At 45.2% G+C, this 144,179-nt stretch overlaps 2 protein-coding genes across 4 annotated transcripts; one reads left to right on the top strand and one right to left on the bottom strand.

Moving 5' to 3' along the window:
- Positions 1-26,696: 26,696 nt before the first annotated feature.
- LOC309561346 (UPF0193 protein EVG1 homolog) lies at positions 26,697-76,585 on the bottom strand. 2 transcript variants are annotated; one of them, XM_082265217.1, is made up of 6 exons: positions 76,480-76,585; positions 50,914-50,976; positions 41,790-41,972; positions 27,128-27,256; positions 26,947-27,047; positions 26,697-26,839 (listed from the first exon to the last, which is right to left on the bottom strand). In XM_082265217.1, the coding sequence occupies exons 1-6, from the start codon at positions 76,580-76,582 to the stop codon at positions 26,711-26,713; spliced, it is 708 nt and encodes a 235-aa protein (XP_082121343.1). In that variant the 5' UTR covers positions 76,583-76,585; the 3' UTR covers positions 26,697-26,710. The 2 variants fall into 2 exon arrangements, with proteins under 2 accessions (XP_082121343.1, XP_082121344.1); XM_082265218.1 differs by lacking the exon at positions 50,914-50,976.
- An 8,558-nt stretch (positions 76,586-85,143) lies between these two features.
- Positions 85,144-104,929, top strand: POLR2F (RNA polymerase II, I and III subunit F). Of its 2 annotated transcripts, XM_082266123.1 has the most exons (5): positions 85,144-85,197; positions 93,048-93,117; positions 98,049-98,179; positions 101,175-101,246; positions 104,790-104,929. In XM_082266123.1, the coding sequence occupies exons 1-5, from the start codon at positions 85,178-85,180 to the stop codon at positions 104,878-104,880; spliced, it is 384 nt and encodes a 127-aa protein (XP_082122249.1). In that variant the 5' UTR covers positions 85,144-85,177; the 3' UTR covers positions 104,881-104,929. The 2 variants fall into 2 exon arrangements, with proteins under 2 accessions (XP_082122249.1, XP_082122250.1); XM_082266124.1 differs by lacking the exon at positions 101,175-101,246.
- The last annotated feature ends 39,250 nt before the right edge of the window (positions 104,930-144,179 follow it).

Raw genomic sequence — 144,179 nt, 5'->3', positions numbered from 1 at the left:
GCAGTTCATTTGACCTCATGATTCTCATTTGCTCTGACATGCATTGTGATCTGGAAGGTCTTATATAGACAGGTGTGTGGCTTTCCTAATCAAGTCCAATCAGTATAATCAAACACAACTGGACTCAAATGAAGGTGTAGAACCATCTCAAGGATGATCAGAAGAAATGGAAAGCACCTGAGTTAAATATATGAGTGTCACAGCAAAGGGTCTGAATACTTAGGACCATGTGATATTTCAGTTTTTCTTTTTTAATAAATGTGCAACAATGTCAACAATTCTGTGTTTTTCTGTCAGTATGGGGTGCTATGTGTACATTCATGAGGAAGAAGAATGAACTGAAATGATTTTAGCAAATGGCTGCAATATAACAAAGAGTGAAAAATTTAAGGGGGTCTGAATACTTTCCGTACCCACTATATATATATATATATATATATATATATATAAAATATAAAATTTGTTATGTGTTTTGTGCAACGTTTTTTTTTTTTTTTTAATTTCCCTCCCTAGTTCCGCTCCCATGCAGCATTGCTGCTGCAAGGAACGGAACTAGGAAGTCATCTGACCGACGGAGGACGGAGGAGCTGCGGGACTCTCGGCGGCGATCACAGCAATGAGAGATCATCGCTGGATCGCCAGGAGAAGGTAAGAGACACCGCTGCGCTCTCTGCATATCTACCCCGAGCGTGACTCGGGGTTACCGCTCCTGATAGAAAAAATCAACCCCGAGTCACGCTCGGGATCACCGCCAGGGAGGTTAATAAAACATTGAAACATTTATTGGTAAACCATATGCACACTGACATCAAAAAAGATGTGCAGCTTGAATGCAGAGGGGGGATGTACAAAATTTAAACAGGCAGCCACTGATTTACAGAGATGGTTGAACACAATGGAGCTAGACTCGCCAGCGACAAAGGGGGCAAAGCCCCTGATCCTGGTGCCTGCTGTGAACATGGAGGACAGCCGTAGACACCGTTGTTTGCAGTTTCCGTATACCAACAGTTGCCTGTTTTCCATCTAATTCTGTCCTATATCCCCCTCTGTGTTCAAGCTGCACAATTTGATGAAAGTGTGGATAGTGTTTACTAATACATGTTACATTGTTTTATTAATCCTGTGCTCTGACTTGTCTGGTGGACCTTCAGAGCTCCTTCCCGGCTCCTTGCTGGAAACTAAACTCCCACGCATAACGTCATTGCGGCTCCAGCCACTGAACCCGGAAGAGATGCCGAGAGAAGATGTCAGCTGTCTCAGCGGTGTCCGGGCAACCGTGTCGGGGCTTCGTTCTAAGGTAAGTATTTTATAATGAGCTAGTATGCGATGCATACTAGCTCATTATGCCTTTTGTCCTGCAGGTTTTTTTTCTTTTTGAGGATACAACTGCTTTAAGTTCATGAAAAAAAGAAGAGGAAAAAGTCCAGATAATTACAATTAAAAAGTGTCCATAAAAAATCCACATTCCAGAAAAATACTTGAATAAAGTGCTTACAAATAAATGAAGCAGGGATATCCAGACACCATTAGTCACCAACGTGACACTCCCACAACCACAGATAAGGGTATTGCGCTTACCAGAAGCTGTGGACCCAGGTACCATACAGTAAATGGGTCACACATGCAGGGAAAGTTAACATTAACTTGAAAGCCCCGATCGCTCAGGAATCTTCAGTATGGATATCCACAATGTATCACCACAGTTCTGATGGGAATGGACCGTGTCTTCGATGAATTGTGTCTCCAGGTTTAAGTCAATGCACTGCCCCACCGGTGTGGCGAAAAGGGTTTTACAAAAAGAACTCCATGAACTTTCTGGAATGTGGATTTTATATGGACACTTTTTTAATTGTGATTATGTGGACTTCTTTTTTTTTTTCTTCTTTTTTTCCTGAACTTTAGAGTTTTTATTGATTCTTCATGAATGTGTATATATGATCACTACATATAAATATTTCTCTTTCATTCAGTGACAGACACAGCTACTGGTATTCATAACCATTGGGTTATACTGCCCCCTACAGGAGTAGGACACTAGGCAGAAAAAAATTCTGGCTACACCCATGGGTAGTCCTCTGCTATAGCCCCTCAGTTTTTTTTCTCTTTCGTTCATCGACAGACACAGCGCTCCATAAATCATAACTAGTGAGTTATATTTTCTCCTCCAGGAGTAGGACTAGGCAGAACATAAAACACCTGGCTACCCCCATGGGCTGTCCTCAGCTCGTATATAACCCCCCTCTCTGCTCTAGGTAATCAGTTTTAATCTGTCTAGTCAGGAGTAAGGACCTAGGCTCCCGGCTGGGATCTCTGGTCCTAGCAATATTCTCCTTCCTTACATCTTTTTTGTTTTTCTCTAGAGATCTACAACCCACTGCCAGGCTGGGCGACGGGCTGGATAATCTAGATCCAGTGATCTCCCAGCCAAGCCATCGAGGGCGTGCAGACCGCAGCTACGTGCTAGGTCATCCTCGACATAGCCTCACAGACAGAGGCTGGCCCGCAAGGTAAATGTCTCGCAGGGTCCCATTGAAGGAGACCCCTAGGTGCATGCCCTGCTGTTTGTAGTGTGGGTATAGTGCAGGAGGGTCCCAGTGCAGAGTGCACAGCAGAGTCTCCCCTAAACAGGTCTTGCCTTCGGGGGGGGGGGGGTCCTCTTGCAGAGGGTGCAGTGTTGCAGAGGGTGCAGGAAAGATCCTGGCAGCATGCTTCAGTGTTTGTAGCTGGTGGTGGCCATTTCCCTTAGTCTGACTGGTCTTCAGTTGGCGGCCATGTTTGTGTACCCGGATGATATCAGAAACAACTGAAGCTTTGTGGGGATGCCGAAGCTCCTCCCCTTCCTCCTTAGTTTCCTCTTCCTGTGCCCGGGACATATGAACAGGGATAGCATCCATGATGATCCTGGGTTTGAATTCTTGGCGCTCCTCCGGTCGGTAGGGTGAGTCTTTGGGGGTCCCTGTTATCTCTCTCTCTCTGCTGATAGGTACCCTGAGCCTTGAGGGGATCCTTTAGTGGTGCCAAAAGATCATTTTTGTACTGCAAGGTCTTCCTTTCCTTATGGAGCCTCAGGGTCACGTCTCCCCCACTGACCCTCTCATGGGAGTAGCAGGTCCCTCAGAACTCCAGCTTCCCATGGTTGCACCGACGGCGGTCTGGCAGTCCTTAGTGTCCCAGGTGCAAGTGGCGTGTGGGCAAAGGCCAGGGAGAGGTGTTCCCCGCCTTCCCTTGCTCAGGCTGTCTCATCTGATTCTGAGCCTGATGCCGTCATGGATGCGGCCCCTCCAGGGGATTTAATATCACACCCCCTGATCCATCTGTCATGGACTTGCAATAGAGCTTAGCGAGCTTACCTGTACCTTCATGTCTGTATTAGAGGTCAGACTGCATTTCTGGCTCCTTTTTATCACCTCTACTTCCTGTTCCTGCCCCGCCCAGGTCATCACAGGAAGTCTATATTAACCAGCGCACTGCAGGCCTGCTTTGCTGTTCAACAGTATTAGTTTCCTGTTTGCCGTGTGCTTGAACTACTCTTCTGTGTACCGACTTTGGCTTGTCTCTGACTATTCCTGTTTGCCTGTTACCCTGACCTTTGGCCTGTCCCTTGACTACCCTTGTCTGCCTGTTATCCCGACCTCGGCTTACCCATCACCATTCTGTGTGTCCTGAGTGGCTGCTTCCCTTCTCTCCCTACGGAGCGTGACCTGGGGGGCCGCGACCTGGGCCCAGCTGCAGCCAAGTCCATCCTCACCACTGGAGGCTCTGGTGAACACCTGCTGGGTCTTAGACTCCAACAGGGTGCAGTTGTCACCTGGCCACAGGTGACCTGACACCATCCTTTAGTGAGGAGGATTCCTCCATGGTAGCAGCAGCGAATGAAAAAGTGCTGGTAGATGCACATATCACTGCAGTGCGTGAGACTTTAAAAATGGAGGATGCGGCTGATGTAACCATGGACGTGGCTGTGTCGTTTGGTACGCACAAGTCGCATCATGCTCCAAAGGGGTTTCCTTATGTGTCTTATTTCGACAGGTTTTCCTGTTAGCAATGGGAACAACCAAAATTACCCTTTGTGGTCCCCAAACATTTTGCTGTACGTTACCCTTTTGAGGAGTCCCTTTTAAAAAAGCGAACTAATCCACCAGTGGTGGACCCTCTTGTTTCCAGGTTGAATAAAGCAACCATGATCCCAGTAGAGGAATCCCCATCCTTTAAGAACCCGGCTGACAAGAAAGCGGAGGCTGTGGCACGCAGCATGTTTACAATGGCTGGTTCGGCATTGTGGTCAGTCCTGGTGTTTCAGACCCTAACTGAATGAGCCAAGCTTTTTGCACCAGGGCGCTGTGTTCGTCGATGAACTCAGAGAAATGGATTTTACGATAAGTACACAAATCCCATTTTTCTGCCTAGTCAGGAGTAAGGACCTAGTTCCTTGCTGGTATCTTTGATCCTGGCAACATTTTTTAGATAGGAAATTTTTTCCATCTGAGTTTTTCCTATTAGAACTACAATCAACTGCCAGACTGGGCAACGGGCTGGATAACTTGATTCAGTGGTCACCCCAGTCTGGCCAGCAAGCGCGCGCAGACCTCAGCTCAATGCTAGGTGGGCCGCGACATAGCCCCACTGAACTGGGGCTGGCCTCTGGGTTCCTGTATGCCTCGTGATGCCGCCATTTTGTTGTAGCCTGTGTGTTCTATACACGGCGGCCATGTTTGTGTAGTCCGGAGGCCATTTTTGCTGTGGTTTGCCATTGAAAATTGCAGCGGTCATCACAGTGGAGCTCTGTGGGCGGCGATTTCTGCATTGGGAGCCCCTCCTCATCCCCTCGTGCTGATTCCTGGATCATTTTACTTACAGATTGCCGCACGTGTAGAGCAGATTATCCTGGTGGCTGCAGGTGCTTGTCTCTGCGGGTGGTGACTCTGGTGGGGTCCTCTCCTTCTCTGCTGAGGATCGCTTGGTGCTTTGTGCCTGGCGACCGGGTGGTGCTGCGAGCACGGTGGGGGTTGTCCCTTAGCAGTGTTTTTACACATTTTTGTGGAGTCATGGAATCTTTGGAGCACATTCCCCCACCTGATCACTCTCTGAGTCTGTGGGACCCTCCGGTTGCCAACCATTCATCAATGCACTGATGGTCCTGGAGTCCCTTGTGTTCCAGGTGGAGGTGGCTTGCCAGCAACGGGCTAGCTGGTGGATGCACTGATTGTATCTGTGCGTGAGACCCTGAAGATGGAGGAACACAGATAAAGCTGCGACGGAGGCGCAGGTACCCTTTGGCACTCACAGGCATCCAGAGCCGCAAAGGGGTTTTCTTTCCCTGCCTATTTTGACAGAATTGTCCCTAAACAGTGGGGGCGACCAAAGTGTCCCCGTGGGGACCCTAAGCGCTTTACTAGGCTTTACCCCTATGAGGAGTCCCTTCTTAAGAAGTAGACTGTGCCACCGGTGGTGGACCCTCCTGTTTCCAGATTAAACAAGGCAGCCATGATTCTGGTTGAAGAGTCCCCCAGCCTTTAAGGATCCGGCTGACCGGAAAGGCGGAGGCCCGCCATATGTACACTATGGCTGGTTCGGCAATGAGGCCAGTATTCACCATTGCCCTAATGTCGCAAACTCTGACCGAGTGGGCTAAGCTCTTACGCCGTGATCTGGAGGGGGAACAGCTCCCCCCTGCCTTTACCGAGATGGCGGACCAGCTGGTCTAGGGGCTGCAGTTTATCTGTGATGCCTCTTTGGATGCGGCACCCCTGATGGCTTGCCTCTCTGTTTGGGCGGTGGTCCTTCAGTGTGTCTTTTGGTTTAAGTGCTGGTCTGCGACTCAGACTTCAAAAAAGGTTTGGACTGATCTTTCTTTCCAAGGAGATCGCCTGTTTGGAGCTACCCTGGATGACATCATAAAAAGTCTTACAGGGGGAAGAGTACTTTTTTTTCCACAGGCTACTAAGGGCAAGGAACTTCTTTGTATACGTGGGCCCTCTTTCTCAGCTCAGAAGATTTTTTTTGTCCCTCAGGGTCGAATGACAAGGGCTGGAAGCCTTTCAGGGCCTCCTCAGGAGGATCCAAATGAACCTGTTTTGGCAAGCCAAGATCGGGCTTCTCCAGGCCCGTGGACAAGGCTCCTTCAGCATGAAGGTGCGCCCTCCCCCATATCGGGGGTGGGGGAGGGGCATCTTTGCTGCTTTCCGGACCCGTGGACTTCCCTAGTGCAAGACAAGTGGGTCCATTAAGCCATTCGGTCCTGCTAAAAGATCGATTTTCTGTCAAGGTCTTACCTTGCCCTCCTGTTGGCAGCCATCTTGGACATGTGCAGACTGCTGCTTCTTATAGACTCTGATTGCATCACTTCTTGCTGCCTGGGCGTCGCACATTGATGATGCTGCACACCTGACTATATCTATCACCTGTTGGGTTGAAATCCTTGCCCTTGTATTTGTGCTCCAAGGTGCATCTCTTTTGTTCTCTGTGTTCCTCTGTGTACGACCTGGCTTGGCTGGCGACTCCCCTGGCTCTCAGCCCGACGTCGGCAGACGACCTGGCATCGGCAGACTACCCACTTCTGGACCCGACCCTGGCTTGGATGACTACCCGCTCCTGAACTTGACCCCAGCTTGTTACTGCTCTCTCTCTCACTCTTGCTGTGCAATTACTGTTGTTATCTCCAATAAACTGCTTTATTTTACCTGCATCCCCGTGTGGTCTGGTTTCCTGGTACCCTGACAGTACACAAGGGCCATAAATCCTGACTATGCAGGTGCTCCTATGCTCCCCATGCTGGTTACCAGGCTCGATCAACAAGATCACCTTTTGGTCAGTTCGCTCAGGCGTTGCAGATGTTGGTTGCACGCACAGCACACCTTACTCCTGGTGCTGCTTGGCTGGTGGTTCCTCCTGTTGTTGCACCCGCTGCTGCTCCTGTTGCCGCTCCTGCTCCTGCAGCTGGAGTCTGTTACCAGAGGGATGACTGATTCAGCCCCCCTCCCACAGTGCTATGGGGGTGAACCGAGTCAGTGTTGTGGCTTCCTAACCAAGTGGGCATTTATTTTGAGATAATTCCTCAGGTGTTTCCCTCTGACAGGTCCAAGGTGGGCTTCCTAATCTTGTTGCTCTCGGACAAGGCCTTGGCCTGGGCAAATTCCTTAGGGGAGAACGATAATCCTGTGATACTTGATTACCCCAGTTTTGTTGCCTCCTTTCGTAGGGTATTCGATGTGCCTGCTCGCTCTGCCTCTGCTGCTCCTGTCCATCCAACAGGGTATATGAACCGTTGCCGAGTATGCCATCGAATTTCGTAACCTGGCAGCAGAGGTGGGCTGGAATAATGAGGCTCTGGTGGCTGTCTTCTCTCATGGTCACCGATGCATTGAAGGATGAGATGGCGGCCAAGGATCTCCCTGACGAGCTCAAGGTTCTCATTTCTTCCCTGATTTTAATCGATACCAAGCTCAGGGAGAGACCATCGTTTAAGGAGCACCTGCGGAGGCCTGCTACCAGATTGGCTCCTACGTTTTCTTTTCTATCCATTCCTCCCTCACCCTCCCACGCCTCCTGGGGATAGTGCGTCTGGCTGTGAACCCATGCAGCTGGGTTTCACATGCCTTTCCGAGGCTAAGTGGGCTTGTAGGAGGAGGGAGGGCAGGTATTGCGGCCTTGGTGGGCATTTCCTGAAATCTTGTCCTACCCGTCCGGGAAACGCTTGCACCTAAGGTCCTGTCAGGAGCAGGGTGGAATTTCCTTCTCGTCAGTTTCCCGTAATGATAAACCGCTAATTACAGTTGTCCTCTCCTGGGCAGCGGGTTCAGTGGTTAATAATAATAAGCCACGCTAGTAGTGAAAAAGTGCTATAACCACACAAAACCACATGTATTGAAATGTAAAAAAAAACAAAAAAAGTCCTTAAGTCTCTGGATAAATTCCAAAATAAGATAAAGTGTTCATAAAATCCACTAGGTAAGGGTGACCATCCACTAGTATTGCAGTCTACTTACCAGAGTGCTTCAAATTATGCGCCCAATATAAGGGTTTGGCACCCAAGAGCTCCAGAGGGATATCCTACAACCAGGTCAGATTCCGCTGTGTTTCAGGTCTTGTAGCATAAGGTGACTCAGCAGACATTAGACCACGCACATGGAAAAGAAAATAGTATAGGATCCCATAGCGTAAAACTGATATGTGATAAACTAAATAGTGTGCAGAAAATATTCCTCTAAAAGGTGAAATTAAAATGAAAAATATTCCACACCGCAAGTGCAGGGACCACCACCAGTTGTGCAATCTGCTTACCAGATAGACTTATTAAATCGCCAAATAAAGTGCATAAGAACACCCAAAGTTCCTCCAAAAGGGCAGTGCCTCCACCAATATTACTAACTGCTTACCAGACAAAAAATATTAATAACCACTGGGGAAATATAATCGGTGATATAGAGGGATGCCAACTCCACACAGAAGACCGTCACCCCAATCCACAAACTGCTTACCAGATGGATAATAAGGTATAACCGGAAATAAGTATCAATCCAGCAATTCCATATACTCCAAGGTTCCAACTTGTTCTTCAAATGAAGTGGAAATTCGTGATCCCAATGGGAGCATCAATCACAGGGTCATATAAATGAAGATAAAATGCCCCATAGTGTAAAACCGTTAACTTTAATATAAAACCAAATAGAAAGAAACTTACAAACCTCAAAATGGGGAACGCTTTGATCAGAAAAAGGCTAGCCACCGGCCGGTCGGCTCTTCCGCCCGTCCTCTGTCTCACTCTGATGACGTCAGCACGCCGCGACCGACATAAGTTTCGTCAGAAATGACGTTTTCAAGGGTTCAGTGGTTACTCAGGCATTGGTAGACCCCGGTGCTGGCAGTTACTTTATTGACAGTATGTTTGCTGCTGCGAATTCCATACCCTTGCAGCCTCGTGTTTCTCTACTAGTTATCAAGGCGATTGATGGCAGACCCCTGCAACCGGCACAGGTTACCCACGAAACTGTTCCGATTGATATGGCGATAGGGGCTGTTCACAGGGAGTCGACCTGTTTCCATGTCATTTTGTCCCCGCACTTGTTTTGGGGTACCCTTGGCTTCAGAAACACAATCCGACCTTTGATTGGCAGTCGGTCAAGAGTGTGGCGCTGTTTGTATCCATGGGCCTGTTAAGGTACTTTATCCCTCCTTGGATTCAGTGTTGCCTACTGAATATCATGAGTATCAAGATGTATTTGACAAGGTGCGCGCTGGTACTCTTTCTCCTCATCGTGCCATTGACTTGCAACCTGCTGCCATTCCCCCTCATGGCAGGGTTTATCCTCTCAGTGCAGGGAATAAGGCCACGGGGGGAGTACGTTACGGATGCAATTGCCCGGGGCATGTTCGCAAGTCCACTTCTCCAGCGGGTGCTGTTTTTTTCTTTGTATAGTAAAAGGGGGGTGAGTTGAGACCTTGCATTGCTTATAGGGGCCTCAATTGCATCACAGTCAAGAATGCATACCCGATTCTGTTGAATACTGAATTGTTCGACCGCCTCAAGGGAGCAACGGTCTTTACCAAGCTTGACCTAAGGGCCGCGTATAACCTCATAAGGATCAAGGAGGGCGAGTGGAAGACCGCGTTTAATACCAGAACCGGTCATTATAAATCTCTGGTGATGCCCTTTGGCTTGTGCAATGCGCCTGCAGTCTTCCAGGAGTTCATCAATGATGTCTTTTGTGATAGGTTGCAGCAATGCGTGGTAGTCTATTTGGACGACATCTTGATCTACTCGGACTCTATTGAATCACACTACCTGAATGTCAGACGGGTGCTACAATGGTTATGTGAGAATGGGCTTTTCTGTAAGCTTGAGAAATGTGAATTCCACCTGTCTCAGGTTGCCTTCTTGGGGTACATCATTTGGGCTGAGGGAGTTCTCCGTGGACCCTCAGACGGTTTCCGCTGTTCTTCAATGGCCTCCGTTCTATTCAGAGTTTCCTTGTGTTTGCCAACTACTATCGGAAATTTATCAGGAACTTTTCTTCTTTGGCCAAACCTATCTCAAATCTGACCAAGAAGGGCAGCGATTCCCACAATTGGGTGCCTGCTGCCATCCAAGCTTTCGAGGCCCTCCGGTCTGCTTTTGCTTCGGCTCCCATACTGTCTCATCCCAATACTGGTTTGCCCTTTGTTCTAGGGGTGGATGCATCAGAGATGGGAGTAGGCGCCCTCCTGTCTCAGCGTCGGACACCTGATGGACCCTTACTTGCTTGTGGGTTCTACTCCAAGAAGCTGTCTCCAGCTGAATGCAATTACGAGATTGGAAACAGAGCGCTCTTGGCCATTATTCTGGCTCAAAAATGGAGACACTTGCTCTAAGGTTCTGTGGTTCCAGTTCTCATTGTCACCGATCATAAGAATCTGACGTATCTCTCGGAGAGGCTCACACCCCGTCAGGCCAGATGGACCTTTTTTCTTGTCTCGTTTTAACTACGTGGTCTCCTATTTGCCCAGTTCCAAGAATGTTAAAGCTGATGCCTTGTCTCGCCAGTTTTCCAGGGAGAACTCCATGCCGACAACGGTCATACCTTCAGATCATATCGTGGCTGCCATCCATACCAACTTAACCTCTCCTCTTGGCGAACAGATCTTGGCTGCCCAACCTGATGCTCCCACGAAAAGACCTGCTGGCAAATGTTTTGTACCTGAGGGGTTGAGCATCAGACTGCTGCGCACATATCACAATTCCAAGACTGCCGGTTATCCTGGCAAAAAACAGATGTCCTGGGCTATTTCCTGTCAGTTCTGGTGGCCATCTCTCTCTGTACTGATGTTGCCGCGTATGTGGCTGCTTGTTCAGTCTGTGCCCAGAACAAATCTCTTCGGCACCTTCCCTTGGGCCTACTGCATCCCATTCCCAATGGGGAGCGTCCCTGGTTTCCACCTGGCCATGGATTTTATTGTGGAACTTCCCGCTTCTCAAGGTTACACGGTTATCCTCAGGGTTGTTGACCGGTTCTCCAAAGTGTGCCACTGTGTTCAGTTTAGGCGGCTGCCTACCGCTCAATAGCTTGCCTCGGTGTTTACCAGGGAGGTCTTCTGTTTTATACAGGTTGCCTAAGGAGATTGTCTCCAAATGTGGGAGCCAGTTTGTCTCCAGTTTCTGTCACGCCTCTTGCTCCCAGTTCGGTATTTGACTCTCCTTCTCCATGGCCTGCCATCCGCAGTCCAATGGTGCCGCTGAGCGTTCCAGCCAAGCTCTGGAGCAATTTTTCTGCTGCTATATCTCTGACCATCAGGACAATTGGGTTGATCTGCTACCCTGGGAGGAGTTTGCCAGGAACTCTGCCATCAACTCATCTTCCGGAATGTCACCATTCTTGGCCAATTATGGGTTCCAACCCGCTGTGTTGCCCGAGTTGTTCTCGGCACAGGACATCCCGGCTGTGGAGGATCATCTTCGTGCCCTCGAGTTCCTCTTTGGTGCAGATTCAAGAGTCTTTAGGGGTCTCTGCACAGCATCAGAAGCTCCAGGCAGACCGGAGATGTTTATCTGTTCCTTTGTACCAGGTCAGGGAGAGGCACCCCGTTTTGTTGGGCCTTTTCGCATCCTCCGTAAGGTGAACCTGGTGGCCTATGACCTTGATCTTCCCCTGGCATGCGTATCTCCAATGTCTTTCACGTGTCACTTTTGAAGCCACTGGTTTGAAATCGCTATACTTCTTCACTTCCCCGCCCTTGTTCCATTCCTGTGAGGAGTATGAGGTTAGCAGCATCTTGGATTCTCATCTGTTCCGAGGTCAGGTTCAATACCTGGCACACTGAAGGGGTTATGGGCCTGAGGAGCGCTCCTGGGTTCCCTCCACTGTTAATGCTCCCGCCCTTCTCCGTGTTTTTCATGCTCGCTTTCCTCAGAAACCATTTTTAGATCTGCAGAGGAGGGGCCGTTGAGGGGAGGGTACTGTCAAGGTCTTACCTTGCCCTTCTGTTGGCAGTCATCTTGGATATGTGCAGTCTGCTGCCTCTTATAGATTTTGATTGCATCATCACTTCCTGCTGCCTGGACATCTCACATTGATGATGCTGCACACCTGACTATATCTAGCACCTGTTGGGTTGCAATCCTTGCCCTTGTGTTTGTGCTCCAAGGTGAATCTCTGCTATTCTTCTGTTCTCTGTGTTCCTCCGTGTATGACCTGGCTTGGCTAATGACTCTCCTGGCTCTCGACCCGACTTCGGCAGACCACCTGGCATTGGCAGATGACCTGGCATCGGCAGACTAACCACTTCTGGGACCAACCGCAGCTTGGATGACTACCCGCTCCTGGACTTGAGCCCGGCTTGTTCCTACTTTTCTCTTCCTCACTTTTGCTGTGTGATTACTGTTGTTTTCTCCAACAAACCGCTTTATTTTACCTGCATCCCTGTGTGGTTTTGTTTCCTGGCACCCTGACAGTTCTGCTCTTATCCCCTGGCAAGGTTTTTTCCTTCCAACTTGTGCCTGTCCCCAGACCTCTTACAGGGCCTGTTTGGGGTGGTACAAGACCTGTTCCTTCAAGGGGTGATTGTCCGGGTTCCGACTTCTGTTTTCAGGGTTTTTACTCAAACCTGTTCACAATCCCCAGGAAGGAAGGCAAAGTGCGTCCAATCCTGGACCTCAAGGCGCTTAACTGCTTTGTGCGGGTACAGAAATTCAGGATTGGGTCTATTCGAACGGTGGTGGCATCCCTGCATCAGGGGGATGTCATTGCCTCTATCGATATTAAGGATGTCTACCTTCACTTTCCAATATGTACCAGTCACCAGCGTTTTCTTCGCTTTGCTGTGGGAGAGGAGCATTATCAGTTTGTGGCGTTACCCTTTGGTCTCGCCTCTGCTCCTCGGGTCTTCATAGCCTTGCTATGCCAACAGGGAATCGGGGCACTGGGCTACTTGGATGACCCCTTTCTGCGAGCGGAGTCCCCTACTGCTCTGATGGAGAACCTGGAGATCACAATTCAAACTCTGCGGGAGTTTGGCTGGATTCCGAACCTTCAGACGTCTGCTCTGGTTCCATCCACGAACCTGGAATATCTGGGCCTGACTTTAGACTCGGCCTTCCTCTGGACAAACTCCAAAAATTGCAGGCTGCAATTCGCCTCCTGTTGTCCAACAGATGGTCGTCCCTCCGGACTTGCATGCGGGTGCTGGGCCTAATGGGGTTTACCTTCAAGGCGGTTCCGCTTGCACAGTTCCATACGAGGTCCCTGCAAAGGGAGATTCTGGCCAAATAAAACAAGACTCCGCAGTCTCTGGACAATCAGTTCCTGCTGAGTCAGGGGAACGAGGGAGCCGCTGGTGGCCCAGAGGGGTCAGTATCGGCTGATTTACGCCTTCCCTCCTCTCAAGCTTCTGCCCAGACTTCTACGCAGGATCAGTGCAGAGGGGATTCCGGTCAGCTTAGTGGCTCCGGACTGGCCTCGCTGGGTCATGGAAGAAGCTTGAGAGGAGGGAAAGTATAAATCAGACGATCCACAGGGCCACTAGAGCATCTGTGGCATCCACCAGAGGATCCTGAGACCTTGCCACAAACCTCAGCACTTGCCTGTTGAACCATGACGCCAACAGGTCCACCTTGTGGGTGCCCTACTGCAGACATATCAGATGAAACCTGTCTGCATGAAAGGACCTTGGTCCAAAGCCTGGCCACTGAGATAGTCCACCTGCCTATTTTCCACACCTGGAATGTGTTTGGCAGAGAGGGCCAGAACGAACCATTCTGCCCACCAGAAAATGCCGGCTACCTCCAGAGCCGCCAACACACTTTTTGTTCTGTCTTTGTGGTTGACACAAGTCACTACCGTGGCATTGTCTGACTAGATCTGTATCGGGAGCCCCCGGAGCCAATCCGTCAAGAGATCCAGGCACAGCCTGACCGCCCAAAGTTCCAAGACATTAATTGGTAGTCTGGATTTTTGCAGCGTCCAACAACCCTGAGAGGAGCTCAGCCCCAGGACACCTCCCTGCCCGGACAGACTGGCATCTGTCGTGACCACTGTCCAATACAAGGGTAGAAAAGCCTTGCCCTGCTGAAGAGGCGGAGAGCAAAGCCACCAGACCAGGGGAACCCCTGGTTTCCCGGCTCAGCCAAATCTGATTGTACAGAGACTTTGAACACTTGTCCCATTTCACCAGAATCTCCCTCAGGATGGATCTCGCATGGAACTGTGCAAACGGAACCGCCTTAAAGGTAGACACCATCAGGCCCAGCACTTGCATGCAAGTCCGAAGGGAGGACCTCCTGCGGGTCAGCAACAGATAAATCGCAGCATGCAACTTCTGGAGTTTGTCCAGAGTAAGAAACACTGGCCGGAGCTGAATCCAGAGTCGGACCCAGATAATCCAATTTCCTGGACGGGAGCAGGGCAGACTTCTGGTAGTTTAGCAGCCAACTGAACTCTTTCAAGATCTGAATAGTGATCTCCACGTCGTTCATCAATGCAGATAAGGACTTCGCTCGCAAGAGGAGGTTGTCCAAGTAGTCCAGCACAGCAATCCCCCACTGACATAGCAATGCCAGGACCAGGGCCAACACCTTTTGTGAAAACATGAAGAGCGGAGGCGAGACCAAAGAGTAACGCCATGAACTGATAGTGTTCCTCTCCCACAGCAAAGCGGAGGAAACGCTGGTGTCGGGCACGTATTGGAATATGTTGGAATATGCAAGTAAGCATCTTTGATGTTTATAGAAGGTAGGAAATCCCCGTGATGTAGGGCTGCCACCATGTAAATGGACTTCATTCTGAATTTCTGTACCCGCACAAAACAATTCAGGGCCTTGAGGTTCAGAATCTGATAAACCTTGCCCTCCTTCTTTTGGGACCGTAAACCGGTTTGCATAAAAACCTTGAAACTGTTCCAATACTAGAACCGGGGAAATCACTCCCTGAAGCGACAGGTCCTGCACCACCCAAAGAGCTCACAGTGGGTCTGGGGACAGACTTATTTTGGAAGGGAAGAACCTTTTCGGAGGGCAAGAACGAAACTATCTTGTATCTGGACATAATTACTTTGTGGACCCATTTGTTGTCCACCAAGGAGGTCAACGGGCCCGGAAACCAACAAAGATGTTCCCCGACCCCACATATGGGTGAGGGCGCACCTTCATGCTGACGGCGCTTTGTTCGTGGGTCTAGAGAATCCCGCTCTTGGCTTGCCAGACCAGGGCTTGGAACCGCCTGAGGAGGGCTTGAAAGGTTTTGAACGCCTGTCAGTGGACCCTGAGGGACTAAAAAACTGTGTACCGAAAAAAAAGGGATGCGTCTGTGACGAGGCTCTTTCCCCTTCCTAGACTGCGGAAGAAAGTGCTCTCCCCCCTTAATGATGTCATCCAGGATAGCCTCTAACCGCCGATAGCCTTGAAAGGGCAAGTCAGTTAGAGCTCTTTTAGAGGTTTGATCCACAAACTAACACTTAAGCTACAACACACGCCTAAGCACCACTGCCGAAACAGCTTGGAAATCAAGGGGGCCGCATCCAGAGAGGCATCGCACACAAATTGCAACCCCTGGACCAACTGGTCCACTAATGCAACAAAGGCAGGGGGAAACCACTCACCCCCCAGACCATAGCTCAAAACTTTATCCCACTCAGTGTTTGCAACACCAGGGCAATGGCCAGGACCGGCCGTGCCACCGAACCAGCAATAGTGAACATATTGCGGGCCACAGACTCCGCTTTTCTGTAAGCCGGATCTTTATAGGCTGGGGATTCCTCTACCCGAATCATGGTTGCCTTGTTTAACCTGGAGACAGGAGGGTCCACCACTGGTGGGACAGTCCACTCCTTCAGAAGTGACTCTTCAAAGAGGTACCTCACCACAAAGTGTTTAGGACCCATAAAGAGATGTTTTGGACGCTCCCAATCTTTGTAGACATTCTTGTCAAAATAGGAGGGATAAGGGAACACTTTTGCCGTGCGAGACGGCTTGTAAGTGCCAAAAGGAATGGCCACCTCCACAGCCGCCTCAGCTGCATCCTCCATCTTCAAAGTCTCCCGCTCGAATGTAATCAGTGCGTAAATCAGCGCCTTCTTGTGCACAGCTACATTTGTGGAGGAATCATCCTCACTATCTGATAGCACAGGGAGCGTGGCTACAAGCCCTGCAGGGAAGGCCATGTCCACGGCGGCAAAGCCAGATTCATGACCGGACAAGACAAATGAGGCAGGGGAAGGCGGGGGCCGCTTTCTGCTAGCACGCTGCCAAAAAGCCAACCGGGAAACAAAAGACTCCAGGACTGCCGTTAGTGCATCAATGGGTGGTCGGGACCCTGAGGGACCTGCTGCCTCTGATAGGGGGTCAAGTGGGGAAACATGCTTCTGAGACTCCATGAGTGACAAGCGATAACCCACCAGCAAAACGTGTCCAGCGCTACTAGGAGACTTACCCAACCTGAGGCACCGCACCCGCACTACCACAGGGGTACCCAGAGGCAAAGCTACCCGCAGCAGAGAGAGGGAGTGACCCACCAAGACTCGCCACCCCACCGTATTAGCACTGGTCTGCACCAGAGATAACCAGGGATCCATGTGCGGCGTCAAGGGGAAAAGGAAACCCAGGAGTTAACACCAGGGAAAAGGGAGGGGCTCCCAAAGCCATATTCGCCACCCCAGAGGCTCCACTGTCACTGTCACCGCTCCTGTGCATGCCGAACCAACCAAAAATGGCCGCTGGACTACACAAGCATGGTTTCTGGAAGAGAAGCACAGGCCCCAAAATCATGGTGCCGACCATGGCAAAATGGCCACCACACGCGGCGCACACAAGGCTCCCAGGGACTAGGAAAAAAGCCTAGGCCACAACTCTGCAGCGGGAGGGGGACCCGGGCCGCATGACCACTACACTGGCAGCGCCCACCCCATCAGGAAAGTCTGTCCCGCCAGTGGCATGTCACCCCCCCCCCGATACTGTGCTGCCTACACCAGCCCACATCCACCACTGTCCCACTGCGCTACCCCCAGGGGGTAAGAAGAGGGAGGAGGGTGTAAGGGTGACCACAAAAAACAGAGGGGGGCCTGGGGGGAACCCGCAGGTCAGACCATGCCAAGGGGTGCCCACGTCCACCCCCCACCGCATCCAGGGGAGAGGGGGGACATCTTACCACTGAAATGGGGGGGGCTGTCAGCCAGAAGGAACGCTGCGGCGCGGGCCAGGACCTGGTTGTATGCGACCTCGCGAGGCACTTAACTCCCAGGCCAGCCCCCATACAGTGGGGCTATGTCGTAGCCGACCCAGCGCGGATCTCAGGTCTGCATGTGCTTGCTGGCCAGACTGGGGGGACCACTGGATTTAGCTATCCAGCCCATTGCCCAGCCCTGCAGTTGATTGTAGAGCTCACAGGAAAAAACAGGAAAAAAAAATGCCATTTAAAAGGAATACAATTGCAAGATCCCGGCAGGGAGCTAGGTCCTTACTCCTGACTAGGCAGAAAAAACAGAAGGACTATAGCAGAGAGGGGGGATGTATACTAGCTAGGACTGGCCTTCGGCGTTTTGAAGTGTTTTTTCTGCCTAGTGTCCTACGCCTTTAGGAGGCAATAAAATCCTATGGTTCTGAATATGGAGCGCTGCATCTGTCAGTGAACGAAAGAGTAATTCGATGTTTTACATTTTTTTATTGGGAATGTTTTATAGCAGAAAGTAAAAAATTTGTTTGTTTTTTTTTGCAAAATTGTCTGTCTTTTTTTTTTTTGTATTTAGCACAACAAATAAAAGCCACAGAGTCGATTAAATACCATAAAAAGAAAGCTCTATTTGTGGGGAAAAAAAGGACATAAAAATTTTATTTGGGTACAGTGTTGCATGACCACGTAATTGTCAGTTAAAATAACGCAGTGCCATTTTGCAAAAAATGGCCTGGTCATGAAACCTTCTGGAGCTGAGGTGGTTAAAGTGTTTGAAAGTCCTAACATATACCCACTAAAGTGACTAACATAAGGCGATGCACAGAGGTGAAACAAATCCTCCTGCATTTGTTGTACCTGTTTATCTGCAGCAATATGTCATCTACAGCCATCCAAAGTGCTGAGTTGACACTGGGTCTCAGCTCTGAAAAGCAGTGGCAGGGGATTTGAAGTCTCGCAGTGCAGATCTCAGTAAGGGGAGCTCTGATTGGAGGGAAGAAACACACACCCTTCCTCACAGTAAACATGCACAGCTGTGGATGTCAATCACAGGCTGTGTGCTGGAGCTCTCTTCCCGTTCAACTTTTATTTCCTCTTGGTGTCTGGAAAATCAGTCAGAAGTGACTCATGCTGATAAGAGGAATGGGGCAGCAGAGAGAAATCACACTCTCAGTGCTTTGAATAGTGACAAGTACACAGTATAGAAGGATGTGCTTTTTTCATATTTCAAGTGTGAACAGACACTTTAAGGGACAAATTTTGGCCCTAGCTAGTCTTTTAAAAACAATGATTGTCTCTCACTCATTGGTGAAAGCTTTTTTGCAGGGTGTTGTTCAGTTTGTTCCTCTTGTACTCTGCCTATGACACCGTGGGATCTCAATCTGGTTTTGCTGGTTCTAAATACATCACCCCTATAGCCTTTTAGGGGTATCCCCCTGTCTTCCCTCACTAGAGTGTATTTTTCCTTGCTATCACCTCTGCAAGACATGATTCAGAGTTAGTGGCCTTATCTGGTAAGGAGCCCTGTCTAGTGTTACCCAGGGATAAGGCTATCTTGCCAGCCAAAGCCCTCCTTTCTTCCCTAGGTGGTGTTCTTCCATCTTAACTAGGACATTGTTCTTTCCGCTCCATTTCTTGCTTTAAAACATTCCAGGGAGTTTTCTCTCCACTGTCTGGATGTTGTATGCGCTGTTGCAATCTATATGTAGATTGTCTTTGTCATTCCTGAGGGTCCCCATAAGGGAACATCCTTCCTCTTGTTCCTCTATTTCTAGGTGAATTATACATGGCATTCCAGTCTACAGTCTGAATGATAAGGATCTTTACTTTCCTGTTAAAGTAAAATTAAGCAGATTTTTCCGTGCTTTATGGACATTACAGAGTAAGGTATCGGTTTCCTAGATTTGCAAGCCTGCCATCTGTTCTTTTGCTCACATACACTATATAACCAAAAGTTATAGGACGCCTGCCTTTACACATGCATAAACTTTGATGGCCTCCCAGTCTTAGTCCTTAGGGTTCAATATTGAGTTGCCCCACCCTTTGCAGCTATAACAGCTTCAGCTCTCCTGGGAAGGCTGTTCACAAGGTTTAGGAGTGTGTCTATGGGAATGTTTACCCATTCTCCCAGAAGCGCATTTGTGAGGTCAGGTACTCATGTAGAAGAGAATGCCTGGCTCACCATCTCTGCTTGAATTCATCCCAAAGGTGATCTATCGGGTTGAGGTTAGGACTCTGTGCAGGCCAGTCAAGTTCCCCCACCCCAATCTCGCTCATCCGCGTCTTTATAGACCTTGCTTTGTGCACTGGTCCAAATTATTTGGTGGAGGGAGGATTATGGTGTGGAGTTGTTTTTCAGGGGTTTGGCTTGGCCCCTTAGTCCCAGTGAGGGGAACTCTTAAGACGTCAGCATACCAAAACAAGGTCCATAAAGACACGGATAAGTGAGTTTGGGGTGCAGAAACTTGACTGGCCTGCACAGACCTGACCTCAACCCGATAGAACAATTTTGGGATGCATTAGAGAGGAGACTGCGAGCCAGGCCTTCTCGTCAACATCAGTGCCTGACCTCAATGGTGAAACATTCCCACTTGTGTCTGTCATTAATTCCTGCAACTGCTTCACAGTTGCTGTAGGCCTCTTGGTAGCCCTTTATGACCAGTTTCCTCCTGGCTCTTTCTTGTAGTTTGGAGCAACGTTCCTGATCCAGGGATTGTCTGTGTTGTACCAAATACTTTCCACTTCTTATTAATGGACATCACTGTGCTTTTAGGCATTGATAAAGCATTTTTTGGTATCCATCTCCTGACTTGTGCCTGTCCACAACTTTATCCCGGAGATCTTATAACAATGCCTTGCCACCCATAGTTGATTTTTTGCTTCAGTTTCACTACCAGGGGCTGAAATGCTCCAGGGCAGCTATTTTCATGGTGAGCTTAATAAAATGACCCCAGCTGATCACAGATGAAAGTCAAATGGCTTTGCCTGGCACTGAGAAGGTAATTAGTTACACCTGATTTGAGTTTACAATTTATTTTAAGGGGGGGGGGGGGTGATCCTCCTTCCAACTCTGTGCCTCAGATTTTGTATTTTTATTTTGACGTGCTGGTGTTATATCTTTTCACTTGGATGTTATAGTAAAAACAGCCAGATAAAACAAAAAATGTGTCTGTCTTCTTTTCAGGCTGTAAAATGTGATTGTTTAAAGGGGGTGATTCTTTTCTATATGCACTGTATGCAAGAACACATTAATAGGATTTTAGAAGTCATTTTAAATCTGCAGCTTTCATTAAAATAAAATCTAGTGATCCAGCCATGTTGGTCCTTGTTCAGACACTTGCTGTTTTGGGTTGGTAAACACACACAACACACATTATGCAGGCATGTTTCACTTTTGTCACACTCGGGACACCCTCAATTCAGCCACTATTTGCATTTAGACAGAAGTGGCTGCGCTTGCACGAGATTTGCTGCAGGCTGCAAGATGTAACAAAGGATAGAAAAAGGTAATAATTGTTATAATACACTGTGCTTTAGCAAAATAAAGCCATTCATTTGGGCTTTGCATCTACCTTCATTGACATAAGCAAGGCTTATTTAGTATGGGTATGTGAGCCTTCATATTTTCTGTTTTTTAATATACCCAAAACTAAACCAGGAGGATTGTGGGGAACTATTTGGAAATTACGCTAATAGAAATTGAGAGGTACAACTTTTATTGTCATAGCCAAGAAAACAATTATTGTTAGGTGAATTATTTGGTGCTCGTGGGTGAAAGTGGGAGCGTAGGGAATTCTCACCTACTTTAACTGCTGCATCCTAAATTATTAATAATCAATTTAAAATGATTATTCTGTTATGTTTTTTATACATTGATCGTTTTCAGTGCAGAAAATAAAAGTAAACTGAATTGCTTCCACATTTCAATTAAAGAGGAAGTAAACCCTCCTCAGGAAGTTGTACCTATAGGTAAGCCTATATTAAGGCTTACCTATAGGTACTGTAAATATCTCCTAAACATGTACGGTTTAGGAGATATTTACCTTTAATGCAGCCAGTGACGTCACTGGCGCATGCGCTCTGAAGGAACGGCTGATCGTGCCGTTCCTTCAGAGCCCCGTGCCGTGACTGTCGGCTCCCGCGCGCGTGCGCAGGAGTGACGTCACCGCGGCTCCGGCCAATCAGATGGCCGGATGCCGCGATCCCGGAAGACGGGCGACTGAACATGTCGCTCGTCATACAGGTAAGAGAGCGGCACGGCGGGGGCTCGTTCTAAGGTAAGTATTTCATAATGAGCTAGTATGCGATGCATACTAGCTCATTATGTCTTTCTCTTGTAGGTTGTAAAAGAAAAAAAAAATTTTCAACGAGTTTACAACCTCTTTAAGCCAAAAAAAAAAAAAGGTTTCTAATCCAAAACCATAACCTGATGGCATTTACTTCAATAGCAAAGAGGGGCTGATTACAAAGCAAAACATGGAAACAATATAATGTTATTCCTACAATACAACAGTTTCTATTCCAGGGTTTCTCAGCTGCAGGTCTGGCACTAGAGGTGGCAAAGCAGCTGGAAGAGAAGTTACAGCACAAGCAGTGGATGTGCATGCAGAGGGCTGGCTATGCTGAAGCAAATGATAGTAGAGACAGTGACTTTACTGGAGGAAGAACAACCAGAAACCTTTGGAAACCAGGATAGAACAAACCCAAGTAATGCTCTGGCACATGATTAAAACACTCAGCCTGGAAGTGTAGAGATGGGAGTGTTCTAGTTTTGGGGCTGCTTTGATGCAATCCATTGCCACCATTTAAACATTAAAGATTGTTATAGGCAGATTGAAATTTGTCCAGTTTAACAGGAACCGATTAAATTTTGATCCGATCCATGTGTAGCCATTCCTGTTCGACAGATGTTGATTGCAGGGACGAGTTCGTACGTGCCCGATCCCGCCAGGAAGCCAACACTGCACTACGCAGCTGCACAGATCGGGAGATGTGTCACTGCCTGTGATTAGCAGAGCACAGTGTCGACTCCCTGGCGGGATCGGGCACGTAGCAACTCGAATACGCCTGAACTCATCTCTAGTTGATTGCTAGAGTGGCATATGTTAAATGGTAATGTTGGAAACTTTTTAATGATTTGCAGCTGCATGATTAGTGTATTCTGACAGTGGAGAGTCCTGCTGTCTGATTAGTTTCTTCTGATGACAATGGTCTCCAGGTGAAAAAAAATAGCAATGGGTCGCCTCAGCAGCCCAGTCAGAACATCGATAACAAATAAAACCCGGAGGAAGGTTCTAACTCCTCTCACTAGAAAAAAATGTTGGCTGTAAGTTTTAACATCTGCTACTGTTTTAGTTATGTGACCAGTGGACCGGATTTACAAAAAATGGTATAAAGAAAACTGGGGCCAAACTAAACTGGTTCGTGTGGGCAGGAGCCTTACCTTTACTCAAGTTTTTCTTTGTTCAATTTGTAAAAATAAAAAGCGATATAGATGTGCAGGGATCATGAGCACTACTGTTCACATCCCTTTTTCATACAAGAGAGAATTTGTTTCTTCAGTTGTGGTTAAATGCAGCACAATAAACCAAACCGATTTCACTGTGCAATTAAACTTAAAAAAAAACAACTTTCTAATCCAAACTCATGAACTACCGACAGTGACTTCAGCAGCAAGAAGCAGATGGAAAACTTGGCAGCACAATAATGCCTCAGAAGTCTTTTTAACCTTACATAAAAGATTTTCAAACATATGCAAACTATAGACCAATCATTGTAGTATCAACTGTCTAAAAAAGGGACAGACAAATTCTCAGAATGACATACAGAAAAAAGAACATTAACCACTTCCGCACTGCTCACTAGAGCTCTACTGCGGCAAAGTGGCTCGATAACGTCTGGCCACGTAGACCTACATCACCAAACATCCCCCTCTCTCCCGCTGTATTCAGTCACAGCGGGAGTCGGGCCATGGAAGGGGCGGCGGCGGCGATCGCCGCTGCTCTTCCCCGATCATCGGGGAATCGAGAGTGGAGATCCGCCTGCTTGGATCTCCTATGTGACAGGCAGGGTCAGATTGCAGGGTTCAGCATAGCTGAACCTGCGATCTGTCCTTGTGTCACATAGTCCCCTCCCCCCACACACGTCAGTAAGCTCCAGGCATACATTAACCCCTTGATCACCAATAAAAATTAACCCCTTCCCTGCAAGTGTCATTTTTACAGTAACAGTGCATATTTATAGCACTGATTACTGTGGTAATGTCACTGGGACCCCCAAAAGTGTAAAAAATGTCAGTCAAGGGTCCGATCTGTCCGCCGCAATGTCGCAGTGCCGCAAAAAAAATCGCAGATCGCCGCCATTACTCGTTTAAAAAAAAAAACACCAAAAATGACAGAAATCTTTCCCTTAGTTAGTTTTTTTTACCAAACATAGGTAGCAGAAAACAAATTGGCCAAAAATTTAAAAAAATTTTGATTTTTACATTTTTTTGGGGGGGAATTTCATATAAAAAAATGTGAAAAATATTGTTATTTTCTCAAAATGTACGCTCTTTTTTTGTTTATAGCGCAAAAAGTAAAAATCGCACAGGTGATCAAATACCACCAAAAGAAAGCTCTGTGGGAAAAAAAGGACGTAAATTTTGTTTGGGTATGGCGTCGCACGACCACGCAATTGTCAGTTAAAGTCGCACAGTGCCGAATCGCAAAAAGTGGCCCAGACGTAAGACAGCAAAATCCTCCGGTGGTAAAGTGGTTAACATCCCTGGCGCTATGATTATTTCAGATTTTAGGTCCTGAAAGCGGTACCCTTATTTTGCTGTTTTTTTTTATTGTAATTCTTAAGGACGAGCAGCCCAAACCAACTATTTACATATTAAATAAAGTTGGGAAATGCGCTACCAAACTGCAGTATATCTGGGCACAAAATACTTGGGGAAATGCCACATCCTGTTTATTTAGAAAGAAATGATTGGGGAAATATGGACTTTATAGGCACTAGTAGCTTAAAAAGACATTTTATTGATTGACAATTTAAAACAGAAGATTTCCAAACGGAAATAAGAACAGAAACAAAATAAATAGAAATATATTGCATCAGTAGACATATGTGGCATAGATGTAACAGTCACAATTGTGGTACAAAGCACAAATACATTCACATATCAGAGTAAATGACAAGATATATACGTCACATCTTGTAGGTCTCAGACGATGACAATGAAGTTGTTCTATCATCCCTGAGTTCCACTTGTGCGACAATTGACATGTAGATGTTTTTATGTAGCCAGATTGCCCTACATGTTTTGCTTGAACAAAAAGCTTCCTCTGGAGCTACTGGTACATATATTTCTGGATGAATCCAAGTAATGATTCAAAACGGTGGAAGCCAATAAGGTAAAAAGTAGAAATAATAAATATAACACATAATGGGGGAGCTTATTGGAGTGTGCTGCCAAGAAATGCCCGAAAGGCCAATAGAAGGTAAGTATGTCTCATCAGTCAGGTGTAGCTGTATCGCCAAAGTTTACAATACAGCAATGTATGGAGAGAGGTCCAATAACTGAGTGGAACGACCGATCCACCAGTAAGAAATTGTAAGGCTGATGCCAGGGCTATTAACAAGGCTTGAGTCACTCCAGAAAAGCCCTCCCGGATGGGGAGACGCCTCCATGGCGGCGTCTCCCCATCCGGGGGGGGCTTTTCTGGAGTGACTCAAGCCTTGTTAATAGCCCTAGCATCAGCCTTACAATTTCTTACTGGTGGATCGGTCGGTCCACTCAGCTATTGGACCTCTCTCTATTCATTGCTGTGTTGTAAACTCGCCAAAGTTTACAATACAGCAATGTATGGAGAGAGGTCCAATAACTGAGTCGACCGACCGATCCACCAGTAAGAAATTGTAAGGCTGATGCCAGGGCTATTAAGAAATTGTAAGGCTGATACCAGGGCTATTAACAAGGCTTGAGTCACTCCAGAAAAGCCCCCCCGGATGGGGAGACGCCGCCATGTCATACCCGAGATGTTATAAAGAAGAACGCACAGTAAAAAAAAATCATATGTAAATAGTTTAAAAATACATTTTATTGATTGACAATTTAAAACAGAAGATTTCCAAACGGTCCTGAATATGACACTGATATGTCATATTCTTTACTCTGATATGTGAATGTATTTGTGCTTTGTACCACAATTGTGACTGTTACATCTATGCCACATATGTCTACTGAGGCAATATATTTCTATTTATTTTGTTTCTGTTCTTATTTCCGTTTGGAAATCTTCTGTTTTAAATTGTCAATCAATAAAATGTATTTTTAAACTATTTACATATGATTTTTTTTTACTGTGCGTTCTTCTTTATAACATCTCGGGTATGACAAAGTTTGAAACACAAAATCCTGAATTATAATATAATAAATAACTATAAATAAGTTAAAGTATGTGTATATATATATATATATATATATATATATATATATATATATATATATATATATATACACACACACACACTAGTGATTGACCGATTATCGGCAAAGCCGATATATCTAGGGGCCGATATGCACTTTGCCCGATATATCGGAATCAGCCTTTTGATTTACGGATATTTCAGGAAAGTGCTTGTACCGGGGTGATGCCTGCAGCTAGAGGCACCACCCCGGTACCAGTGTCCATAGCCGACGGTCGGCTGTCTTGTAATGACAACCGATGCGCCCCCCCCCCCTCCCGCCGCCTTCCGCAGCTCGCCCGGGTCTCCTGTCCCAACGGGAGACCCGGGCATCCTACCTTCATCGCTGCCGTCTGACCGGGTCTCCATCTGCACCGCCACCGTCTGACCGGTCTCATTTCTTTGAATTCGGCGCCGCCGAGTACCCGGAAGTGATGTCATGACATGATATCACTTCCGGGAACTGGCAGCACCGAATTAAAAAACATACAGCAGTCAAAACAGCCAAACTTGGCGTTTTGAATGCTTTTAAGTGCAGAGGAGAGGTTTGGAGTCTTTTAGATCCCCAGATCCCTCCACCACAGTACCTGTAGTCATTAAAAAAAAAAAAAGAATTAATGTCCGAAAATATAGTTTTTTTTACCACCGATATCGATATTTTTGTCATCGGATATCGGTATCGGCGGTAAAAAAACGATATTGGTCTATCAATAATATATACGTATACATATATAAAGTACAGTATATATAAAGTACAGTAAAACTGCAGGCAAGGGCACTGGGGGGCAAACTAAGGTCAATTTATTTTACTTAGTAATGTAATCCAATAGGATTACAATATATCAGTGTGTTTTACTTTTTGAATTTGCCGCCGGTTCCACCCACCTGCGACGCGAGCAGGGAACGGAAGCCGGGGGAAACACAGCATCAGGCAGAAGTTCCGTCCGCCGTACACTGCCAGAATACATTGCGGGATCCTGGGGACAAGGTAAGTAACCTCTTCCAGGATCCAGCGATTTCTCCCTGGCGGTACCCCGAGTGTGGCTCGGGGTTACCACTAATGGCACTGAAATTCCACCCCGAGCCACACTTGGGAATACCCCAGGGAGGTTAAGTTCTCTAACAGTTTGTTAATGTCCACAGTGGGCCGAGAAAGCATTTTCCTTTGTTAGAGCGGAGTTCTTGTTTTCTGACTTCTGCAGTGCTTCTCTGAGTGCAGCACTTCTCTGCTTATCAATCATTTCCATCTCTCGCAACTTCTGCAATAGAAACAACATTGGTATGAATTTCAGGTTTATGTTTTCTGTGTTCCTTCCCAAACACTTGTTACACTGATCCCCCTGATAACCTGCCATAAGCTTGTTACCTGTGAAATTTCTGTGTTAATAATGTTGTAATATTGTCTTCCTCGACCCAAAGCTTCCATTTCTTTCAAGAAATCCCATCTCTCCTGGATTTCTGCCACCACTGTAAGGAAAAAACAGTCAGCAATTTCTAATACCAAAACATTAGCCCAGCTTCTTCCTACTTCAGTGCAAAGAACTTACACTCATCAAATCTGTCCTGTTCCTCTGTTTCAGTTTCCTCTATTTGTAGAGCTGCTTGGGGGATGTCTGGCAGATCCTTTCCTGTGGCCATAATGTTTTGTAACCGTCTCTTTTCCTTGTTCAGGTCTCCTGTGGATCAGATAATTCATACACACTCATAAGTGTATCTTTGAGCCTGGGTTCACACATATGCGATGTCAGACATTGCATGTGATTCGCACCGCATTGCTGTGCAGATCACATGCGATGTCTGTGCAAATGCAAATTCAGCCATACAGTTGTATGGCTGAACTCACATTGGATTCACACAAAAAAGGTGCAGGAACCTTTTTTTTCCCACCTGCACTGGATTTGTTTCAATCTTGTCCAAATTCAAAGTTCCCACTGCAATCTGCGAAGCGATCTGGGGGGGGGGGCGTCATTAACTTTGTATTGACACCCGCAGCGGTTTGCAGAGAGCAGTGTGAACTGCCTGCAGGGGAGATGCGATGCAGGAACCCGCACTAGAATCTCGCTGGTTCCCGCATCGCATATGTGTGAACCTAGGCTAAATGGAGTAAAATATGCCAAAATAATTAAACTGTGAAGAACACAGCTTTATATTTACCTATTTAACAGCCCATTTGCAGAAACATCACTGTAGCAGAGCTCATGGCATTCATCCTATTTGATTCCCTGGGCTGGTTAGATAGCGGGTTGCCGTACTTGCCACTGTGGTTTCTTCTGCTGACCTCAGGTCATTGCAGGACACAACAGTAGCATTGCGCTCCTTTAAAGTGGTTCTACAGCCAAAACATTTTTTCTCTATCGTTTATCGACAGACACAACTCCTTATCTTCATGACTCATAGGGTTATGCTCCTACTTCTAGAAATAGGCACTAGGCAGGAAAAAACGTAACCACGCCTATGGGGGCTGTCCCTGCAGGCATAACCCCTCAGACTCTGCTATCATCAAACAGTTTGTTCTGCCTAGCATTAGGAATAGGACCTAGCTCCCTGCTGGGACTTTGGTCTTAGATAGCTGTAACAGGGAAAGTTTGTTATTTTTTATTTTTTAACTAGTTAGTTCCTGAGGACCAAGATCCAGAAGAACTACAAGCAACAGCCGGCTGAGGTTTCACACTGGATAATTTAGATCCTTAAGGTCTCCCTGCCTGGCCAGCAAGCGTGAGCAGGTTATAGTCCAGAACTAGGCCTCACCATGACAGTGCCCTGATGGATGAGGACGAGCCTACAAGTGGACAGTCTCACTGGGAAGCATCGACCTGGAACGCCCTGAGTCGCAGCTTCCCCTTGGCTGACAGCAACCCCATCCCGGGTGGGAGGTGATCTGTTTCGGAGTGGCATCCACCTGGTACCGTGGTATGGTGAGTAAAATTGTCCCCCCAAACACCCTTGGTGGTCACAGGGCGGGCGTGGGCCCCTCCCTGGGATGGTCAGACCTTAGGGGCTCCCTCGGTTCCCTGGCACCCTGGAGGACTAATCTGGTGTACCCCTTGACATTCCCCTACCCCTAGCAGGTTTTACCTTGGGGGGGGAGGGGGCGGTAATAATGTGGCCATTATGGTGCCTATTTGAGGGGGGTGGATTGTCCTGGGTGGGCCCCTGGCTAGGGACCTTTAGATGCCTATTGTTCTGGGACAGCTGCCATTTTGCTGTGGTTCATGATCTCTGTGTTCCCATTAGTTTGCATGGGCAGCCATTTTTCTATACTTCCCCATTGAGAATGTATGAGCGGCCATTTTCTTGAGGTCCGTGGGATGGACAGGCATGCAGCATGGCTTGTAATGAATGACAGAGGCAGAGCTTCTACCTCTTCCTGTGCAGACAGTGTTACTTTTGCTTTTACACTGATCAGGCTGGATGCTTCTCGGTGGTCTGGTAACGTTCCTGGGTTTCTCTGTGTTTTTGTTCCTCTTCTGCTCTGCTATTATTACATAATAATCAGGGATTGTGAATCCGCAGTAATAGCGGCGCGGGACCGCGTTTTTCGTGGTCTTAAAGAATTTTTATTTGAGCAATGGAGTCCCAGGATATAAATTCACCTGCAGACCCCCTGAAAGTGACTGCAAGACCCTCCGGTTCACAGTCGCAGCCAGAAATTGCAGTTTTTTTGCAAAGCCTGATGTCAAAAGTGTTTTTTGTCATTTCTGGTGCTGCCAACCACAAACACCCTCCGCCCTCACCTCCATTGGCAGGGTCTTCGGAGTCTGAGACAGATATGGTCGCCACGGACGCAGACCACCTTAAGGGGTCAGTGTCTTCACATTCTGACGGTGAAGAGGACCTGTCCTCATCAGTCGCCACGCGGGAACGCGCATTGGTGGAAGTCCTGATAGTTTCTGTGCGGGAAACCCTAAAGTTGGCTGATGAACCTGCAGCGTCAGATACACAGGTGTCTTTTGGCTCCCGCAAATCCCGTAAATCGGGCAAGGTGTTCCCTTGTCCAGAATTGTTTCATACTATTGTGTATGAACAATGGTGACGCATTAAGCACATGTTGGTGGTGCCTAAGCATTTTGCACACTGTTATCCTTTTGTGGAGGCGGTGTCCAATAGGTGGACTGTACCACTGAAAGTGGATTCTCCGGTGGCCAGGTTGAATAAAGCGACTCTGGTAGCAGTGAAACAGTCTCCAACCTTTCCGGATCCTCTGGATAAACAGGTGGAATCCTTGTCCCACCATTTACATGTGGTAGCAGGTCACATGTTAAAGGCTACCCTTGTGAATGTTTTAGTAGCGCAGACGGCTACTGAATGGGTGAAGTTACTGAAAAGTAACTTGGAAATGGCATGGCTTCCCCCATCGGTACTGGAACTAACAGACCAGTTGACCCAAGCCATGGTGTTCATGTATGATACGTCCCTGAATTTAGCTTTGTTGGTGGCCAGGACGTCAGCAGTGGGGATTGCTATTAGGTGCATGGTATGGCTAAAATGCTGGTTGGCAGACCAGGCTTCTAAGAAGGCTGTAACTGATCTTCCTTTTACAGGGGAGAGACTGTTTGGATCCTCCTTGGACGAGTTGATCAAAGGTAACACGGGGGGTAAGAGCACTAATCTGCCTCAATCCTCTAAGGGCAAGGCACGGCGTACTAGGCGGGGGCCTTCCTTTGCTGCTCACAAACGTCTTTTTTGTGCCTCCGGGTCGCAAGAAAAGGGTAAACCGTTTAGGTCTTCTGGGGGTTCCAAGAAGCCATGGTCGGGAAATCTAAGTCTGGCCAATCTGGACCTGCAGACAAGTCCTTGGCTGCATGAAGGGGTGCCCTCACCTGAGTCTGGGGTGGGGGACGTCTTCGATTCTTTCAGGAACCCTGGACCTCCTTGATTCAGGATACATTAGGGTACAATATCGAATTCCGGTCTCGTCTGTCGGACAGGTTCTTCCCGGCCAATCCTCAATTATCCACAGTCAGGTTAAAGGACTTGCGAGGGGTAGTAACACGACTTGCTGTCTCAAGGAGTGATTGTGCCGGTTCCCGCTCAGGAAGGTTTTCAGGGGTTTTATTCAAACCTATTCACCGTGCCCAGAAAAGAAGGCAAGGTGTGTCCCATCCTGGATCCCAAGGCCCTGAACAGATTTGTGCGGGTACAGAGGTTTCGGATGGAGTCCATTCGCACTGTAGTAGTGTCTCTGCATCAGGGAGATTTCTTAGCCTCCATAGATATCAAGGACGCATGTCTACACATCCCTATTTATGCTGGACACTAGCGGTTTCTTCGCTTTGTGGTAGCAGAGGAGCATTAACAATTTGTGGCGTTACCCTTTGGTCTCGCCTCCACTCCCAGAGTTTTTACCAGGGTACTAGCACCGGTATTAGCACTGCTGCGCCGGCGGGTGGATTGCAGGACTGGCTGGCTGGGTGGCTGGCTGGGGTACAGAGCCTGTGGGCGGCTGGCTGGTGCAGAGCCTGTGGGTGGCTGGCTGGCTCGCTAGTACAGTGCCTGTAGCTGGCTGGCTGGCAGGCTACCAATATTTTAGTAACAATATGGGGCGATATTTTGTACATTAAAAGTTTTGAAAAATAAATACAATTTTTGACACAAATCTGGTACTGAACATGTTAATTTTTGTTTAATGCTTAATAGCTGGCTTGCTGGCACCCTGTGGTGGGTGGTTGACTGGCTGGCACCCTGTGGTGGGTGGCTGGCCGGCACCCTGAGGTGGATGGCTGGCTGTCTGGCACATTGTGGTGGGTGGCTGGCTGGCACCCTGTGGTGGGTGGCTGGCTGGCACCCTGTGGTAGGTGGGTGGCTGGTACAGGGCCTGTGGGTGGCTGGCTGGTACAGTGCCTGTGGCTGTCTGGCACAGGGCCTGTGGGTGGCTGGCTGTCTGGTACCCTGTGGTGGGTGGCTGATTGTCTGGCACCCTGTGGTGGGTGGGTGGCTGTCTGGCACCCTGTGGTGGGAGGTTGGCTGTCTGGCACCCTGTGGTGGGAGGCACCCTGTCTGGCACCCTGTGGTGGGTGGCTGGCTGGCTGGCACAGGGGCTGTGGTGGCTGGCTGGCACCCTGTCTGTGGGTGGCTGGCTGTCTGGCACCCTGTCTGTGGGTGGCTGACTGTCTGGCACCCTGTGGTGGGTGGCTGGCTGTCTGGCACCCTGTGGTGGGAGGCTGGCTGTCTGGCACTCTGTGGTGGGAGGCTGGCTGCCTGGCACCCTGTGGTGGGTGGGTGTATGGCTGGCTGGCTGGCTGGCACAGGGGCTGTGGCTGGCTGGTACAGAGCCTGTGGGTGGCTGGCTGGCTGGCTCGCTAGTACAGTGCCTGTGGCTGGCTGGCTGGTACAGGGCCTGTGGATGTGGGTGGCTGGCTGGCACCAGGCTGCTGTGGGTGGGTGTATGGCTGTGATACACTCCCGCGACACTAGTCCCCCGACTCCAGATGAGGCTGTCCAAGGCGAGGGAGGCAGCCTAAGAAGGCAGAATGACGTCACAAAAATATCGGCAATATCGGCCAGTTCCAAGCCCGATACCGATATATTGGGGAAAGTGCATATCTGCCAACTATATATCGGCCTTGCCGATAATCAGTCTATCCCTAGTATAAACCCAGGGTTGTGCACAGCTGGATCTCTTCTCTTCTTTCTTCCTCTTCACACAGGAACCAGGGCAGCAGCAGGAGCCATTGCTGCTGTGAATCAAATGCTGTGAGGAGGCAGCAGGAATAAGCCACGCTGTGTTTGTCTGTGGAGTGCATCTCTATAGATACACACAGCTTGGAAGCAAATGCATGTGTGCCCCAATAACAAGCAGCGTGCAAAGAAGAGGAGGAGCCAAGATCACGGACAGTGGACCCCAGAAAATTAAGATTGGAGGCGATAATTTTGAAATTAGGAGTAGGCATTGCGGAGTAGGCAATTTCAAAATTATCTTTTGTCTTTGAGTGACTTGGACCCTTTTTCAGGAAACAGGATAACCTTTTTTTACCAACACTTTCACTGCAATACAATGGAGTGAATTAAGGTGTGTTTCCACTTTTGCAAGCAAATTGGGATAACACATACTTTTATATGTGTTATGTGTCCCCCTTCATATAGCATAATTAAAAAATATATATATTTAAAAAAATGCAGTTTATCTTTTTTAGATGCCCCATTCTGGACCCTCCAACAAAGAAAAATGCTACATAGTGCTCTTTGTTTGTGTGTGTGTGTGTGTGTGTCTGTGGGGGGGCTGCACAGCGGTGTTTGCTATAATTAACCCTTGTAGTGAACGAGCAAGTTTGACACGTGTGAAACGTGTCTACCTGTATCCCATGTATCCTGTTCATGTGTGGCTTATGTAAATAAAGGATTTCACTTCATTCAAGCTCCTGGTGGTGTGCAGCCAACCTTTCATCTATTTTTACGACTGTACGGTGGCTGTTTGTTCACTCATCTGAGCGGTGTACATATTCCCTGATATAATTAACCCTGACTGTACTTTGCAGGCAGATCTTCATTATCAGCTGTAACTAGATTTGAACAGTCTGTCCTAACTCTGTCCCTGCATTGTGATTGAGGACAAATTTTGGACAGGTTCACTCTAAGGCCGGAAATACAAAGTTTGAATTTTGGCCGGTTCAGTAGGAACCTACGGAGATTTGAACCGTTGGGCAGGCTGAATGTACCAAGTTGATTGATCAATCAACTTGGGTACATCCATCCGCTGGATTCTCTTTAGTTTATCGCTAGCAGCTGCTATAGCCATTAGCAATAATCACTGTCTTCTCCCAGCGGGGACTGCTTCCCCTGCCACCCCCCCCCCCCCCTCTCCCCGCCAGGAGCAGACAATTGCTCAGCAGGAGGGATTCCCCTGTCAGCGATGACTGTGTTGATGGGGGAATTGTTGAAATTTCTTTTGCAAATTCACACTGCTCACATGACTGGCTGGCCAATATCCAAGGGTATTCGGTGTACCGGAAGGACAGGGTAGGAAAAAGAGGGGGAGGGGTATGTCTCTATGTCAAGAACAATATAAAGGTGATAGAAAGGAGTGACATTACGGATGGGATGAGCATGGATTTAGAATCTGTGTGGGTTGAACTCGATAGGGAAGAAGATAAGAAAAAAGTAGTTGTGGGGGTTTGCTATAGGCCACCTAACCAAGGGGAGGAGGTAGAGCAGGAATTTTTAGCACTAATGGGTAAAGTGGCAAAACTGGGATCAGTCATCATATTGGGGGACTTCAATTATTCCGACATTGACTGGGAAGAGGGGACTGCACACTCACAGAAGGCCCGTCTATTCACGGAAACCTTACAGGATAATTACATGTCACAGTTGGTGGATTCTCCTACCAGAGAAAATGCAGTCCTGGATCTATTGATCACTAATGACCCAGACATAATCTCGGAGGTAGGAGTCCAGGACAACCTGGGCTCTAGCGATCACAGGATGATCACATTTAGTATAAATAACAATATAACAAGGCAAGTGGGGAACATAAGAACCCTAAACTTCAGACGGGCAAACTTTCCAAAATTGTACTCATTGATGGAAAGGGCAAACTGGGACCAAACCCTGGGATCCCTGACCACAGAGGAAAAATGGGAATGCTTTAGGAACATATTAAGCAAATGCATCTTGCAGTGCATTCCTATGGGAAATACATTTAGAAGAGACAAAGCCAAACCTGGCTGGCTAAACCGTAGCGTTAAAAAACGTATTAGGGGAAAAAAATTGGCCTTCAAGAAATTTAAATCAGAGGGCACAGTATCGGCCTTCCAGCAATACAAGGAGGCAAATAAGAAAAGTAAACAAGAAATCAAGATGGCTAAAATCAACTTTGAGAGACAAATAGTGGAGGATAGTAAAAAAAACCCAAAGAAATTCTTTAAATATATCAACAGCAAAAAAACTAGGGCAGAGCATATTGCACACATAATTAACGATGATGGGAGGATGGTTACAGAGGACACTGAAAAAGCAACCGTGCTGAATGCTTTTTTCTCGTCAGTCTTTACGCAAGAAAAGGAGGGGTACACTGACCATGACTGTATGGTTAGTAGTAATACACAGGACTTGCCACTATGGCTAACAGAGGGTGAAATCAGGGAAAGGCTGGATAAACTTAACACAAACAAATCACCAGGTCCGGATGGCGTACATCCAAGAGTACTCAAGGAACTCAGTAAGGTTATATCCAGACCACTGTTCCTGATCTTTGCTGACAGTATTAGGACAGGAGATGTACCAGGGGATTGGAGGAAGGCTAACGTGATTCCGATATTCAAAAAGGGCCAGAGGCATATCCCGGGAAATTATAGGCCTGTCAGCTTGACATCAATAATATGTAAACTTTTGGAGGGGATGATAAGGGACTATATCGTAGAGTATGCTAAAGACAACAACATAATCAGCAGTAACCAGCACGGGTTTACAAATGGGCGTTCTTGTCAAACCAATCTCTTAGCATTCTACGAGGAGGTGAGCTGTGAGCTAGATAGGGGCAGACCAGTGGATGTGGTGTACTTGGATTTCGCTAAGGCGTTTAAAAAAGTTCCCCACAAGCGCTTAATTTATAAAATAAGGTCTGCAGGTATCGACAGCAGGGTTTGCTCTTGGATACGGGACTGGCTAAAAGGCCGTGTCCAAAGGGTGGTAATAAACAGCGCATACTCAGACTGGTCTGAGGTAGTAAGCGGGGTGCCCCAGGGCTCAGTCCTGGGACCAACCTTGTTCAATTTATTCATAAACAGCATTGAGGACGGGATCAGAAGTTCAATATCAGTTTATGCAGATGACACAAAATTGGCCAGGGCAATAACTGCACAGCATGAAGCAGATATCCTACAGAATGACCTGGACAAAATTACGGAGTGGGCAAAGACATGGCAAATCAGGTTTAACGTGGAGAAGTGTAAGGTTCTGCACTTGGGGACTAAAAACATAAAAACACAATACACGTTAGGGGGGGAACCCTTGGGGGAATCAAAAATGGAGAAAGATCTGGGAGTTTTGGTTGATGATAGATTAGGCAACAGCATGCAATGTCAAGCGGCGGCTTCCAAAGCCAACAGAATATTAGCATGCATAAAGAAAGGGATGTATTCCAGAGATAAGACTATAATCCTTCCACTTTATAAAACTCTGGTCCGACCGCATCTGGAGTATTCTGTCCAGTTCTGGTCGCCAGTCCTCAGGAGGGATGTGTTGGAGCTGGAGAAAGTCCAGAGAAGGGCAACTAAACTGATTAGGGGGTTGGAGGACCTTAACTATGAAGAGCGGCTGCAATCGCTCGATTTATTTTCCCTGGAGAAGAGACGTCTGAGAGGGGACATGATAGCAATTTATAAATATCTTAATGGGGATCTCAGCTTAGAAAAAAAGCTGTTCATTTGAAGGAATTGCATGAGGACTCGAGGACATACAATGCGATTAGAGGAGAAGCGTTTTAACCTCAGGCAACGAGGAGGGTTCTTTACTGTTAGGGTTACAAGATTGTGGAATTGTCTACCACAAGAGGTGGTTTCTGCGGCAAGTATGGTGACTTTCAAAAGGCTCTTAGACTTACATCTCAAGGATCAGGAGATTAAGGGCTATGTTAGATGATTACAGTCACACACACCTACACAGGTTGAACTGGATGGACTATTGTCTATTCAACCTCACCTACTATGTATACTATGTAACACCGTGTGGCCTACCTAACATTGCGCAAAAAGCCTTGCAGTCAGCCATGACACCTTGTCCGAGGAAACATCTAAAGGGAAAGAAATAAAAAAAAAAAATAGGTATCCTTGGGATCTAAGTTTGGTGTTGGCAGTTTTATAAAAACAGCTCTTTGAGGCTATGTGGCATATTGACCAGAAAATTGGTCTTTTGGTTGCAGTAACTTCAGCCAGAAGAGTATCAGAATTAGCAGCTCTTTCTTGTAAAGAACCATTCTTGATATTGCATCAAGATAGGGTGATTCTACGTCCACAGCCAGGTTTTTTGCCCAAGGTGGTGTCTGCTTTTCATTTGAAGGACAATATACTGCCTTCCTTCTTTCCAAATCCTCAAACAGCAAAGGAAAAGCTAATACATTTTCTTGATGTAGTACGTGCATTCAAGATTTATTTGAAAAGGTTATCTCAGATTCGTAAGACCGACCTTTGGTTCATGCTGCCGGAAGGGCCCAGGAAAGGGCAGGCAGTATCTAAATCTACTATTTCTCAATGGGTTTGCCAGGTTATTATGCAGGCGTATGGTTTAAAAGGGAAGGTTCCACCTTTTCTGGTAAAGGCACACTCTACCAGAAGAGTAGGTGCCTCTTGGGCAGCTCGCCATCAAGCTTTTATGGCTCAGATTTGCAGAGCCGCGACTTGGTCGTCAGTGCATTCGTTCACTAGGTTCTATCAAGTGGGTGTTGGGACCCAGGAGGAGTCTGCATTTGACCGCAGTGTTCTGCAAGCAGCTATGTAGATCTTCTGTGGTCTGATGTTGGTATTTTAGGGTGTCCCCCTCCCCTCAAGTGCATTGCTTTGGGACGTCCCTTATAGTAATGAATATGGCTGCTCTGTGTCCCGTGATGTACAATAAAGAAATATGGAATTTCCCTACAGCTTACCTGTAAAATCCATTTCTTTGAGTACATCTTGGGACACCGAGGCCCCTCCCCTTTTGTCTGTGATGTTTATTGCCTGCTACAAAACTTAGTTAATTCTTGTATGGGAGGGGTTATACAGGGGGACTCCCTGTCTGATTGGTTTGCCAGTGTCCATTCACCTATAGGTGGCGTATAACCCATATAGCAATGAATATGGCTACTCTGTGTACTGTGATGTACTCCAAAAAAATGGATTTTACAGGTAAGCTGTAGGAAAAATCCATATTTTATGGCAAATTGCGGCACCAGTTAATTCCAATGGGTTCACATACTTTTTCTTGCCACTGTAGGCTTCACTTGCACACATAGAATATTGCAACTCACATAAGCACATTTTAAAGGTTTTGTAACCCTAAATTGTGCTGTTCCCCTCTCTTTTAAGCTCTCATCCTGCACTGTATAAGTGTTTGTTAGAACACCTGGCCGCTCTGCTACTACGATCCACGGCTACAGCAGGAGGAGCCAAGCTCTCCCTCTGATGTCAGCCGGGAGTCACATGACTGCCGAGCCCCTCCCACTGTATTCCTGGATCGTAGTAACAGAGCCCTCGGGAGTCACATGACTGCCCTGAAGATACAGCATGAAAAAGTGTTTAGAGGCTTAGTTTCTAACAAACGCTTAAACAGTGCAGAAAGGGAGCCTACAAGAGAGGGGCTTGCAGTGATATTTTTGTTTTAAATTAGCAGCAGAGGGGTGGGGCGGAGAAAGAGACACAGACTCCTGAGCTGACAGGCAAGGAAGGGAGGGGAGGGGAGGGGAGGGGGGAGGGGACGGGGGAGAACAGAGAGGACAGACAGCGGATGACGGAGACACATAAACTGACCACGGTGTCAGGGCTTAGCAGACGTGATAAACCATGGTCAGTTTACAGGGGGGAGGGCAGAAACTGGCAGGATCAGCCAGGTTTTTACAGTTTGCAGCGGAGTATGTTAGACAGCACAAGCACCGTGCTGTTTAACCTGCTATAAGGAAAAAGGATCTCTATTTATTTTATTTTTTTTAGGGTAACAACCACTTTAATCAGTTAGTATGGAAACAATGTCAGAGGTCCATGAAAGCTGGACTCTAAGGGAAAAAATACCCTTGCAGCAGGCCCCCGCTCACACTGCAAGAGTTAAATGCTTGTATATCCCCAGAGTACCACTAAAAAGGACTTTTTATGTACCTCATACCTCACACCTGCAAGCTCCCTCCACACTTTAAGACTGGTTGTCGCAGCTTCTTCTCTAATACACTCTGGCGGTTGCAGGCACTTTGGTGTCATCAAGTACAATGCAGGGCTAATAGCCTAGACAAGTAAAAGTGCTTTTTTTCTGGTATCCCAGGCATAAATGAGTATTTATTCATTGCAGTGTGGGGGTTCAGCTTTCAAGATGAAAATATTCATTGCAACAATTTGTGATACCCTTTGCTACCAATGTTTCCAAAGATACAGTATGTGCTAGGTATGGTGTGTTCTGCATAAGGTGTGTGTTACTGTGTTCTGACTAGGGATCGACCGATTATCGGTTTGGCCGATAATCGGAGGCCGATATTCACTTTTTTGAAAGTGTCGGTATCAGCCACAAACTTGGCCGATATGAGCGATATTTTCTTATGGTAGGGCCTATTGGGCTGCCTCCGGAGGGGTAGGGGGGGTGGGGATTAGAGCGCCCCTGATTACACAGAGCAGGGTTCTTCTGCTTACCCGGCGCGGGCGATGTAATACGAAGTCCCGCCTCTTGGACCGGCTCCTACCTATGATAGACAGCACACTGGTGACGTCTATCATAGGTGCCCGTCCAGGAGGCGGTACTTCGTATAACAGCGCCCATGCCGGGCAAAGCAGAAGAACCCTGCTCTGTGTAATCAGGCGGCGCTCTAATCCCCATGCACTGGTCACTCTGCATTGGATGGGGGCACTGGTCACTCTGCATTGGATGGGGGCACTGGTCACTCTGCATTGGATGGGGGCACTGGTCACTCTGCATTGGATGTGTGACTGAATGCAGCATATCGGCCCATATCGGCCGATACCGATACTTTGTGACCAAAATATCGGTATCGGCCCTGGAGAAACCATATCGGTCTATCCCTAGTTCCAACTTATAGCCAATGTAAACATCACTTGGTGAATTGTACCTACAGGTAAGCTTAAAATAAAGCTTACCTATAGGTACAAGGAATATCTCCTAAATGTGTACTGTTTGGGAGATATTCTTAATTTCTGCAGCCAGCCATTAGCCCTGCACTTTGAAGGGACAGCATACAGAGTATGCTGTCCCTTCAGAGTGCTGTGCTGTGCCGTGGGCATGACTCTTGTGTGCATGCACAAGAGTGATGACATCATAGCTCGGCCATTCAAACCGCCGAAGTCCGCAAACACGGATGGAAGACCAGGTGAAGATAGAAGCCCTGTCAGCGGTGACAGTGTCGCTGGAGTGCTTTATTAGCTTGCAGGGGACCTGATTTTTATTTTTATTTATTTCAAAGCCTTTCTACTGCTTTAAGCTGGCCATACACTATACAATATGATTGTACAATCAGCCTGCCTGACTGGGTACAGATTGATTGGATTGTGTAGTATTTTCCTTCTATTACATTGTTTTGGTAAATGTAAAAAAGATGGTATGGAGATTGTACAATTTTATTGTGTAGTTTTTGGCCACCTAGAACCAGCCATACATGGATTAAGTTTTGATTCATGTATGGGGACTTCTGTACAATCAGCCTGTCGGATATAGGCAGATCAATCGGCACTGCAGGCTATAGCTGATAGCGCTGAACAGTGCATTCTGACGGCAGGGAACTCTCTCTGGGGAGTGGTCCCCCCATCCACCTCCAATGAGTGGATGGGGGAATCAGGTCAGTTATTTTTGTTCAGCCAACTGGTTGAACGAAAAAAAAAAAAAAAACTGATTGGACTATGGGCTGCTTTAAGGCCCATGCTGTCATGTGCAATGTCCACTGTGGAGAGTATAGTGTATGCTGCTATATGCTGCATCTACAGTGTTGCTCTTACCACTGTACTTTTATATAAATTGTCTATAAATGGAGACAATGGACAAAGTGTCCCTGTTGTGCACATTCAGCATCCTTATTTGTCATGGTGGCCATTGTTATGCCAGCTGTAGATTATTATACATTATTATTATACAGGATTTATATAGCGCCAACAGTTTGCGCAGCGCTTTACAATGTGAGGGAAGACAATACAGTTAAAATACAATTCAAAACAGGAGGAATAGAGGGCCCTGCTCGTTAGAGCTTACAATGTAGAGGTTTTGAATCCTGGCTGGTTCAGCAGGCATCGTCCGAGATTTGATCCATCTATGTGCAGGCTGATTGTACCCAAGTCGATCCATTGATTGACTTGGGTACAACCAGCATGTCGACTTCCTAGGATGTGATTGTTGCCAGCAGCTATAGCCACTAGTAAAAATCTTGTTTTTCCAGCAGGAACGGCTCCGTGGGAGGGATTCCCCCATCAACACTGACTGTGTTGATTTAGGAATCAAGCCATTTTCTTTCCTGCAAGCTGTGATTGCAGGGAACAAAAAATCACAATCAATGGCCTGCCTTACTGTTGTCTATCTAAGAATATAGACATGGCAAAATAAAACTTGAGATTTAACAGTTCTGCACTCTATCTAAAGACATTGTTTTTGGTTTATACTTTCATTTCTACTATCCCTCCAGACATAGTGGACATCAGTGGTGACAGAAGGTGACATCATCTAAACCTGGGAACACACTGATTGAAATTTGTCTGGTTCAGCAGGGACCGGCTGAATTTCAACCTTTGTGTAGCTCTCCCAGTTCAACAGAAGCCACTGTTAAATCGGCTCTGTTGAGCGGGACTTCTGGAGAACCTTGTACGATCCGCAATTTGCAGCCTATCGGCTGCAGTGTATATCAGTGTATTCTAACAGTAGATAGTCCCTGCTGTCAGATTACAATGTCCCGGTGGGGATGGGGGGAGAATTCCTGTATCCACATTGCTTGTGTGAAAACATACCGTGTGAACCTAGCTTAAAGCCCCGTACACACGATAAGAAATTCGGAAGGGAAAATTCGTCCGACGACCGATCTGCCGATTTTCGGATTGTTAGTATGGTGCTTTCGACAGCCGACTCCGACTTTTCGGCTGACAAAATCCTGATGTGCAGGCTATAAAATTTTTGTTGTCCGTAATACCATGTCCGATTTTCATCTCATTAGTACAGATTTTGACGGAAAAAAATCTTAAGAGCAAGACTAGGCATGCTCAGAGACGAAATAACACATACAAAGCAATCAAACACATGACATCACTTCTGAAGTAGAATTCTGTTGTACGGGAAAATTCGTATGAAGAAAACCTCTTCACTTTCCACATCAGACTAGCATGCCACAAAAAACGGACGACAGATCGTTCGATAATCTGATCGTGTGTACGGGGCTTTAGATTTGAATATCACAGATTATTACACTGAAGTTTCAAGCAGGCTCACTAAAGGCCCACTCCAATTTTATATATGATGGTTTGCTGAAGGTCAGTTTTTCGACTGGTCTAAAAAACAGCAGCTCTCGAGTACTTTAGATAATAGATAATATTTTGTGTCAGCACTTACGGGTTGGTCGGGGTTGAAATTTCTCTCTGCTGTAAGCATCCCCTGCTCTGCATTTCTCTGCAGGACGTAATCCTGATCTGGCATTTGTAATGGTTTTTTTCTTTGGTGCAGATTTAGAGGTTGGAGGTTTATGTTGGGCAACGCTGGAGCTGGGATGACATAGAACTGGCAGTGTATCCCCATCTATTAAAATGAAATATGAAGATCATTTGGCAGATATATATATATATATATAATAAATTGGTTTAAATTGCCATTAAAACATATAATTTTCCTTGGTAAGAAACAGGAAATGCCACAGGTCATTACACACAATCCCACTCTTACAAAGTAAGCTGCTTAAAGAAGAACTATCTCTTCATTTATTATTTGATGCTCCAGTCCCCTAGGGTACACAGTACATCTAGCATTTTGTCCAATTTTTTCGAGCTCTAAAGCTGAGTTCCAGCGACAGCTTGCTATACCCACAGATTTCCTACCAAAAAGAGGGTGTCAATTTAACTTTAAACAACACAAGCGCTCTCCCTGCATTGTTTCTGTGCTGCTCACACATGCCCTGTCTGGCTACCAGCTGGGGGTGGCAGCAGTGTCAGAACGAGGCTTTCATCAATGATTTTAACTTATTATCTGCTATAAAAGCCCTGTGCTGCAGTCTTTGTACAATAGGTAGTGAGGCCTCTTTCTGACACCACTGCCGCTCCCAGCTAGTAGACAGACAGTACATGTGTAAGAGCAGAACAGGAACAGTGCTGATGTGAGCATGCCTGTGTTTATAGGTTCAGAGAGAGAGACAAAGACAATTGCAACTCTACCCGCATAAAATCTCTCTGGACGGGATCCTTCAAAACTAGAAAACTAATTCAAATCACACTGCATATGTGTAAACTGAGCCTTATTGGACATCATGGTCTTCGATTTGGTTTGTTTAGCAACTGCGTTTTTAGGTATTATTACATACTACAAGGTATGTGACTTTTGTGAGCATATTTGTATTCTTTTAACAATAAATCGTGTTTTAAGATATTGCATAAGGCTGGTGTGCCCTTTTTTTTTCTTTTGCCCTCTAGAATAAAGAGTTGCAACCTTCCATCCTGTCGGACTGTAGCCAATTACAAATGCATCCTCCTCCAGCCTTGACTATTTAAACCAATGCAACTCTCAGCTTGCTGCCCAAGAAAAGCTCTGTACTTACCTGCATTCTTCCTCCATTGATTCCCAAGTACTGACCTCTGGCTTTGTTTCCATGCTTTCCAAGTCTGCTACCTCCCCTGACCCTTAGTCTTTCCTGGCTGTCTGATTCTGCTACTTGCCCTGACCCTTGGCTTTGTTCCTGGCTATTGAGGTCTATTACCTACCCTGACCCTTGGCTTCGTTCCTGGCTGTCCAAGTCTGCTACCTACCCTGACTCTTGGCTTTGTTCCTGGCTATCCAAGTCTGCTACCTACCCTGACCATTGGTTTAGTTCCTGGCTATCCAAGTCTCCTACCTACCCTGACCCTGCTTCTAACTTCAGCTTGTTCAATTAAGCTTTGACAAAAAAAAACCTAGAAGCTGATTGGTTTCTATACAGGGCTGCACTAGATTTTGCACTCTCCAGTCTTAGTAAATCAACCCCATTATGTTTTTATGCGTAATATGCTTTAAGGTCCCTCTATGTATTCCTAACATCCTAAGTATCCCCAAGAGTAAAGTACACCCTACGGCCTGGTTCACACCTATGCAGTTGATGCATATTCTGGGTGCATTTTGCGTTTTTCAATACACATTTTTAATCCATTGAAGTCTATGGAACCAAAAACACAACCTGCTGACCCTTGCCCTTTCCATAAAATGTACAGATGTGACCCATAGGACACCATGTTAAATGGACTGTAGTGTGTTTCTGCAAAATTGCAATTGCATTAAAAAATGCATAGGTGTAAACCAGGCCTAACTCTTAACTCTCCCCCTACCTTAACCCTTAGCATTTACCCTAACCTCTAAATTGGGTCCTAAAGAAATTATATTTAATATAATAACAAACATATCATACTTACCTGTTCTTTGCAATGCTTTTGCACACAGCAGCCCTGATCCTGGCCCCTCCCCCTGCCAAGTGCCCCCATAGCAAGCTACCTGTGATGGGGGTACTTGTGCGTACTCGCTCCTGAACTCGTGAGCGCTCAAGCCCCCCCCCCCTCACTGGCTGTGATTGACAGCAGCAGGAACTAAAGGCTGCCTCTCTGTGCTTTTGTGCACAACACTGGATCGAGATTGTGCTTAAGTAAGTATTAAGGGGGGAGCTGTATGTAGAAGGTTTTTTACCTTAATGGAGAGAATGCAATAAGAAAAAAAACATTCTGCCTTTAGAACCACTTAACTCCTGGGGGAGAGTTTATCAGTGTGTTTGCGCCAGAATTCTTGTACAGAAAATGTACAGATGGTGCAGCCATTCATGTGTGTCAGAAAGTGAGCTGTGGTGTCGCTATTTGTGCAACATTTAGCACCATTTGATTAGTTCCTGTACCAAATATCCCATAGTTTTGCCACCAAACTCAACCCCACATTTCTGTGCACAAACTGCATCAATCCTAACATGACAATCTTGAATTTTAAAAAATCTGCCCCTACAGTGAGGCCCCCCTGCACTTTAATGGTTAAATGCTTATTATGCCTAGGGGCTAAAGTACAGGCATTAATACTTACCTTACTTCCGCACTCTGGGCGCCACCAGGGCTCTACTCTTCTCTCTGAAGCCCTGTGGCAGAGCTTCAGCATCATCATGTACAATACAGGGACATTAATCTGTATTGTACACTGAGGACCCCCAAGGTCAACCAATGGCTGTTGCATCTTACAAAGCACATGGCTAGGGGACTAGTTGCAGCACTGGAGGGACTATGCTGGAGTGAGGAAATAGGGTAAGCATTTACACCATAATCATGCACACCTGGACATATCAAGCATTTAATCCTTTCACTATGGGAATTGGAAGGTTGGGGGCATTGCAAGCGTGGATTTTCTCTTTTAAAGTTCCTGAAGTTGACTTTTAACCATAACCCCTAAATCCTGACTCTACAGCCTGGTACGCACAGTAAAGCTGAGCATCTAATGAAGAGGTCTCTGTACTAACTATTCATTACAGTGATCTCCCCGCTGTGCTACTGTGTTTCCCTCCCTGCCAGAACACACCGGTCAGCGCACGCAGCCATTGGCTGAGAGTGCTGACCGTATGCCAATTGGCTGCTGGTTTTCCATCATGCTCATTCGACAGAAGCCATTCATAGGACTGGCTTCTGCAAAACAAGGACCTGTACACGTCCTAAATGTTGGCCTGTATCTACTGTACCGGCTGATTTTGGCCAATATTTGGTCCGTGTGTACGGCACTTTGCAGTAAAGTAATCTAATCTTTAAAGCCTTGTATACATGGGGCGAAAATTGCCTGAAATCTGCCAGTTTAGCAGGAACCAGATGACTTTCGGACCATGTATACAGCTGTCTGTTCTACTGAAGCCAGTCTCTTGACTGACTTCTGTCGAACAGGCATGCTGAAAAACCAGCATCCGCCCGACATCTGATCGGCGCTGGCAGCAAATGGCTGGGAGTGCTGATCAGTGTGTACAGGCGGGGGGAAGATTGCTGCACTAACATCGCTTGTGTTAATATGATGATCTTTTAGTTTTTTTTATTCAGCCCGCTGGGTTAAACAAACAAAAAATTCTAGTGTGTACTGTGATTAACATGTTCTGCAAGATACTTAGTCTTTCCTGTGCCAAAAAGCAGCAGAGCTGAAGCGATCAGTCCTACACACAGGGATTACATGATGGCGGGATAACAGCCCTGCCAACCACTAATCCACAGAAACATGACTTTGCTTATAAAACACAAACTACGATGTTACAGATTCTACAGCAGAAGTGGTAAATTTATTAGATATAGAGGGCCGCACAAGTGGCTCCTGCAGCACATTGCATTAAAGCTTTGAAATGCTACAGAAGATCTGAGACTGAATACATATGATATAGGAGATGGTCAGACACCGCAGAACTGCAACAGGAGATTTTCATATGCAATTGCCATACTACAGGATATTGCCAGAGACTGAGGCTCTGACCAGAAGAGGGTTGAGACTGAGGACCCCAATCAGAAGATGGACAGAGACTGAGGATATGCTACAGGACGTGGCCAGAAACTGTGGACTTGAAAAGGGAGTGGTTGAAGAGTGAGAACATGCTGCTGTTTTTACAAATAAATGTTCCCAAATTAGTGCTCCCTACAGCCCAGAGGTGGTGCTTGCAGGCTCCTCCTGGACCTGGTCTCCCACATATCACATGGTGAAATCCTGACTCCTGCACACTGTACTCTGAGCTGTATGTTGCAAACTCTTTATCTCTTCACTCTGGACGAATACTCCTGCCCCATGCACTATAAACACTGTTGTACTGTACATTAAATATTCTTGTCCAATGAACTCTATACATTACATACTACAGCTAGAAGGACTGCAGTGATTGTGTGCAGTTCCTACACCAAACAAGGTCGCAATGCTTTAGGCACCTTTCAGCACTGTAGCGAGCTATACATGTTGCAGCTTTGTTTCTTGTTGATGTGTCTTCATTCTGTTCTATTATTACACTGATTTCTTACTACTATAACATCACATTTTTCATTTTATGACCAAGCATTTCTCAGTATGGGAAGTCTTTTTTTTTTTACTATTGTAGCACCCTCTTAGGTAGGTGATAGAGAGAAAGTATAATTTTCAGTCCTGTCTGCTTAGCAGAAGGACTGCAGATAAATCGAGAGCCGGATCTGTTAGTGAGGTCTGCTCATTGTGCTCAGTTGCAACTTGTTCTGTTTGCAGAGTGTTTCACACTGGTCCAATAGGGAGGCATATTGGACAGTGGGAGGAAACCTGACAAATGAGTGCACAGGTGTTTAAATACAGACTTGGTGATTTGGCAGCGGAAAAGTGCATCGGTGCATGCTGGGATACTGTATTAAAGCCAGGAGCACATGTGTTCACTGTTTAGGGTCTTTCAGCTGGATAGCAGAGTCCCGGAGGAAGGGGGGCGGCTGCCTCCTCCTCTATAGAGGTGCCATGCGGCCTCAGGTAGTCGTCCTGAGGGCCTGGAGAGTGCTAGTGAGGAACTGAACCCAGAGGTCCGGTGAAGCTGACTGAAAGAGGAGACACTGGAGGATCTGATTCTGCAGTACAGGGAGTACAGATCTGTGCCAAAGGGCCTGACCTGAGGGGGGCCACCCCTGCAGCTAGAAGAGTCAGTGGACAGGTGTCAGTAAAGGGGAGGCTATTGAATGTAGATTCACCAAGTCTACTGCTGGAGAGAAAAGAGCAAGGAGACTTAACCCTTTCCATACATGTGGCAGTATGAATTAAGCAGTGCAGCTGCTTCCACAAGCAACCTGGTGAGGCCAAATGAGAGTTGTCCTTATCCATTGTGAATAGTTACAGTTAGAGTATCCCACTATTCCCTTCTCCCATCCAAGTTCCAAAATAAACACTAAAAACCAATACCCCTGGACTGTTTATTGTGTGACGAGCCATCAGGAGTAAGGCAGGATGTGTGAACTGTACCCCAAGCGACTGTGTGCTGGTAATGAGAGGAGACCCAACAAGTCATCATACAGCAGGCCCTACGGGGACAGTGCTACACTATTATAGAATTGGATTTAGGATAAGGGGCCTAAACTGGTCATATATAGCTAAAATTTTGGCTGATTCCTGCTTAATGAGCTGAAATGTGAGCTATTAATGGTCCTGTCTGCCCCACCCTGTCTAACAAAATTTGAATAAAAATCAAAATCTGAAAAATTGTCAGAGGAACAATGATTGCAACCTATCGAGTACAGTCACTGTATGTTATAAAGTATCCCGGGTGTCAGGGCTGCCTAAATGCTGTAGTAGAAATTACTTCACCCATGCTATGAGCAAAATAAATCTATGTGTCAATGGCTAGCCTTATCTTCTCCACTTATATTTAGCACCAGCAAAAAAAGTCATATTCTACACAGATAGAGGCATTTTAGTGGGCACATGCAAAGTGAAAAAGGTTTGAAATATCTAGCAGTATTGTAAGGTATTACATAGTTTGAAAAAAAGACCCAAGTCCATCTTGGTCAACACTATTGAGCAGATTTACTAAAACTGGAGCATGCAAAATCTGGCGCAGCGCTGCAAAGAAACCAATCAGCTTCCAGCTTTTATTATCAAAGCTTAATTGAACAAGCTGAAGTTAGAAGCTGACCATGACTACCATGCACAGCTGCACCAGATTAAGAGTGCTCCAGTTTTAGTAAATATCCCCCTATGTCCCTGCTTACATGATTGGAACCAGAGTTGTTCATGATCATTGGTGTTAGACTAGCACTGTCAGTGACAGTGCAGTCTTGGAACTAGGAACCCACAATTCCAAATTTAAATGTAGATTAATGTTCCCTCTGCAAAGGCTATTGTGGATTGGTAATAAACAATTTGTGAGCAGTAAATAAAAAATATTAAGATTTCTGCAGTACATCACAGGAAAGTGGACATTATATGCATAACTATTTGGGTTATGCTTCTTTTTTATCCTCGAAGTGCAGCGAAATGGGTGGGCTCAGTGACGTCATTCTGTTGGATAGGAAGAAGGATGCATGTTTGTCAAATCGAGGCTACTGAGTTCACTGAAGCGCTTAAAGGGACGGTATTGATTTTTTTTTCTGTAATGCACCATACAGGTCCTTCTCAAAAAATTAGCATATTGTGATAAAGTTCATTATTTTCTGTAATGTACTGATAAACATTAGACTTTCATATATTTTAGATTCATTACACACAACTGAAGTAGTGCAAGCCTTTTATTGTTTTAATATTGATGATTTTGGCATACAGCTCATGAAAAACCAAAATTCCTATCTCAAAAAATTAGCATATTTCATCCGACCAATAAAAAAAGTGTTTTTAATACAAAAAAATTTAACCTTCAAATAATTATGTTCAGTTATGCACTCAATACTTGGTCGTGAATCCTTTTGCAGAAATGACTGCTTCAATGCGGCGTGGCATGGAGGCAATCAGCCTGTGGCACTGCGCTGAGGTGTTATGGAGGCCCAGGATGCTTCGATAGCGGCCTTGAGCTCATCCAGAGTGTTGGGTCTTGCGTCTCTCAACTTTCTCTTCACAACATCCCACAGATTCTCTATGGGGTTCAGGTCAGGAGAGTTGGCAGGCCAATTGAGCACAGTAATACCATGGTCAGTAAACCATTTACCAGTGGTTTTGGCACTGTGAGCAGGTGCCAGGTCGTGCTGAAAAATTAAATCTTCATCTCCATAAAGCTTTTCAGCAGATGGAAGCATGAAGTGCTCCAAAATCTCCTGATAGCTAGCTGCATTGACCCTGCCCTTGATAAAACACAGTGGACCAACACCAGCAGCTGACATGGCACCCCAGACCATCACTGACTGTGGGTACTTGACACTGGACTTCAGGCATTTTGGCATTTCCCTCTCCCCAGTCTTCCTCCAGACTCTGGCACCTTGATTTCCGAATGACATGCAAAATTTGCTTTCATCCAAAAAAGTACTTTGGACCACTGAGCAACAGTCCAGTGCTGCTTCTCTGTAGGCCAGGTCAGGCCCTTCTGCCACTGTTTCTGGTTCAAAAGTGGCTTGACCTGGGGAATGCGGCACCTGTAGCCCATTTCCTGCACACGCCTGTACACGGTGGCTCTAGATGTTTCTACTCCAGACTCAGTCCACTGCTTCCGCAGGTCCCCCAAGGTCTGGAATCGGTCCTTCTCCACAATCTTCCTCAGGGTCCGGTCACCTCTTCTCGTTGTGCAGCATTTTCTGCCACACTTTTTCCTTCCCACAGACTTCCCACTGAGGTGCCTTGATACAGCACTCTGGGAACAGCCTATTCGTTCAGAAATTTCTTTCTGTGACTTACCCTCTTGCTTGAGGGTGTCAATGATGGCCTTCTGGACAGCAGTCAGGTCGGCAGTCTTACCCATGATTGCGGTTTTGAGTAATGAACCAGGCTGGGAGTTTTTAAAAGCCTCAGGAATCTTTTGCAGGTGTTTAGAGTTAATTAGTTGATTCAGATGATTAGGTTAATAGCTCGTTTAGAGAACCTTTTCATGATATGCTAATTTTTTGAGATAGGAATTTTGTTTTTTCATGAGCTGTATGCCAAAATCATCAATATTAAAACAATAAAAGGCTTGCACTACTTCAGTTGTGTGTAATGAATCTAAAATATATGAAAGTCTAATGTTTATCAGTACATTACAGAAAATAATGAACTTTATCACAATATGCTAATTTTTTGAGAAGGACCTGTATATTAGTGCACACTTTAATGTGAGTTGTAATGCAGTTCCCTTTCTGGATGCGTGCAGTTTGCGTTAGATGGGTGCAGTATCGAGTGCGCACTGCATGAGGTGCAGTGTGTACTGGATGGGCGCAGTGCGACGCGCAGTGTGCACTGGCTAGGCGGAGAACGTCATGTAGTGCGCACTGAATGGGTGCAGTGCAATTTGGAGCATGCACTGGATGGGTGCAGTGTGATGTGCAGTGCGAACTGGAAGGGTGCAGTGTGACCTGCAGTGCGAACTGGATGGGTACAGTACCGTGTGCCATGCGCACTGAATGGGTGCAGTGTGGCGAGCAAAGCACACTGGGTGGGTGCACTGTGGCATGCAGTGCACACTGGATGGGTGCAGTACTACGTGCAGTGCATACTGGATGGGTGCAGTGCGACTTGGATGCAAAGTGAAGTGCACACTAGATGGGTGCAGAGCGACATGCAGTGCGCACTGGATGGGTGCAATGCTATGTGCAGTGCGCACTGGATGGGCGCAGTGTGACGTTCAGTGGGGGACCAAGGGTATTGACATCTCTGGAAGGGTTGGATGGAAGTGGTGGAATTTAGAAGAAGAATGTTGGGCCAAGTAGACACCACAAAGGGCCCTTAGTTTATGTTGTTGCCAAGAGGGTAATCCATGCAATATAAATTCACCATGGGGGCATTTTTCCAAAGCAGTGATACACCTGCAATGAATGTTTGATGAATGTCACATTCACTGCTTTATAAATGCACTCCTAACCATAAATGCAGTGGAAATTTAGAGAACTCTTACTCTGTAAATGCTCTCTTATCTGACGCTGCTGGAAGTTTGTCAGCTTGGATTCCTGCATCATAACTGCAAAAAAGAAAATAAGTTCAGTTAACCTATAGAAGTGCTTTGTGCGAAGAATAATATAAGGGTTTCAAAGACATTTTATTACATAGTTTTTGTGAGGTTGAAAAAAGACATCAGTCCATCCAGTTCAACCTATGATGTGTGTGTGTTTGCTGATAACCGTACATTGTATACCCCTGTATGTTGTGGTCTTCTTTAACCATTTAAGCCCCGGAGGATTTGGCTGCTAAAAGACCAGGGTTTTTTTTGCGATTTTTTACTGCGTGACTTTAACAGACAATTGCGCGGTCGTGCGACGCTGTACCTAAACTAATTTGACGTCCTTTTTTTCCCACAAACAGAGCTTTCTTTTGGTGGTATTTGATCACCTGTGCGATTTTTTGATCATGTGCTATAAACAAAAAAAGAGCGTCAATTTTGCAAAAATAACAATATTTTTCACATTTTTTTTATATGAAATTCCCCCCAAAAAAAATGTAAAAATCTAAATTTTTTTAACATTTTCGCCCAATTTGTTTTATGCTACATATGTTTGGTAAAAAAAAAAATCGCAAAAAGCGTATTTTGATTGGTTTGCGCAAAAGTTATCGCGTTTACTAACAAAGGGAAAGATTTTTGTAATTTTTGGTGTTTTTTTTTTAACGCGTAATGGCGGCGATCTGCGATTTTTTTTCGGTACTGCGACATTGCGGCGGACAGATCGGACCCTTGACTGACATTTTTGACACTTTTGGGGTTACCAGTGACATTACTGCAGTAATCAGTGCTATACATATGCACTGATACTGCAAAAATGACACTGGCAGGGAAGGGGTTAACTGTATTGGAGAGGGAGGGGTTAAGTGTGTCCTAGGGGCGTGATTCTAACTGTATAGGGACATGGCTATTGGTGTAAAAACAAAGATCAACGGTCCTACATAGTAGAACCGTCTGATCTTCATTTTTACACCAGGGAGAATGACGGGCGGCTTGTTTACATAAGCCGCTCTGCCTTTCTCCCTTCACCGGAGCGATCGTAGTGTGACCGGCGGACATCGGGTCCGCCGGTCACACGCACTGACTTGTCAGTGAATGAGCCGCGGCGGGCGCGCGCCCGCCCGCAATTGGCTCTCAAGTCAGTGACAGGCGAGTGATGTACCCATACGTCACTCTGATTGGCCGGGGCTGACCGCCGCAGTATATAGTCGTGCGGCGGTCGGCAACCTATTAAGGTGCCCATCTCGTAGTTTTTTTAAACTATCGATGCTCCCTGCTGATAGACTGCTTGCGGAAGAGAATTCCACATCCTTACTGCTCTGACAGGGAAGAACCCCTTAGGTAATTTAAGGTTAAACCGTTTTTCCTCTAGTTTTAGTGAGTGGCCACGTGTCTTATTGTATTCCCCTTCTCTAAAAAGTTTGTTCCTTATGCTAGGGTTGCCAGTACAGTATTTGTACATTGATATCATATCCCCCCTCAATTGTCTCTTCTCCAGAGAGAATAAGTTCAATGCTTGTAGTCTTTCCTCATAGCTGATGTTCTCCATTCCCCTAACTATTCCACATCCACAGGCTTACCTTTATCTAGGTGGCAGCTCACTTCATCGTAGAAGGTTAATAGATTGGTTTGGCAAGAACGATTTTTCATGAATCCATGCTGATTACTACTAATAATACTGTTTTCATTACTAAAGTCTTGTATGTGGTCCCTTAACATCCCCTCCATCTGATGCACACACAGTAGATTTATGTCCTATGGGGCTCATGAGGAATATATTTAAGTGAAAGTTTTAATGCCCAGAGTTCACCTTTAAATACATACATATTTACTGTTTTACTATATCTATCTATCTATCTATCTATCTATCTATCTATCTATCTATCTATCTATCTATCTATCTATCTATCTATCTATCTATCTATCTATCTATCTATCTATCTATCTATCTATCTATCTATCTATCTATCTATCTATCTATCTATCTATCTATCTATCTATCTATCTATCTATCTATCTATCTATCTATCTATCTAACTAGGCACTCTCAGGACTTACAAAGAAGAACAGAAGCAATCAGACGGTAGTTTTTTCACACTGACCACTTCTGGACTGGAAGGTTTTACTCCCTTAAAGACCAACCATTTTTTGCGATACGGCACTGCATTACTTTCATTGAAAACTGCGCAGTAGTGCAACGCTGTACCCAAATAAAATTGATGTCCTTTTCTTTATTGTACATTAACGGACACAAGAGGCAGTAATAATGACTATCTGGGTTTTATGCTACTTTTAGGTGATTGGACACTGGCAACCAATAGACAGGAAATTCCTCCCATATAATTCCTCCCATACAGGAAGAACCTCCGTTTTTTCGCCAGTGTCTTGAAGGCGGTGGTCATGGCTGTTAAAGCTCTTCAATCCTAAGAATGATGTCCCAGTTTAGGGGCATTCTGATCGCATCCATTTGAATGGCTAAGCGCTAAAAGGATAGTATCCGAGCCTCGGCTAAGCAGACCTGAGGTTTTGCCTGTAATGTGATCCATCTGGGCGCTGGAACCTGATAAATGGAACCAGAAGTTTGCCAGCAGGGTGCTCTACAGGTCCAAGCGTGTGGATCCCATTAAAAAGGAGGACCCAGTCCTTGAAGGTCCAATGACTGACAAAGCCCGCTGTGATGGGTGAAGTTTGGGTCCTTTAAGGATCCTGCTGCGGAACTGGTAAATTTTTCATTAAAAAAAAAAAAAAAAAAGAGAGATCTGTCATTCTGGTCTTTCTCCCAGTGGCCACTGGGGGCAGTGTACTGTTCATGCCCTGTGAACTCTGGAGTATTGAAATTCAGTTTCTTCTCCAGCCACTAGAGGGAGCAGGTTCGCTCAGTATGGCCTACTCCTGTATAGACAGGAAGTAGAAGGGCGGCCATTTTTGGTAGACCATGTGGGCTGAAGGATCAGCAAGGCCTCTGAGACATAGCTTCAGTCCATGGCTACATTTCTATGGAAGAGCTAGGTGACCAGTCAAGGCATAAAGGTATACTTGTATACTTACTGCTTAATTCGGGGGACTTGTACAACTGTCTCTCGATACACCCCTGTATGGGTATCAGTGCACTTTAAGGAGTTATGTCTCCAGAATAGCATGCATGTGGTCTGCAGGAACTTATTTGTAGGCTGTTTTGAAGCAGCATTAAGGCTGTATTGGAGCCTATATGCTTGGCATATCCTGCAAAATCAGTTGGGGCCAAGTGCAGTTGAGCTGGTGCAGCATAGTAAACATATTCTTGCATGCTTACTTGCATAAACACATGCCTGCTTACTTGCATAGGCACGTGTTTGCATGTGCACATGCTTGCATGAACGCATGCTTACTTACATACATGTTTGCATAAACTCATATTGCATAAACGCATGGACACGTGTTTCATGTTTGCTTGAACGCGTGTTTGCATAGACACATGTTGCATAAAAGCATGCTTGCTATTTGCGTGGATGCATGTTATGCCCTTAAGGATTCTATACAACAGATTTCCCGAGTTGTTCTTCTCTCTGTTTATTTGCACAGAGTACTATGGCTTAAGAATTGGTCAGCAGCAGGGCCGGCCTTTGGGGTGTGCGAGCTGTGCGGCTGCACAGGGCGCCATGGGCAACAAGGGCGCCGTGTGGCCATCACAGCTCGCAGAAGATCAGGCAATTCAGGCCGCACAGCGGGAGGTAAGCGGCGACCGCAGCCTGGACAGGGCCAACACAGGCCGCGGCCGCCGCCTACCTCCCGCCGTGCGGCTGTGCCTCGGTCACCTCACCTACTGCTGTAGCCTGTCTGAGGCGAGCTGTGTATTACACACAGCTCAGCCTCCGATCCACGCACGGTGACAGATCCCTCCTCCCTGCAGGGATCGTCAGCTCCTCCTCCTCCTCCTTCCGCCCCGCCCACACTCCCCGGGGATGTGTGGGCGGGAAGTTTAAAGAAAAGTGCAGACAGCGTGAGGTGAGGTAAGTGAGGTCTCCTTCAAAAATATGTTAGGGGGTCTCTGATGTGGGGGGCTCTGTGTGAGGGGGGCTCTCTGATGTGGGGGGCTCTGTGTAAGGGGGGCTTTGTAAGGGGGGCTCTGTGTGGGGGGGTCTGTGATGTAAGGGGGCTTTTTGTGGGGGGGTCTGTGTGGGGATGGGCTCTGATGTAAGGGGGGCTCTCTGATATGGGGGGCTCTGATGTAAGGGGGCTTTTAGTGGGGGGTCTAATGTAAGGGGGCTCTCTGATGTGGGGGCTCTGATGTAAGGGGGCTTTGTGTGGGGGGGTCTGTGATGTAAGGGGGGCTCTGTGTGTGGGGGGGCTCTGATGGAAGGGGGCTTTTTGTGGGGGGTCTAATGTAAGGGGGGCTCTCTGATGTTGGGGGGCTCTGTGTGTGGGGGGGGGGCTCTGATGTAAGGGGGCTTTGTGTGGGGGTCTGTGATGTAAGGGGGCTCTGATGTGGGGGGTCTGTGATGTAAGGGGGGCTCTGTGTGGGGGACTCTCTGATGTAAGGGGACTCTCTGATGTGGGGGGTCTCTGATGTAAGGGGGGCTAGGTGTGTGTGTGTAGGGGGTCTCTGATGTTAGGGGGGCTTTGTGTGGGGGGTCTCTGATGTAAGGGGGCTCTTTTGTGTGAAGGGTCTCTGATGTAAGGGGGCTCTTTTGTGTGGGGGGTCTCTGATGTTAGGGGGGCTTTGTGTGGGGGGTCTCTGATGTAAGGCGGCTCTGTGTGTGGGGTCTCTAATGTGAGGGGGGCTTTGTGTGGGGGTTCTCTGATGTGGGGGTCTCTGATGTAAGGGGGGCTTTGTGTGGGGGTCACTGATGTAAGGGGGGCTTTGTGTGGGGGTCTCTGATGTGGGGGGTCTCTGATGTGAGGGGGTCTCTGATGTGAGGGGGTCTCTGATGTTAGGGGGACTTTGTGTGGGGGGAAAAGTCAAATAAAGTGGAAAAAAGGTGCAAGAAAATGCGCGCGGGGGGGCGCCACAGGATTAGCTCGCACAGGGCGCCTGAACACCTAAGGCTGGCCCTGGTCAGCAGAACTACCTCGTAAGAAACTACTGACAGCTTTTCCTTTCCATGGGGAACATCTCTTTGGTGAGGATCTGGGTAAATACATCCAGAAGATTTCAGGTGGAAAAAGCACATTTTTGCTGATAAAAGAAGAATTAAACATCCATCTTTTAAATATTCAAGTGTTACGGTACCTCCTAACACGTAAGCTTCTAAGCAGTTCCGATGGCCTCAGGGTTTAGAAGACCTCAAAATCAAGGTCAGAAAAAACCCTGGGTTCAAAGGCCCGTAAAATCAGGTTCCAAATCTGCCTTATGAAGGGGCGCTCCCATTTATTCTGGTGGGGGGAATGCTCCTACAGTTCTAAGAAATTTGGGGAGGAGTGGTGCAGAACAGGTGGGTATTGTCCACAGTGGCATGGGGCTACATGATAGAGTTCCGAGAGTTTCTCCTCGGTTTCTGGGTTCAAATGACACTGTTTGCCCAGTAAAAAGGAAGTCCTTGTTCCAGGCCCTGGAACATTTGTGGGTACAGGGCGTGGTTGTGGAGGTTCCAAACAGCGAAAGGTTCACAGGTTTTTCTTTTCAAACAATTTTATTGAAGCAAAATGAAATGTGGTACAAGACAATGTCAAAATACAACATTAGTACATATCAAAAGTGATCATGTCAAAAGAAAAGACCTAAGAAGCTGATAACAATCGCATAACATGCAACCAGGCAAGAGCAGAGCAAAAAGCTAAAAGAAAAAAAAAATAAAGAAAAAATGCAGAGAAGCCTACCACAAGGCCAAGAGTAGGTATACTCTGCCACCAAACTCACCCTCGTAGGTGATACATTCCGGTAAGTACCAGAAAAAAAAAAAAGGGTTTGTAAATATAGTTACGGTTCCAGGGGGACACCAAAGCGGTGACAGTAAAAGGGTCGACAGGGCATCAGGGTGACTGTCCAAGTAGGAAAACACAGGTTAGCACTGGTTAATCGCACGGTGCCTCTTCAGTCCATGGAGTCTTCAGGTGCTGGAGCTGGTGACGAGTAGCGGCCTCTCTTATGGATTCCATGCTGGGTGACTCGATCCAGGTGGGCTTGAGACTTCTGTGGGGAATGTTCAGGGGGTGCCAAGTGAAGTTCATGAACTGTACGTTGAAGGTCGTCAGGGGATTTACACTGGTAAGAGGAGCCCTTATAGGAAAAGCGTACAGCAAAAGGAAAGATCCATCTGTAGGTGATCCTATGATGTTCCTGGATAAGCAGATGTGGTTTCATAGCCTTGCATTTAGCTAGGATAGCCTGGGATAAGTCCTGAAAGAATTGATAGCAGTAGCATCCTTATTGCGAGCTGCCGCCATAAGTTGCTCCTTAGAGCAGAAAAAGTGAAGCTTCACAATTATGTCTCAGGGGGGACCATTATCTGTGATCTATGAATCCTGTCCATTTCCAAACGCTTTATTGGAATTGAGGGGGACAGTTCCTGGAACAAGGCAGTGATGGTGGATTGAAGGTCCTCCACAGACTCTGGGATGCCTCTGATCCAGATATTGGACCTCCTGGCCCTATTTTCAAAGTCCTCTAAGCGAGACTGTAGGGTCAAATTAACTTCCCTAAGGGTCTTAAGCTCCTCAGCATGGTTGCCTGCAGTTAGTTCTAGCTCCTCAGTGCGCTGCTCTAATAGAGTGGTGCGATGGCCCACCTCCCTGATTTCTCTGGTGAGCCTATCTGTTATGGCGTCTGAGGTATTTTTCAGGGCCTTTGTGAGTATCCACTCAAATTGCTTAAACAAATCTGTCTGTGAAGTGTCTCCCCGGAATTCTAACGGTGTTAATCCGAAATCATAGTCTGACTCACCCTCTGGAAGATGTGCCGCGGGTTTGGTGAGGGAAGGAGCGTGTGGAGAGCGGGAAGATGGCGCCGTCGCCATCTTAGGAGCGGATCTGACCAGTGTGTCCTGAATAGATTTCGTCTTTATTTTAGTTTTGAAGCCACGTAGACCATCGTGGGCCGGTCGGGGGGATCTCTGGATGCCGTCGGGTCAGCTGGTAGAAAGGTAGGCGACGGTGACTCGTTCTGATGCAGCTGTCTTGTCCCGAGAGATGCGGAGCTCTAGGCAGACATGTCCTGCTCAGGACGGCTCCATGCATGCGCCCCAAGGTTCACGGGTTTTTACTCCAATCTCTTTACAGTGCCAAAGCAAAATGGCGAGGTAAGACCCATTCTAGATCTCAAAGTTCTGAACTAGTATAGGACCGTTCAGTCTTTTCGCATGGAATCAATCTGCTCTGTGGTAGCCTCTCCAGGAAGAGGAGATTTTTTGGCTTCCATAAATATCAAGGAGGGGTTTGGACTAGGGCAATCCTATTTTCAGTTTGTGGCTCTGCCGTTCGGTCTGGCGATAGATCCCCGGAAGTTTACAAAAATCTTGGTCTCAGGGCATCTCAGTAATGGGTTACCTATTCGACCTGCTGATCAAGAATCAGTCAGGACCAGGTCTCAAACAGATGTTTCCTGGACTGTCCAGTTCTTAGGTCTGGGTTGGATTGTGAAAAGTCAGCCTTGAGGCCTGTTCAGATTCTGGAATATATGGGTCTGATTCTTGATACTACAAGAAGAATGGTTCCTCTAAATGGGACTTTTGAGGCACATAGATAATGAAATTATGTTGGTATGAAAAAATATTAAATTTTATTAAATATAGAAATCAAACAAAAGATTAAAATGACATGTGCAAACATAAGATAAGCAGAAAGACAAAACTCATGACGCTAAGATTGGTAACCCGACATATTTCGAAGCCAAAAAATTGCTTGCTCCTTCTTCAGGGGTTGTTTTCAAAGCGGTACTCTGATAATACAAAAATGGATGTATAAGAACCATAGATTGTAAAATCTAAATATTACAAAATACTTTGCAGTTCGCATGGTGTAATCTATGAAATGTGAGTACTTATAGAGTTTAAGTCATAATTGAGCTTCCATTATATGCACAAAGATTAAAAACATCCAATTGGTATAGATCCGTCTGGCAGTGTATGTGGCACAATAGGTTGTAAATTTCATCAATTGGTAAAGATCCTAAGTACTGGGGTTAGGAGGGTGCCCTGATAGTAGCTGAGCATCTGAAGTCCTCAGAAAGAGGAGCCAGGAGCGATCCCAGATGATGTATAGTATCCCAAGGAAAAAGGATATAGCCAGTCTGTAGGGATAGGCAAATAATTGCTGGTCACAATTAGGCCTTAATTTAAAAGGAATAAAAATAATTGATATGCAAATAGAAAGGTCCCAAAGGGGATCCAAAATAGGGTTTGATAATATTAGGCCATAAACAAAAGTAGAGACCGGTGACGATACCTTGGAGTTGGTGTAAAAATGGGTGAGCGTCCTCTCCACACAGCAACCAGCAGACGAATCCGCTGGTTGTGTGTTAGGAGAGGTGTCTATTTAGGTTGCTCGATAATTGCTTCAGATGGATGTCAGCTGGCGTCCAGGAAGGACTTCCTGGAGCACCGGTGCCGAGCCCGCCCCCAGGCCACGTGATTCACGCTGGCGGCGTGACGTAGTGTGGGCGGGATCGGCATCTGCGCTCCACCGACACGGGGAGCGAAACCGGAAGTGTACATGTACACCTCGGCTTCAAATTGGTCTGTGCTGAACCAGAAGGTGCAGCAGAGATAATTGGAGACCAATAGGACACATCGCTGTGCGCGATGTGTGTCTCACCCATGCCGGGATGACCAGCTAGAGGAGGGCACAGATAAAGCCAAAAGTAACAGAGGAAATAATCCTCAAAAATAATGAAAATTGTTACATAACATACTAGGCATAATGCGCTATTGGGTCATTATGAAGAAAATAATTAGAAGGGGAAATAGAATTGATGCTATGAATGTCCACAATGTGCCAGAAGGTCGACCAACTGAATGTATAATCATAACAATCACTGATATACAATGTACACAGGCATCACTTGGGGGGGGGGGGGGGAGAAACAGTTTAGAGTGGAATGCAATATTAATTTTTTGGAATTTACAGAAAGCAAAAGACGACATCATGTTGCATATTATATTAAGAAACATTGGTACAGAAAATTGATAAAGAAAAGTAGACAGACATACCAGATGCCAATCAACAAGAACATTTAAAGACAAAGTGAGCAAAACATGCATGTAAAAAGGCATGAACATACCCCTCATTGTAGAGGGTGACATATAAAGTATGAAAAACAACCTGAGAAATTATATCTATGTTTCCATACCCCCAGAGCTAAAGCCTTCAAGGAATGGTTTGTAGGAGATGTTACCATTTAACCCTGGAGGTTCTGTGGCCTTCAGGTAGTGGATCCATTTTAGCTCGAGCTGGAGGAGAACTTTATTCCAGTCTCCTCCTCTCGGGCTGGGGTGGATACGATCCAGGATCAAAAATTTGATCCTGGGCATCTTGCCAAGGTGGACAGTGGCCACGTGTCTGCCAAGAGGGAGGTCCGGATCAACCTTCCTCATGCTGAGGATATGGCGATAGGCTCTTTGCCAAAATTCCTGTTTGGTTTTACCAATGTAGAAGCATTTGCAACTACATAGTAAAAGATAAACTACGCCAATGGTGCGGCAGTTGGCAAAGTGTTTGGCCTTCAGAAAGGTTCCACTGGGCAGTAAGGGACTTCTATGTGTGAGCATGTAGCCGCAATATTTGCAGCTGCCACACATAAAAGTCAATTTGTATTTGCAGCAGACGGTGGATGAACTGTCAACAAACTCACTATGGACTACCTTATCCCTGAGTGCAGGGGCTCGTTTAAAGGTAAAATTGGGTGACTCAGATACGTATTGGCCAAGCACTGGATCTGATGACAAGAGGTGCCAGTGCTTTGACACTATCTGTCTGACCTTGTGATGTTGCATAAACTGAGTGATAATCCTAAGTGTCTCATTGGTGTCTGAAGTTTTGGTTGTTGGTGGTGTAAGGAGTTTTTTCCTATCACTAGATGCCGCCCGTTGATAGGCCTGTTTGAGAGATTTTTTGGAGTACCCTCGACGTAAAAGTCGTATCTGAAGCTCATCGGCAGCCGCTTGGAATGATTGGAAATCCGAGCAGTTGCGTCTGAGCCTCAGATACTGGCTAATAGGAATGGACCGGAGTAAAGATGTGGGGTGAAAACTTGAACCATGCAGGATAGTGTTCCCTGCAGGGGGTTTGCGATATAAGTTGCTGTGAAGTATCCCACTCTCACTTCTTATGATTTCTCAGGTTGTTTTTCATACTTTATATGTCACCCTCTACAATGAGGGGTATGTTCATGCCTTTTTACATGCATGTTTTGCTCACTTTGTCTTTAAATGTTCTTGTTGATTGGCATCTGGTATGTCTGTCTACTTTTCTTTATCAATTTTCTGTACCAATGTTTCTTAATATAATATGCAACATGATGTCGTCTTTTGCTTTCTGTAAATTCCAAAAAATGAATATTGCATTCCACTCTAAACTGTTTCCCCCCCCCCACCCCCAAGTGATGCCTGTGTACATTGTATATCAGTGATTGTTATGATTATACATTCAGTTGGTCGACCTTCTGGCACATTGTGGACATTCATAGCATCAATTCTATTTCCCCTTCTAATTATTTTCTTCATAATGACCCAATAGCGCATTATGCCTAGTATGTTATGTAACAATTTTCATTATTTTTGAGGATTATTTCCTCTGTTACTTTTGGCTTTATCTGTGCCCTCCTCTAGCTGGTCATCCCGCCACGGGTGAGACACACATCGCGCACAGCGATGTGTCCTATTGGTCTCCAGTTATCTCTGCTGCACCTTCTGGTTCAGCACAGACCAATTTGAAGCCGTGGTGTACATGTACACTTCCGGTTGCGCTCCCCATGTCGGTGGAGCGCAGATGCCGATCCCGCCCACACTACGTCACGCCGCCAGCGTGAATCACGTGGCCTGGGGGCGGGCTTGGCACCGGCGCTCCAGGAAGTCCTTCCTGAACGCCAGCTGACATCCATCTGAAGCAATTATCGAGCAACCTAAATAGACACCTCTCCTAACACACAACCAGCGGATTCGTCTGCTGGTTGCTGTGTGGAGAGGACGCTCACCCATTTTTACACCAACTCCAAGGTATCGTCACCGGTCTCTACTTTTGTTTATGGCCTAATATTATCAAACCCTATTTTGGATCCCCTTTGGGACCTTTCTATTTGCATATCAATTATTTTTATTCCTTTTAAATTAAGGCCTAATTGTGACCAGCAATTATTTGCCTATCCCTACAGACTGGCTATATCCTTTTTCCTTGGCATACTATACATCATCTGGGATCGCTCCTGGCTCCTCTTTCTGAGGACTTCAGATGCTCAGCTACTATCAGGGCACCCTCCTAACCCCAGTACTTAGGATCTTTACCAATTGATGAAATTTACAACCTATTGTGCCACATACACTGCCAGACGGATCTATACCAATTGGATGTTTTTAATCTTTGTGCATACAATGGAAGCTCAATTATGACTTAAACTCTGTAAGTACTCACATTTCATAGATTACACCATGCGAACTGCAAAGTATTTTGTAATATTTAGATTTTACAATCTATGGTTCTTATACATCCATTTTTGTATTATCAGAGTACCGCTTTGAAAACAACCCCTGAAGAAGGAGCAAGCAATTTTTTGGCTTCGAAACATGTCGGGTTATCAATCTTAGCGTCATGAGTTTTGTCTTTCTGCTTATCTTATGTTTGCACATGTTACATAGTAGGTGAGGTTGAATAAAGACAATAGTCCATCCAGTTCAACCTGTGTAGGTGTGTGTGACTGTAATCATCTAACATAGCCCTCAATCTCCTGATCCTTGAGATGTAAGTCTAAGAGTCTTTTGAAAGTCACCATACTACCCGCAGAAACCACCTCTTGTGGTAGAGAATTCCACAATCTTGTAGCCCTAACAGTAAAGAACCCCCCACGTTGCCTGAGGTTAAAACGCTTCTCCTCTAATCGCATTGTATGTCCTCGAGTCCTCATGCAATTCCTTCGAATGAACAGCTTTTCTTCTAAGCTGAGATCCCCATTAAGATATTTATAAATTGCTATCATGTCCCCTCTCAGACGTCTCTTCTCCAGGGAAAATAAATCGAGCGATTGCAGCCGCTCTTCATAGGTAAGGTCCTCCAACCCCCTAATCAGTTTAGTTGCCCTTCTCTGGACTTTCTCCAGCTCCAACACATCCCTCCTGAGGACTGGCGACCAGAACTGGACAGAATACTCCAGATGCGGTCGGACCAGAGTTTTATAAAGTGGAAGAATTATAGTCTTATCTCTGGAATACATCCCTTTCTTTATGCATGCTAATATTCTGTTGGCTTTGGAAGCTGCCGCTTGGCATTGCATGCTGTTGCCTAATCTATCATCAACCAAGACTCCCAGATCTTTCTCCATTTTTGATTCCCCCAAGGGTTCCCCTCCTAGCGTGTATTGTGTTTTTATGTTTTTGGTCCCCAAGTGCAAAACCTTACACTTCTCCACATTAAACCTCATTTGCCATGTCGTTGCCCACTCCGTAATTTTGTCCAGGTCATTCTGTAGGATATCTGCTTCATGCTGTGCAGTTATTGCCCTGGCCAATTTTGTGTCATCTGCAAAAACTGATAACGAACTACTGATCCCTTCCTCAATGCTGTTTATGAATAAATTGAACAAGGTTGGTCCCAGGACTGAGCCCTGGGGCACCCCGCTTACTACCTCAGACCAGTCTGAGTATGCGCTGTTTATTACCACCCTTTGGACACGGCCTTTTAGCCAATTCCGTATCCAAGAGCAAACCCTGCTGTCGATACCTGCAGACCTTATTTTATAAATTAAGCGCTTGTGGGGAACTGTATCAAACGCCTTAGCGAAATCCAAGTACACCACATCCACTGGTCTCCCCCTATCTAGCTCACAGCTCACTTCCTCGTAGAATGCTAAGAGATTGGTTTGACAAGAACGCCCATTTGTAAACCCGTGCTGGTTACTACTGATAATGTTGTTGTCTTTAGCATACTCTACGATATAGTCCCTTATCATCCCCTCCAAAAGTTTACATATTATTGATGTCAGACTGACAGGCCTATAATTTCCCGGGATATGTCTCTGGCCCTTTTTGAATATCGGAATCACGTTAGCCTTCCTCCAATCCCCTGGTACATCTCCTGTCCTAATACTGTCAGCAAAGATCAGGAACAGTGGTCTAGATATAACCATACTGAGTTCCTTGAGCACTCTCGGATGTACGCCATCCGGGCCTGGTGATTTGTTTGTGTTAAGTTTATCCAGTCTTTCCCTGATTTCCCCCTCTGTTAGCCATAGTGGCAAGTCCTGTGTATTACTACTAACCATACAGTCATGGTCAGTGTACCCTTCCTTTTCCTGCGTAAAGACTGACAAGAAAAAAGAATTCAGCACGGTTGCTTTTTCAGTGTCCTCTGTAACCATCCTCCCATCATCGTTAATTATGTGTGCAATATGCTCTGCCCTAGTTTTTTTGCTGTTGATATATTTAAAGAATTTCTTTGGGTTTTTTTTTACTATCCTCCGCTATTTGTCTCTCAAAGTTGATTTTAGCCATCTTGATTTCGTGTTTACACTTCTTATTTTCCTCCTTGTATTGCTGGAAGGCTGATACTGTGCCCTCTGATTTATATTTCTTGAAGGCCAATTTTTTTCCCCTAATAAAAGTTTTTTAACGCTACGGTTTAGCCAGCCAGGTTTGGCTTTGTCTCTTCTAAATTTATTCCCCATAGGAATGCACTGCAAGATGCCTTTGCTTAATATTGTTCTAAAGCATTCCCATTTTTCCTCTGTGGTCAGGGATCCCAGGGTTTGGTCCCAGTTTACCCTTTCCATCAATGAGTACAATTTTGGAAAGTCTGCCCTTCTGAAGTTTAGGGTTCTTATGTTCCCCACTTCCCTTTTTATATTGTTATTTATACTAAATGTGATCATCCTGTGATCGCTAGAGCCCAGGTTGTCCTGGACTCCTACCTCCGAGATTATGTCTGGGTCATTAGTGATCAATAGATCCAGGATAGCATTCTCTCTAGTAGGGGAATCCACCAACTGCGACATGTAGTTATCCTGTAAGGTTTCCGTGAATAGCCGGGCCTTATGCGAGTGTGCAGTCCCCTCTTCCCAGTCAATGTCGGGATAATTGAAGTCCCCCAATATGATGACTGATCCTAGTTTTGCCGCTTTACCTATTAGTGCTAAAAATTCCAGCTCTACCTCCTCCCCTTGGTTAGGTGGCCTATAGCAAACCCCCACAACTACTTTTCCCTTATCTTCTTCCCTATCGAGTTCAACCCACACAGATTCTAAATCCATGCTCATCCCATCCGTAATGTCACTCCTTTCTAGCACCTTTATATTGTTCTTGACATAGAGACATACCCCTCCCCCTCTTTTACCAACCCTGTCCTTCCGGTACACCGAATACCCATGTCATTTTAATCTTTTGTTTGATTTCTATATTTAATAAAATGTAATATTTTTTCATACCAACATAATTTCATTATCTATGTGCCTCAAAAGTCCCATTTAGGGGAACCATTCTTCTTGTACTTTATTAGGGATGTGGCACCCTTTAAACCTAGGTCTATAGCACCCCGTGATTCTTGATACTGCTCAGGCAAAGGTTTTTCCTGCCATCAAAAAAGGTTCTGGTCCTGAATGGTCTGGTGCGGTTGGTAAGAGGGAAAAAGTTTCCCTCTATACGGCTGTGCATGAGACTGCTAGGCAAGATGGTGTCCTCATTCAAAGATGTCCCTTATGTGCAATTCCACTCCAGACTGTTCCAGAACAGTATTTTGTCCGCTTGGAACAAAAATCTCAGAGCTCTGGATTCCCCAATGTTTCTTTTCCCAAGGGTAAGACAGGATCTGGCCTGGTGGCTGCCTGTGACATGGAAGGTAGTAACCACCCACGCTAGCCTTGTCTGCTGGGGAGCGGTCCTGGAGGAAATCTCTATCCAGGGAAGGTGGTCTCAGGTAGAAAAGGTTTACCCATCAACATCTTAGAGGTCTGAGCAGCCCCGTTGGCGCTGGTTTCTTGGACGACCAGACTGCGGGGTAGTCCTGTTTGGATTCAGTCCGATAACGCGACTCTGGTGGCTTACATCAACCATCAGGGGGTAACCAGAAGCCAATCAGTGCAGAAGGAGGTGAACCACATCCTGTCTTGGGCAGAGAGACATATTCCATGTCTGTCAGCGGTTTTCATTGCAGGGGTGGACAACTGGCAGGCAGACTTTCTAAGTCACCAGCAGTTGTTTGCAGGGGAGTGGTCCCTGCATCCCGATGTATTTCAACTGATCTGCCAATGTTTGGGTACTCCCGACGTAGATCTATTGGCGTCCATGTTCAACAATAAGCTTGACTGGTTTGTTTCCAGAACCAGGGATCCGATCGTGATCGGAATGGATGCCTTAGTGATTCCTTGGTTTTGTTTTAATCTGATCCATGCATTCCTTTTGGTCCAGCTTTTACTTCGTCTGTTTGGCAGAATTCAGGTGGAGGGGAAGCCAGTGATCCTTATGGCTCCGGCTCGGCCCAGAAGACCTTGGTATGCAGAAATCTTGAAATTAGCAGTAGGGGAGCCATGGTTGCTTCCATATCGTCCAGAATTGCTCTCGCTGAATTTGACGGTTTGGCTATTGAGACCAGAATCTTAAGCTGCTCCCATTGGCTGTATGTTGTTTTGTGCAATAGAGTCGACTTGCCACAGTAAATGTACTGCTGGCAGTCAGCAAGTGGTTAGGGCAGAGAAACGCTCTGTGTAAAACATCTGTGTAATAAAACTACCATGATTACTTTTATTCTCATTTGAAAGCCCTAAAAGTGCCTAATACATCTGTCTCCCACGGATGTGAAACTATGAAGCTACTTCTGTTAAAATCTTTTATTCATCCCGTTATGAGGTCAAAATAGCATCTGCATGGAGATGTGAGTACGCAAGCAAATATTTTGAGCATCCACACTCTTTAAGCTCAACTATGTGCACAAACATGCATACGCAACTTAACATGTGAGTTGGGAGTTCAAATGTGTTTTTTTTATACACTTATTTATATAGAGAAGGGTAAGATTCACCTAAGCGTCACGTTTTTAAGCATTTTTGGAATAGAATTGCAAGTTTTTTCAGCTTTTAACAGGCGTTTTGCAACTAAAAGGTGTGGAATACTACTGATAATGTCATGCTTTTCAGGCGTTTTGTCTATAGGGACATAAATGCTCAATTCTTCCTAGAAAGAAGCTCATATCCTTTTTTTAGCGATTTGCTACAAGTGACAGGACACTCATATGTGAACAAGAGCTATCGAAAACAATAGGTTTTTGCTTCTTGAGTGTTTTTGAGCTACAAGCTACAAAACGCTCAAATGTGAATAGGGTTTGAGAGCTTTCATCCCACACGTTTTCAGGTCAGTTCTGAGGAGTCAGCTTTGGTGGGTAAAAAGGGCTGTCAGTGATGATCTGAAATGTAGGGAACGGGTACAAGAGATGGCTAATGAACTGAAAAAATGAGGGTATCCCAAACATATGATTGCTACTGGACTGCACTTACATTAGCAGACAGAAGGGGAGTATGGGATTTAAAGTGGAACTTTAGTCAGAAAAGTAAAAGAAAATATGGGGTTTGAGGTCATTGCATATTTATACTTACCTAGGTGGATGCAGCATCGGTCTGATGCTGCATCTGTCCCACGGCACCACTGCACTGAGAACTTCAACCCAGCAATCGAACACTGCCGATTGCTCGGTTCTGACAGCTCCCCCAGCAGAAAGCTGCTGACTGCCAGTCAGCAGCTCTCCGCTCTGCCCCCTCCTCGCTGGGCTGTGGAAGGGCGGGGAGCGGCCGGCTCAGCCTCTCAGCGGGGAGCTGAGAGGCAGAGCCGGGTGTCGGTCTAAGAACCTGGCGGATCCCGACTACGTGGTCATGATGAGGCGGTGCCTGGCCCAACATCTATGACGTCAGCAGAGAGCGGACTTTAGACCACTCTCTGCTGAAAACGGGTCACAGAAGTGCAGAATGATCTGCACCCCTGTGATCCATAGGAGATGTACAGCCAAACAAGCTTTTTCATAAATACATTATCTTTACTTTGTTCTGTATTAACCACTTCTGGACCGGAAGGATTTACCCCCATAATGACCAGGCCATTTTTTGCGATACAGGACTACGTTACTTTAACTGACAGTTGCGCAGTCGCGCAACGCTGCACCAAAATAAAACTGATGTCTTTTTCTCCCACATATAGAGCTTTCTTTTGGTGGTATTTAATCACCTCTGCCATTTTTATTTTTTGTGCAATAAACAAAAAAATAGCGACAATTCTGAAAAAAAAACAAAAAAACAATATTTCTCTTTCGTTGATCGATGGACACAGTGCTCCATAAATCATAACTAGTGGGTTATATTGCTTCCTCCAGGAGTAGGACTAGGCAGAACAAAAAACACCTGGCTACGCCCATGGGCCGTCCTCAGCTGGTATATATCTAGGTAATCAATTTTAATCTGTCTGGTCAAGAGTAACGACCTATGCTCCCGGCTGGGATCTCTGATCCTAGCAATTTTTTTCCTTCCTTACATCTTTTTTGTTTGACTGGGAGAGTCAGCAAACGCATGCAGACCGCAGCTACGTGCTAGGTCAGCCACAACATAGCCTCACAGACAGAGGCTGGCCCGCGACTTACACGTCTTGCAGGGTCGCATACGATCGGGTTTGGGTCTGAGTTGCAGTGGTCCCTTGGCAGACAGCTCCCCCACAGTTCTTTCTGGAGTGTTCCCCGCACCATGGAAGGGTAGGTACAGTCCCCCCTCTCCTCTTTTGGTAGATTTCTTTGGGGTGGACGCGGGTAACCTCCAGGGATGGTCGGACCTGCCTGCAGGTTTCCTCCTTCCATCCTTAAAACCTTCGCTGAGCTGGGCTTCCCCCACTCCCATTTCCCCCTGTCTGGACCTAGAGTCCGGTGGGGGTCCCAGGGCAGAGAATGCAGCAGAGACCCCTGGAGTCTTCCCCGCTATCCTCACTCTGTAAGGGTTCTGGGATAGTGTGTGTCCCGCCCTGGTAGTCTGGAGGGGTCCAGGTGTGGGAAACCCCTAGGTGCATGCCCAGCTGTTTGCAGTGTGGGTATAGTGCAGGGGGGCCTCAGGGCAGAGACTGGTGCAGAGTGCACAGCAGAGTCTCTCAGTTTCAGAGGGTGCAGGAAAGATCCTGGCAGCATGCTTCAGTGTTTATAGCTGATGGTGGCCATTTTCCCTTACTCTGGCTAGTCTCCGGTCATGACGGCCATGTTTGTGTAGCCGGATGATATCACGGGGGCCATTTTCCCTTAGTCTGGGAGATGCTGGAGACAACTGAAGCCTCGTGGGGATGCTGAAACTCCTCCTCTACCGCCTTAGTTTATCTTCCTGTGCCAGGACATACGAACATGGATAGCGTCCATGATGATGCTGGGTTTGAATTCTCTGCGCTTCTCCAGTCGGTAGGGTGAGTCTTTGGGGGTCCCTGTTATCTCTCTCTCTGCTGACAAGTACACTGAGCCTTGAGGGGATCCTTTAGTGGTGCCAAAGGATTGTTTTTGTACTGCAAGGTCTTCCTTTCCTTATGGAGGCTGTGGCACTCAGCATGTTTACTATGGCTGGTTCGGCATTGTGGCCAGTCTTTGCCTCAGCCCTGGTGTCTCAGACCCTAATTAATTGGGCCAAGCTTTTGCGCCAGGGCCTGGGGGTGAGCAGGTCCCCGCTGCTTATGCTGATTTAGCAGGCCAGTTGGTCCATGGGCTGCAGTTTGTGTGTCATGCAGCTTTGGATACAGCTCCTGTGCTGCCCAAACCTTCTGTTTCAGCTGTGGTGATTAGGCACGTGCTGTGGCTTAAGAGTTGGTCCACCGACCAAGCCTCTAAGAAAGCTCTCATTGATCTGCCCTTTTAAAGGGGATCGCTAGTTTGGGGCTACCCTGGATGACATCATTAGGGCATCACGGGGGGGAAGAGTACCTTCCTGCCACTGTCAAGGAAAGGGGTCAAAGGCCCAGGAGGAAGCATCCCCCGCCTTCCCTGGCTCAGGCTGTCTCTCTTGATTCTGAGCCTGATGCCGCCGTGGACACGGCCTGTCCAGGGGGATTTAATATCACACCCCCTGATCCATCCGATAGTAAGGATGATTCCTCCATGGTCGCAGCAGCGAATGAAAAAGCACTGATAGAGGCACTTATCACTGCAGTGCGTAAGACTTTAAAAATGGAGGATACGGCTGATGTAGCCATGGACGTGGCTGTGCTGTTTGGTACGCACAAGTCGCAACGTACTCCGAAGGTGTTTCCTTATGTGCCTTATTTTGACAGGTTTTCCTGTAAGGAATGGGAAAAACAAAATTACCCATTGTAGTCCCCAAAAGTTTTGCTGTATGTTACCCTTTTGGAGGAGTCACTTTTAAGAAAGTGGGCTAGTCCACCAGTGGTGGACCCTTGTGTTTCCAGGTTGAATAAAGCAACTGCGATCCCAGTAGAGGAATCCCCGTCCTTTAAAGACCCGGCTGACAAGAAAGCGGAGGCTGTGGCACGCAGAATGTTTACTATGGCTGGTTCGCCATTGCTTTTGCGCCAGGGCCTGGGGGGTGAGCAGGTCCCCGCTGCTTATGTTGATTTAGCGGACCAGTTGGTCCATGGGTTGCAGTTTATTTGTGATGCAGCTTTGGATACAGCTCCTGTGCTGTCCAAACTTTCTGTTTCAGCAGAGGTGATTGAGCGAAAGCTCTCCTTTGTCTGCCCTTTCAAGGCGACTGATTGTTTGGGGGTACCCTGGATGACATCATTAAGGGTATCACGGGAGGGAAGAGTACCTTCCTGCCACAGTCAAGGAAAGGAGCCCCGCCGGACCAGCAGACAAGACTCCTTCAGCATGAAGGTCTGCCCCCACCAATTATTAGGGTGGGGAGACATCTTTGCTGGTTTCCGGCCCCATGGACTTCTTTGCTGAGCGTCAAGGAAATCCACAAAATGTTTCTTTTGGGGGTACCCAGAAAGGGGGGGGACAAAGCTTGTCCTTTTCAGTTTTTTTTTTTAAGTCCTGAGTCTCCTTGTGCGGATTTAATTCCTGAAAAAGGTTCAGATGATGTCGGAACTACCTAAGGTCCCCCTATCCCTGTCCAGGGAACTGATTTACCTAGGTCTAATTCTATTTCTGACCAGGGTGGTCCTTCCCCTGCACAAACTTCAGGGACCACAGGCCGTGATTCACCGGCTGCTGGCACACAGATAGTTCTCTCTCCCATTTTGCATACAGGTATGAATCTGGTGGTATCCACCTTCATGACAGTTCTGCTTGCACAGTCCTACATGCAGCTCTTTTAGCAGGTTTGGCTCCACAACAGGATATCAAGGTTTGTGGTGAGATCACGGGGGTCCTCTGGCAGAAGCCGCAGGCGTCCAAGGGCCACGGTAAGGCCAGTATCATTCTTGGCTCAGGCTTCTTCCGCATTTCCTGCGAGGAATCAAGGGCGAGGATCTTCCAATCGGTTTGGTGGCAGACCAGTTGTCCCAAGGGCTGATCTACCATCCTGCTTTACAGTCGCTGGTTTTAATGGCTTAGCTATTGAAAGCCAGGTACTGAGGGATAGAGGTCTATCTGGATCAGTGATCCCTACTATGGTGAAGGCAAGGAAGTCGCCTTCCAGCAAGATATACCATCGTAAGTGGAAAGCATACATTTCTTGGTGTGATCCTCTATCCTTTTCTGTGGCTCGGATCTTAACCTTTCTTCAAAAGGGCATTGATCAGAAATTGGCCTTGAGCCAGGTGTCTGCCTTTGCAATCTTCTTTCAGCGACCCCCAGCCACACACTCTGTAGTTCGTACCTTCATTCAGGGGGTTCGACATGTGGATCCACCTGTACAGTCTCTTTTGCCGCCATGGTATTTAAATTTAGTACTTTCAGTTCTCCAGAAACCTCCATTTGAAAAAATCCAGGAGATTCCCTTGCCATTGACATTCTTGGTGGCTATTACATTGACCCGCAGGACAGAGCTGACCTGCCGCAGTAGAACTACGGCAGCTGGTCTGCAAGGGGTAATGCAGCTTTACACTTTCAGTAAGTATGCCCCCATCGCCCTCTTTGCTGTTCCCCTTAGTTTCCAGTCTTCCATATAAGCTCTCCTTTGCCTATACCTTTTATTCACAGTTTCACACAGTCAGCTTTGCACACTGCATCGCCTCTCACTGTTACTTCCTTCCCCTCTAATTTAGGGCCTGTGCCAAAGGGCTTTGGGCTCATGTTGATGACATTGGACTTGTTTTACTAAAACTGGAGAGTGCAAAATCTGGTGCAGATGTGCATGGTAGCCAAGCAGCTTCTAACTTCAGTTTGTTCAAGTAAGCTTTTACAGCTGCAAGAAAAAAGTATGTGAACCCTTTGGAATGATATGGATTTCTACACAAATTGGTCATAAAATGTGATCTGATCATCATCATCTAAGTCACAACAATAGACAATCACAGTCTGCTTAAACTAATAACACACAAAGAATGAAATGTTGCCATGTTTTTATTGAACACACCATGTAAACATTCACAGTGCAGGTGGAAAAAGTATGTGAACCCTTGGATTTATTAACTGGTTGAACCTCCTTTGGCAGCAATAACTTCAACCAAACGTTTCCTGTAGTTGCAGATCAGACGTGCACAACGGTCAGGAGTAATTTTTGACCATTCCTCTTTACAGAACTGTTTCAGTTCAGCAATATTCTTGGGATGTCTGGTGTGAATCGCTTTCTTGAGGTCATGCCACAGCATCTCAATCGGGTTGAGGTCAGGACTCTGACTGGGCCACTTCAGAAGGCGTATTTTTTTCTGTTTAAGCCATTCTGTTGTTGATTTACTTCTATGCTTTGGGTCATTTTCCTGTTGCAACACCCATCTTCTGTTGAGCTTCAGCTAGTAGACAGATGGCCTTAAGTTTTCCTGCAATATGTCTTGGTACACTTGGGAATTCATTTTTCCTTTGATGATAGCAACCTGTCCAGGCTCTGACGCAGCAAAGCAGCCCCAAACCATGATGCCCCCACCACCATACTTCACAGTTGGGATGAGGTTTTGATGTTGGTGTGCTGTGCCTCTTTTTCGCCACACATAGTGTTGTGTGTGTCGTCCAAACAACTCAACTTTGGTTTCATCTGTCCACAGAATATTTTTGCCAGTACTGCTGTGGAACATCCAGATGCTCTTGTGCAAACTGTAAATGTGCAGCAATGTTTTGTTTGGACAGCAGTGGGTGGTATCCTCCCATGAAATCCATTCTTGTTTAGTGTTTTACGTATTGTAGATTCGCTAACAGGGATGTTAGCATTTGCCAGTGACTTTTGTAAGTCTTTAGCTAACAATCTAGGATTCTTCTTCACCTCATTGAGCAGTCTGCGCTGTGCTCTTGCAGTCATCTTTACAGGACGGCCACTCCTAGGGAGAGTAGCAGCAGTGCGGAACTTTCTCCATTGATAGACATTTGTCTTACCATGGACTGATGAACAGCAAGGCTTTTGGAGATACTTTTATAACCCTTTCCAGCTTTATGCAAGTCAACAATTCTTAATCGTAGGTCTTCTGAGAGCTCTTTTGTGCGAGGCATCATTGACATCAGGCAATGCTTCTTTTGAAAAGCAAACCCAGAACTGGTGTGTGTTTTTTATAGGGCAGGGCAGCTGTAACCAACAACTCCAATCTCATCTCATTGATTGGACTCCAGTTGGCTGACATCTCACTCCAATTAGCTCTTGGAGATGTCATTAGTCTAGGGGTTCGCATACTTTTTCCACCTGCACTGTGAATGTTTACATGGTGTGTTCAATAAAAACATGGCAACATTTCATTCTTTGTGTGTTATTAGTTTAAGCAGACTGTGATTGTCTGTTTATTGTTGTGACTTAGTCGATGATCAGATCACATTTTATGACCAATTTGTGCAGAAATCCATATCATTCCAAAGGGTTCACATACTTTTTCTTGCAGCTGTAAAAAAAAAAACTGGAAGCTGACTGGTTTCTATGCAGAGCTAGACCAGGATTTTTTACTCTCCAGTTTTAGTAAATCAATCCCATTGCGCCATTGTGTTGATGACCTTCCTTGCACTTACTGCCCACGATCATACCCTCCATACTCCTTTACATACTGTCCACCATAATACCCTCTGCACTCCTGTCCTGCATGTACTGACTGCCATCATACCCCCACCCTCTGTACTCTGCATCTGAAGACACTGCCTGCCGTAATGCTCTCTAAACGCCTCTCATACACATACTGCCCACCATCATAACCTCCACACTCCTCTGCAGAACATATCACCTTCTGATATACCCAAGCCATCATACCATTCACATTCCTCTCCTGCACATACTGGGGTTATTTACTATAGCTGGAGAGAGCAAAATCTGGCGCAGCTCTGCATAGAAACCAATCAGCTTCCAGGTTTTATTGTCAAAGCTTAACTGAACAAGCTGAAGTTTAAAGCTGATTGGTTACCATGCACAGCTGCACTGGATTCTAAGTGCAACAGCTTTAGTAAATCTCCCCTACTGTTTGCCTTCATACCCTCACTAGCATAACCTTTGCACTCCTACTCTGCACATACTAGCCATGTTCATACCCTCTGCTCACTTCTCCTGCACATAAAGCCCCCCATTATATCCCCAACATTATATCCTTTGTACTCCTCTTCTCCACATATTGCCCATCAATATCTTTTGCACTTTCCTTCACGCTGTCATACCATCTGCACTGTCCTGCATGTATTGTCTGCTGTCATACCCTCACTCTCTGCACTCCTTCCCTGAACATACTATCTACCATAATACCTTCTGTTTTCCTCTTGTGGAGAAACTGCCTGTCTTAAAATCTACTGCACTCCTCTCATGCACATACTACCCACCACCATACATTTCACTCTCCTCTCCTGCACATATTGTCTGCCTTCATACCCTCGCCATCATACCATCCTAAATCCTACCCTGCACATACTGCCAACTGTCCTGCCCCCTGCACTCCACTCCTGCACTGTCCACTATCATACCTTCTACACTTTTTCTCTACACATACCCTCTATGCCTCTCCTTTGTACATAAAGCCTGCTCCCAACACCCTCTGAGGAAGTGGCTAAGTTTCAGAGGACAGTACACCCTTTGGTTCTGAAGCTGATGGCAATATATAAATTTGATATGCATGTATCAAGAACTAGTTAGTGAGTTTTTTTATACCTTTTATTTACTAAAACCTTTGTGGAGGATAATGCACTAGGCCGGTGGGCCCTTGTGTTTGTTTTTCAATTTTGGTTTCCCAACACCCTCTGCATGCCTTTAAATATGCCTGTTCTCATACCATCCACATCCCTCACCTGCACATACAGGTCACTTTTATAACTTCTGCATTCCTCCTCTGCACATATTGCCTGCTCTTATACCCTCCATGTTGTTTTCCTCCACATACTGCCAGCACTTATACCCTTCTCACTCTCATACCCTCTGCATTCTCCCAGGGCCATCTTACCGAATGGGCACGCTGGGCAGTTGCCCGGGGGCCCCACTTGCCTGGGGGGACCCAGCCCCAGCCAAGCATTAGTCACAATTCCCGTGTGCATCATCCAGCCGCTGAACTTAGCAGGTAGTAAGCGCCTGTTGGCCCCACACTACTGTCAGGCCACTTGGGCCATGGAGGGGGAGCCCACAACAGCAGGAATTCCTGTCCACCTCCACTGGAACAGGACAGTCGAGTCTGACTCCCGTTTATGTGTGTTTACCGGACCCAGCTGCTAAACTTGGAAGCTGTCATTAGCCTGGCACTCCTGTACCAATAAATTAGCATTTTTGTTTTCGTGGGTGATTGTGTAGGCAGGACCCCAGTGCACTGCATTGCACATGGCCCTTTAAAGCTCTTAAGATGGCACTGCACTCTCCACCAGTACATACTGCTCCTTTTATTTTATAACCTCTGCACTATTTCCCTGTACATAGAGTGCTATCTGCTGTTATAGCCTCCATACTCCTCCCGTTAACATACTATTTGCCTTCATGCCCTCTGCACTCCTCCACTGCACATACTCTTCAATATCGTAGCCTGCAAAAGTCCCCTCCTGCACATAATGCCTGCTATGTCATACTCTATGCTCTTCTCTATTGCACATACTAGCCCACCATGACAGTTCTTCAGCATTGCCTGTTCTTGAACTGGTACACTTTTAGTTTCACAGAAAGCATACTGCACCATTTTCTTTTTTCACCAAGAAGAGCCTTTAGTAAGGTATATAATGCACAAAACAAGGTAGCACTGGCAGTGAAAAGTAATGCTGATGATTAAACACATCTATAGAGTTTTGAAAGTTATCTTATGTTCTTCCCAATGCTTATTTTAAACAGGATGTAAATAGAAAATTATAGGTATCACAGCTCTCAGAATGAAGTTCATTCCCAGAAACATTATTGACAGTCATATACTATATATGTAACATCACCTTTCATCAGGTCTTGAGTTTCTTTGCTGTACTGAGTTGGTTTTGGACTGTTCCAGAAACCAGTACCCAACGGCACTTGAACATTTCCATCCTGCCTTGACATAGCGATGCTATGGAATCAGAACAAAGTAAATATATTAGTTCTCTAATCCTCAAATGACATGTTGCAGTGTGTGCGCTAACAGTCAACCTGTACGTTTTCCATACTAATATACTGCTATAAATAAGCAAAGTAAGGCTGGCCGCCATGCATTATACCAGTGGTCCTCAACTCTGGTCCTCGAGGCCCACTAACAGGCCAGGTTTGCAAGATAACTAAATTACATTACAGGTGATCACATTTGCTGCTCAGTGATTGCAGTATTCTAGTCTGCATCTCCCCAAGGTAATACTTAAAATCTGGCCTGTTAGTGGGCCCTGAGGACCGGAGTTGAGGACCACTGCATCATACAATTTTCTTGTACAGTTTTCCTTTAGATTTACCAAAACCATATAATACGAAGTCAAACCTAAACACTTTCAATTTGTATAAAATCAGGCAGGCCCTTGCAATACATAGTTGAAAGTAAATCTAAAGGAAATTGAATAAGAAAATTGTATAATGTATGGCCAGCTTAACAGTTTAGCTGCATAGCAGGCACCATAAAGTGCCTGAACCTACCTTACACACTCATTCAGTATCAGATACCTACAAAATCCATGTGCACACAGGGCTTGGTAAGCTCTTTTTCACCCCAGAGTGACAGAGCTTTACCATACTCTAAAGCAGTGTTTCTCAACCTTTTTTCAGTCAGGGCACACTTTAAAAATTATGGAAAGTCTCGAGGCACCCTTTAAAAATTATGGAAAGTCTCGAGGCACCCTTTAAAAATTATGTACAGTCTCGAGGCGCCCCATTCTAAAATGCAAAACCTATTCTAATTCTAATGCAGCAACATCTACAAGTCCAAGTAGGACACCCAATGTTTGAGGTGATTTATGCTTCCAAGGCAAATACACTTTTGAAAACTGGTACTGACTAGAAATCTCAAGGCACCCCAGGGTGCCTGGGCGCCCTGGTTGAAAAAGGCTGCTCTAAAGTAGCCTTTTTCATCCAAGGTGCCTTCAGGTGTCTTCAGGGGTGCCTTGGCAAAATACCTAGAATTTGCCCAAAAACTGTATATATGCCAGCCGGTGGATCAAGCCTGCCTATTGTTACTCAAGCCTGCCTATTAGTTATACAAAGCCACAGGTTTTCATTGTGCACCTTTACAACCTTCAAACCTACAGTGTCCTAACAACCAATTATGTCATTGGTTAATAAGGAGGATGTTGGGCACCTGCCCCTCTCCTTCAGCACCAGGGTCACATTAGCTGGGTGAGGGAGAGAAACTGAGGAAGAAGAGAAACACTGGAATACTAATCAGTACCAGTGTGCAAAGGTATATTTGCTTTGGAAGAATAAATCACCGCTAATGTTGGGTGTCCTACGCATGTGGATTTGCTACCTTATGCAAAACTATTAGTTTTGTTTTTTAAATTTTAGAATGGGGTGCCTCGAGATTTTAAAGGCTGCCTTGACTGAAAAAAGGTTGAGAAACACTGCTCTAAAGTACCAGCATTTTTGTGTTTTTCAGACCTAGTGGTGGGGAATTAAATAAAATAAGAAAAAAAGTGTATGTATGTATGTATGTGTGTGTGTGTGTGTTTATGTATGTATGTGTGTGTATATATATATATATATATATATATATATATATCTCTATCGAAGATACAAGCACTGTAAGGCCCCGTTCACACAGGGGCGATCCGACTTGGGGGGGCGACCTCGGAGCGGCCGGCACGGACTTCATAACATTGAAGTCTATGACGGTCGCTCCGGGTCGCCCCAAAGAAGCTCCAGACCCTTTTTCTAAGTCGGAGCGACTTGTGTCGCTCCTATTAGAACGGGTCCGCAGCTTCCCTATGGAAGGCGACCTACGGCGACCTGTGAGGCGACCAGGTCGCGTCACAGGTCGCCCCAGTGTGAACGGGGACTAAGTGTTCTCTTATTTGACCGTAGACTAGTTGCCAATAAATGTTTATGTAGATTACATGTGTATGATGCATGATAATATCAGGCATAACCCAACACTGCTACTACTTCTGAAATCATGCCCTGTAACCAAGTATACTAACTTAGGGTTTTGTAAACCCCATACAAGAGACCTTCTGGAAGGTCACTCAGGTCTGATACCCCTTTTCCCTGTTCATTTATAGACATTGATAGTAAAATCGCTGAGTATGGCAAGTAAACTTTTTTACCTTAATGCATTACAGAAAAAAAAAGTTACAAAAACTAGTTAATCCATTTATGTATTCATAAAAAAAATACATTAAAGAGGAGATTCAGTCATATTTCTTAAAACTAAAAGTCAGTAGCTACAAAAACTTTAACAGCTGACTTTTAATAAACAGACACTCACCTGTCCCAGGATACAGTGCTGTGCTCACCCCAGCCGTTTTTATAACCGAGCTGCGGTCCCTGGTGCCAACATCTTAACTGTGGGCACCTGGCTGTGACAGCGTGACATGCACTTTGTGGATGGTCCTACAGTCTTCTGGGACCTCTGACATGTCCCAGACAACTGTGGTGGGGGGGCTAGAACTTCTGCTTGGATCACCCAGGGAATCCAAACCGAAGTGGGAGAAGGTACATGTCAAAACCAGGTACCTAACCCCCCCCCCCCCCCCCCCCCCGCCCAGTAAAAATTTGCCAAATATTGCAGAGGAGGGGAGGAGGAGGAGCAGCGGAACTTGCCCTTTTGGGTGAAGTTCCGCTTTAAATTGGAACTAATGTCGCACACAAGAAACAAGGATACTCAGTTTTGTGAAGCAAGAATGCATTGTTTTTTTGTATCATCTTGTAAACTCTTTGTATGATGTTTCTGGGGATGTGTGCGCCCTCTAGTGTTACTGCAATGACTTTAGCAGAGCATATGACAGTTCTCTGTGTTGACATGGCTGCCTTTAGTCCAACTCTGGAGGGCACTAAAAGGGTGTCCATGCCATAGGAAAAAGCCTGTAGGTTTGCCTTGCTAATAGGATCACCAGCAAAAAGATAGAAAATATATATAAAATTATTAAACTTTTGGACCTTACAGAAGCATTTACAACAATATATTTCAATTATATTTCAATTTACATACAAAGTCCATATTTTTAAAACTAAATAGGTAAATGCACCCATATTTTCGGGGTTAAAAATGTGCAATTATTATTATTTTTTATTTTTTTGCATAGAAGCCTGCAAAGCTCTGCAACTGCAATCAGTGAATCACAGGTGCAAGGCACAGGCTCTTGCAGGCTCTTTCTGCAGCTACTGGTCCGTATCAGGGTACAGACCTTTGGTTACAGGACTGAGGGAAGTGTCAATGGACTACAATTTCAGTGATCTCTGCATCTGTTTTCCACTGATAAATAGGAATTCCTCTGCCATGGTAGCAGACTAGACTTGTAGTTTATTCATTCACAGATCTCTGTGAATGAATGACATGCCTGTGTAGGTGGAACGAAGCAGAGCCACACAAAATGTAAAAGCATCAGGAGTCAGCGAGGATACAAACCGAGGCCCAATTCTCAGACTTGGAGGTAGTACAAGGAGCAAATCAGGTGTGCTGCAGTGCTCATAAGCTAGAAAGGCTGGGGTGGCTGGAGTATAGAGTGGAGGGATGAGCTTATCCATCTGTTGTTGTTTATCCGCTGTCCAATAGGTCTTGGGGTATGGAGGTTGTATTGCTCTATTTGCAGTAGAAAAATATTAGGTCACCTACTTGGCTGTACTCTGAGTAATCAGAATGGTCCATAAGGGGACCCTTCTCCACCAGAGAAAGAGGTCCCTTCCGCAGTGACCATGAATGTAAGAAGTCTCTTCACCACTGGGCACCAAGGTAATAGGTCCCTTCTCCAATGGACTCCAGTGTAAGGGGATCCTTCTCCACTGGCCACCAAGGTAAGGGGATCCTTCTCCACCAGGGAAAGAGGACCTTTCCTGAACTGACCAATAATGTAAGCGGTCTCTTCACCACTGGCCACCAACGTAATAGTTCCCTTCTCCAATGGACTCCAGTGTAAGGGAACCCTTCTCCACTGGCCACAAAGGTAAGGGGACCCTTCTCCACCAGTCACCAAAGTAAGAGATCACTTCCCCACTTACAATCAATTTAAAAGGATCCTTCCTTACTGGCCACCAATTTATGGGTAACGTGAGAATGGAGGAACTACTCCTAATTGTACTGAACAATCGCCCACTGGTATTCATGAAACATGTCAAAAGTTATATGTGGAGAGACTTTTAAGAAGCATACACAGATAAATTAGTATCCATACAATAAAAATATATAAAATCATCAAAGTTTATTATACAAAATTCCATAAAACGGAAGAAAACATTTTAAGGCTGCCAAAAAGTGCTTAATCCCCATAGGTTCCTCGTGGAACTGTATATATATACCAACACTATATTCCACATGACCTTATAAATACCAATAGATCTTGTGTAATACATAACAGCTCTGTGGATAACCAACATGTTTCAATAAACTCTTCTGCAGGGGATAGAGTAGATATATAACAAGTACAAAGTTTAGGCGTTGTCAGCCATATAAATTAAAAGCAGTCAATGTATTGTCTGTCTATGCAAGAAGCAGGGGAACATGCAAAGGGATATCCAGAGGATCCCCACTAACAGTGATATATGCTCAGATGCAGTGGCAGCTGGTGCTTAAAATTTTTTGGGGGGGGGGGCGCAAACAGAAAAATGTAATAGGCATTGCTTTGCTGTAAAAGATTGCGTGACTTTGAGGTCACACAAGTGTGAAAGGGGCCTTCAGTAATCAAGGTACAGTGCCTTGAAAAAGTATTCATAGTCACCCCTTGAAATAATCCCCATTTTATCATGTTAACTTACAGCCAAAAAGGTAAATGTATTTTATGTGATAGACCGGCACATAATTTGTTACCCAAAACAAAAAAAGAAGAACTCCTTCTAAATCAGACTTCCTCTTTTACTTTTTGGAGACATTAAGGGTCCTTTCACACGGACGTTCCGTATGTCCGTATATCACCCCATCCGTTTGCGGGTGATATACGGACATAATGCATGTCAATGGGATTGCGGATCTCAGCGGATGACCATCCGCTGACATCCGATTTGTGTCCTTTCAGTTCCGTTCAGATTTTTGGAACGGAACAGAACCCTATTTTTCCTCCGTTAAAAAAACGGAACTGATGCAAAATAGGATGTCAGCGGTGTCATCCGCTGACATCCGCAATCCCCATAGACATGCATTATGTCCGTATATCATCTGATAAACGGATGGGATGATATGCGGACATATGGAGCGGATGACACAAGTGTCATCCGTGTTTGTGGGAAAAAAAAAGTGCCGCAGCGGAGATAAAAAACTGAGCGGCCGTGTTAAAGAGCCCTTAAAGAGAATGCAAAAGGTAAAATCACATACGGTACATTTTAAATGCATCCAATTAATTCACATTAAATCTCATTTACAAAAGAAAATTGTTTCATTAAAATCTGTGGAGTGGAGGTAAGGCCTCCTTCTCTTCTTCATAACAGGGGGAGGTGTTTTGTAGTTCATGGGGATTACAATGCAAACTGATAACAGTCCAGAAAGCTCATAGTCATGTAATGGCTGATACTGGAAGGATTTAGCAGGAGTGGTAACAAACTCCTGCTAAATCCTTCCAGTATGGGCCATGCCATCACATGATCCATTCCCTTCCTTCCCTGGCAAGCTGGTGATGGGGGGTTGCTTCCAGAAGTTCCACTCACCTTTTGTGTTTGCAGAACTCTAGGGATCCCTCCCGCTCTCTCAGTCAAAAAGCTGTCCTGACTGTCCTCCTGGCTGGCTAGCTGCCCTGGTAGCGCTGTCCTGTCCTAAATCCTCTCTGAATCGGTCCGTCCGACCCGTCCTCACTTAACGTCCTGTGTAGCAGAGATGAGAGAGAGACAATGGAAAGACGTCTGCATGGGGTGAGGCTCAGGTAGAAGCAGACAGAGTGACGCCCAAGCACCAGCCCTACGACATCAGACGTCCTGGACCAATCACAGGACGGCAATCGTGAGTGGGAGTGTTTGGGGCGCACCGCACTGTGCCCCAAGGATACTATAAAAGGATGCCAATCAGCTTACAAGAAAGAGGCACATGATGCCAAAACCCCCACCCCTCTCCATAGCCAGCAGTGTGTCCAGCGCCCCGCTGCCATTAAAGGTACACTTTTTTTTTTTATGCTGATGTTACGGTGACTAGCCTTGGGGGGCGGGGGCCCCGTGCCCCCTATTGGCCAGCCATCACTGCTCAGATGTTAGAATAGTGGCTGACTTGGGGTCTGCCAAGTGTATCATCAGGTGGTGTGGTAAATGGAAGGCTTGTATATGTGGAGGGGCAGCCTAAAGGTCCCTCCACCTCTAACTCTTGACATGTTTCACCAATGTAAGAGGGGAATTACACTAATCACCAATGTAATGTCTAGGGGGGAATTTCAAAGCACTATCGATGTAAAGAGGGCTTCTTACCTGACTGTAGAGAAACAGGGGCTTTAGGACTTTGTATCATATGAAACAGGCTTTATTTTCACACACCTTTTATAGCAGTTCATTGCACTGCAGTGTGTTTTAGTACAAATTTTGGTTAGAATGCTTTAAAAAAGCTCCAATGCTGAAAAACAATACTGAAAAATGTGGCTTTTCTGCTTTTATGAGTATTTTTCAGCCATAAGCTTTTGTGGGAGTACAGTTTGTGCTAAAAAAAAAAAAAAAAAAAAAACAGGAAGAAAATGCTACTGCAAAAACGCTGCAAAACTCATTCTATAGCTACAGCTAGCGCTACTGGCGTTTTTCTAACGTCCAATGTGCATTAGGCCTAAATGGGTTAAAACACACTAAGGCTGGATTCACACCATTGAGTTATTGCTTGTTTTGTTTTTCTACTGAATTAAATTAAAATGCATCAAAACGCCCCTCAACCGCTGCGTTAAGACGCGTGTCATGATGCATCAATGCACGTTTATGTCATTCATTATGACATTCAATGCAAACTGAATTGCAATGTGCATTGAAAACAGCCAACAATGCATGCTAGCGCATGCTGACATGGATTTTGATGCGTTCCCTTGATTTTAACCACTTGCCGACTGCCGCACAACTATTTACGTCGGCAGTCAGCCCCTCACAGGCAGAGCGACGTAGGGATACGTCACTAGCCTGTGAGGGTCTAGGGAGCGAGCGTGCGCCGCGGTCACGGACCCCCCCCGCGCGTGTGACCGGCGGACCCGATGTCCGCCGGTCACTCAGCGATCGTCGGTGCAGAGCGAGAAAGTCAGGCGGCTAATGTAAACAAGCTGCCTGTCCATTCTCCCCTGTGTAGCAATAGTGATCATACGGTTCTACTATGTAGGACCGTTGATCACTGTTCATACACCTCAAGCCACAGCTAATCACAGTTAGAATCACGCCCCTAGGGACACATATAACCCCTCCCTCTCAAAAAAGTTAACCCCTTCACTACCAGTGTCATTTTGCAGTAACAGTGCATATGTATAGCACTGATTACTGTAGTAATGTCACTGGTAACCTCAAAAGTGTAAAAAATGTCAGTCAAGGGTTCGATCTGTCTGCCGCAATATCGCAGTCCCGCAAAAAAAATCGCAGATCGCCGCCATTACGCGTTAAAAAAACCAACAAAAATGACAAAAATCTTTCCCTTTGTTACTAAACGTAATAACTTTTGCGCAAACCAATCAAAATACGCTTTTTGCAATTTTTTTTACCAAACATATGTAGCATAAAACAAATTGGCCGAAAATGTTAAAAAATTTAGATTTTTACATTTTTTTGGGGAATTTCATATAAAAAAATGTGAAAAATATTGTTATTTTTGCAAAATTGACGCTCTTTTTTTGTTTATAGCGCAAAAAGTAAAAATCGCACAGGTGATCAAATACCACCAAGAGAAAGCTCTATTTGTGGGAAAAAAGGGACGTCAAATTCGTTTAGGTACAGCATCGCACGACCGCGCAATTGTCCGTTAAAGTCACGCAGTGCCGAATCGCAAAATAGGCCCTGGTCAGGAAGGGGGTAAAATCTTCCAGGGCTTAAGTGGTTAAAGGAAAACACATGAGGCGGAGAAGGTATAGGTGCGATTCCAGCCTATAGCTCAACCAAATTCCCAGGAAAAGGCAGCTGTGTAAAAGGCTGCAATGTGAATAGTACCTGTGGGAAAATGTAGGGGCCCCATCAATATATATAATGCTATGGGGCCCTGAAATTTCATTAGTGCAAAATGTACTGAAATTGTATAAATTCACCAATAGCATGGAACAACAATTGGAATCTGTATAGAAACATCTAGAAAGATTGTGCTGTCCACTCATACCTCACCGGAATGGTACGCAGTAAACTCTGACGATTAGATAAGCCCCGGTACCGGCAGATGTTTTCTGTTCCTATGGAAACAAGACGGGGGCGGGAATAAAGTTTTTTTATAGTAGGCGGGCCGATAAAGTAGACGTAGTTTCCGTTTCCTGCTCCAGGTGAAGCCTGTGGGTGGGGCATGGTGGTTATGCATTTCCTTTTCCGGTTCCAGTGTGTCCGGTGTTCCTGGGAAGCAGCTAGTTACGTTCGAAGTATTGGACGGAGGAGAGCTGATTGAACGGCGGCGTGATGTCGGATAACGAGGACAAGTGAGCATGTTATTACCGGGGCATTATTTAGCGCCATGTGTGAGGGAAGCTGTGTGTGCTCTGCTTTATACATAGAACAATAGAATGAAACATGCGGCCGCTACCTAGCCATGTGTCTGGCCATTCCCTTTCCTGTACGTTAGGTCATTGAACGTCTTCGCCTTTCGTGTTTGTGTTTATGGATATCACTGAAAAAATCTAAAACCAGGACTTTTATATGGATGGAATAAGGGAAGTTTATTACCCCTGGCAGGGTTTATTTTCCCTCTGTGCCCCCTTGAGGAGATTTCCTACTTTTCCTGTTTCATAGACACAATAGGAAGTGAGAGGAAATCCCTCCAAAGTGAAGAAGTTTCTGATTGTCACCACAACTTGTGTCCCCATTGGAAGATTTCCCCTTCATTCCTCTTCTGGTTACTACTCAAAATTTGGAATTTTTATCTTAACTTTCAGTGACAACAGTCACCAGGACTGCTCTACCCAAAAGTCCTGCTTTAAGAACTCGTCCCTCGCTCCTATTGAGGAATTGGCACTTTTGAGGAGCAGAGGGACAAATACCCGATTTTGAAGGGTACCCGCTCCCACTTCCACGCCGACCACCTTGGCAATCTGAGCAGAAGTCCCCTTCCCTCAGTCTTCTGTGACACGTATGAGGTCCCAGAAGACTGCATCCAACATTCACAATGTACAGTGCTGCTCGCACATGCTCAGTGGGCACCCAGCTGTAACACCCGGGTGCCCATAGCTGAGGAAAGGAGACAGCAGGTGAAACCGACTGGGATGAGCACACCGTTGGATCGCGAGACAGGCGAGTGGCTGTTTTTTAAGGCAGCAGCTACAATTTTATTTTTTTTTTATTGCTGCTAATGTTTTTTCACAGGGGACTGGAACTCCTCTTTACTTCAATACTGGGCACTTTCACCCCCTTCCTGGGCCAGGCCAATTTGCAGCTTTCAGCGCTGTCACACTTTGACAATTGTGCCGTCATGCTACACTGTACCCATATGAGATTTTTATCATTTTTTTCACACAAATAGAGCTTTCTTTTGGTTGTATTTAGTGGGTTTTTTATTTCTTACAAAAAAAGACAGAAATTTTTGGGGAAAAAAAAGGTTTTCTTTTCTGTGAGTAAATTTTGAAAAGTAACTTTAGTCTGCGCTTATGGGCACTGATGAGGTGGCACTGATGAGGAGATACTAATATGCCCCACTGATAGGGGGCCCTGACGGGCACTGACTGTGGGCACCTTTTTGAGCTTTTCTGTAATCAGGGCACTGATTGCCTTTTTCTAGGTTCCCCTTGTAGGAGGAGCCGCTGATAGGTAACCGATAAACGGCACTTGCTCATTTACATGTGACTGGCTATGATTGGACACAGCCGATCACATGGGTAAAGAGCCAAGTTATTGGCTCTTTACCAAGATCGGGGTCGTGCCGTGTCCTAGTAACATGGCGCGGCCACGATCGCTGCACGGCGGGCGCATGGGAGAGGCTGTGGTGCGCTGTTATATGATGGCGTCCCAGAACAAGAGCTGCACCACTCCGCCGTCATTTGTCCGTTAGCAGGCAGAAAGCTGTTAACCATTTAAGGACTGTGTGATTTCAACTGGTAATTATGCAGTCACCTTAACAAAATTTGTCCCCCCCACCCCCCCCTTTTTTTTTTTTGTTGTAAAAAATTTCCAATAAACCTACATTTTATCATACATTTAGGCCAAAATGTATTTAGCTGTCTTTGATTTAAAAAAAAAAAAGCGTATATTTATTGGTTTGAGCAATAGTTATAGCGTCTACAAACTATGGTGTGAATACTGGAATTTACGCAGCTTTTACTTTCTGACTGCCTATCTCATTTCATGAAGTGCTAAAATGGCAGGGCAATACAACACCCCCCCCCCCCCCGACCCTCAAATTACCACTTTTTGGAAAATAGACACCCCAAGGAATTTCCTGAGGCATGTTGAGCTCATTGATTATTTAATTTTATTTTTTTTGTCACAGATGTTTGAAAAATGACAAAAGTGTGTCTTTGTGTATATCTATATCTCTATATATCATTTATTTATTTTTTCACAAAATTGTAATTGAAATGATTTATTACTCACGCATGCCATGTGTATATGTGGAATTACACCCCAAAATACATTCTGCTGCTTCTCATGCTTTAAAATTGGGCACATCCGTGCAGCGGCAACAAAGTACGTACATTTTTGAAAGCCGTTACAGGTTACCACTTTAGACTTACAGAGGAGGTCTACTGCAAGAATTACTGCCCATGATCTGACATTCACGGCGATACCTAACGTGCATGCTGCAATTGCTGTTTACATGTGACACCAGACTGCCTTTGCGCACAAACACGAGGAACAGGGATGCTTTTTTTTTTTTTTGTTTTTTTTTTTTTTGCGCTTACATCTTTCCTTTTTATCTAATCATCTTTGTTATCACAGGGAATTTAAATATCCTCTGATAGCAAGTAGTGATTTTTTTTTTTTTTTTTAATTGGGTTCTTTTAGACTCTAGATCTCTCCTCTGCCCTTAAAGCATCTGACCAAGATTGGTGTGATAAGATGCTTTCTCGTAGCTTCCAGTATCTTAGGCCATAGAGATGATTGTAGCCATTCTGGTCCCCAATCAGCTCTATGGTCAGCTGACGAAACCACCGGCTGCAGTCTCGGGTTACCTGATGGAACAGGAGAAAATCGTGGAAGGGGGTGGGGGGTCCCACCCCCATCCCTCTGCTTGTAAAAGCAGGCTAGCGGCTAATTAGCTGCTAGGATTGCTTTTGCATGAAAGCCGACCGCTGGCTATAAAAAAACGATACCAAGATGCCTAAGGCCCCTTTCACACTTTCCGTCCATCGGACGGATTTCATTTTTCTCAGCGGGGGATCGAGCCGCCGATCCCCCGCTGAGTCGGTCCGTTCTCATCCGATCCGCTGGACGGATGGAAAATAGGGTTTCCATCCGTCCAGATTTGACGGATCGGGTGTCAGCGGACATGTCTCCTCTGACATCCGATGCCCCATAGAGATGCATGGGGGGACCGTTCAGATCCGCCAAAAAAACGGACAGGCGGATCTGAACGGTCTGCCTGTGTGAAAGGGGCCTATATCTGCAGCCATGATCCTGGTATGAACACTCAAAGTCCAGCGACGTACCAGTACCTTGCTTGTCCTTGTTTGGCATATATTGTAAGGGTTTTTTTTTTCTCCATGCAGCCTGTGGGCTGAATGAAAAAAAAGAACATAGCAGATTCCTCCATTCGCATTGATCGATGTGGATGAAGACATCTCTGCCAAGAAAAGTGTTTTTTTTTTTTTTTTTTTTTTTTTTAAAAATAAAGGCAAAGCATAGGGGAGATCTGCCCTCATTATCCGATCTCCCATAGAGGAGAGCATGGATCTGACCGCTCCATCTCTGCACGCGGAGACGGAGCTGTCATCCGCTTTTCAGCGGGGATCAGCGGAACGATTCCCCCACTAAGCAGAACGGACTCCGTTGGGTGCACCGTCCGTGTGAAAGGAGCCTAAAGCATTTTGTTTATAGTTATCTTGGCAGCCTTAACAATGTGAATAAACATTTGCCGGGGCTTTTTTCTTTTTCTGACAGCTGTGAGTTAGCAGAGAACGGCTCTGTAAGAATCGAGGACATGCAGTTTTCATTTGTGAAGGGGGGAGGGGGCTAATTGTGGTTGCGATTTTAACGATTAATCGTTCAGCTCTGCAGTGCAACTGGAACTCAGTGTAGCTGGAAGTGCTGGGGGGGTCTCAGCTCAGTTTACAATCATCATATGACAGGCAACCACACTAAGCCTACATTTCCACTGGTGCAACTATTCAATGACACCCGTTCTATCTATGCCACTTTGAAAATTGGCAACCTTGAAAAGGTACCTGCAACTTTGATCCAGAGTGTAAAGTTGGATCAAAGTCACACTCTAAATCACAATAGTGGAGACGTAGACTAAACAATATGACAAGTCACAGCCCAATAATTTCAACGGCACCCGTTCCCATCTATGCGACTTTCAAAATCGGCCATTTTAAAAAGGTGCCTGCAACTTTTAATGCGATTAATCCAGAGAGTGTAAAGTTGGATCAAAGTTGCATCATTCGCACTCTAAATTGCAATAGTGGAAACGTAGACTAAAGCTTTATTTCCACTAGTGTGACTTGTCATGCGGCTTTGGACACACAGTCACATGAAAAGTCACAGCCCATTAATTTCAATGGCACCCGTTCCCATCGATGCGACTTAGAAAATCAGCAACCTTGAAAAGGTGAGGAAAGGGGTCCTGAATATAACAGTTGGTGCTCTTAGTGCACTGATATCCACCACCTTCTAAGTTGGCCTCTCACCTTAATAACACTTGGATTAAGCATGTAATTCCTCTCTCAGAATGGCTCCTCGATAATACATCCTCTTAAAATGGCATAACAGGGAAGCCCCAATCAGAGAACGCTGTAAGCCTGTGACCACTTCCTGGATCAGCTCAACTCATTCACATGTAATGGGGAAACATAAAGGGCAGACCCATAGTGTAATACTATTAACTTCTTTATTGAAATAGCATAAAAGACAGCCTCTTACTTTTGTGTGGATAAAAGCCAGCGATAAAGTGACAGATAATCTTGTCTTGGAGAGTCCTGCTCGGACCTCACCAGACTCCAGATGGCAGCGGGTGACGTCGGTAGCTCCACCTTCCCCCCGTACGCGTGGCGTCTCCCAATGGGCGGAGACTTCTTCAGCGGTAAACCGCAGGACTCTCCAAGACAAGATTATCTGTCACTTTATCGCTGGCTTTTATCCACACAAAAGTAAGAGGCTGTCTTTTATGCTATTTCAATAAAGAAGTTAATAGTATTACACTATGGGTCTGCCCTTTATGTTTCCCCATTACATGTGAATGAGTTGAGCTGATCCAGGAAGTGGTCACAGGCTTACAGCGTTCTGATTGGGGCTTCCCTGTTATGCCATTTTAAGAGGATGTATTATCGAGGAGCCATTCTGAGAGAGGAATTACATGCTTAATCCAAGTGTTATTAAGGTGAGAGGCCAACTTAGAAGGTGGTGGATATCAGTGCACTAAGAGCACCAACTGTTATATTCAGGACCCCTTTCCTCACCCTTACTCCACGGGCATTGCATGGACTTATCTTCTTCTCATTTTTATCTCATTTTGTTTGGGTCATTTGTTCATGTTTGAATATTAGCGCTGCACTATTTTTTCTATTCAATTCTGCATACGGGTGTTCTAGTTTGACCTGAGTGTCCAGCAGCTACAAATTTCTGATCTGTGTTACTGTGCGCTGATATTTCTTTTATTTACAACCTTGAAAAGGTACCTGATGCAACTTTTGCTGCGACTTTGATCCAGCTAGTTCAAAGTTGGATCAAATTCACATCAAAGTCGCAATAGTTGAAATGTAGACTAAGGCCCTTTTCACACTTGTGCGTCTGGTCCTGTGATTTGGGACTGCAAAGTTGTATGACAGGTCACACGCCATGATTTCCAATGAGTACCATTCATATCTGTGCGACTTCAAGCTGCAACGACTTCAAAGTAGTCCCTGCACTACTTTGGTCCGACTTTGATGTGTTGATAGTCATAGGCATTGGACCAGTCAAAATTGCGACTTTTAGGCCGCACAAGTGTAAAAATGGCCTTAAGCTCTTTTTCCACTAGTGCAGCTAATCAATGGTACCCGTTCCCATCTATGTGACTTTGAAAAGGTTCCTGCACTACTTTGATGCGACTTTGAAATGCTGAGGAAAGCTATTTTGCGTTACCTCTTTATGAAGGGATAAAGACTAACTGCTATCTCTGGCTTCAATATAACAATGTAAATAAATCTGGTTCCTGGGCAGGAGGCTTCTACATCCCAGAGGATCTTTAGTCTCCTCTGATGTGTAATGTAACAAAAATAGAAACTGAGTGCCACACCATTGCCATTGTTTAAGTGCCGGTTCATATTTGTGCGGCTTGCGAGATTGCATGTAATTCGGAGCGCACTGCTCCTTCATTACATGCGATTGGATGTGCGGATGCGAGTTCAGCCATACACTTTGTATGGCTGAATTTGCACTGTATCCGCACCAAACTCGCACAGGACCCTTTTTTTCAGCCACATGAGGATCGGATCGCACAGTGGTTCACACTTGTGCGATCCGATTCTGTGCGAACTGTCAGATTGCACTGTGATATGCGATCAAACTGGGGGTGTCAACATTTGACACCCCCTGCGTATCGCATATGGCAGTGTGAACTGCCAGAGGTGCGGATGCGATGTGGGATCACGCTGCATATTCGCAGCCTTCCCGCATCGCACAAGTGTGAACCGGCACTAATAGGTCCAGATACAACTTTTATTTCTATTATAAATGTCAGTGGAAAATCCAAGCTAGACTAGTACTTTTTGGATTGTCCCCTGACCTTTATTGGAATAAAGTTTTTATCCTTTTTTTAGGTAGCAACACAAACCAGACAGGTGTTCTAGCCCTCTTCGCTCTATCTAAAACTAAAGTTATGCCTTCAGTTATACTTTAACTGTGTGTGTTGTGTGTGTTTTTTTTTTTTTTTTTTTTTTTTAGCCAGACCCTAGGCCTAGGGAATAAAATGGCAGTCATTGCAACTTTTTATGTCACTGTATTTGCACAGAAATTTTTCAAACGTGTTTTCTTTTTTTTGGGGGGGGGGGGGGGGGGAAGATTTATGAATGAAAACAAAACGCTAAAGTTAGCACAATTTTTTTGTATAATGTGAAAGATGTTACGCTGAGTAAATAGATACTTGACATGTCACACTTTAAAATTGCGCACACTCGTGGAATGACGCCAAACTTTGGTACTTAAAAATCTCTATATGCAACACTTAAAATGTTTACAGGTTACCAGCTTGGAGTTAGAGGAGGTTTTGGGCTAGAATTGTTGCTCGCGCCCTATGGATAGCAGCGATACCTCACATGTATGGATTGATTGAAAGCCATTTACATATGTAGCTGCAACATACGAATGCGTTCGCTTCTGTGTGCAAGCACGCGGGCACCTTGAAAAAAAATTCTTTTGTTTTTTTTTTATTACATAACGAATGCAAACATCTCTTTTAATAGGAATAGTGCTTGACCGGTCCTCTATGTAGAGATCTGGGGTCAATAAGACCTCAGATCTCTCTGACAAAGAAAAGCCTGAAATAAAAATAAAAAAAATCTCGGCTATCCAGCCAAGATTACGGCAGTATTGACAACGGCCGGGCGTGATGTCATAACATTGCAGCCGGGCCTCCAAGAGTCATAGAGACTGCTGGGGACCATCTGGTCCTCCGAAGTGTCTATGGTGTACTTCCGCCGCCGGCGGATTCCTTCTCTGGCTCGCCGAACGCACAGGCGAGCTGTTAGAAGCACCGGGGGGGGGGGGGGGTGTCCCCCGCCGCCGCTTGTAGGAACAATCAAGCAGCTGAACAGCTGCTATGATTGTTCTTATGATGCAGGGAATCGCCGGCTGAAAAAATATCTGAATGATGCAGGCATTATTCAGATATCCCCACTTAATGCCCTGGACCTCATATGACGACCATCGGTAAGGAAGTGGTTACAATTTGATGTAAAATCAACACTAGTTTGGATAGTGTGGGGAATGGTTGTGACTCCTGTCAATGTGTGCTTGCAGACTGGGTCCCATTGGGGAGATTATTCTTCCATTCCTGTTTTCAGAAGTTTGAGGGATATTCCTTCTAAGACCGTTATTACCAGAACAGATGTCCTCTTTGTAAAAATTTCCCTTCCCCCTCCTGTTCCTGTGAGAATGCAAATATTTTCAATTTCCCATCACAATCTGTTTTTCTGTCTTCCAGTTTTGATGGTGATGATTTTGATGATGTTGAAGAGGATGAAGGACTTGATGACTTGGACAATGCTGAGGAGGTCAGCCATCTAAAATTCCTATTTTTAATCATAAGCATTTATAAGGCATATCAAGGCTATAAAGTGGGTAGTTTGCTTCTTTTAACCCTTTTACTGTCACTCATAACCTATTAACGGTGCAGTGAGAGGCTGAAAACAGCCAGAGGGGGAGAGAGACTGTAAAGCCCCCTCCATTTCCATTGGCTGTCAAACTGGGGCACTCCCTGTGACCCTGTGAGGTTGGCTAATGGAGACAGAATATGCACTGAACATAGGTCTGCCTCCACGTGGATATATAATTACAAACAATACATATTGATGGGTGACGTGTATCAAGCAGATTAGCAACACTATTGGATGCAAATCAGGCTGAACAAAGTCTATGCAAACGTTTTTTATGTGTTTTTCGACCTCTTGCACCTGTACTTCTCGGCAGCCCACTGCGGCAGATTTCCACAGGTCTAAGGCCCCTTTCACACATGCTGTCTGTTTGTCCGTTTTTCATCCATCCGTTGACGGATGAAAAACGGACATCAATGTATCTCTATGTAAAAACGGATGACAACGGATGATCATCAGTTAACATCCGTTTTCATCCGCTTCCGTCAATGTCCGTTTTTTTTTTTTGAACGTATGAATGCCCTATTTTTCATCCGTCAAAAAAAACGGATCGGACGAAAAACTGACGGATGAAAAACTGATGCATTTTGACGTGACTGAACTGATGAACTGAACGGACCGTATCTGTGAAAGGGGCCTTAGACAGATTTTCAGTCATAGCAGATGCTTATCTAAGGAACTGGTCCGGTTTAATTCTGTTAGGGCCCTTTCGCACGGGCGATCCGATCAGATCCGCCTGTCAGTTTTTTTTTAGGCGGATCTGATCGGATCCTCCATGCAGCTCTATGGGGCAGCGGATGTCAGCGGAGACACCTCCGCTGCCATCCATATCCGATCCTGTCCGTGAAATCCGGACGGATGGAAACCCTATTTTTCCATCCGTTCAGGTATCGGATGAGAGCAGACAGGCGGTCCGCTCTCATCCGATCCCCCATAGGGAGCTGTGACACCTCCCTCTCCGCATTGCAAGCGGAGACGGAGCTGTCATCCGCTGGCTCAGCGGGGATCGGCGGATCGATCCCTGCTGAGCAGCACGGATCCGCCTACGGAGGCGGACTGTGTGAAAGAGCCCTTACAGTGCTACTTTAGGCTCCTTTCCCAATTATATAGCATGTGAAAACGTGTTCTAAAGCAGTTGATTGAAGAAAAAAAAAATTACGTTTTTCTGTTATGTTTTTAAGGCCCCTTTCCTTTCACACAGGCGGACCGTTCAGAACTGCCTGTCGTTTTTTTTTTTTTTTTTTTTTTTTTTGGCGGATCTGAACAGTCCCCCCGTGCATTCCTATGGGGCATCGGATGGCAGCGGAGACATGTCCGCTGACATCCGATCCGTCAAATCTGGACGGATGGAAACCCTATTTTCCATCCATCCAGCGGCTTGGATGGGATCGGTTGAGAACGGACTGACGGTTTGTTCCCTTCCGATTTCCCCCATAGAGATGCATGGGGAACTGACAGCTGTGTCTCCGCACACAGCGCAGAGACACAGCTGTCATCCTGCTGCTCAGCGGGGTATCGGCGGCTCGATCCCCTGCTGAGAAAAACGGAATCCGTCCGGCGGACGGATAGTGTGAAAGGGGCCTTGGACCCCTTTCACACATACGGTCGGTCCGTTCAGTTCATCAGTTCAGTCACGTCAAAATGTATCAGTTGTTGTCCGTTTTTCGTCCGATCCGTTTTTTTTTTTTTTTGACGGATGAAAAATAGGGCATTCATCCGTTCAAATAAACGGACTTTGACGGAAGCGGATGAAAACTATGTTAACTGATGATCATCCGTTTTTACATAGAGATACATTGATGTCCGTTTTTCATCCGTCAACGGATGGATGAAAAACAAACGGACAGCATATATGAAAGGGGCCTTAGGTGTGTGCTGAGGAAAGTTGTTTCAGAGGGGTTAACCCTTTACCAATGTGAGGATTGCTGTTTTTTATTTTGCTCTTTACTTTATATGTAATCAGTTTTGTGGATATTACGTACTGTTCAATGTTGGAATTCTATTGATTTTTTTTTTTTCTTGGAAAACCTTTTAATTTAAATATTGAAACAAAAATGTGATATTACAGGTTCTTGTATAGCGCTGTCAATTTACGCAGCGCATTGCATATACATTGCACATTCACATCAGTCCCTGCCCTCAAGAAGCTTACAATCTAAGGTCCCTAATTCACACATACATAGTAGGGCCAATTTGTATACAGGATCCAATTAACCTACCAGCATGTCTTTGGAGTGATACACTTGCAGTGCTATTCGTTGTCTGTCCAGCTACATACTGTAGCTGCTGACTTTTTATATTAGGACACTTATCTGTCCAGGGATCCCACAATGTCAGCACTCCAGTCAATCTGTCCAGGGATCCCACAATGTCAGCACTCCAGTCAATTTTTCAATCAGCTCTCGGGTGCTGTCGCCGCTTTTCCTTGTAAGGGAAACTAGCAGTGAAGCCTTGCGGCTTCACAACCGATTCCCTGCAGCACGCTGTGCTTTGTGAATGGTCTGGCGGTGGAAGGAGGAGGAGGAGGAGGGGGGCTGTTGCTGTACTCAGAATTATTAAATGCCCCTCATTGTAAAGATTTTCACCAAATATTAAATTTGTTTTCTCTTTCCCCCATAATTGTTTAGAGTGAACCTGGATTTATCTTGCTTAAAGGATTAGCTCACATTTACAGAAAAAAAAAAAATTTAAAGGTGAACCAACACCGGCCACCCTACCCACCCCCTGGTCCTCACTGTACTTCTGCTTTTTTTCCTCATCTCCATCAGCATTTCAGGGGTGGACCAGATGGATTCTGATTGGTCAGCACTGTCAGTGTCATATTAAATAGAATATCTACGCCTATCCCTGGTGCAGCAAAAGACAGGGGCGTAATAAAATAAAGAAACATGTGCCACGTCCTGAATGTCAGAAATACAAAAGGGGGAGGAATAAATGGACTTTGAAGGCACCGTAATAAAAAAAAACACAACACTTTATTTTGGATAAGTATTAAAACCACAAAAGTATGTATCGACCGATCAACATGGGCAATTTCATTGATCAGAGGATACAAATGATAGGTGAATGGGGAGGACCTCACCACCTAGAGCATACAATGCAACAAACAATACAAGATTGCATTTGAATGGTATACAAAGGAGAAGTAGGGTGCTATACGCTGCACACAGGCCGCACCACGGTGCAGGCAACGCAGAGCGTCCTGTACAATATAATAACAGCTTCCAAAAGGAAATAAACCAATATATCCAATTGCTCTACATGTTTCGCCTGGTGTTCAGACTTCATCCGGAGCGGTTTGGAATATAGATTCCATAGGAAGATGTTGCTGGAGCCAACCAATAGGCACCAGAAGAAACCAATCTTGTAATTAGTAATCACGAGGGGTGACCTGTTGAGGTAGCTGGAGGAGCACGCACTGCTTATGGCCAGATTAAAAGAGAATCAGGTAATCACAATATAGAGTATGCCTGTCCCATACATAGCCGGACCTTGGTGGTCATTCCCCATCCGGGGTCACTGATCTGTGTCCTTGAGGAGCATCTGGAGGACGCGCTGCATGCTTTTTTCATTTTGGAGGAACTGCCTGCTATTTTACTCTATGCCCTACGTCCGGCTATGTATGGGACAGGCATACTTTATATTGTGATTACCTGATTCTCTTTTAATCTGGCCATAAGCAGTGCGTGCTCCTCCAGCTACCTCAACAGGTCACCCCTCGTGATTACTAATTACAAGATTGGTTTCTTCTGGTGCCTATTGGTTGGCTCCAGCAACATCTTCCTATGGAATCTATATTCCAAACCGCTCCGGATGAAGTCTGAACACCAGGCGAAACATGTAGAGCAATTGGATATATTGGTTTATTTCCTTTTGGAAGCTGTTATTATATTGTACAGGACGCTCTGCGTTGCCTGCACCGTGGTGCGGCCTGTGTGCAGCGTATAGCGCCCTACTTCTCCTTTGTATACCATTCAAATGCAATCTTATATTGTTTGTTGCATTGTATGCTCTAGGTGGTGAGGTCCTCCCCATTCACCTATCATTTGTATCCTCTGATCAATGAAATTGCCCATGTTGATCGGTCGATACATACTTTTGTGGTTTTAATACTTATCCAAAATAAAGTGTTGTGTTTTTTTTTATTACGGTGCCTTCAAAGTCCATTTATTCCTCCCCCTTTTGTATTACTGTCAGTGTCATGGCATTGACCAGTTAGAATTGACCTCCTGGAAGTTGTGCATGGAGAAGGAGAAAAGAGGGCCCCTGGAGCGGTGGTGGGGATGCTGGCAGCTTGGCAACACCGGAGGTAAGTACAGGGGGGTGGGGAGAGTGTCTGGTATTTTACCCCTTTTTTTTTTTTTTTTTTTTTTTTTTTCCTGTAAAGGTGAGCTATCAATTTATTAACATGGACTTGGTAAAGTGAACAGACTGTTCGTTTAGTAAGTCAACCTTTAAAACTGTTTTTGGCTCGCACATATGCAGGCAATTGGTACTGTTGTGAAATATCCACTGTTGGTGGTATTTTAGGAGGTACAGAAAGCAATGTGGTGGATTTAATAAAGGTCAAATAGACTGTACTTTGAAGGGATGTGGGCTTAGTAAATGAGGGGAGGCTCTCACTTCCATCATTCAATCATGTGCAAGCAAAAAACTGCGTGTTTTTTTTCCCCCTTTGCATGTGATTGAGTATTCTTTGTAAAGTGAAGCGCCATCTCACTTACTAAGCTCTGGAGAAACTGCACTTGTTGCACAGGCTATTTGCCTTTAGTAAATCCACCCCAATGAGTTTATCAGAGTTTTTTTTTCTTTTTTTTAATTGGAAATTTTAGGAAGACCAGGAGAATGTTGCAATCTTACCAGCTGGTGAAGGACAACAAGCAAACCAGAAAAGAATCACAACAAATTACATGACAAAATATGAAAGGGCACGTGTTTTGGGAACCAGAGCACTACAGATAGCGTAAGTATGTAGGGACATCAAAAGTTGGCACACAAGTATATCAAGTGATAACTAAATGATGTTTTATTTTCCAAACACTGAACAATCAGCCTAATTATGATGTATTCTGCTTGTATATGAACAATCATACAGCACATCTGAAAAGTATTCAGTGCTTCACTTTTTCCACATTTTATGTTACAGCCTTATTCCAAAACTGATTAAATTCATTATTTTCCTCAAAATTCTACAAACAATACCCCATAATGACAACGTAAAAGAAGTTTGTTTGAAATCTCAGCAAATTTATTAAAAAAAAAAAAAAATTACATGTACAGAAGTATTTACATCCTTTGCCATGACACAAAATTAAGCTCAGGTTCATCCTTCCACTGATCCTTTGTACAACTTGATTGGAGTCCACCTGTGCTAAATTCAGTTGATTGAACATGATTTGGAAAGGCACACACCTGTCTGTATAAGGTCCCATGTTTAACAGTGAATGTCAGAGCACAAACCAAGCCATGAAGTCCAAGGAGTTGTCTGTAGACCTCCGAGACAGGATTGTATTGAGGCACAGATCTGGAGAAGGGTACAGAAAAATGTATGCAGCATTGAAGCTCCCAATGTGCACAGTGGCATCCCATCAGTAAATGGAAGAAGTTTGGAACCACCAGGGCTTCCTAGAGTGGGCCGCCTGGCCAAACTGAGCGGGGGAGAAGGGCCTTAGTCAGGGAGGTGACCAAGAACCCCATGCTCACTCTGACAGAGCTCCAGTATTTCCCATGGAGAGAGGAGAACCTTCCAGAAGGACAACCATCTCTGCAGCACTCCACCAATCAGGCCTCCTATGGTAGAGTGGCCAGACACAAGCCACTCATCAGTAAAAAGGCACATGACAGCCAACCTGGCGTTAGCAAGAAATCAGCTGAAGGACTCTGACCATGAGAAATGAATTTCTCTTGTCTGATGAATTAAGGCTTGAACTCTTTAGCCTGAATGGCAAGCGTCATGTCTGGAGAAAACCAGGCACTGCTCATCACCTGGCCAACACCATCCCTAAAGCAAAGCATGGTGGTGGCAGCATCATCCAGTGGGGATATTTTTGTTGCAGCAGAAACTGGGAGACTAGTCAGGATTGAGGGAAAGGTAATTGTAGCGATGTACAGAGACATCCTTGATGAAAACCTGCTCCAGAGCACTCTGGACCTCAGACTGGTGCGAAGGTTCATCTTCCAACAGGACAATGACCCCAAGCACAAAGCAACGGTTACAAAGGAGTGGCTACAGGACAACTCTATGAAAGTCCTTAAATGGCCCAGTAAGAGCCCGGACTTGAACCTGATTGGACATCTCTGGAGAGATCTGAAAATGGCAAACCTCATGGAGCTTGAGAGGTCCTGCAAAGAAGAGTGGGAGAAGCTACCCAAAAATAGGTGTGCCAAGCTTTTAGCATCACACTCAAAAAAACTTGAGCCTGTAATTGGTGCCAAATGTGCTTCAACAAAGTATTGAGAAAAGACTGTGAATACTTATATACATGGGATTTTTCCGTATTTTGTAATAAATTAGCAAAGATTTTAAACCAACTTCTTTCCTGTTGTCATTATGGGATATTGGTTGTAGCATTTTGAGGAAAATACATTTTCGAAAAAAGGCTGTAACAACCCAAAATGTCGCAAAAAAAGGCTGTAACAACCCAAAATGTGGAAAAAGTGAAGTGCTGTGAATACTTTCCGGATGCACTGTATGTTTTCATTGCTGTGTCCCACTGGAGACGTTTCGCCATCTTCATTTCTTTGAGAAACTGATGGAAATATTACTAAATATTTTGTAGGAGCACATGACATAGAATTTAAGTACTGTTGTGTGTTAAATCTATTCCATTAAAGTTGCACATTGATATAGCAAGATGTATTGTAAAATGTCATTTGTGCAAAGACACATTATTGAACATTTCAATTAAAGAGTAACACTAATTAGTAATATGTAAGGTTTGGTTCACACCGGTGTGGGAATGGCATGTGATTCAAACCGGAATCGCACCACATTCCTGTTCAAATCGAATGCGATTGCAGCCATTAGTTTGTGTGGCTTAAATTGCACCAAAATCGTGGATTTTTTTTTGCTGCACCAGAATGGATCGCATGGGTGTTCATACCCATGTGATCTGATTATGCAGATCACACTGCGCTTTGCTAACCGATCTTAGGCATTGTCTTTAATATACATACACACACGCAGCAGTTAGAATGAACGGAGTGCATTTTTTTGATGCAATGCAGGAAACGCACATTAATCACTGCAAATTCCAAGCTGCATGATTGAACTGGGCTTAAATCTATGATTTATGCATTTTTGTTTTTTAAACTAACACAAGGAAATGCAAAACTGTAAATGAGGAACTTCTTTTAGTAAAGCAAGTGGCAGGGCTGTCGGCTTGCTGGATTTTTAGCAGGATCGGAAGGTATCTTTCTGTATTTGCAGTGTTTTTGCCAGGCATCTCATAGTTAGTATTGAAGCAGGTGGGAACATGACCACATCTCCAGTTCTGGCGATGTTGAGTGATCTTAGAAGTACTGAAAAACGTGTATAGGTTAATTAAAAAAAAGTATGAATTTAATCAGGTCTAGGTGCCCACATTCCTCTGCAGTTCCAGGTTCTCGTAACCTAAATGGGACCTTTCAAGGCCCTAAATAATTATGTACTGTAGGTTGCCATTATTTACCTTTCCTGAAAATGCTAATTTCCTGGCTGTCATGCTGATTGAGTGGTTTAATATAGTGTCACTGTTCCAGAATGGTTATGCTACAATCTGCTTGCCATGAAAGTGCACGATTTAAGGCAACCAATCCTCCCCTACCTCAGATGTATACTTACCTGAACCCTTCTGCAATATTAATAATTTGCAGCTGAAATCACCTTTCCGCTAATCATGCATCTTTTCCTATTGAATGACAATGCCGTACTCCTACTTGCTTTTGCTTCTTAAGTAAACGTTCTTATGTTTTTGTAGAATGTGTGCACCTGTTATGGTGGAGCTTGAAGGAGAAACTGACCCTCTGCTTATTGCTATGAAGGAACTAAAGTAAGTCTTTCAGATATACCTTTTCCTTGTGTATTTTATTTAGGCCAGCTAATATAATTTAAGAAATACAATTCATCAATTAAATCTCATCTTGCAAAGCGCTGCTCAATATAAAATCTTGTATAATAAGAATATAAATATATAAAGGGATGAAATGACTTGTAATTTTTACTGTATTTTCACAAAGCTTCAGTTTCGCTAAGTCCTTTTAATGAAACAAGTCACTATTTGATTCTTAGAGGTTTTCAGTTATAGCTTCTTTCCATGCCGGGATCATCTTTCAGGGCATCCTTTTTAAAGGAAAAACAGAACAGCCGAAAAACTCGCTCAACCCCCCCCCCCCCCCCCCCCCTTAGTAGTTGGGTTTCCGAATACACCTAATCTGTCGATACTCTGTTGTAGTTGTGAAGGTTGCTTCCTAAATACTCTGGTTTGGTAGAATTGTGCAAGGCATTTTTCTGGTTCATCTGGAATTTATCAAAACTGGACATCTGAAGCATCTGTGCATTAGTTGATCAGTTTCAGCTTGTTCAATGAAAGGTTGAAGTTGTTTAGTTGCCATGAACAGCAGTTTTGATAAATCTCCCTTTGTGTGTGTGTGTGTCTTATGTTTGCTGCAATGGGTTCCCAGGGAAATTTTGTATTGAAAGCTAATGCTGACTCTAACCTAAAATTGGTAGTTCAATGACAGTCTCTGGCATTAGTGTATTTCGAGTCACTGACCTGGAAAAAGCATGCAGGCAGTAAAGAGACAGAATAGTCAAAGCTCCTAATCTGAATGCTTGTTTGTGCTCGTTCATACACCCCCCCCCCCCCCCCCCCCCCCGGACCAACTTAACAGACAGCCAACTGATGTTTAGAAATAGACTAAGAGCCCGTACACACGTAGCGATTGTCGGCCGTAAATATTCGGCCGCCGAATGATCGGCCGATTGTCGGCTTGTTAGTATGATGCTTCCGACAACCGACTCCGACTTTTCGGCCGAACAGAATCTGGCGTGCAGACATTTTTGTTGGCCGTCACCAGAACGGCCGATTGTTCGCCAGTCAGTACAGAATTCGGCAGGCAAACAGCCGATTAGCAAGACTGGGCATGCTCAGAAAAGAAAAGACACAAAGTTAACCATCACATGACATCACTTCTGCAGTCGGCTGTTGTTGGCCGACAAAATTTGTGTGCAGTCTTTAGCACTTTTCAGCCGACAGGACAGCACTGGACAAGACCGCCGATCGTTCGGCCGACATTCGGTACGTGTGTACGGGGCATTAGTGTTTTTTTTTTTTTTCTTCCTGTTCAGTTTTTCTGAAGCCTTTCAGTGCCGATTCACACTGAGGCGATACGACTCCTTACTACTTCGGGGGCGACTTGTGCATTACCATGCACCACGACTTCGGAGCGACTTGCAGGGACTTCACATAATGGAAGTCTATGCAAGTCGCTCCGATGTCGCCCCGAAATAGTACAGGACCCCTTTTCTAAGTCGGAGCGACTTGTGTCGCTCCTATTAGAACGGGTCCTGTAGTGGTCAATGGACCGCGAGGGAGCGCGACTTGTCAGGCTGACAAGTTGCGCTAGTGTGAACCGGCTCTTAAACAAGTTTGGGAGTTTTTTTTGTTTTCTTTGAAACTGCTATTGCAATAACTTGTGTTGCCTGGAACATAGATTTTAGGGTGAAGAATCTGCAGGAACATTGGTAAAACCAATCAAAGAAAATTTCCCAGTTCAACTCGCCAGCCAATCTGCTACCAACCAAACAGTTTGCGTTTAAAACAGGGGTTTAGTTAGCACACATTTGCAAAAACATGCGTCAGCTGCTCCAAGGCACTCCAATATTTATGCAGTCCTAACTCTTATGAATTTGAGAGCCTCCACAATGGAAGCACTTACTAACTAAACCCCTGTTCTTAAAGCAAACTGTCCAACAGGGCATTTCAGTTGGTAGCAGATTGGCTGGCAAGTTGAGCTGGGAATCTGCTTTTGTTTTACATGGGTTGCAGTTCCATGTGCTTCTTGCTGTAAAGGCCAATTTATAGGCGGGGGCAGCGGCCAGTTGTTTGTTACTAAAGGAACATTGGTAAGTCTTCTCTTCTAATGATGTGATTCTTGAGTTCCAGATTGTGGCTGGTAAAGTTATTTTCTGATGCTTCCCGAGAAGCCATTAGAGATGTTAAAGATGCCAGAGCTTTGCTTAGCTCAAAGAACCCTTTGAAAGTCTGTGTTCTTCAAACCTTGCTTTTATGCACTTCCCTTCATTGTTTTTTTTTTTTTTTTTTTTTTTTTCCCCCTATAATTGAAAATCTGCCAGGAAAAGAAAAATGTTTTTGCTTAAAATTTTATAGCAAGGGGTGTTTTAAGAACCACAAGGATTCCTACGCAATCTAGTAAGGTTTCCAGGGACCATCGGAGACTATATAACTGGGTACACCATAGCAAGATAGGGGATTCATTTTCCTGTTTGAATTCCTCAAAAGTAGGTGAAGGCATACGTCTTCCCCCTAATGAGTTTCCTAGATCTGTTTTTACCAGAGAAGTATGGCCAAATCTCCTTTGTGTGTAAAACTCCCTGATGTCAGATCTGTATGTCATATGGACCTGACAGCAAAATTGTCACCCGGCTCCTTGCGTCATAGATCACGTCTTCTTGTGATCTATGATGTAGCGTGTTGGGCAGAACCAGGTGACCTAATTTCTGGTTTTGATACTTAATAGCTGTTGGAGCACTTACTGGATTTAAAGGAGATGTGGTATCACTTACTGGATTTAAAGGAGATGTGGTATCACTTACTGGATTTAAAGGACATTTATATGATCTTTCTTGAAGCACTGAAGTTGTGGTATCACTTACTGCATTACGTAAACACTTTATTTTTTTGTGGCAGTGCTGTCTGCAATGAGCTGCAGGAGCTGTCAGCCTCCCGTTGCTTTCAATAGGGCTTCCCACCTGCAGCCAATTGCAGAGAACCCCCCACTCTGTCTCCCAGCTGATTGAAGATGGCCCCAATTACACATGTGAATGGGGCACTAAAGTGGTTCTAAAGGCAGAAGGGTGTGGGTTTTTTTTTTTTTTTCTTTTAATGCATTACAATGAAGAAAAAACCCGTCTGTGTAGCTTCTCCTTCCAGCTCACCTTACACTTACCTGAGCCAAATCTCGATTCAGTGCTGTCTGAAAGCAGCGGATCCCTCCGCTCTCTCCCTCGCAGGGCAGATTGATAGGGGTGAGGGGCGGGACTGAGCCACACTATCTATGGACCACCAAAAGAAAGCTTTATTTGTGTGAGAAAAAAAATGATACATTTTGTTTGCGTACAGTGTTGCATGACCGTGCAATTGTTTAAAGTGTGACAGCTCTGAAAGCTGAAAATTGGCCTGGGCAGGAAGGGGGTAAAAGTGGCCAGTAGGCAAGTGGTTAATGTTTTTTTTTTTTTTTCTCCTCTGTGAATATTACTTGAATATAAAGCCAATAAACCATACTGAAAGCTCTTGAAAGTCGGTAGGTTAGTGTGTCTACACACATAATTTTATCTTTTTCTTCTCCTACAGAGCCAGGAAGATCCCTATAATCATCAGACGCTATCTTCCTGATGGCAGTTACGAAGACTGGGGGGTGGATGAGCTCATCATTACTGACTAAAGCCACTGGATATTCCTGTTCTCGGATGTTCCCCTTTATGTTTTTATTTTTTATTAGCCTACATTTCCTTCTGATGTTGTACAGAGATATTTTTAAATATATATTTTGCAGTATTTATATTTATATGCCAATATGACAGGAAGACGTTGACCATGTGGACCCATTGTAAACATTTTTGTTTGTAGCTACAGATGTAGCTAATGAGCATTTTAAAATGTTTTGCATTATCAATTGTAGATTTTGTTATGGAATAAACTAAAACTTCTTGACATGAAGAATCCTTGTAGGACTACTTTTTTTTTTTTTTTTTTTCAATCTTACTTTTACTTGCACTTGAAGTGTTTTTCTCTTTGCTGTTAGATGTTTGCTGTACATTGTGATTACTGTACTTGGCATATCCGAGTCCTTTGGCTCCCTAGGAGAAATCAGCAGTTTAATTCCAGAATGTAACTAGTACCCCTCCTCAGCCTCTACCCACTACCTGTTCTTACTAGAACAGAAGACTCATTGTATAACTCTGCACCTGTTTCTATGGAAATGCTCAAGGTGGGGACAAATTTCTCAGGAGTATCAGAAAGCTGGATGAATCCCACTCTTTGTTTCATCCAAGTTCGTGGTCTGTTGCTCCTGCGTTCCTGTCACACCTGGGAGACAGGTTTGCTCTGATTCCTGTGCTGCATTCACATATTGTCAACATATCTGCAGATTAAAATGCCAGCTATATGCTAAAACTTTGCTGTCCACAGGTACAAGGCCACTTGAGTAATGTGCAAATGTATACGTCTCACTAGTTAATCAATTTCAGATTACTTGTAGGGAAGACACCTTTCAACATCATTTCTAAATTGTTTATTAAAATTGGTAAAGATTCAGTGTGTTCTTAAGCTCTGCATACAATGCAAAGTGGATTAAGGTCTAAGGTAATGTATCAAAAATTTTACTTTTGAATATCTTTTTTTTTTTTTTTTTTTATAGAAGAATATTCATCATTCCAGCTCTGGATAGGGACCAGTGGCTAGTTTGGGGGGGGGGGGGAAGTTCCCCCTGCTGGCTCCTGTGTAACTACACAGTATAAAGCCAGTGGGAGGAACCACAACGTGTGGCAGCAGATCAGGTGATTGGCACACATAAAATTGTCACATACCTTCAGTGGCCAGGGATCTTCAGCACAGCAAAGTATCAATACACAGGTGGCGGGAAAATATAAGTACACAGCATCTTGTTTTACAAGCTGACTTGAGTGTAATATTCAAATTCCATAGTCACCTGGTCATTTTAACTGCTTCCCATCTAGCATATACTGTATACAGTACTTAATGGACGCGATTATACCAGAGGCAGCTTGCAGCCATGATCCTGGTATTGTCTTGCAGAGATGGTGATCAGCTTTGTAATGTTTTCAGAGTGATTCTACATCTGCCCAGTCACTTTTGCAGGGCTTTCTGCTGCTGTTCGCAGGCTCTCCCATCCACCACCATCACCATTGGGCCAGCTGCCCACGGAGAAGATGGAGGAACATCCATTTCCCCCATCTCATCTGTTACAAACGAGGCCAAGGGCATTGAGGATTTCATCCAGTTTCAGTGCTACTTCCGACTGCCTTGGGGGGATTAAGGGGTTCAATAGACCCCTGATCTTGCCTTCAAGAGTACCTGTCATTGCCCGAGCTATGTTTTTAAAACGGTTTTCACGTTTTCGATGTGATAAACGTGAAAGAGCCGCCCCAAAAAACTGCTTAGTTCAATACCAAAATTTGGTACATGAGCACTTTTTTGAAGTAAGGGGAGACCCATTCACATGAATTATGCTGGTGCTAAAAACCCGATACAGAAGCATTGCTCAGGTATGAACTGGGCCTTAGAGTGAAAGCAATAATTCTAGCGCTGAAGCTCACCTTTATCTCCAAACTGATAACCTGTAAAGGCTTTGAAAGCATTCAGATATTCAGACTGGAGATAACTTGCTTTGTCAACAATTTTACAAATTGTGTATGGTGAAATAAGTTGCCCACTCAATTTGGTAGGAGTTAAATGTATTAATTTTATTTGAACATGTGTTTCTAGGTATGTATTTTCTGATTGCTGCCAAGTTCTAATAATAATAATATTGTTTTTTTAAAACTGCTCACCCAGTATTGGGGCTGTGTAGCCAGGACATGGCAGAATATAGACCTACCAGAGCTGTGCCTGTGTAATTTTGCACAATACTGGACATGTCTAGATGACTTGATCCCCTGAAGTACATCAGCCAGCTCTTAGCGCTTTTAATTCTGGTGAGCCAACACCTGCCAGTAAAAATATCTTACTCCTGCACTAAAGCGGCGCTCCGGCGCAGGCTCTCATCTGAACCATGGCTATCCCCATTTCTAGGCTCAGGCTGTAGCAGAGAAAGCAGGTCCCACTCCAGCGGTCCCCCCCCCCCCCCCATTCAAGAACGAGAGGCTGAAGTGCCACCTACATTGTAGATGGAGACCCTGTGGGCATGGTGGTAGTAAAGCAAAGCAGATCTAGAGGGTCTGATTGAGGTTGAGGAACCCCACGGCAGAAATGTAAGCAGTGCACCACAATCTGCATCAAGTGACGATGTAGAGAAAGAGTTCACCTTTTCTGCTATGGAATCCAGGTTTGTATCCCTGTAGAATGCACAGACCACCCAGTTACATCACCTATCCTCTTCAGCTCCAAAAGGAAAAAATCTGAACAAAGCATATCCCTCTATAGTATGTACTTGTTTCAATTAAGAGTATCAAGTCTCATTTCTGTCTGTTGCTTTGTTCCTCTATCAGCTTGAGTTTGCTGCTGACAAGTTTTCCTCACACAAAGATAAAAGGTGACAAGGGAGGGACACCTAGCTGATTGACAGCCTTAGCTCGGTTTGTGTGCTGTGTGAAAGGGGGGGGGGGGACCCTTCCCTACAATAAGCTCTCCAGAGTAACTTTAGCTCTCCATCACCTGTTTTCTGACAACTCAGAAAAGCTTTATACATTTGGCTGTAGAGAATAGAACTGCAGACAAACAGGTACAACTTGCCCAGGAGGATTTGTTTCATCTCTGTATCACCTGGGACCAGTGACTTCACTGGGTATATGCAAGCCAAATTCCAGCTAACCCTTTTTATGCAGTTGTAGAAATGGTTTCCTTTAATTTTGGGATAAAACTGTTAGCTGCATGAATAAAGGCTAACCATTGTAAAGCGCCTCTGTCAGCGGTAAAAGGTTTGTCTCAATCCTCTGTCACTTTAGCTACACAGCTTGGTCTGTTTAAAGTGAGTTGAAAAGGCCTGAACGGAGCAACGGGTTAAAAAAAAAAAAGTTGGGAGAGGGGTTGGAAAAATGGACTGCTTTGTTAATGCTAGTGCAGACCACATATACTGTATGTAATTTGTATTTTATTTTGCTATTGGTGTCACTTATGGCTGCATGGTATACAGAATATCTGCTAATCTGCTCAAAATAGCCAGGCTTGGGAAAATTACAAATGTCGGAGAATTGGCTGTACCTGCAATACATACAATATTTTGGGACAAACATCCATTTTACATGTTTTGGCACCCATTCAAAAGTTAGGGGAATGTCAGGGCATAGACTTCTCTGAGGTTACCTACAGTAAGTGATTACCTAGGTATTTGTTATGGGGGACCATTTGAAACAAGAATAGGATATAGTGGTGAGTGCAAATATCCTGCTACTTATGCTGGCCATACACGTAAAGATTTTTGGACAAGAATTTTCAAAAATTGTCTGCTTTTAACATTCAATTTTAAAATGAATTTAATTTCTGAACGAAAACCACGTAAACTGCCCGAAAATTTGTTGATCGAGGAAATGTTTTCCTTCCTGCCCCATAGAATTTTCCCATCACTGCAGTCAAACTGACAGATTTGACCCTACTAACGATTAGAAAATCAAACAAATTTTCTAAAGGAAAATTTCCAAATGAAAATCTATGCATGTATGGCCAGCATTAGTTTTACAGTACAAGACGCATGATCTCAATAATAATGGGTTATAGGCAGCTACCTTCAGGTGATTGAACACTACTAAAGAAAAATTTTGCACGGTCATCCCTTCTATAACCTCTTTCACTTCCACTTCTCCTTAGGTGATGGATGTCTTCTGTCTTTACGAAGAGAAGCTAACCCTTTTCCTTTGTTAAAGAGGAAGTAAACTCTCCCCACCAAATGCTCCTTCTTAATAAATCCAGTCTGATAAAGCTCTCCATAACATTCTGCAATATTCTTTCCCCCCCCTAAGGATTTTTCTTAAGTTTGTCCCAGTTTGAAATTCCTGCTTTCTGGCAGCAGACAGCGCCATCTTAGCTGCTGTCTTCCGAGTCTGAAGAGCAGTTTATGTCCACCCTTTCTGTTTGTCCCTGCTGTAACCCCGCACATGCTCAGTAATGTAGCCAAGCCTTGTTTTTATTCCCAATTACTACAGCAATCATGTCCCACAAATTTAAGCATAGAGGTAAGCTAGCATTTCAAATCATATTTGATTGTTTAATGTGTTTTTGACACAATCTACATGATGCAGCTGCTCCTGTGTTCCATGCAATGTGCTGATGTTTACACCCCCTGTGACATTGCAAGTCGCATGGGGTGTTTCAGGAACTTGTGAACAGCACTGTGATCTCGCAGGATCTCAGAGCAGTGCCGCAGAGAGGAGATGCAATTAGATAAATGGAATGAGCGTGCTGTGAATCGGGCGAAATATGCACATGTGCCCGTGATGTCATGAAAATGAAAAGTGCAGATTACAGGTGAACGGAGCAGGTTAGAGTTGATTGATACACAGCAATTTGTAAAGTGTGTTTTACTGATTTAAATGGGGAAAATGTATCCGGGAGAGTTTACAACCACTTTAAATTTTGTTTTTCTCTTTCGTTCATTGAGGGACACAGCTCCATATGTTCTTGACCATTGGGTTATGCTGTCCCCTACAGGAGTAGGGCACTAGGCAGGAAAAAAACTTTATAATGCCTATAGGGCAGTCCCAGGGGGTATTCTCCCACTCTCTGCTAAGGGAGGAGGAATTTTTTTTCCTCCGTTTTTATGTTCCTGTGAGAACTACAATCAACTGCTGGACTGGGCGACAGACTGGATATTCTAGATCCAGAGGGTCCCCCCAGTCTGGCCAGCAAGCGTGCGCAGACCTTAGCTCTGCTGCGACAAAACTCGCAGGCCAGCCTCCGTCCGTTGGGGCTAAGCGTCTTGTGAGGATTCATACGACCGGGTTGCGGCTTGAGTTACAGCATGCCTCCTGGCTGACAGCACCCCCATTCCGGTTGAGAGGTAGTCTGTCTGGCGCAGTGCCCACCCGGTTCCAATGGTATAGTGAGTAGTGTCCCCCCCTTTCCCCTGGTGGACTTTTGGATGGATGTGGGCCCCTCCCTGGGACAATCGGACCCCCGGGTTCCCCTCCTTCCTGCCAGAGTTTCCCCCCCACATGTCGGGTTTCCTAGCAACCACCCTCCATCTATCTGTTCATACCAAGCTCCCCCCCCCCCCCCCCCATGGGGCTTATACCTGGTCAGGTCTGTGCATTTTCAGGGCTGAGCAGGCGCTGTCAGCAGCAAGTAACGGATATTGTGGGGGGAGGGGGTGCGGGGGCTCCTACCAGGGCTCCTTTTCCTGCTTATCATTTTCTGAGGTTCCTCTAGGGCCCCTAGGACCACATGTGCGCCGCGGGGAGCCGCCATTTTGTTGTGGATCGGTGGCCATTTTCTTGTAGTTTCCCATTAGACACTGCGATGGCCATGTTCTTGGAGCCCTGTGGGCAGTGATTTGGCGGTGGGAGCCTTCCTTGACCTGACACATGTTTACTATGGCCGGTTTGATCCTTAGGCCGGTATTTACCATTACCTTGGTGTCCCAGACTCTGATGGAGTGGGCAAAGCTTTTGCGCCAGGACCTGGAGAGGGAACAGCTTCCTTCTGCTTTTATGGAGCCAGCGGACCAGTTGGTCCAGGGGCTGCAGTTTATCTGTGATGCCTCTCTGGATGCAGTTCCATTAGTCTATAGAGTGTCCAGGACAGCAGTGACCCTATGGCACATGATATGGCCGAAATGCTGGTCTGTGGACCAGACTTCCAAGAAGGCCCTATCTGATCATCCCTTTGCAGGGAAAGGCCTGTTCGGCTCTTCCCTGGATGACCTTATTAAGGGTCCTACAGGGGGAAAGAGCACTCTTCTTCCACAGGCTGCCAAGGGCAAGGGCTCTCATTGCAGATGTGGGCCCTCTTTCTTAGCTCATAAGCAGCCCTTTCATTCCTCAGGTTCTCAAGAAAAATGATCTAAGTCTTTCAGGACCTCTTCTGGTGGTTTCTAGAGGACCTGGTCTGGTAAGCCGAAAGCTGGTCCTTCCAGACCTGCAGACAAGCCCTCTCCTGGCTGAAGGGGAGCCCTCACCCGTAGCTGCTGTGGGGGGGACGTCTTTGCTTATTTCCCAAACCGTGGACCTCCCTGATTCAAGACAAGTGGGTCCACGAGATGATTTGGTCTGGCTACAAGATCGAGTTTCAATCTCTGCCTCCACAGAGGTTCTTTCCTTCCAACCTGCATTTGTCCCCAGACCTCTTGTGGGGTCTTTTCGGGGTGGTGCAAGACTTGCTGCTGCAAGGGTTGATTGTGCTGGTTCTGTCTTCAGAACGTTTTCAAAGTTTTTATTCAAACCTGTTTACAGTTCCCAGGAAGGAAGGCAAAGTATGTCCAATCCTGGACCTCAAGTCCCTGAACCACTTTGTGTGGGTGCAGAAGTTCCGAATGGAGTCCATTTGTACAGTAGTGGCATCCCTTCATCAAGGGATCTTCTGGCCTCCTATCAATATCAAGGACGCTTACCTTCATATTCCAATATATGTCGTTCATCAATGCTTCCTCCGTTTTGCCGTGGGCGAGGAGCATTACCAATTTGTGGCGTTATCCTTTGGTCTCGCCTCTGCTCCCTGGGTCTTCACAAAGGTGTTAGACCCCGGTGTTAGCATTGTTGCGTCAGAGGGGGATTGCGGCACTGGGGTACCTAGAGGATCTCCTCTTACGTACGAGCAGAATCCCTGAATGCTCTGACAGACAACCTGGAAATTACTGTGTGGACTCTGCATAAGTTCAGTGGGGGTTTGAATTTCCAAAAATCGACTCTGGTTCCGTTTCACCAAGTTGGAATATCTGGGTCTGACTGTGGACTCAGCCAGGGTGTTTCTTCCACTGGACAAGCTCCAGAAGCTGCAGGATGCGCTTCGGATGCCGTTGTCCAAAAGTTGGTTATCTTTTAGGACTTGCATGCGGGTGCTGGACCTGATGGTGTCTACCTTTGAGGTGGTTGTTTGCACATTTCCACACGAGACCTCTGCAAAGAGAGATTCTTACAAAATGGGACAAGAATCCACAGTCTCTAGACAATCTGATCCTGTTGATCCTAAGTACGAGAGGGTCCCTGATCTGGTGGCTTGCTCTCTGGCGCTATCGACAGGGAAAAATCTTTCCTTCCCCTGTACTGGACAGTGGTCACCTCGGATGCCAGCCTGTCCAGGTGGGGAGGCGTTCACAGATTGTGCTCACAGGGTCTAGTTTCTGGAAGAGACTACAGATCAATATACTGGAACATTGGGGGGATCAGAATTTGTCTGGCTCATTGGACATATTGCCTTCATGGGTGTCCCGTACGGATTAAATCGGACAATGCCACGGGCGTGGCTTATGTCAATCGCCAAGGGGACACAAGAAGTGTCCTGGGGGCTTGGGAAGTAGCTGGCATTCTAAGGTGGGTAGAACGCTTCGTTCCTGCTCTGTCCGCCGTGCATATTCTGGGAGTGGAGAATTGGCAGGCGGACTACCTAAGCCAGGCATTGGATAAGGGAGAATAGTCTCTTCATCCTGAGGTGTTTCATCAGTTGTGCCCCCTGATGGGAGACTTCCAAGGTGGACCTGTTGGCCTCTCGCCTCACCAGGAAGGTATAGAGGTTTGTGGCGCACACTCAGGATCCTCTGGTCGGCGCCACAGACGATCTAATGGCTTCTTGGGGTCAGTATCAGCTGATCTACGCCTTCCCCCTCTCAAACTTCTGCCAAGACTCCCGCGCAGGATCGAGGCAGAAGGGATTCTAGTCATTCTGATGGCTCCAGACTGGTCTTGCTGGTCTTGGTACACCGACCTGGTGCAACTGATCGCCGATGCTCATTTGAGACTTCCTCTCAGGGAAGATCTGTTGTCTCAAGGGCCAATCTTCCATCCTGCTTTACGGTCGCTGGCTTTAATGGCTTGGCTGTTGAAAGCCAGGTGTTAAAAGATAGAGGTATGTCTGAATCAGTGATTCCTACCCTGTTAAGGGCTAGAAAATCTACCTCTAGGAAGATTTATCACCATACTTGGAAGACATACATTGCGTGGTGTGAGTCTCTGGGAGTTCATCCTCGCTCCTTTTTGGTGGCTCGGATTTTGGCCTCCTTCCAATGAGGGAACGAGCAGTGTCTGGCCTTGGGTACCATCAAGGACCAGGTTTCGGCCATGGTGGTCTTTTTGCAATGTCCTTTGGCTACGCATTCCTTGGTTTGCACTTTTATTCAAGGGGTTTGCCATTTGGCTCCCCTGGTGTGGTTTTGTTGCCTCCGTGGGACCTCAATTTGGTGCTGTCGGTTCTCCAGAAACCTTCTTTTGAAAATATTTGGGAGATTTCCCTGCTTATGCTGTCCCAAAAGGTAGACTTTTTGGTGGCTATTACTTCTGCGTGCAGGATGTCGGAGCTGGCAGCGTTATCCTGTCGTTCACCTTATCTGGTGGTTCATAGATATAAAGTGGTGCTTCGCTCTTGTCAGTCGTTCCTCCCTAAGATTGTTTCTGATTTCAATATGAATGAAGACACTGTGAGCCTTCACTTTGTCTTAAGCCTAAACAGCCTAAGGAAATAGCTTTGCATTCCCTGGATGTGGTTTGGGCCATTAGAGTGTACCTGGTGGCTACAGGGTCTTTCAGAAAATCTGACTCTCCATTTGTCCTCACGGACGGACCTTGAAAAGGGTTGGCTGCTTCTGCTGCGGCTATTTTTAGATGGATCATACAGACAGTTCAGGTCAATCAAGGGTCAAGTCCCTCTTTTTAAGGCTCATTCAACTCGGGCGCTTAGTGCTTACTGGGCCTTCCATCATCAGGCGTCAGTGATGCAGGTTTGCAAGACGACCAGGTGCACACTTTCACAAAGTTTTATAAAGTGGATGTGTTGGCATCTTCAGATGCTTCCTCTGGCCACAAGGTTTTGCAGGCTGCTGTTTAAGAGAACCTGGTTCTCTTGAGGGTGTATGTTTTTTTCAGGTGAGATCCACTTGTTCCTGGTTGAGCTTCACGTTACCTGGTCGGCTAGGTTTAGCCTTTGGGAATTGGCTTTTCTGCTCTGTTTTTTCCCACCCCTCATGTTTAACCCTGCTTTGGCATGTCCCAATGGTTAAGAAGACATGGAGCTGTGTCCGTCAATGAACGAAAGAGAAAATTGGATTTTCGTCTTACTGTAAAATCCTTTTCTCTAATGTTCATTGACAGACACCACCGCACCTGCCCCTCTATATGAGTTGGGTTGTTTTCTTCTGATACTGCTTGCAACAAAATTGAGTGACTATAGCAGAGAGTGGGAGTATACCCCCTGGGACTGCCCCATGGGTGTGGTAAAGTTTTTTTCCTGCCTAGTGTCATAATCCTGTAGGGGGCAGTATAACCCAATGGTCAAGAAGATATGGAGCTGTGTCCATCAAGGAACATCAGAGAAAAGGATTTTCCAATTTCTTTTTCTCAAGGCTTCAATCAGGATAGCTGCCATGCAGTCATTGTGGCTTCTATGTGCAGCTTTCTGGATCCATTGACCCCTGGCATGTCGGAGAAAGGACTCAATCAGGAAAATGCTGTGGGGCCAGGCTGTAATGTTGCTTAAGACACTACATCCTGCATGGGTGTTCTCCTTGGCATGGATTTGGTCACGGGGTGGTGCATGTCCAGGGTTGTGGCCCATCAGCTTGTGTAGCCCTGTCCTGAACACCCATTCTGAAGAATGTTCACCAAGACAGATGAAGCCAGGAGTGAGTCTTGTCCCTTTTATGATTCTACAGGACTAAAGAAGATGCTCTGTTGCAGTAAGTCATAGGCTTCGGCCCTTTCCCCGAGGCCCAGTGTGCTTGGCTTCATTTCCAACTTGCTGCAGAGCAGTGCTGTGACATTTTTGTCTCAGCCTTAGGTGGAGAAGTCAGTATCTGTTTTGAATTTGTTGCCCTTCAGTTGCAGGATTGTGGCACTGGGCACTCACTGTGTCTGTGTAGACTTGATTTCTCATAATTTACTGTGCACTTTCTCTGCTTGCCAAGCTTGGACCACCTGAAATACTTCTATTATCCACCCTACAGTACAGCGATCCTTGGATGTTAGTTGGGCCTTAGCCTCCTACAATGCCTGATGCAGAAGGCTTAACCTCTCTGCAGTCATTATTGCACTGCACATGGCAGATCATAGAAAGATTGTCTCTTCCTCTGCAGGGGTCTCTGCAAATCCATGTTGGTAATGCCTCCCCTGTATACTGTTGTACAGTGGTGAGGGTCGGGGACGGGAAGGCCCTAGTGCAACAATTTACTTGGGGGGGGGGGCGCAAGTTAAGCGCCGACTCATAGTACAGGCAGTGTGTCTTGTTTAACCTGGATGAGTAGTATACTGCCGCTACAGTAAAGTAGAATACAGTGCAGCAGTGTGCCAAGTGCACCCAGCACAAGTCTAGTATGAACACACTTGCTCCCCTGTCAGGTGGAGTGATCCTGGCACAAGCAGATCATGCTTCCTTATCTTCTCTCCACATTGAAAGTGTAATGTTGTGTCAGTGGTCAGTGTGAACTGGCTGGAGTGATCAGAGGCTGGCTAAATGGGGGGGGGGGGGCAATTAAGCCCTTTGTGCTGCATTAGTGGCAATAGTGTCAGTGTTAATTACCCATTTATGCTGCAGCATGAAGGGGTTAATAAACACTGACACTGGTGAGCATATTGCACACATAATTAACGATGATGGGAGGATGGTTACAGAGGACACTGAAAAAGCAACCGTGCTGAATGCTTTTTTCTCGTCAGTCTTTACACAGGAAATGGAGGGGTACACTGACCATGACTGTATGGTTAGTAGTAATACACAGGACTTGCCACTATGGCTAACAGAGGGTGAAATCAGGGAAAGGCTGGATAAGCTTAACACAAACAAATCACCAGGCCCGGATGGCGTACATCCGAGAGTACTCAAGGAACTCAGTAAGGTTATATCTAGACCACTGTTCCTGATCTTTGCTGACAGTATTAGGACAGGAGATGTACCAGGGGAGTGGAGGAAAGCAAACGTGATTCCGATATTCAAAAAGGGTCATAGGCATATACCGGGAAATTATACTCCTGTCAGTCTGACATCAGTAGTATGTAAACTTCTGGAGGGGATGATAAGGGACTATATCGTAGAGTTTGCTAAAGACAGCAGCATCATCAGCAGTAACCAGCACGGGTTTACAAATGGGCGTTCTTGTCAAACCAATCTCTTAACATTCTACGAGGAGGTGAGCTGTGAGCTAGATAGGGGCAGACCAGTGGATGTGGTGTACTTAGATTTCGCTAAAGCGTTTGATACAGTTCCCCATAAGCGCTTAATTTATAAAATAAGGTCTGCAGGTATCGACAGCAGGGTTTGCTCTTGGATACGGAGATACGGAACTGGCTAAAAGGGCGTGTCCAAAGGGTGGTAATAAACAGCGCATACTCAGACTGGTCTGAGGTAGTAAGCGGGGTCCCCGGAGGCTCATTCCTGGGACCAACCTTGTTCAATTTATTCATAAACAGCATTGAGGACGGGATCAGTAGTTCGATATCAGTTTTTGCAGATGACACAAAATTGGCCAGGGCAATAACTTCACAGCAAGAAGCAGATATTCTACAGAATGACCTGGACAAAATAACGGAGTGGGCAACGACTTGGCAAATGAGGTTTAACGTGGAGAAGTGTAAGGTTTTGCACTTGGGGACTAGAAACATAAAAGCACAATACACATTAGGAGGTGAACCCTTGGGGGAATCAAAAATGGAGAAAGATCTGGGAGTCTTGGTTGATGATAGACTAGGCAACAGCATGCAATGTCAAGCGGCAGCTGCCAAGGCCAGCAGAATATTAGCATGCATAAAGAAAGGGATGTATTCCAGAGATAAGTCTATAATCCTTCCACTTTATAAAACTCTGGTCCGACCGCATCTGGAGTATTCTGTCCAGTTCTGGTCTCCAGTCCTCAGGAGGGATGTGTTGGAGCTGGAGAGAGTCCAGAGAAGGGCAACTAAACTAATTAGGGGATTGGAGGACCTTAATTATGAAGAGCATCTGCAATCGCTTGATTTATTCTCCCTGGAGAAGAGACGCCTGAGGGGGGACATGATAGCAATTTTTAAATATATCAATGGGGATCTCAGCTTAGAAAAAAAGCTGTTCAGTCTAAGGGATTGCATGAGGACTCGGGGGCATACAATGCGATTAGAGGAGAAGCGTTTTAACCTCAGGCAACGTAGGGGGTTCTTTACGGTTAGGGCTACAAGATTGTGGAATTCTCTACCACAAGAGGTGGTTTCTGCGGGTAGTATGGTGGCTTTCAAAAGACTATTAGACGTACATCTCAAGGATCAGAACATACAGGGGTATGTGAGAAGATTACAGCCACACACACCTACACAGGTTGAACTGGATGGACTGTTGTCTTTATTCAACCTCACCTACTATGTAACTATGTAACATATGGAACCCAAAGGGATTAAATAGCACCTCCACTACCCACCAAGGTACATTGATTTAGAAAGATTGAAGCAGATTTTCACTGCCCCCCCCATATATACAGTGGGTACGGAAAGTATTCAGACCCCCTTAAATATTTCACTCTTTGTTATATTGCAGCCATTTGCTAAAATCATTTAAGTTCATTCTTCTTCCTCATGAATGTACACATAGCACCCCATACTGACAGAAAACACAGAATTGTTGACATTGTTGCAGATTTATTAAAAAAGAAAAACTGAAATATCACATGGTCCTAAGTATTCAGACCCTTTGCTGTGACACTCATATATTTAACTCAGGTGCTTTCCATTTCTTCTGATCATCCTTGAGATGGTTCTACACCTTCATTTGAGTCCAGCTGTGTTTGATTATACTGATTGGACTTGATTAGGAAAGCCACACACCTGTCTATATAAGACCTTCCAGATCACAATGCATGTCAGAGCAAATGAGAATCATGAGGTCAAAGGAACTGCCTGAAGAGCTCAGAGACAGAATTGTGGCAAGGCACAGATCTGGCCAAGGTTACAAAAAGATTTCTGCTGCACTTAAGGTTCCTAAGAGCATAGTGGCCTCCATAATCCTCAAATGGAAGACGTTTTGGAAGACGACCAGAACCCTTCCTAGAGCTGGCCGTCCGGCCAAACTGAGCTATCGGGGGAGAAGAGCCTTGGTGAGAGAGGTAAAGAAGAACCCAAAGATCACTGTGGCTGAGCTCCAGAGATGCAGTCAGGAGATGGGAGAAAGTTGTAGAAAGTCAACCATCACTGCAGCCCTCCACCAGTCGGGGCTTTATGGCAGAGTGGCCCGACGGAAGCCTCTCTTCAGTGTAAGACACATGAAAGCCCGCATGGAGTTTGCTAAAAAAAACACCTGAAGGACTCCAAGATGGTGAGAAATAAGATTCTCTGGTCTGATGAGACCAAAATAGAACTTTTTGGCCTTAATTCTAAGCGGTATGTGTGGAGAAAACCAGGCACTGCTCATCACCTGTCCAATACAGTCCCAACAGTGAAGCATGGTGGTGGCAGCATCATGCTGTGGGGGTGTTTTTCAGCTGCAGGGACAGGACGACTGGTTGCAATCGAGGGAAAGATGAATGCGGCCAAGTACAGGGATATCCTGGACAAAAACCTTCTCCAGAGTGCTCTGGACCTCAGACTGGGCCGAAGGTTTACCTTCCAACAAGACAATGACCCTAAGCACACAGCTAAAATAACGAAGGAGTGGATTCACAACAACTCCGTGACTGTTCTTGAATGGCCCAGCCAGAGCCCTGACTTAAACCCAATTGAGCATCTCTGGAGAGACCTAAAAATGGCTGTCCACCAACGTTTACCATCCAACCTGACTGAACTGGAGAGGATCTGCAAGGAGGAATGGCAGAGGATCCCCAAATCCAGGTGTGAAAGACTTGTTGCATCTTTCCCAAAAAGACTCCTGGCTGTATTAGATCAAAAGGGGGCTTCTACTAAATACTGAGCAAAGGGTCTGAATACTTAGGACCATGTGATATTTCAGTTTTTCTTTTTTAATAAATCTGCAACAATGTCAACAATTCTGTGTTTTTCTGTCAGTATGGGGTGCTATGTGTACATTCATGAGGAAGAAGAATGAACTTAAATGATTTTAGCAAATGGCTGCAATATAACAAAGAGAGAAAAATTTAAGGGGGTCTGAATACTTTCCGTACCCACTGTATATATATATATATATATTTTTTTTTTTAAACCGCTGCTTACTGGGTTATGTGTTTAGCACATATCAGATACTCACCTACCCAGCGGGACCAGCGCTGTCCTGCTGGGAAATTCTTCTCCTCTGGCTCGGATCGGTCTCATGCTGCCCTGTTTTACTGTGACATAATCGAGAGGCCAGGCCAGCTGCCATAGGCTCAGCTGGCACACCTCCCGATGAAATGCCAATGGGCCTGCCCCTCCTCCTCTATTGTGAAAGGCTCTGCCTCCTGGGATATGTAACATGCTTATTCCAGGAGGAGGCAAAGGGAGCATGGTGCACGCCATTTGCCTGGGAAAAATTATGTAGATTGAGGTGGAGGTGGGGGTTTGGGGTACATTTTCTTAAAAAAAAAGTTCACTATACACACAGTCTTGGGCACCGGATGGCCTTGTCTCAGCACTGACAGTGGCCCATGCTAATTTGTCATGCACGGCCTTTAACCTTTTCTCTTCTGGTCTCAGGATAACTTTGATAGTACTGTATTACCTGTATACTATTTAGGAGTGGCCTATGGCGACCTAGTCCTGCGCTGCCATTAACCCCCATTGTTCTGCAGTAGATGGTGAGAGACTCTTATGGTAATGTCTTGTTTTTTGTTTTTTTTTTTGTTAGTAATCCGTCGGTACTGTTTCACTTTGTGCCGTTTGTACAGTGGTCTTTCGTGACATAGCCACACCAGGCATTAACCTTTCCTGTTCTGCAGTGGTTTGTGAGCAACCCTTGTTAGTATTGTATACCATTTGTACGGGGGCTTTTAGTGACCTGGTCATGTACAGCTGACAGCCCTTACTGATGTGCTGTTGATCTGTGAGTGACTCTTGTGGGCACTGTCTCACTGGTATTCTGTTTGCAGAGTGACCTATGGTGTCCACGTCATCGGTGGCCTTTGTCACATCCAGCTGTGCAGTTAGTCTGTAAGTAACCCTTGCTGTTATTGCCTCCCATGCACAGTACTAGTGAACTAAGGTGACCTTGTCACATGCAGCCTTTTCCCGTCCTGCTGTGCAGTTGGGTTGTGAGTACCCTTGTTGATTTTATTTAATTGGCATACTGTTGGTATGGGGGATTTTGGTGACTTAGTCACACCAGCACCTGGCCATTAAACCCTTCTGCTGTGCCAGGAGTTGCCTTTGCAGTTGCCTTGTATGCGGTTTTGGAAAAGCATTTAGGACCCTAGTCACAGTTAACCCTTGCCCCTCTTTGTTGGGCCTTAGATGCTCCAGTCTCAGTCAGTCTCGCATCCTACTGCCCTGCAGTAGGAATGGTTTTATTGTTAATTCTGTTGGATTAGTTCCACCTGATCTACATACTCCTCCAGCTTCCCCTTCATCTCTTTTGCAGGATTAAGATGTAGGATATACCAGTGATCCTATCTGCACCAAATTTCTCCAGAATGCTTCTTGTCTTTTTCTAGTCTGGACCTCCATATGGGCTTGAGTACCATCAGTTGACTAGTTGTGGCCGTGGTTATTCTGTTTGAGAGGCCATTGGCTTCAGATTCCTTTGTTAAAACAATGTGATATACCTTGCAAGAGTCTACCTCTTAGCTACAACCTCCTTTAGGCAGTTCTCTCAACTGCCAGGCCGTTCATTGCCACTCTCTATTCAGGGGATATTTTCACCTCAATAAACATCCCAGATGCTTACTTACACATTTCCATCTTTCTGCCCCATTGGTGCTATCTATGCTTTGCAGTGGGTAGTCAGCATTATCAATTTGTCACCTTTCCCTTTGGCCTGTCAACAGCCACCTGGGTTTTCACCAAGGTGCTTGCCCTGGTTTTGAATTTGCTCCTTGCTCCGAGGATTTATATTGTGGGGTAGCCAACATAAAACTAACAGTGCAGACTCTGTAGACCTTTGGTTGGATTATCAAACTGAAGAAGTCTCACAGATTGGAGTAACTGACCTGACATTAGACATGACTGTGTTGGATCATCTTCTCTTGGGACTCACTTCTGTCCCTCTGCTCTGATGTCCTGGCCTTGCAGGCCCAGGGGAAGCCCTCATTTTGTACTTGCCTTTGGTCTAATGGTTGCATTTTCGAGGTTGTGCGGTAAACCCAATTTCACTCCAGACCGTTGCAGCTCAACATTCTGTCAGCATGGAGCAAACGGACTCTGTCCTTGGACCTGGCCCTAAAGCCTAGTACAAAAGGGGGTCGATTACCCATTTCAATAGACACCTGCCGACATTCGACCTGTGTGTACTGCAGCCGGTACTACAGAAGCCGGCCTTTTGGCTGGCTTTTGTCGAAGGGGCATGACTAAAAATGTCTACCAATCGTTGTATGTCTACCGATCGTTGTGCCAATGGCTAAGATTGCTGACCGAAGTGTTCAGGGGGGCAACCATCCCCCTGTCAGAACACTATAGATCAGCAGGAGAGATTGCTGTACTTACATTGCATAGTACAGTGGCTCTGACCTGAGCTATCAGTTTTTTCTTTTTTTTTTCCTTCAGACCACTGGGTTGAATGAAAAAAAAAACAATAGTGTGTATGAGGCCTTATTCTTATTGTCAGGGTCAAACGCTCCCTAGCGTGGTGCATTTCCAACCCAGCATTGGAGGCAGGGAAGCTCTTCCAAAAATGTGGATGACAGATGCCAGTCTATCAGGCTGAAGTCCAGTTACATAGTAGTGATGGATAACAGTATCAATTTTACATAGTAGTTGAGGTTGAATAAAGACAATAGTCCATCCAGTTCAACCTGTGTAGGTGTGTGTGGCCGTAATAATTTTACATACCCCTGAATGTTTTGATCCATGAGATGTACATCGAAGAGTCATACTCCCCGCAGTTACTACCATTTGTGGTAGAGAATTCCACAGTCTTGTAGCCTTTACTGTAAAGAACCCAATACGTAGCCTGAGGTTAAAACGCTTCTCTAATCGCATTTTATGGCCTCATGTCCTCATGCATTCCTTGCCACTTAATCAGTGTTTCTCCATTTTTGATTCCCCCAGAGTTTTCCCCCCTAAAGTGTATTGTGCTTTTATGTTTTTAGTCCCCAAGTGCAATACCTTACACTTCTCCACATTAAACCTCATTTGCCATGTAGTTGCCCACTCTGCGATTTTGTTCAGGTCATTCTGTAAGATTCCTGCCTCACGATGTGAAGTTATTGCCCTGCTTAATTTTGTGTCATCTGTAAAAACTGATATCGAGCTAATGATCCCATCCTCAATGCTTTTTATGAATAAATTGAACAAGATTGATCCCAGAACCGAGTCTTGGGGGACCCCACATACCACCCCAGACCAGTCTGAGTATGCGTTATTTATTACCACCCTTTGGACACGCCCCTTCAACCAGTTCTGTATCCAAGAGCTAACCTTGTGGTCAATGCCTGCAGATCTTATTTTATAATTATATCAGTTTTATGAACTGTATCAAACGCCTTAGCAAAATCCAGGTACACCTCATCCACTGGTCTCCCCTTATCTAGCTCACAACTCACCTCCTCGTAGAATGTTAACAGATTAGTTTGACAAGAATGCCCTTTAGTAAACCCGTGCTGATTACTGCTGATGATGTTGTTCTCTTTAGCAAACTCTTTGATATAGTCCCTTATCATCCCTTCCAGAAGTTTACATACTATTGACGTCAGGCTGACCGGCCTATAATTTCCCGGGATTTACCTCTGCCATTTTTTGAATATCGGTATCACGTTAGCTTTCCTCCAGTCACCTGATACAGTTCCTGTCAAAATACTATCAGCAAAGATCAGGAACAGTGGTCTAGATATAACCATACTTCTTTGAGTACTTTCGGATGTACGTCATCCTGGCCTGGTGATTTACTTGTGTTAATTTTATCCAGCCTTTCCCTGATTTCACCCTCTGTTAGCCATAGTGGCAAGTCCAGTGAAGTACTGCTAACCATACAGTCATGGTCAGTGTACGCCTCCTTTTCTTGTGTAAAGACTGAGGAGAAGAAAGCATTAAGCGCGGTTGCCTTCTCAGTGTCCTCTGTAACCATCCTCTCATCATCATTAATTATGTGTGCAACATGCTCTGACTGCATTTTTTTGCTGTTGATATATTTAAAAAATTTCTTAGGGTTCTTTTTACTATCCTCTGGTATTTGTTCCTTGAAGTTGATTTTTGCCATTCTGATTCAGTATTTACATTTCTTATTTGATTCCTTGTATTGCTGGAAAGCTGATAATGTGCCCTCCGATTTATATTTCTTGAAGGCCATTTTTTTTTCAATAAATTTTGTTACATTACGGTTTAGCAAGCCAGGTTTGGCTTTGGCTCTTCTAAATTTACTGTATTTCCCATAGGAATTCACTGTGAGATGCTTTTGTTTAATATGTTCCTAAAGCTTTCCCATTATTCCTCCGTGGTCAGGGTTCCTAGGGTTTGGTCCCAGTTTTTTTTTCTCTATCATTGAGCACAGTTTGGGAAAGTTTGCCCTTCTGAAGTTCTAGGGTTCGTATGTTCCCCTCTTGCCTTGCTATATTGTGATTTACACGAAATGTGATCATCCTGTGTTCGCTAGAACCAAAGTTGTCCCGGACTCCTACATCTGAGATTAGATCTGGGTCATTAGTAATTAATAGATTCAGCACTGCATTCTTTCAAGTAGGAGAATCCACCAACTGAGACGTGTAGTTGTCCTGTAAGGTTTTCATGAAGAGACAGGCCTTTAGTGAGTGTGCAGTCCCCTCTTCCCAGTCAATGTCAGGATAATTGAAGTCCCCTAATATGATGAATGATCCCAGCTTTGCCGCGTTACCCAACAGTGATATAAATTCCAGCTCTACCTCCTCCCTTTGGTTGGGTGGCCTATAACAAACTACCATAATTACTTTCCCCTTTACTTCTTCACTATGGAGTTCTACCCACACGGATTCTAACTCCTTGCTCATTTCTTCCATAATATCACTCCTCTCTACCACCCTTACATTATTCTTGACATACAGACATACCCCTCCCACTCTTTTTCCTTCCCTGTCCTTCCTATACACAGGATACCCTTGGATATTGGCCAGCCAGTCGTGTGCAAGTTTCTGTTATTCCCACCAGGTCTATGTCCTCCTCATGTACTAAAAGTTCCAACTCATCCATTTTATTAGCTAGGCTCCTGGCATTTGCATATACCCCTCTTAGTTTTATGGAAGTTGATAGTGAATATTGCTCAATTTTATTCTTGTTTGGTCTGAGGTTTGTCTGCACAGACACCCCAATTGTAGACGTTATGGACCGACTGTCGCTGCTGACCCCAATAATAACTTCTGTCCTTTGCTCCCTCCTAACTGACGCTACCTCTGTGCCCCCCCAACTCCTAGTTTAAAAGCCCCTCCAACTTTGTGGCCATCTTTCTCCCCAATAGAGCTGTACCGTCCCCATTAAGGTGCAGCCCGTCCTTACTAAAGAGCCGGTAGCCGACTGAGAAGTCTGCCCAGTACTCCAGGAACCCCTCCTTCCTACACCAGTTCCTCAGCCAGTTGTTCGGTTCCCTAATCTCTTTCTGCCTCTCTGGTGTGGCTCGAGGTACAGGCAGTATTTCAGAGAAAACCACCTTGGAGGTCCTATTCCTTAATCTATTCCCTAAGTCCCTGAAATCAGTCTTTAGGATCCTCTACCTTCCTCCTCCAACATGCACCATGACCGCTGGGTCCTCCCCAGCCCCGCCCAATAATCTGTCCACCTGATCCGTGACGTGCCAAACTTGAGTGCCCAGGAAACAAGATACTGTTCGGCTACCACGATCGTTTTGACAGATTGCCCTCTCTGTCCTTCTGATAATTGAGTCCCCCACTACCACAACCTGGTCATGAGAGGAAGCCCACTTTCCTCGCAATACTCTAGAGCTCAGAGCCATTTGGTTTTCATTTCAACAATGGAACTATTAGTTACAAGGGCATCCTATGAGAACACAGATGGATATTGCACTGGCCATGGGCTACATCAACCCTCAAGGAGGGACTAGAATCTTGCCAATCGCTAGAAAGCTGACATTATGCTCTCTTGAGCAGTTTCATCCCTGCCTTCCGTCCACATCTCAAGCATGGAAAATTGACAGCATCTGGATCCGATAAGAATGTGCTCTTCATCCAGAGGTGTTACAAATCTTTTGGCACAGGTAGGGGTTGCCAGATATAGCTCCTCTGGTGCCCAAACAAAAATAAGACATTCAACAAAAAACTGTACAATTTTGTCCTCAGGTTTAGGAACCCTCGGACATTCTCTATGGATGCTTTGGCTATTCCATGGGATCAGTTCAATCCGATCCATGCTTTTTCACCCCTCAAGATCATTTGTTCTGCAGGATCAAAATTTAGGGCATTTAGGTTATTATTATTATTGCACTGAATTAGCCCAGGAGGACGACAGTAGCATCTACCCCTGAATAAGTGAATGATGTTCATGCAGTGATTCAAGTATTAAGATTGATTGTTACCTTGCGGAACTAAACCCTGGGTGGCTAAACTCCAACATAAAAATGCATATAAATGCAAAAGAAAAGGCCTTCAAAAAATACAAGACTGAGGGGTCATTGGCAGCATTCAAGCATTACAAAGAGTGTAATAAGAAATGTAAAGATGAAATCAAGGCAGCTAAAATAGAACACAAAGAGACATATAGCGGAGGAGAGTAAAAGGAACCCCAAGAAATTCTTTAAGTATATATAACAATAAGAAAGCGAGGCCAGAACACATTGGCCCCATAGAAGACGACAAAGGAGATTTGGCCACAGAGGACAGAGAAAAGCCGGTAGTGTTAAATAATTTCTTCTCTTCAGTCTTCACAAAAGAATTGGGGGGCTACACTAACCCAGCTTGCAAGGCTAAGCTAAATAATACGCCTCAGGAAGTACAGAAGATAGACTTAGAACTAAACTAGAGAAACTTAACATAAATAAATCACCGGATGGCTTGCACCCGAGGATTCTTAAAGAGCTCAGCCAGGTGATTGCCAGACCATTATTCTTGATCTTTAAGGATAGTTTACAGACTGGTATGGTGCCAGCTGATTGGAAAAAATGGTATGAAAATGGTATTATTAGTAGTAATCAGCATGGATTCATGAAAAATCGTTCTTGCCAAACCAATCTATTAACCTTCTATGATGAAGTGAGCTGCCACCTAAATAAAGGAAAGCCTGTGGATGTGGTGTATCTGGACTTTGCAAAGGCCTTTGACACCGTTCCCTACAAACGCTTACTGTTCAAACTAAAGAAGGTAGGTATGGACCATAAGGTGAGTACCTGGATAGAGAACTGGTTCCAGGGGAGAGTGCAAAGGGTGGTGATTAATGGGGAGTACTCGGATTGGGCGGGTGTGGAAAGTGGGGTCCCCCAAGGTTCTGTCCTGGGGCCAATCCTGTTTAATTTATTTATAAATGATCTAGAGGAGGGGATATCTAGTACAATCTCAGTATTTGCGGATGATACTAAACTAAGCATGCCAATATCTTCTATGCAGGATGTGGAAACCTTACAAGCAGACCTGAACAAAATAATGGGGTGGGCAAATACATGGCAGATGAGGTTTAATGTTGAAAAATGTAAAGTAATGCACTTGGGTGCCAAAAACCAGAAAGCAAGCTAGTCACTAGGGGGGAACCTCTGGGTGAGTCTAGGATGGAAAAGGACCTGGGGGTACTGGTAGACAACAGGCTTGGCAGTGGCATGCAATGCCAAGCCGCTGAAAGCAAAGCCAACAGAATACTGGGATGTATAAAAAAGGGGATTCACTCCAGAAATAAAGAGATTATTCTCCCTCTCTACAAGACTCTGGTCCGGCCGCATCTGGAGTATGCTGTCCAGTTCTGGGCACCGTTCCTCAGGAAGGATGTGCTGGAACTGGAGAGAGTCCAGAGCAGGGCAACAAAAATAATTAGGGGAATGGAGGACATCAGCTATGAGGAAAGACTACAAGCATTGAACTTATTCTCTCTGGAGAAGAGACGATTGAGGGGGGGATATGATATCAATGTACAAATACTGTACTGGCGACCCTAGCATAAGTAACAAACTATTCAGAGAAAGGGAATACAATAAAAAAACACGGCCACTCACTAAAACTAGAGGAAAGGCAGTTTAACCTTAAAATACGTAAGGGGTTCTTCACTGTAAGAGCAGTAAGGATGTGGAATTCTCTTCCGCAAACAGTCGTATCAGCAGGGATCATCGATAGTTTCAAAAAACTATTATATGGGTACCTTAAAGACCACAACATACAGGGGTATACAATGTACAGTTAACAGCAAACACACACACATCATAGGTTGAACTGGATGGACTGATGTCTTTTTTCAACCTCACAAACTTTGTAAAACTATATTGTTAATATTTATATCTTAGTTATGGAACTCTAACCATAGTAGATTAGCTAGTGTCATTTATAGAGGAATGTCTTATATATTATTGTCTCATTGCAATTAAATATTTTTTAATGATAATATTGTTTGTGTTATACCTCATATAAAGTCCCATAGGACCCCCTTTTACTGTATGCGATATATATGATGGTAGATACTACACAAAGCGGGGATTTTCTGGTGCTTTGGGCATGAAAAGCAGTGGCTGATACAGTCTAGAATTCATTCATTTGACCTCCCATCCAATTCACAAAACTCCTTGTATTCCTACCCCAGAATAAAAGGTGTTCTTTGAATGGGAGAGGAGAGACGCACCTCTCCTTCTTCTAAGTACCTCTTTATCAAAATAATTGAACATTGATTTGAGAGCCAAATCTCATCTGCAAGGTGAGAACTGGTTTCAGTGAACTGTATTTGGAAAGGAAACAGTGGCCTAGCACAGGCACACAGAGCAGGCTTGGGAGCGAGCACGCACAAATGCCCCCATAGCAAGTGGCTTGCTGTGGGGTCACTTGGCGTAAAGGGGGGGAGCAGAAAGCACCAAAAGGAACCATTGCGCAGAGCAGATAAGTATACCATGTCTGCTGTTTAAATTTTTATTGTGATGCAAGAATGGTATTGACGATGAGGATGACTGCAACATTTGACAAATAGAACAATACAAGAAAAACAATTGTTTTGTCCTCCCAATAAGGAACTCCACCACATTTCATCTGAAAATAAGCCCTGACTACATCATTACTCCCCTTAGGAAGTATAATTGTATGTACTCCCATTGTTAAAGGTAAGTAAACCCCACCCTGATATCTGTTCAACCACACTGTTGGTATATTTTCGCTCGATCGGAGCTGCAGGCAATAAGCTGCAGCACTAATATTTGTATTCCGACGGTGAGGGAGTGTCCCTGCTGTAAGAACACAAAGACACAGCAGGAAGTGTTCCCGCATCCACATAAAATGTGTGGATGGGGGAATCGGGTGAGATTTTTCAATGAAACTGCTGGCTGTACAAAAAAAAAACAATATGCAATTAAAAGTGTTTACCTATATCTGTTTTATAAGTGCAAAACATTATCTGTTAACCCTACCAGAAATCCAGTACTGCACTGTGCACTCTTCAGTGTTATCTCAAGCAATATATATTAGGGATCGACCGATTATCGGCAAGGCCGATATATCGAGGGACGATATGCACTTTCCCCGATATATCGGAATCGGCTCCGGAAGTTACCGATATGGCCAATATTTTTGTGACATCATTCTGCCTTCTAAGGCTGCCTCCCTCGTCTTGGACAGTCTCGTCTGGAGTCGGGACTAGTCCCGCCGGAGTGTATCACAGCCATACACCCACCCACAGCAGCCCGGTGCCAGCCAGCCACCCACACCCACAGGCACTGTACCAGCGAGCCAGCCAGCCACCCACAGGCCCTGTACCAGCCAGCCACAGACACTGTACCAGCCAGCCAGCCACCCACAGGCCCTGTACCAGCCAGCCACCCACAGCCCCTGTGCCAGCCACCCACCCACCCACCACAGGGTGCCAGACAGCCAGCCACCCACCACAGGGTGCCAGACAGCCAGCCACCCACAGGCACTGTACCAGACAGCCGCCCACAGGCCCTGTACCAGCCAGCCACCCACAGCCCCTGTGCCAGCCAGCCACCCACCACAGGGTGCCAGACAGCCAGTCACCCACCACAGGGTGCCAGACAGCCAGCCACCCACCACCACAGGGTGCCAGACAGCCAGCCACCCACCACAGCATGCCAGCAAGCCACCCACCCACCACAGGGTGCCAGCAAGCCAGCCACCCACCACAGGGTGCCAGATAGCCAGCCACCCACCACAGGGTGCCAGCCACCTACCACAGGGTGCCAGCCAGCCAGCCATCCACCACAGGGTGCCAGCCAGCCAGCCATCCACCACAGGGTGCCAGACAGACAGCCAGCCACCCACCCACCACAGGGTGCCAGACAGACAGCCATCCACAACAGAGTGCCAGCCAGCCAGCCACCCACCACAGCATGTCAGACAGCCAGCCACCGACCACAGGATGCCAGCCAGCCACCCACCCACCACAGGGTGCCAGCCAGCCACCCACCACAGGGTGCCAGCAAGCCAGCCATTAAACATTGAACAAAAATTAACATGTTCAGTACCAGATTTGTGTCAAAAAATTGTCTTTATTTTTTAAAACTTTAAATGTACAAAATATTGGCCCATATCGCCTGATACCAATATGCAATGACCAAAATATCGGTATCGGCAATGAAAAACCGATATCGGTCGATCCTTAATATATATAAGTTATGTAAAAGTGTGTTAGAAATACAGAAATTGCCCTATGTTATGGAGATGATGAGGGGGGAGGTTTGCAGTTCCAACACACTTCTTCGCCTAGGATGACAATTCTACAATGGGTAAGCACTGTTTCTCTAGGGTAGGAAGATTTAGTGGTAGAATCACAGGGGAAAATAAATTCAGTCCCCACATATTTTAACTGGTAAGCTGCAATATTTTGAGTTTGTGTTATCAAATTTAGATACACTTTAAGGGGGGCCAGACAAAATGTATAACTGTACTTTTCCTGAAAGTTATCCCTAAAGATTAATGGTGGCCATACATTATCTGAAAAAGTGTTTGAAAATCTGTCATTTGGACCATTCCTTCGTTTTTCATCCAGTTATAGGGCACAAATAGAAAATCAGTTTTAACTTTTCAGAGACAAAAAATCGAAGGAACATGTTGGAAAATTCTGCCAAACGAACGATAAATTGAAAGATTATTGTGTTTCTCTCTCTCGAACAGTTTGCAATAGGCATATGTGAAAAAAATAACAAAAAACTGATTAATTTATGTCCATTGAACGATTTATCAATCAAAATTAGGTCATTACATGATGGCAAAATCTCACAGCTGAGTGTTCGTTATTTGAAAACGAGTGCGAGCGATTTTTCGTATATTGTATGGCCAGCATAATTTGTTATCCGGGTTGTTTTACTGGAACATATTTCTGTGTTTGTTAACCTTCTTAGCGGTATTCCTGAGCTTGGCACGGGGTTAAATTTCAGAGCCAAAAGCGGTAACCCCGAGCAACACTCAGGGTACCGCCAGAAGCATCGCTGGAGCCTGTAAAAGAGGTTACTTACCTTGTCACCCGGGATCCAGCGATGTATGCGAGCGGTATGCGGCGGCGGATCTTCCTCCCGGTCCTCTCTGTGCCCCGGCTTCCTTCTCCTGCGACGTGACGTTCGCAGGGGGGGTGGAACCGGCGGCAAATTCAAATGTAAAACACACCAAACACACTGATACAATTCAAAATAAAATAAATTCACATTACATTGCCCCCCAGTGCCCTTTCCTGCAGTTTTACTGTACTTTTTATGTATATATATATATATATATATATATATATATATATATATATACAGTGGGTACGGAAAGTATTCAGACCCACTTAAATTTTTCACTCTTTGTTATATTGCAGCCATTTGCTAAAATCATTTAGGTTCATTCTTCTTCCTCATGAATGTACACATAGCACCCCATACTGACAGAAAAACACAGAATTGTTGACATTGTTGCAGATTTATTAAAAAAGAAAAACTGAAATATCACATGGTCCTAAGTATTCAGACCCTTTGCTCAGTATTTAGTAGAAGCCCCCTTTTGATCTAATACAGCCAGGAGTCTTTTTGGGAAAGATGCAACAGGTCTTTCACACCTGGATTTGGGGATCCTCTGCCATTCCTCCTTGCAGATCCTCTCCAGTTCTGTCAGGTTGGATGGTAAACGTTGGTGGACAGCCATTTTTAGGTCTCTCCAGAGATGCTCAATTGGGTTTAAGTCAGGGCTCTGGCTGGGCCATTCAAGAACAGTCACGGAGTTGTTGTGAAGCCACTCCTTTGTTATTTTAGCTGTGTGCTTAGGGTCATTGTCTTGTTGGAAGGTAAACCTTCGGCCCAGTCTGGTGTCCAGAGCACTCTGGAGAAGGTTTTTGTCCAGGATATCCCTGTACTTGGCCGCATTCATCTTTCCCTCGATTGCAACCAGTCGTCCTGTCCCTGCAGCTGAAAAACACCCCCACAGCATGATGCTGCCACCACCATGCTTCACTGTTGGGACTGTATTGGACAGGTGATGAGCAGTGCCTGGTTTTCTCCACACATACCGCTTAGAATTAAGGCCAAAAAGTTCTATTTTGGTCTCATCAGACCAGAGAATCTTATTTCTCACCATCTTGGAGTCCTTCAGGTGTTTTTTAGCAAACTCCATGCGGGCTTTCATGTGTCCTACACTGAGGAGAGGCTTCCGTCGGGCCACTCTGCTATAAAGCCCCGACTGGTGGAGGGCTGCAGTGATGGTTGACTTTCTACAACTTTCTCCCATCTCCTGACTGCATCTCTGGAGCTCAGCCACAGTGATCTTTGGGTTCTTCTTTACCTCTCTCACCAATGCTCTTCTCCCCCAATAGCTCAGTTTGGCCGGACGGCCAGCTCTAGGAAGGGTTCTGGTCGTCCCAAACGTCTTCCATTTGAGGATTATGGAGGCCACTGTGCTCTTAGGAACCTTAAGTGCAGCAGAAATCTTTTTGTAACCTTGGCCAGATCTGTGCCTTGCCACAATTCTGTCTCTGAGCTCTTCAGGCAGTTCCTTTGACCTCATGATTCTCATTTGCTCTGACATGCATTGTGATCTGGAAGGTCTTATATAGACAGGTGTGTGGCTTTCCTAATCAAGTCCAATCAGTATAATCAAACACAGCTGGACTCAAATGAAGGTGTAGAACCATCTCAAGGATGATCACAAGAAATGGAAAGCACCTGAGTTAAATATATGAGTGTCACAGCAAAGGGTCTGAATACTTAGGACCATGTGATATTCCAGTTTTTCTTTTTTAATAAATGTGCAACAATGTCAACAATTCTGTGTTTTTCTGTCAGTATGGGGTGCTATGTGTACATTCATGAGGAAGAAGAATGAACCTAAATGATTTTAGCAAATGGCTGCAATATAACAAAGAGTGAAAAATTTAAGGGGGTCTGAATACTTTCCGTACCCACTGTATATATACAGTATATATATATATATATGTATACATACATATATACTTTAACTTATTTATAGTTTTTTATTATATTATAATTTATGATTTTATGGTTCAAACTTTATCATACCCAAGATGTTATAAAGAAGAACGCACAGTAAAAAAAATAAAATATGTAAATAGTTGGTTTGGGCTGCTCATTCTCAAGAATTACATGCAAAATAATGGTACCGCTTTCAGCACCTAAAATCCGAAAGAATCATACCGCCAGGGAGGTTAATAACTTTGTATGTAGGTCAGCTTGTGCTTATGGATTTAGAGGCCCTTTGAAATAACCGTTGAAATGATCTGATATTTGGCATTGAACGTCAGTAGATTGTTTAGGCCCTGTTCACACCTGAGCATTTTTCAGATTGTAAAACGCTCATCTTAGAAGATCCAAAACGCCCAACAAGCGAAATCCCATTCATTTCAATGGCCCCTGTTAACATATGAGTGTTTTGTCGCCTAAAGCAAAATGCCTGAAGCTCAAAAAAGTACATGAGCTTTTTTTTGGGCAGATTACAAGTGTTTTAGGTCAGATGTCAATGCCTGCCTCCAAACACCTGCAAAAAAAAGCCCCCAAAACGCCTGAAAAAGCCCCAAAAAAACACCTAAAAAACGCCCAGAAAAACTCCTGAAGACGATACGCTCAGGTTTGAATGGAGCCTTAAAGAGGAAGTAAACCCTCCTCTGACACTTGTACCTATAGGTAAGCCTATGATAAGGCTGATCTATAGGTACTGTAAATATCTCCTAAACATGTACCGTTTAGGAGATATTTACCTTACATGCAGCCAGTGACGTCACTGGCGCATGCGCTGTGAAGGAACGGCCGCTGGTGCCGTTTCTTCAGAGACCTGTGCCGTGACTGTCGGCTCCCTCGCGCGTGCGTGGGAGTGACGTCACCGCGGCTCCGGCCAATCAGATGGCCAGATGCCGCGATCCTTGAAGACGGGCGACTGGATATGTGGCCCGTCATACAGGTAAGAGGGCTGTACGGCGGGGGCTCGTTCTAAGGTAAGTATTGCATAATGAGCTAGTATGCGATGCATACTAGCTCATTATGTGTTTCTCTTACAGGTTGCCAGAAAAAAAAAAAAATTGCACGGGTTTACAACCTCTTTAATGATTCACCTCTCAAGTGTCTCTTTATGGGACCATAACCAAGAGTAGTGACATTTGCTTTAGTTCAAATTTTTTTTATGGGATGAAACAGATGTCAAGTTGTCACCTACATAGGCGGGTGACCCAAACTGAGTCTGTTTCCAAAACAGCATTATCTTCATCAAACGGGTTAATTGTACATAGTCATCTGACTTCCTCATTGGGAGGACAGAGACAATTTGCTTATTATGGCTTTGTCATATGACTGATACACAGCAGGCCGTTCTGCATGGACATTAAGACAACTCCTTTGGTTATTTCTGTTCTTTACATGGAAAAAGAAGTTGCTTTTTTTTTTTTTTTTTTTTTTTTTAGTTGTGATAATAATTACCTAAAAAAACATGAAAATATATTTTTATCAACATAAGTTCAGAATGCATTGTATACATTCATCTTAATGACCACTATGAATCTGTGGAGAAAGGTGTGGTATAGAAGGTTACATAGATCAAATATAAAGTTTTTAGTCAGAGATAGAAAAAAAAAAAGAAATGAGCTTTCAATAGCCCTTATCTGTATTATATCAGCTTTTTACATCTATAAAAAAAGAGGATTTGTGGTAAAAACACACATCTTTTCCACATACTGTGTAGCATACTGGTATACAGTATAGTCATCAGACACAATCAGCTACAGTCATTTGACACAAATACCCAAGTCATCTGACAGCAGCAAAACACAGTCATATGATTGCAATCATCTGACACCAAAGCCTATCTCATCCCCTGTTATAACTTAGCTGTATACATGCATGTCAACACAACCTGTAGTTAAAACACAGCTTACATACAAAGACAACCATGCATTCACTTTAGGGAATGGAATTTGGGTAACATTTACTTGTAATCTACCGGCCTTATCACATTTAAAGTTGTTAGACACATTACAGGGATGGAAGAGATGCCTTTATGTGAATAAATACAGAATAATGTGTAAGTAGTGATCGCCCAATATTGGATTTTAGTTGTCGATACCGATACCGATATTCTGGCCATTGAATATTGGTATTGCCCGATATTTTTGTACATTTAAAAAAAAAATTTATTTATTTTTACACTTGACGGCTACTCTTGTGGAGAGATCTCGGGGTCTAAAAGACCCCAAACCCCTCCTCGGCACTTAAAAGCATTCAAAACAGCCAAGTTTGGCTGTTTTGAATGCTGTCATTTTTTTGAATCTGGCGACGAATACCCGGAAGTGATGTCACCTCAGCTGCATCGGTTGTCATTACAAGACAGCAGACTGTCGGCTATGGACTCCGGTACCGTGGTGATGCCTCTAGCTGCAGGCATCATTCCGGTACAAGCACTTTCCCTAAATATCGGCAATATCGGTAACCTCAGGGGCCGATTCCGATAAATCGGGGAAAGTGCAGTTCGGCCCTCGATTTATCGGCTTTTCCGATAATCGGTCGATCCCTAGTTTCAAGTTAATGCTATATATTCACCTCACTTGTTGCATGTTACAGGTAATATCAGTTCATTTTTATGAGGGTACTGGTAGTTAAAGCCGAATTCCAGCTAAAATGTTTCTTGTAATTTTGAATATAAATTCCTTTTCACAAGGCATTGTCCAGTCAGCAGGGGATATGTGAACAGATATACTGCTTTTCAGCACCCCCAGACAACTACCTGAGCCCCCCTCCCCCCTCCTCCCTACCCCTTGCAAAATGAACAGGGCAAAGCAGCATAGGATCATTGCTAATGTGAATATAACAGGGGGAGTACCTGGACAAGTACTTTGCTATGAAAGATTTACATTGTATATAAAGCGGTATTAACCACTTCTGGACCGGAAGATTTTCCCCCTTAATGACCAGGCCATATTATGCGATTCGGCACTGCGTTACTTTAAGGGACAATTGCGCGGTCATGCGATGCTGTATCCAAATAAAATTGATGTCCTTTATTTTCCCACAAATAGAGCTTTCTTTTGGTGGTATTTGATTACCTCTGTGATTTTTATTTTTTGCGCTATTAACAAAAAAAGTGACAATTCTGAAATTTTTTTTCACATTCTGCTATATAATCCAAAAAAAAAAATTAAATATCTAAATTTTTTAACATTTTAGGCCAATTTGTTTTCTGCTACATATTTTTGGTAAAAAAAAACGCAATAAGCGTATTTGATTGGTTTGCGCAAAAGTTATCGCGTCTACTAACTACGGGAAAGATTTATGTCATTTTTATTGTTTTTTTTTTTACTAGTAATGGCGGCGATCCGCGATTTTTAGCGGGACTGTGACATTGCCGCGGACAGACATTTTTGACACTTTTGAGGGGACCAGTGTCATTACTACAGTAATCAGTGCTAAAAATATGCACTGTTACTGTAATAACCCCATTGGCAGGGAAGGGGTTAACACTGTGTGTGATCAAGGGGTTAAATGTGTACTTAGGGGTGTGTTTCTAACTGTATGGGATTTGGGCTTGTGAAATGATCACAGAGACCTGTAATCCTATATAGAAGGATCACAGGAGCTCTGTGATCATTTCAGAGAGAAGAACGGTCAGCTGTGTTTACAACAGCTGACTGTTTTTTTCTCAGCGGGGAACGATCGCGGGTGTCAGGCGGCATTCGTAGCTGTCTGCCCCATGCATCGGCGCCCCGCTGCCGAGTGGGGGCGGGAGCGCGGCAGCGCGCACTCGCCCCCTAGCTGCAGGCGAGCGACCTCATAGACCTAAGTTGTTTTGCGCAGGAGGACCCTCCTGCCGCAGTAAATTGGCGGTGGGTGGGCGGTCTGGACGCAGTTAAACCCCAAAAATGTATTATATTGCACCTTACCAACCATTAGATGTGGTGGCTGCATTTCTTTTCTTTTCTTTGTATTTTTTCTGTCTGTTCTCACCGGGTGATCTGCCCAGTAACACACTTTCTGTAAAGAGTGCACCCACTCTTGATGCAGGAGCACAGGAGGCACAGCGGACAGCAGCATTGTCAGTCTGGGGGGGGGGGGGTAGTGTAAAATGTATTAGGAGATTTACTTACTTACACTAACAAATTGAAACCAAACTCCAGTTCACACTTTATAATCAGTTACAGTGAACATTTTTTTCCCTTTTGGGACAAAGGTTTGGCATGAATAAATAAAAGCTGATTATTTTAATCACCCCTGCCAGTGTTAGGTTGTTTGTCTCATCCATGTAAACTGATACATTCTGCTGGAGAGCTTGTGCATTTGAAAAACAACAGGCTTACTGGCTGGGTCAGATGAAAATAAAAGAAAGTAAGTCTAAAAAGGAAATGAATACAGCTATCACATCTACAAACTGGTAATCCGTAATATAATAAATGTTTGCTTTTAGGTTTAGTACTGCTTTAAGAAAAAGCTACTGTATAAAGTCACAAATAAGGATGCTGTTATTTAGATCTTGTCCGTTGCCTATCCAGTATATTTATCCATCATAGCTTCTTTTATGAGTACGCAGACTAGGAGTTCGTAATTAGCTGCAGTGCTCTCTTTTCTTAGCGAGCTTGTCACCTTTAACCACTTGCCGACCGCCGCCCGACTATATACGGCGGCGGTCAGCCCCTCCCAGGCAAAGTGACGTACCGGTATGTCACTAGCCTGGGAGCGAATAGGGGGCGAGCGCACGCCGCCGGAGGCACTCTCCCACCCCCGCTCGTACCCGAAGAAGCCGGCGCGTGTGACCAGCGGACCCGATGTCCACCGGTCACTCGCGATCATCGGGTAGAGAGGGAGAAAGGCAGGCGGCTAATGTAAACAAAGCCGCCTGTCACTCTCCCCTGTGTAAAAGCACAGATCACTCGGTCCTGCTATGTAGGACCGTTGATCTGTGCTGTTACACACAAAGCCACATCCAATCACAGTAAAAAACACGCCCCTAGGGACACACTTAACCCCTCCCTCTCCAATAAAGTTAACCCCTTCCCTCCCAGTGTCATTTTTACAGTAACAGTGCATATGTATAGCACTGATTACTGTAGTAATGTCACTGGTACCCCCAAAAGTGTCAAAAATGTCAGTCAAGGGTCCGATCTGTCCGCTGCAATGTCGCAGTACTGCAAAAAAAATCACAGATCGTCGCCATCACTCAAATGACAAAAATCTTTCCCTTAGTTAGTAAACGCAATAACTTTTGCGCAAACCAATCAAAATACGCTTTTTGCGATTTTTTTTTACCAAACCTATGTAGCAGAAAACAAATTGGCCTAAAATGTTAAAAAATTTTGATTTTTACATTTTTTGGGGGGGAATTTCATATAAAAAAATTTGAAAAATATTGTTATTTTTGCAAAATTGTCGCTCTTTTTTTGTTTATAGCGCATGATCAAAAAAACGCACAGGTGATCAAATACCACCAAAAGAAAGCTCTATTTATGGGAAAAAAAGGACATCAATTTTATTTGGGTACAGCGTCGCACGACCGCACAATTGTCCGTTAAATTCACGCAGTGCCGAATCGCAAAATAGGCCCTGGACAGGAAGGGGGTAAAATCTTTTAAAGGTTTAAGAGGTTAACTTAAAAAAATGATTTAGTAAGTAGCTTGCTAGATTCTAGTAAAATTAAATATAGTGACCCACAATATCACAATAATTTATGACACGTGCTATGTGAAAAAGCCTGTTATAACATGATAAAAACATATGGAAAACATCCACATGCATAGAACGTGAGAGAATTGTGTAACTCTGCAGCAACATTTGTTACAATCTGATTGCATAATGTTTTATACAATTTCCTTTAAATTTACCAACAACCATTGTGCATGACTTAGCTAACACAATCGTTTAACCACTTTGCTGCCAATAAAGTGTACCACATGTCTTGGCATTGAAATTAGCTTGTTTTAATTTTTACGTCGGGGCTCAGTGCTTTACTGTAGAAGAATTAGGATGACTGTAAAGCTGTTGAATCACTTCTGTGGCAGACATGCCCTTCTCCTTTGTAGTCCTGTGTTCTCCCATTCTTCTTGGGACCCCCGGACCACAAAAAAGTATCAGCATCGCTGTCAGAAAGGACAGAGGAGAGATCTGACACCCAGTCTCTTTTCTGTATGAACCCGGAATCTCCCTGTTTTTACCACTTTCAGGTTCATAGCTGTTAAGAAATGGCCCGCTGAGGGCATGTAAACAGTAGATCTTTCTGTACTCATTCTGTTGTGGCACAGTGCATGAGAGGAATTAGGGGAGCCCCTCATCCCCCAAGTATGCACTTACATCATTTTAGACAGTGTATTGAAACACTACATCTTTTCCCAGAATTTTTTTTTTTTTTTTTTTGCTCTTTGTTGATGAGCATTTATAAGATTTACCATCACATTCTGTTCCACAGACAAAACAGGGTGCGAGTGGAAATTCTTCCAGAGAAAGAAAATCTTTTCACACCTTGTACACAGTTGTCATGTTCCCCACTGAAAGATAGGAGGCAATTTGTTGCTTCATCACCATTGGTTTTAACCCTGTAAATACTAAACTACTGTGCTACAACTGCATGCATTAAATGCAATTGCAGGGGGGTTGCAGCAATTGCAGGGTGTCACTCATCAGGAAGCATATTTTTTGCCTTGGCATGTGTATAAACCCCTGCTTTGCAGCTTGAGGGGGAAAGGGAGGATGGGGGGCATTAAAACGCAGCTCAATTACCTGTTTTTACTGCTCCCCCAACCACAAGTGTGCAGGGGCCATTATTGGAGGAATATGCACACAAAGGCCCCATCCCGGGCAAAGTCTAAGGCAGGCTATACACGGTTCGAATCTCGGCAGGTTCAGCAGGAACTGGCTGAGATTCAAACCGTTAATGGGCAGGCTGAATGTACCAAGTTGATTGATCAACTTGGATACAACCAACCTGCCAGATTTGCTTCCGATTATCGCTAGCGGCTATAGCAGCTGCTATAGCCGCTAACGATAATCAGAAGCAAAACCGTAGCCGCTAGCGATAATCGGAAGCAAAACTGTAGCCGCTAGCGATGATCACTGTCTTCACCCCCCCTGCCAGGAGAAGACAATGACTGATTCTCCTGTCAGCCCTGCCTATCTTAGGTTGCAGGAAATAAATTTGCACCGTGTATGGCTGGCCTAACTCTGATCCTTCTAGACCTCCATCTATAAGTGTGTTTGAGGCCCCTATTACCATCTCTGAATTTGATTAGGAGTACTCACCGTCTACTCAGACAGTTAGAGTTCCTACTTAGGTCTTAGTGTGAATTAACTACTGTCACTGTTAGTGTTATCTTGTGAAACTATGCCCTCCATCACAAGGGCAAACTCTCACATCCCGGGCAAAGTCTAAGGCAGGCTATACACGGTTCGAATCTCGGCAGGTTCAGCAGGAACTGGCTGAGATTCAAACCGTTAATGGGCAGGCTGAATGTACCAAGTTGATTGATCAACTTGGATACAACCAACCTGCCAGATTTGCTTCCGATTATCGCTAGCGGCTATAGCAGCTGCTATAGCCGCTAACGATAATCAGAAGCAAAACCGTAGCCGCTAGCGATAATCGGAAGCAAAACTGTAGCCGCTAGCGATGATCACTGTCTTCACCCCCCCTGCCAGGAGAAGACAATGACTGATTCTCCTGTCAGCCCTGCCTATCTTAGGTTGCAGGAAATAAATTTGCACCGTGTATGGCTGGCCTAACTCTGATCCTTCTAGACCTCCATCTATAAGTGTGTTTGAGGCCCCTATTACCATCTCTGAATTTGATTAGGAGTACTCACCGTCTACTCAGACAGTTAGAGTTCCTACTTAGGTTTTAGTGTGAATTAACTACTGTCACTGTTAGTGTTATCTTGTGAAACTATGCCCTCCATCACAAGGGCAAACTCTCATGTCCCGGATCATTTGGAGGAAATTACTGGAGCCTGTTCCTTTTCTATGATGCCCTCTTACAAGCATCTAAGCTTGTGTTTCTCATTGGGGTGATGTCTGTGTCATGGGAAACTTTGCACCCAGGACACTGAGGATACATCCAAGTAACATCAGATTCACTTGTACTTTAAGACAAGATGTCTCTTTGGACCTGCCCTTGACACTGTCATTAGTGATGCCACTGGTGGTCAGAGTGCACTCCTGCTTTAGTTGAGGAGACCTGTTGATGGGGTGGAGAAACTCCAACCTTCATCCTCTTCTGTAGTATTACCTCACAGGCATACAGAGCTTACCTCTTTCTTAAGTTGCAGGTATCAATGCCAGAGATCCTTTGCTCAGCCTTCTGCATTAAGGTGCACCACCACTTGTGAAAGTGGGGGCTATTTGTTCATCCTGTTGGATCCCTTGGTAGTTTACCTCCCCACAGTTTGGATGCTTATTCTTCCCCTGTAGGCTCCACCCTAGATTCTTCAGTCAGACTCCTCTGCCCTTACTGACCCTTTTAGTATTTAATAAATTTCCTTTTAGTATTACTGCATCCCTTTGGTTACCTCGCTGGGTTTGTTTTGGTTTCCTACACCTTGGAACCGCTACTTTCTTTTTTAGTAGAAGTCTATTCTTAAGATGACGATAGATGTAGCAAAATGTGTCCGGTTCAGCAGGGACTGGCTGAATTTCGATACATCTTTGGCCTTTCCTGCTCGACAAATGTCGATCTAATGATCAAATTCTATTGAATGTGGAAATGTTGGAAAATTTTCATATAATCAGCGCTAATCAGTGTATTCTGACACTGTAAGCTATATGAGGACAATAGCACAGCAGTGAGGTTGCCTTTATCCACTTCCCTTGTGTGGATGTGGGAGTGCATTTTTTTTTCCATCAGCCTTCTGGCTGATGGAAAAAAATTACCCATCTCTGGGCAGCCTTAGGAATGGTATCCCACTTACATTCTTCCTCTCATAGGAGTCCCTGATATATAGGGAAGGATTGACAGGCGTAAGTTCCTATTGCTCCCTTTCCTTTCCTATCAAGATCCTGACTCCTCTAGGCCCTCCAATAGTTTTGTACCCTGTTTATAGCACCGACCCTCATGTGCACCCTTGTGCTTTTTCCTGGCATTCCCATTATAGAAAGGTCAATGGACTTCTCTTAAAGTCAGTTTCCTCGATTCTTACTCTATGAGCAATACTGAAGGTCCTTTAGTCTGCAAACCTTGTCTAGATATATTTTGCCAATTGTCTAGCGCTAGTAAGATTTGCATCATATTACATATTGCATTACTAAATATGGGTATAACAATGTCCAAAATGTGAAGTTAGCCCTAAAGATGGCAGACAGCTGCTTCTTTTACTATTCAATCACACGTTGAGGGCAAGACAGAACCCGTTGGTTTACATATACTTTAAGTAACATATTAGTATTGAAGTTTTCTTATTTGTTCCCTTTTGTTCTATTATATATACTGTGAACTTTGATACATTACACCACAATACCTGCAACTGCAGAAGTAAGTGAGGGTTTGTTTTAAAGTGGTTGAAAACCCTTACATAAACCCTGTGTAGTGAATAGCATCAGTTGATACAGAGATGAAACAAATCCTCCTTCATAAATCATAAATATTTCTCCCCTCTTCTCTACAGTCTTCCAAAACACAGATTTTACACAGAATCTCTCAGCTCTGAAAAACAGAGCATGGGAATCTAAAGTCTCACAATGCAGAGCTCAAGGAGGGGACCTCTGAGCCCGGTTTGGAGGGAAGGGACCTACACCCCTTCACAGAGTATATGGGAACATGCAAAGCTGTGGCTGTCAATCACAGGCTTTGTGCTGGAGCTCTCCATCCCTATCACCAGTTTTCTCTTGGAGTTGGGAAAAGCTGTCAGAAGTGATTCTTGCAAATAACAGAGGAATGAGGCAGCAGAGAGAAGTCACATTCATTGACTTGAATAGAGACAAATACACAGTATAGTAGGATGTGCTTTGTTCATATTTTATGTCTGAGATTTACAGCCACTTTAAAGTTTACTGTGTGTTAAGAATATGTAAAAATTTAAATGTCCAAAAGCCTGCCCACTGAGTCACAATAAAGGATCAAATCAACCCCATCCCACCCTCCTGCCCTACAGCCTCCAATTGCTTTAATAAAGACAAAACACAACCTTATCTCAAAACTCTTTTTACTTACCTGTAGCCACGGTCATGTGACACTCTGGCCCAAAGCCTTCTCCTCTTCTGTTTACTTCCTGCAAGGGTCCTTCTTCAGGGAACCACGTCATTGTCTGTGTGACATTGAGACTTTCTATTGGACAGCCATTGACGGGGTCTTTTCAGGAACGAGGGTAAGGCTAATGGTGGAGGTAAGTGCAGGGGACCAATGTTCTCAGGCGGCCATCACAGTGCTAGTGGTGCCCCCCCCCCCCCCCCACACACACACACACACCTGAAAACAGTGGCACCCTGGACGGGGGATTTAGGTAAATGTAGCTGGCTCCATGAGGTCAGCAAACCATTAAACCTGGCAGAATGGGTTAGAAGAGGGTGAGAGGTAGGCAGTGGTAGGAAGATAGAGTTTGCCCAGAGTGTGACTTGGAGCAGGACTACACGTCACCTGTCTGACTGTGCTTTGAGAAAAATGTGTGCGGGTTACAACATTGGATGTACAGGATGTCAAATTATTTGGTATATATTTAGTGGTTTGCTGAGCATTTTGCTTTAAAATTTGCACAGTTCAGATAATAAAGAAATGTTGATGGATTTTGTCACAAAGCAAAACACCTTAACTGTTGGTTCACCTCTATAAAAAATTGCCTATGCAGATAAAGGATGTTTGTAGATAGAAGAAACTATGCAGCTCTGACTAAAGTTGGATAATGCTCTTGCTATAGGTGTAGGCCATTTAAACACCTCCTGAACCCTGACTTGAATGCTCCCAGGACATTGATAGAACATTGCTAAGTTAGATCTAGTCCCTACTGATCACCTCCACAATTATAGGAGTGAGCCCTTTTCAAACCCCCCTCACATGCTCTTTCTCTTCCCTGACACAGTGGGGTTGATTTACTAAAACTGCAATATCTGTTGCAGCTGTGCATGGTAGCTAACCAGCTTCTAACTTCAGCTTGTTGAATTACGTTTTGACAATAAGGTCCCTTTTACACAAGCTTTCCGATCCGGTCCGCTGGTCAGTTTTTCAGGTTGACCGGATGCTCCATGCAGCCCTATGTAGCAGCGGATGTCAGCCGAGACATCTTCGCAGACACCCGCTGCTATGCGATCCGATCCTGTCCGTGAAATCCGGATGCATGGAAACCCTATTTTCCA

Source organism: Pelophylax lessonae (genome assembly GCF_965119305.1).
Source record: "Pelophylax lessonae genome assembly, chromosome: 8".
Classification (NCBI taxonomy): Eukaryota; Metazoa; Chordata; class Amphibia; order Anura; family Ranidae; genus Pelophylax; species Pelophylax lessonae.
The sequence above is the reverse complement of the archived record's forward strand: the minus strand, read 5'-3'. Positions and strand labels throughout refer to the sequence as shown.

Excerpts from the sequence above, each read along its gene's own strand:
- LOC309561346 (XM_082265217.1), bottom strand. The coding sequence starts at position 76,582 with ATGTCAAGGCAGGATGGAAATGTTCAAGTGCCGTTGGGTACTGGTTTC. Across the intron at positions 41,973-50,913 it reads GATAAGAGAGCATTTACAGA|ATGGGGATACACTGCCAGTT; the intron begins GTAAGAGTTCTC and ends TCATTTTAATAG. Across the intron at positions 26,840-26,946 it reads TTAACACAGAAATTTCACAG|AAGTTGCGAGAGATGGAAAT; the intron begins GTAACAAGCTTA and ends TTTCTATTGCAG.
- POLR2F (XM_082266123.1), top strand. The coding sequence starts at position 85,178 with ATGTCGGATAACGAGGACAA. Across the intron at positions 85,198-93,047 it reads ATGTCGGATAACGAGGACAA|TTTTGATGGTGATGATTTTG; the intron begins GTGAGCATGTTA and ends TCTGTCTTCCAG. Across the intron at positions 93,118-98,048 it reads ACTTGGACAATGCTGAGGAG|GAAGACCAGGAGAATGTTGC; the intron begins GTCAGCCATCTA and ends TGGAAATTTTAG.